Source organism: Spermophilus citellus (genome assembly GCF_964194105.1).
Source record: "Spermophilus citellus genome assembly, chromosome: 7".
In the NCBI taxonomy this organism is placed as follows: Eukaryota; Metazoa; Chordata; class Mammalia; order Rodentia; family Sciuridae; genus Spermophilus; species Spermophilus citellus.
Window position 1 is genome coordinate 31,758,021 of NC_138188.1, and position 144,179 is coordinate 31,902,199.

At 46.0% G+C, this 144,179-nt stretch overlaps 1 protein-coding gene across 2 annotated transcripts; it reads right to left on the reverse strand.

Annotated features, from left to right (window-relative positions):
• Positions 1-2,837: 2,837 nt before the first annotated feature.
• Positions 2,838-91,448, reverse strand: SLCO2A1 (solute carrier organic anion transporter family member 2A1). 2 transcript variants are annotated; one of them, XM_081300778.1, is made up of 15 exons: positions 91,343-91,448; positions 90,518-91,065; positions 48,655-48,792; positions 45,072-45,234; positions 21,845-22,072; positions 21,077-21,175; positions 18,957-19,093; positions 17,299-17,377; positions 16,759-16,923; positions 15,944-16,133; positions 14,141-14,306; positions 11,781-11,944; positions 8,350-8,414; positions 5,746-5,869; positions 2,838-5,016 (listed from the first exon to the last, which is right to left on the reverse strand). In XM_081300778.1, the coding sequence occupies exons 2-15, from the start codon at positions 90,611-90,613 to the stop codon at positions 4,896-4,898; spliced, it is 1,935 nt and encodes a 644-aa protein (XP_081156904.1). In that variant the 5' UTR covers positions 90,614-91,065; positions 91,343-91,448; the 3' UTR covers positions 2,838-4,895. The 2 variants fall into 2 exon arrangements, with proteins under 2 accessions (XP_081156904.1, XP_081156905.1); XM_081300779.1 differs by having other exon boundaries at positions 90,518-91,068.
• Between the last annotated feature and the right edge of the window lie 52,731 nt (positions 91,449-144,179).

Genomic DNA, 144,179 nt, shown 5'->3' on the forward strand with positions numbered 1-144,179 from the left:
CTTGGAAACCTTTGTCCTGGAATGTCACCCAGACCTGCCATGGACTTTGTGTGAGCAAGAGATATAAACTTGTGTTGTGTCACGGGACTGAGATTGGTGAGGTCTGTTATAGATGCATAGCCAAACCTCCCCTGGCTGATTCACTGATGAAAGGGGCCTGTTAAAATGAATGGATGGCTTGGCAAACTGTACAGACCCATGCACATTTCTTACCGTGATCCAGATGTAGCATGTGCCTAGGGAGGCAGGGACTTCAGCAAGGTGGTGAACTCTGTCGTGTGGCCACACTGCAGGGCTGGGACTGGGGGCAGGGAGTGGCTGAACGGGCAGGGTGTGTCGTGGGAGAAAGGCTTTCTCTCATTTATGATTTGCCAAGGGCTTGCCCAGGGCCTGTTTACATATTTAATCTCTGATGAAAGGTTATAATGAATCTGGAACTATTGGCAAGAGATGGACATTTCTCCTAGGTATTTAGTTCCTGTGGTTGTGAAAGAGGAATTTGTCTCCTGAATTTGCAGGGTGTCTTTCTCTCTCTCTCTCTCTCTCTCTCTCTCTCTCTCTCTCTCTCTCTCTCTCTCCTGCATATACACAAATGCGCAGAGCTACTGCCAACCTCTCTGGGAATCTGTAATACAATATTTTAATATCAATCTGATTCTAGCTGGATTCAGGCCCCTGCTTAATTGTCTCTCCACCTTTGAGAGTGGTTGAAGAAAATCACAATATGGCTTTGTTTCGTAAGCAAGAATCTGCTAACCAGTCACCAGATGGGGGTGTTCCCTTGAAGGTCTGCCTGCCTGCAGAGTTCCCAGAGCCTTCTCTTTTCATAACCTTTTCCTCTTTGTCCCCTTTCTCCATGACTCTCCCTTAACTCCTTGTGCAGCAGGGCTGAATGGGCCCTATTTAATGAATAGTCATAATGTTCTTGTGCTGCACGAATAGGAAGTGGGTGGATTCCCCACCTCCGTTTCCTATCGAACAGTGCCCTAGAGACTCCTCCAGCTCCCTCCCATGGGTCAGTGACCTTCAAGGGAAAAAGAGGCACTTATTTAAGTGCACCCCTCAACTTCAGAATGACTCAGTAGGGGAGAAGAGGTTGCAACACGCAGAGAGAGCTGGAGAGCTTGGTTTGAGTCCGGCACTGGCAAGCTATTATTTGTGTGAAGTGGGTCACAGTGGTTATGTCCTTGATTATAGATTCCTCATATTTAAATGGGGCCTTAAGACCAGACAGGCTGGCCTCCATCATGAATGAGGCTATGGTGAGGATCCTCCAGAGAGGGCTTTGGACCAAAGGATAATTGATGAAGATATGACATTTGGTTCTCACTGTATTTTTTCTTCTCTTATTTCAGGAAGTGTCAAAGAAGGACAGATGGAGGAGGAGGAGGAGGAGGAGGAGGAGGAGGAGGAGGAGGAGGAGGAGAAGAAGAAGAAGAAGAAGAGGAGGAGGAGGAGGAGGAGGAGGGGGAGGAGGAGGGGGAGGAGAAGAAGAAGAAGAGGAGGAGGAGGAGGAGGAGGAGGAGGAGGGGGAGGAGGAGGGGGAGGAGGAGGGGGAGGAGTGGGGGGAGGAGGAAGATGCCCCTGTAGACCCTTCCTTTCATCCCTCTTTTGTTCATCCCACATGGGGCTGGACTATATAGGGAGCAGACAGATGGAGTGGAGCAGGGGAGTGGGCTTCCTAGGACTGGGCAGGGGAGGGAGAAGTGGGGAGAGGGTCTAGCTGTGGGTATGCCCAGGGAGTGACCCTAGCCCTGGGTTAGCCTCTGCAGGGTTTCCAGGCTCAGTGGAGAAGCAGGGCCATGAGGAGGCCTCAGACTGGGAAGGGACCAAAGACCTACCGTGGCCTTCTTAAATGCCTAGGACCTTGGGATGGCTCTGGGAGCTAGTCCCAAACATAGTTGATATTGAACTTCCAGCCAGTCAGCAGGATGGGGGTTTGACATCCGGCTCAACTGATTTAAAGAGATAATTAGGGCTGGGGTTGTGGCTCAGAGGTAGAGCGCACGCCTAGCAGGCATGAGGCACTGGGTTCGATCCTCAGCACCACATAAAGTAAAATAAAGACATCGTGTCCACCTATAACTAAAAAATAAATACTATTAAAAAAAAAAAAGAGATAATTATAACAAGCTTGTGGACAGAGAGTCCCTCTCTCAGGACTTATAGGAGCCTGATCTAAATGTGAGCTTGTTTTTAGGCCTGCTTGTTCCTGGTTGCAGCCATCCAGGAGATGGGACCCCCTGGTGTCCCTTCACCCTGTCATCCTTCACACATATTTAAATTTACCAAAGGCTGATCCGACTATACGTTTTTCAGTGGACAAGACTCAGATGCACTGATGATCCCAGACACAGGGTTTGAGGACCACCCACATTGGCCTTGTGAGAGAGACCAGTGAAAGTACCATTCATGGGTCCCCCAGAGAACCACCTAAATAGTCTCTCAGGCCATCTGGAGGGCGTTCAGGACCCACATTTTAACAACACCCTCTATAAGCATCTTACACCCAAGGAATTTTTGGTTAAGTTTTGGTCTAGAAGTAAAATGAAAGTGATACCATTATATTTTCTGCTAGCATTTGAGAGGAAAGATTTGCTGGGCAGTAGTAAGTGGTCAATTGTGATTATAATATTAATTCTGTCCTGCATCACAGATATAGCTGTTCATGTTCTACCCCACTTCTGGGTGTAAACTCAAGGACAGATTAGGCCTCTCCAGGGCCTGGTACCATAGACCTTTAACAGTTTTCTGCAGAACTTCACTGGTACCTGCTCAGGACTGGTACCTGACAGGTTGAGAACAGCAGTACCTTCAATGCCACTGGCCATGGGTTCAGAGGGCCTAGGCACGGATACTTCCTCTGTCTAGAAGGTGCAGGTTCTGTCTCTTCTTGGATAGATGTATGTGAAACAGCACAAATTCATGACCAAGTTACATCACTAGTAAAATTATAATATATTCATAGCAATATAATAGAATAAAGGATTAGGAGGGCAACCGATCTTCTAGAACCTGAAGGTTGACATTCATTGTTCATGAGCTCAGGTGAAGGCAGCACCTTGGGAATTTGGTTAAATTGTAGCGAGAAAGACCAGGGTTAGTTGGAGGAAACCGTTTTCCCAAGCAGAATCATTGCAAATGCTGAGACTGGCCCTTGAGGTTGCCTGGAGCCTCCTTTACTGAGTGAGATCTGTGGAAATAAGGCTGGTGGCTTTGGAAAGAGGGCTGTCTGTCATAGTGGCTCCTAGAAGACTGGAGTCTCACAGCAGTTGGGCCACTGACACAAACTGCTGACATGAGACCTTTCCAAAGGTGGCTTCCACTATGCTGCTGGATGGGGGGTCTTCCAAGAGGAGCAGCACCAAAGGTCATGCATGGTAATGACCAATGCCCAGCTACTCCGGGGGACCCAGTGAGCCAGGTCTCCATCACACAAAGGACAAGGGGCAGAGTCAGTCTGGAGGGGCCGTGGATGGCACCAATGGTCATGTCAGTATCCTTCTTACTGATCTTGGGTACTTGCTGTTCTTGACAAGCATGTGTGTCCCCTACATGCATTGTCCACACTGCCCATGAAGCACACACTCTGGGAGGAGGCCCTGGTGTACATGGAGGGAGGTGAGGTAAGATCTGAGGGAAGCTCCCTGGAGAACCATATACTGGCACTGCCCAGCACAACGTGGGTCTCCAATAAATAGAGTAATCGATGAAGGCCTCCTCTGTTGGCCTCTACCTCTGACCTCCATCACGTAGCAGCAGCGTCTCCCAGCCCAGGCCCACCGAGGGCACTCGCTCCTCTGGAGTTGGTGAGAAGAGGCTGAGAGGATGTGGAGGATTATAAGCAGGTCTGAAACAAGGGAAGTCAACCTTGCCTGCTTCGGTTTTGTGCCTGCAGCTTGCCATTCAGGTGGGGTGACCGTTAACATCCACCCTGCTCTATTACTTGGCCGTGCTGGCATCTCAGAGTGTCTCTCTCCACTCCTTGGCCACGGACTGAAGTCCAGATGGGGAAGTCCATGTGAAATCCCTTCTTCTCCTCCCAGGCAAGTGTAGGGAGGGCCTTCCTGTTACTCTGAGATGAGGGGAATCTCGTCCCCACTCTGAGATCGAGACCGTGACATTTCAGGCCTTCAGCGTGTGTGACTTTCTTTGCTTGAAATGTAACCCCAGAAAGACAGAGATAAACACATGCAGGTTCAGGGACACAAAGGGTTCAATGTGAGCAGCATTGGGAGGACCCATCCTCAAGGTGTCTTCTGCCTGCTCTGGTGCCAGAGTACGGGCACTGGAGAGGGATTGTGCTTCCCAACATGGCAGCCTCCAAAATGACCTCTGTGGCAGGAAGTGAGGATAAAGGGAGCCAGCCCCTTCTGGTTCTATACTATGCTAAATCCAGATGTGGAGGAGGTTATAGCTTCCCCCTCCCCTAGCCTAACTTGGGTTATTAATAACTCAGCCACTCTCTCCTTCCTTCCATTCTGCTTCTCTGTGGGGTGTGGGCAGTCAGAGGAGCGTCACACGGCTTAGGCACACCCCACCCCCCCAGGGCTGGTGAGGGGCAGGGACTGCCTAAGTGGGCATCCTTGTTGGAGGACCCATTGCTAAGGAGAACCTGGGCATGTGGGGGCTCCTTCCAGGGAACCGGGGGAGAATGGATCCTCCATCTCTGTGCCTACCTGGTGGTCCTACCCAGCCCAGGTATATATGCCAGCTCTTAGAAGCCATGGGAGAGGCTTTGGGAGGAGGAGACAGGGAAGGCAAATAGTGGCTGGTGTTTTCTTTCTTATTTAAAAAACAAAAAGGAAAAGATATGTTAACATTAGTAAAGGCAGGCAGGGGTGGAGGAGGAGGCAGGGTCCACTCTGGAAGAGGGTGGTGGTCCGGGCCGAAGGTCAGACAAGGCCCGCAGCCTTCTCCTGCACATTGTACTCCCTGTTCTTCTTTACCCTCCAGCTGATGAAGAAGAGCAGCAGCGTGCCCAGAGCCTTGTAGCCCACCTGCAGGCCCAAGTAGCTGTGGGACAGGAGGAGACAGGAGCAGTGAGGGAGGGGGCCGTCCAGAAAAGGAGCATCATTCTCACAGTGGCTCAGGGAATGTGTCAGTACCACCCAGGGCCGTGGGGATGGGTGGGGGGGGGGGCAGCACTTTCCTTATTCTTTAGATCTGCAAGGACAAACACCTCCCAGGAGGTAGGAAGGGAGTAGACATGGGACTCCAGTGATCCTCAGTCCACTGGAGCCCCCAGAGGGTGACACTGCCATGCCAGCCAATCCCAGGAAGTCCTGTCTCCCAACAGTCAAAAGGAGAGGGCATCTTCTCGCTGCCTGTTGCTCTGTTCTTCTCCAGCCTTCTCTGCCCCTCTCACAGAGTTTCCAGGTGAGGTAGCTGGCCACACTGTAGCTGGGCTGAGCTCCTTGGAACCCACCACCCGGATCTCTGCTAGGAGTTTCTCTCCCTTTCCATAGCCACAGTCTCTCCCTTTAACCAACTTCTTTCTATGGCTACCTGCCCCTCTCTACCCCTCAAGGGCCTGTGGGGTCAGCATACTAGGGGACTATGGTTTCCACAGCTCCCTACAGGCCCTGAAATGCCTGTCACAGTGACCCTGCTCCCTTTCCATGGCAGGACCTACAGAGATGGCCCTTCGGAAGCCTGACAAGCCCCCACCACAGTCGCCAGACCAATGACCATTCTTTGCTCTTTGCCTAGCCTTCTGGATGCACATGCAGGCAGGACCCTCACCTGTCCCGGAGAGCATCGTTGTCATAGTAGGCACAGGCCCCTCGCCTCCCTGAGCACTGGTAGTTCCACCGGATGCAGGAGTAGTCAATGGTGAGGCCATAGAGGGCTGGAGACGGCAGCCAGGCTGGCAGCAGCGGGGAGGAGAGTTCAGAGAGCCCAGGTCAGGTGGAGCCACAAGCAGAGGTGCCAGCAGGGTGGGGCGCTAAGCCCACTTCAAGGTTCACACAGGTGAACAGCTCTGCCTGCCCCACCCATGGGGACCACAGTGGCTTTGAAAAGCAGAATAACTATCAGCGAAGCCTGAATTTCTCTTTCACCAGAAGGCTTAGGAGATAAAAGGAACCCAGGCCATCCTCTCTGGGCAGAATGAATCACAGGGTCACCTTGATGCCAGCTCAGACATACAACGTAGTTCTCATGCCCGAGGTTGGCCCTAGGTAAGGACGTGGACTCCCCAGGTCCTCACATAGTCTCATGAAATAAGGGAAGGTAAGCTTGGTCTGTTCACTGTTCCAGGACCAAAGGGGCTCAGGACTGGACTCTTGAATCCCTATTTACCAAGGTTCAAATCCCATGTTCTTTCTCCATGACTTTACATTGTCCTATTGGGTCAGACAGGATCCCTGGAAGACCTGCCACACCACGTCCACAGCAGCTGCATGGCAGCACCTTGTGCAGCAGACACTGTGTCTTACTGCTGTGCCTTTTGGTGTTGAGAATTTTGGATGCCCACCCCCATCCCACCCCCACTCTGTACCATTAGGTCAAATGCAATCAGCCACTGGCCTGGGAGGAGAAAGAAAGAAGTGATATGTACTTGTGACCCCACCCATGAGTGGGAAACTTCCAGAAGTGATCTCTCTAATTAGAACCTGCTCACTACCCAGTCTCCAAGGGAACAGGGAGAGAGAATCTGCCCCAAAAGATTGACCTCCAGCGATCCTTTCCTCAATAGAAATAAAATCCCGAAAAATGTTCAGACAAACCCCAGTGGGTAATTATAAACCTACTGCAGTTTACAAATAGGGAGTCTTTTGGTCTGTCCCAGAGTGGAACTATATTCTCCAGCGATGATTGGAATCTCTCCTGGTCTGGGTTTGCTAACCATGGCTCTGTATCGAGTTTTCTGAGCTCAGATGGAAAAACTAAAGCAGCAAAGGCTTTGAGCAGTGGGAGAGAGTGGTCATTTTTCTTTTCTTGCTTGGTGGTACCGGAGATTGAATCCAGAGGGGCTCAGCCATTGAGCCATGTCCCCAGTCCTTTTTATTTATTTATTTTTTATATTTTGAGATACCTCACTAAGTTGCCCAGGCTGGCCTCACGCTTTGCAATCTTCCTGCCTCAGCCTCTGTAATCACTGGGAATATAGGCATGGATCACTGTACCCAGCAAGAGTAGCTATTTTAAAGGTCACTGAAAGAATCAGGGCAGGGCTCATAGGAGCCTGTCCCAGCAGCTGGTTGGATGGAAGGAATCAAGGTCTCCCTCCCAGCAGAGACCATAGAGCCTTGGCCAGGAGGACAGGGCACCCTGCGTCTTGCATATTTATAATACAGGTCACAGGGCCCGGAGGGACTCCACAAGGACAAGAGGAACCAGTGGCATGAGGCATGAGGCCAAGAAATCCCACTAAAAAAGCTGGTTCATTTCTCATCAGTGTCTCCAGCTAGACTGGATTCCTGCAAAGGCTCCTGCTCAGCCCACCCCAAAAAGGACATGGCCAATACCCAGTGGCAGCCACTGCAGGGTAAGGTCTGGACCTGGCCCCCGGGGCTAACATGCAGAGGGGACTGCACAGTGTTACACCTTGATAGCAATGAAGTCCCCCTCTTTGGAATCTCCACATTCCCCCCTGCAGTTTCCACCCACCGGGTCCTTAATAGATACATCCTCAGTTGAAGGGACACTCAGTCCCTTTCCTTCTATTTACCTGTATCTCCAGGGTCCCACTTGTGTGCCTTGTGTTAATCTAGTGCATGGATGTGTCAAAAAGGGGCAGCCCAGTGTGAGCAGCAGTCCAGGAAAGAATCTCACTCGAGGAGTGTTGGGTGCCACCGCTCCCTGTGGGCAGCTTGCCCTCCCCGTAGGGCACTGTTGATCACTTGTACACAGCTGGGTTCCTCCAGGGGGCTCTGGGGCTGTTGGACAGGCGGGTTCACAGGCAAAAGACCCCGCACAGAAGAAACATTGGCTGAATAGAGGTAGGAGGAGTGACTTTTTAAAATGGGAAGAAAGCCAGGGCTGGGTTCAGCTGCTGTTTGATGAAGGGCAGGAATGTAAGGTTTTTGTTCCTACGACAAATTCTTGGAGAAAGGTTTAAAAATACCTGCTGTTAACTCTCCAGGGGGTATTCTCAGCTGTGTCCACTTTTCCTTTTTCTTATATAATTTGGTTTGGAATTCATGCCATGGATGGAATCTTTCCTAACCTCAAGCAATCAGGGGAACGTCCATGTGGGGTTTAGCCATCTGCTGTTAATTATGCACAGTTTCTGTGTGCACTGGAGATGAGATGGGCTACCCCTAATCCTTCCCCACTCCCCATAACCCCTGAAAGCCCACAGCCCAGGTCCACTACTCAGAAAGGGGGCTCTAAGATACTCACCCAGCAAGCGCATCAGCAAGAACTGCACCCCGATGGCAAATGACTTTTCTTCCTGGTTCACCACACTGAAAAGGCAGACAGGAGATTAGTAGTGCAAAGATTCGGGGCCGCACCATGCCCTGGTCAGAGGGGCAATTATCCTTGGAGTGGGTCCAAAGCTGCCCTCATGTGGCCCGAGAAGCCATCTGGCCAACTGGATTCACCTGGGCTGAATGTCCTGCTGTTATACTGGTGGTTCTCAGAGCATATTCCTTGTTAGAAATGCAGGTTCTTTGGCTCCAGGGCTAGTGTATGGATGTGCCCAGAAGAGACAGACTTTGGGGAGGGGGAGAGAGATCTGTGCTTTCACAAATCCTCTAAGAGATTCCAATGCAAGCTCACATCTGAGAATCGCTGGTCTAAGTGATTTTCAGGGATGCCCGCTTTAAGAGAATGGGAGCAGGAGAGACTAGGAGGGAAGAATTGGTGGCGGAGGATTTTATGGCAGCAGGTCTGAACAACTCCCAGAGAGTGTCTGATACCAGGAAAAGACAGCCCTGGTATAATTAGGGCCCCTGGGCTGTTGGCTACTGTGCACAACTGAAAGAATTCTTTACCCCAGGTCAGCTTTGTGGGCGTGTGACCTGCAGTGCAGCACAGGAGTGCTCCACCCTCAGAGAGGCCCATGCTTGTTCTAATGGTCGGCTGTGGCTGTCCTTAAATTACATTTTCACTTGCACTAGGTCCTGCAAATTAGATAGCTAGTCCTGTTCCCACCTGACTCCTTCCAGAGGGGAAGTGAGTGTGGCTGAAGGAGGTTCAGAAAGAGGGTGGGTGGCCCTGCCATCCCAGCGGGGAGGGGGATGGAGCAGAGAGGAGCAGGAACTGGCCTCAGAGGCACCTGTTGACTGCCTGGGTTCTCTATGCGGTCAGCGCACACTCCTGGAGGGTGCTTGTTGGGAGAAAAGCATGGAGGGCTGAGGACATAGTGAGGAAGGGAATCTGCAAGCAATCCCACTTCCCTCTACAGTTTGTTTTGATCCCACTACCAAAGTTCTCCTAGCAAAAGGAAAGAGATCTCATTCCAGACCCCTGGAGGGATGGCCCAGGGAGAGGATACTTATCGGGTTGAAGGCAGGAGAAAGAGGCACCATCTGGGATCCCCTCAATGGAAAATACCTCAAACCCTGATCTAATTTATGCTCCCTTTAGCCTATTGAACCCTAAATGGCCCAGTCCATAAGAGAGGCACCCTCTTGATCTTTGTCCCTATCCTGGCCAGACTCTCCCAGATTCTTAACTTATGAGACTTGGGAACCCCAGTTTGACTTTTGATTGAGATCCTAGTGCCCACCCGCCTTACTCCTGCCCCATTTGGCCCTGAATCAGTGCCGGCTTTCTGACCACTCTCTCCTTCCACATTTGCCCCCAAGCCTCTTTGCACATGCCTGGCTGGGGGCTAGGACTAAGAGAAATAATGCTCGGGTACCTGTGGTCACCTTGAGTCTCACCTTCCTGACAGTAAGTAGCGTCCATTCTGTCTTCCTTCCCCGGGGGGTGGGGATTTATCTTTAAACCATCATGGGATCCTCAGATCTCCTGTCTAGTTTTACCCTAGACCCTGACCAGGCTTGAAAAGGAGAGATTTTTCTAGAAAAGCCCATCTTGGGGTTGAAATAACGCTCTGTTCTCCATGACTTCCCCATCCTGGAGGTGTGGGGAAGAAGTCCTCAGGGTGATGATTTGATGGGGATTGTCCTCTCTCCCTTGAACTTGTGAGATTTCCTTACCCTGTCTCTCTCCTCCTCATGGCCTCATCTAGATTTATCCCAGGGTCAGAGGATCTACTAGGGTCCATCTGACCCAGAGTGCAAGAAGGGACTCATACTGAAGTGCTTTAGTTGAAAGCATCAGTGCTTGGAGCACAGGATGGGGAGCAGTAGAGAAGAGGGTAAGAATGACTTTGGTTGAGGCAACAAGCCATGGGCTCTGAGCATCCCTGCGTGTCCTCGGTGAGTTTTGCTGAGCATGCGTGGTCCTGGCTGCTCTGATGCTGGGCCATTCTCAGGACTGTGATTGCACTGAGTAAACTTGGGGCATGAGTGAGACTCTAGACCAAATAAGAAGCTGGCTCACTGCTCACCATGTCAGCGCTGGCTCTCCCAAGCTTTGCATTCCTCAGCTGTGGTAGAAACCCACTGCAGGGAAAGCATCCACCTGAGCCTCTCCATGTTACCCCCGCCCCCTCAGGATGTGGGGGGTCAAGGATAACTGGCAGAACACCAGGGTCATACTGCTTTCTGTATTGTATGGAAGTCCTTTGTCTCTGATCCAGGAGATTCCTATCTTCTGTCAGCATCTTCAAAATAGCAACCGTGCTAGGAGCTTGTTGGCTGCAAGCTAACTCAATTGGCTAAGTTGTAAACAGGGTAAAAATCTCAGATCTTGACAAGTAGCTGCTTTGCTCTGTCCTTATCTCCTAGTCTTCTGGGGGGAAAGAGGTCCCGGGTACCTAGTTGTTTATAGTCATTATTGCAATTTGCTTCATAGTGATTATTGACCAATGTATAGAAAACCCGATGTTTACAAAGCAACTGACCATAGAATTCTGACACTGACACTTTGAGGTCAATGTCATTATCCCCATTTCATAAATGAGGAAGATGAGATTCAGTGAGATTAGACAATAGCCAAGGGCACTCAGCTGGTATGTGGCAACATAGGGACTTTGACCCTGGCACTGAGAGAGTCCAAATCCTGTGTTCCTTCCTCTTGACCTTGATTCAAGGTGGGTGAGTAAGGACAGGAGGGAGGGTACCCTGTGAAGCGGGCAGGGGGTGGGGAACAGGCGTTCACTGTATAAATCTCAGAGGCACCTGAAGGCCTTTTTGATGGACACCTCTTCTCCCCCTCCCACCTTGGCCAGCCTTTCCCTTCTGACCTGAGGTCAAGGTCCTAGCTCCAAGCATGCTGGGATTTTCTCAACAGCCCTCACTCTGTCTCTGGAACTTTCCTTAGTTCCTGCTTCGATTTTGTGCCTCCCAGCTGAATCATTTTCCTTTCTCTCAGTGCTTTTAGGATTTTAAAATAAGTGAACCTACAGTCATTTCCACCACAGGAAGCCAGGCAGCCTGGCTCCCCCTTGGGACTCAACCATTCACCAGCTCTGCCACCCCGGGGCCAGTGATTGATGGAGGCACTAAGAGGGCCTGCCTCAGATGGGTGCCATGGGACTGAACCCGGCCATGCAACAGAGAGCCCAGCAGAGAACCTTCCATCACTGCCACGAGTATTGTTCCCCCCTATCACAGGAATACCTTGCACATCATCATTCAAAGGTCTCTGTGGGGCATCAAAGGAAGGAGAGATGAGAAGTAGGTGACAGGGTGTAAAGGAAAGGGAGATGTGGGAAGTCAGAAACCTAGCTCTGGGCCCCAGAAAGCACCACTCACCGCAGAACCATCATGTAGAGGGGGTTGTGGGAGATGCAGGCTATCAGGGCCACAAAGGATATGAGGAAGATGGTCGGGAGCAGGAAGTGGGCGCAGGGGATCGGGCACGACCCCGTCTTTGCTGAAGCAGATCCCCCCGTCACGCAGCTGCAGTTCAAATAGATCTTGAAGGGCAAGAGTGGACACAGGGGGGAAGAGTTACCGCCACGATCTCATCTCCGCGCACTTCAAACATCCACACCAGCTCTTGCCAGAGAGTCCCTCTGGTTTGAACCCCTCTACCCTTCAGGGAAGAGGCTGAACTGGATTTGGAAGCTGAAGAGGAGACCAAGTAGGTTCCAAGGTGCCCCAGGGAAGTCCACTTCTCTCGATGTCTGGGCCACAGGAACCATCTTCAGCAAAACCAGCATCTGAGTGTGGGCTGGCCTCCCACAGTTACACCCACACTCAGATGCCCAAGATCCACCACCAGGCAAGGCTCACACAGCTTGGAGCCAGAGGCCTGGGAGGGCTCTCCTTGGGACAGGGCCACCCAAGGCCCAGCTGTGCTGATTGTACAGCTACTGCTTTTGCTGTTTGTGTGTTTGCTTCAGGGGAAGGTATCAACAGCAGGGAAGTAGGAACACACAGAATCGCCTGAGCTCTGCATCTCTTAGGGCTTTGCAGGAGCTTCCTGCCTGCTAGGAATTCTCTCTGCCTATCAAGGGACTCTAGAAGAGGTCCTCGTCCCAAGTCTGCAAGTCTATAGGGCTCAATCGTGTTACACAACTCAATTTTGGTGGCCACGACTTGTCTGATGGTCTTCACCTTCCTTCCTGCAGTGGCTGATGGCCCAACCCCTGACCTTGTGTTACAGCAGTGAAGGGGCCACTATTGGAACGAACGGACTGGTATGCTTTCCCCGCCACACAATGGAAATGATGTACCCTCTTTACCTTGGGCTTCTAGGAAGCTCAGAAATATGTTATATATCATGTTGTAATATTTTTTAAAACGTATGAACTTTTTCCTTTATACTTCCCAATATTTTCCTTTAGTATATTTTTAAAATATAGGGTTTCCCCCCCTTTTAATTTGCTATTTTTCCCCTTGATACTATGCTAATGGATTTTTTTAATCTTTTTTTTTAAAGAGAGAGTGAAAGAGGAGAGGAGAGAGAGAGAGAGAGAGAGAATTTTTTTTAATATTTATTATTTTTTAGTTTTCAGTGGACACAACATCTTTGTTTGTATGTGGCGCTGAGGATCGAACCTGGGCCGCACGCATGCCAGGCGAGCGCGCTACCGCTTGAGCCACATCCCCAGCCCTTTTTTTTTTTATCTTGATGGTACTTATGCTGTTATTGGAAACTTTTCAAGATTATTTCTGGAAGTAGATGAGTCAGAGGTAAATAAATAAAGATAAGGAAACCACAAAAGCCACTGCAGACTCCTCCAAGTTGAAGGCAAGTGAGGGAGCATCTTGTCCAAACCCCTCGTCCTCCCTATGTCTAAGAACCATTTTCCTTTGCCTATCGAGACAGCTGGGAAATAGCCTAATTCTGTCCCCCCAGAGGATGGTAAGCGGGGGCCTGCCAGACCCATGCCCTCCACAGAGGCTAAAGGGAGCAGGCTCACTCCTTTCCTTAGGAATCCTTTTGTAACAGTGGAGACTTCCATTGCTCTTAAGAGAAAGAACATCTAAGTGCTAAGCCTGACCTGTCCAACTCTGGCCCAGATGGGCATGACACTCCTCCATCGGCACTCCCCTGCCCTTTCTCTGCTCCTACTGCCCAGCCTGTCCAGTGCATTCACACCTCGGGCCATTTTGCACCTGCTGTTCCCCCTACCTGCAATGCTCCCATGATTTCCAGGTTTTCATAGGTTCTCTTTTGCTGCCTACTCAGTTTTAACCAATGCCACCTTCTTAGGGAAGTCCCCAGGCACCCTCTGACCCATAAGTCTCTCCTCGGCATGAGTTATTGTCTAAAACTCTCTTGTGCCTTTATGGAACAGATGCGAAGTCCAGGAGGGCAGGGACCTTGTCTTCAGTACCTGTGGCTGTGCCCAGAGTCCACTATTTGTTGAATAATGACACAAATGACTTAAGTTGGTTTGCTGTTAGCTGATCCTGAAAGGCCCGGAGCTACAGTGCTGAGTGACCTTGTTGGACCTGGGTCCATCTTTAGCTGACTTTGGGCTGTCGGCATCTGGCCATGACCTCTAGGACAGGGGAGGAGGAGAGAGGGTTGACAGGGCCCAGAGGAGGCCAGGAGGCTGACAATGAGTCCCAGAGCCCAGGATGGGTCTGCAAGGGAACACGTTGAGCTCCAAGATCCTGTGGGGGCTGTGCCTGTCCCTGGGGACCCCAGCTGTCCTTACCACTTGCTTGGAGCCTACAGAGCTCATGTTGATGCCGCTGCAGCCGGCATGGCAAGGAGAGATGTACTCAATCCCATTGTCTCCGCAGACAGGATGGAAGATGGAATCCGGGCACGAGCAGTCCCTGCGGCAGGCCAGAGGCTGCGGAGGTATAGAACTTGATGTGCTGCCAGCAAAACAGGAAACGAGGAATCAAACAAAGAAAGACCAAAGGAAAGAAAAAAAAAAAAAAGAACAACGCTACGCTCCAGCCCAATGTGAGTTCCTGGCCTGCTTAGTGTGCCTGTGCGTCTCTGTTTGTCTTGGGTCAGTGCCACCCTGGGATCTAAATTATACCTATGGGAGCCAAAAGTGAATCTGCCACTGTTGGAGGGGTCACGACATCTCTATTTCTTCTGACATTTGGAGCCCAAACCCACAATTACACAGTTGGAGAGGTCTGGTCAGCAAACCCCCTACAGTAGGAGTCAAAATAACCAAGGAAGCTAAGATTCGGAGGAGAGAAACAGCAGCTGTAAGAGGAACATCGCAGGTGGCTTTTGCTCTCCTCCTCTTCCAGCTGTATTAGGGCTGACGGCAGTGACTGGGACCCTTGGAGGCACCTGGGGCTCTTGTCGGCTGCCCGTTCTCTGGGTCAACCTGGGCATTGCTCAGGTCATTGCACCCGCTGAACTCCATTCAGGGGGCTCTCACAGTCTGATCTTATGTTCCCATCCTGACTCGGATCTGATATTCATGATCTTCTTTGGGGAGGGTTGAAAAACCACAGTCCAGAGCTTCACTAAAGTAATAATACTAATGATAGTTACAGTTTATGAGGCATCTTTCAAGTGCCGGGCGCAGTGCCCGGGTGCTTTTCATGTACTCATGACAGTCAATCTACCATTAACGGCTCACCTTTGATGACGGATGAAGAAACTGAAGCTGAGATAAGTAACTTCCCCCAACTAGGAAAGGGCACCGTGAGTGGCTTTCAGGCCAGTCCTATGTCAAAGCCATGTGCTAACCTCCCAGTGAAAATCCCCAAGGGGCTCAAAGGTTTCTGGGCTTCTCTCCACCCACCATCAGCCTGCAGAAAAGCAGTGCATTGCCCACCCAGAGCCACCCTCCCATCCCTTACGGGGCTCTCCTTCCCCTACCAAAGACAGGAGGTAATTTCAAAGGGAAAGTGGAAACACTGCAGCTGAAAGGTTTAGCATCTTCAAATCTTGCAAAATCCAAAAGAAAAAGCCAAGTGGCATAGGACAAAACAGACACTCTCCTTGCCTAGCATCCTGCCTCTCCTGGGGCTCTAAAGCCCTTCCTGAACATGAAGCCAGACTCCAAACTATGACCCATATTGCTTTACAAAAACTGACAGACATGCCTCTCCTGCCCTCCTCCTCACCTGTCCTGATTTTTCAAGTGTGCCATCTCTTTTATCGTTCTTCTCCAGATCTTTTCAAATCTCCTCTTATCTTTCTTCAGCTGTTCAATGAGACTCTGTAATTCTGATGCTACAGATAGCTTATTTCCTGGTTCCTGGGGCTCAGGTTGGTCCTGAAACCAAACTAATTAGTTTTGGGTGCTTCTTAAAAAGCAGAACCCTAACCCTGACTGCTGGTGGCCCACTAGGACCCTTTGATCATGTCTCATAGTGGAACGTGTATTTAAGGCCTGATTTTCTAAGTTCCCGTGTGAGAGATCAAATCAAAAGTGAACAGGAGAGAGGACAGGAGAGGGTGCAGAAAAGAAGCCCTACGACAGTCGGATTCAGGCCCTGGCTTTAGCAAAATATATCTCTGCACACTTTATTCCCCTTACCTAGGGGGGTAGACCTCGGCCACAGTGGGGGTGGAGCATCCCATGAAGAAGAGAGGGGCACAGAGGATCATGGAGATGGTGATGATGGTGGCAGCCACACGGGGGATGGTTTGCAGAGAGAAAGCAAAACGCTTCATGAGGATTCCTCCAAACAGCATCCCTAAGGCGGCCGCGGGGAGGTTTACGGCACCTGCAGGGGAGAGACAGAGCTGGTCTGTGTGCTGGGCCTGGGAACTCTGAACTGAACCCCCAGGAAGGGAACATGGCTTTAGGATGAAACACTGGACATGTTAAATTATAATAGTAATTGCTGACATTAATTAAGCACTTATTGTTTGCCAGGCATATCTAGAGAGTTATCTTCACTAAAGCATAATCCTGCCTGTGCCAAAAATAAAGTGCAACCTTTGCAACCCAAGAGATGGCATTTATTAAGCACCTTTCACTACCTGAGAAGGAAAAAAAACCAGGAGTTGTCGTATCTGCCTCCACTGCCAAGTCCATCTTCTCTCTCTCTCTCTCTCTCTCTTTCTCTCTCTCTCTCTCTCTCTCTGCTGTCCCTGATGATGTCAGCTGGCAGGCTGTCAGACTTCCAGCCCCTGAACAGGGAGGAAGGCAGCCCCCAGCCTCCACCCACTCCTGAATGGAATAATGAGAGTCCCAGAAACCTGCCAAGAACATTCTAGATTGCCAACCAGGAAAAATGTCCTTAAAATGCTTTCTCCTGGGCAAGTCCTCCTGTCTCCTGTCTGTGTCCGGTCTGGTCTCTCCCTCAGCCAGAGCGGCCCCAGGCCCACAGCCCCCTCTGGACTAACCAATGAGAAAGTTGGCATAGGCCGCGGAAGCGCCATACTGCTTCTCCAGGAACTTGTTGAGGAACGTGGAAAGTCCGGCGATGACAGAGGAGAAGGTGCACTGGGCCAGAACCACGAGCATGAAGAGCGGGTTCATCAGGAGCCTCATGAAGATGCGGGGGAACCCTGCAAGCAGACTGCTATCAGGGCCCAGGCGACCTCGAGACCAGCCACCATCCCGCTCTGAGGAACTAAGAGTGCAGGACCAGTCTAGGCCACACAGCCACGGCAGCTCCTACAGAACATGCTCGAGGGCTAAAACCAGGCTGTGTCTAAAAGAAATCTGGGATTAACACGGAAAACTGTCTCCTCCCACGACCGCCACCTCCACATGCAGGGAGGAGGGACAGGACGCGGGGGTCAGACTTCACAGTGCAGTACAAACTGCCTCTGCCTACAGACCACCTGCTTTTAATGTCCCTTACAACACACCTGACCACCTCCCCCACAACTACCCAGAGCCAGCCCACCCAGGGCGGGGGGGGGGGGGTTGTCAGTTACGTTTAATGAAATCCATGAGGGAGCCTCTAGACTTGGCTTCTTCCAACTTCCTCGCCTCATCGACTGTGGCAGGAGACCTCTGGAGGCAGCAAAAGGGGTGAGCATTAATGGCCCTTCACAGAGCCTGTGACTCCCTGGACTCAGTGGCTCAAGGCTGGTGTCTGTCTGAGAAAGTATCCAGAGCATGTGCCCCGGAAGCAAACACCACCTGCGCTGCAGAGAGCCTGGGGCCTTGACCGCAGTGCCTCTGCGCCAAGGTCTCTCCTGATACCTATGGCCACATTATTTCATGTCTAACTTTCCCCATGACCGATGCCAAAGGTGTCCTCCTGGATCCCGGCTCTTGTCTATATGTCATGGCTACACTTCTCCCCTGTGCTCAGATTTCAGGGGCTTCCAGCTTCTAGGACACAGGGATCTAGAATGTCCCCTGTTTTCAGATCTCCGTCTCGGTCTCCTTTCTGGGGTCCCTGCTTCCTCTTGGGCCCACAGGGCAGTCCTGCTCCAGGCTCTGGCTCTGTCCCTGCACTTTGCCTGCACCTTCTGGGAACCCAAGTCCGTGAACTTGCCTCTACTGAATGTAGCAGCCCCTCCCAAGGCCCCAGTTCCAAACTACTGCACAGATGCCAGGTCCCTGAGTGCTGTCATTATTAGGGTCCTGCAGGGGATTGCGTCACCAGTGACAGATGCTCCCATTCACTGCAATGTCTGGCTCCTCATCATTTCCTTCCCAGGTAGGTAGTCTAATTATCTTGAGTATTTTAATGAAGAGGAAGCTTTGGTACAAAGCAACTTGCCCAAGATCAACTGGCCAGTTTATAAGCAGCAGAGTTCTGCTCAAACCCAGATCTGTCTGACCCCCAAGCCACCAGGACATGCTGCCAACCTCAGGAATTCTTCCCCAGTCCAAGCCAAGGTCCTCCTCCCCTGCCCCTCTTCCCACAGCTGAGCCCAGATCTCACACGCCTCATTGCCAAACATGGAGCTCCATATCTGGCTCAAAATCTGGGCACAAACACAGTCTTCTTCTTCTCCAACCAGATCTCTGCCAAGTCCTTCTCAGGACCCCTCAAGGAACATCTAGCTTTGCCCTTGTCCCAGCGCCCTGACCACCACCACCTGATTCTCAGTGCATTCTCCATCTCTCACCTGTGCTTCTTCACATCTCCAGATTTCATTCCATCCTGCCTCCCCAGCCTCAGTCTAGCTGCCACATTGCCACTCAAGTGGTCACCCAGTCACTGAAGTGCCCAGACAAGTTCAGAACAAGTTTTGGGCCCTCAGCCTCACATCCTCCCCCCAGTCTTCTCTTTCCTGTCCTCTATTCTCACTCTCCCTGGATTTCTATCCCCAACACATATGACCAGCAGATGCATAGATGGTCACCAGTTTATGTGAACTCAGTGTTTTCCAGACCTTGGAACTCTCATGATTTTTGAGATGCCAACATGGTAAAGGAACATGAATGACAAGGCTAGACATCCACCAGTCCCTTCACCTCTCAAAGCCCCTAAGATGCTCTACATCATTGAACTTGTTCCCATTTCACCCAGAATTTGCTTAGCCCGCTTCTGTTTCTCATCTCTTTTTTCTTTTTCCACACCTGCATCTCTTTCTTAAACTCCTATTGGGTGGAGCTGTGGCCTCCAACAACTTACCTCTTTTCCTCTGGACATTGTTCGAGGAAAGAAAAAGAAGGGGAAAGAGGTGAGAACCAAGAAGCCTGAAGAAATGAGCAGGCCCAGCCACCAGGCTCCAATCCATCGAGGGTCACCTGGGCTCAAGTTAACTGCAGCTGAAGAGAAACCAAAGAATACAGGTGTTTGTTAAATAAATGCATAAGCTCACCTTACTGGAAAAAGAAACTCTATTCAGAGTTTTTTTTTGTCTTTGTTTTTCCTTTTTATTATTTTTAACTTTTTTTTTTTTCTCACAGGACAAGCCTGGAGACAGAGGTAGAACCTGGGTCTGGAGATTTCTTTTCCAGGTCATTCTGCTCTTGCCAAAGAACTGAGGACACTGCACATGAAGCTGAACAGCAGAAAAGCCCCAGGCTGAAGGGAGCAGCCCCTTCCCCTCACTGGATTTTATTCCCAGTTGTTTTATTCCCAGCTGATCTGGGGGTGTCTTTCACTGAGCAAGTCTATGAAGTAGGAGTTACATCCATTCACCTCTAACCTATCAGAAAACTGGAGTTTGAGAGGTCAAGTCCCTCGTCCAAGGTTAAAGTCAGTGAGTATCGTTTCATGGGTCAATTTTAAACCTAAGTCTTCCTGGTGACTAAGGTGTACAGACCTTAACCATGAGCCATCTTAATCTTAAACACTGAACTCTACCACACCCCAGCTTTACTACTCCCTATATAAAGGAGGCCCCATAATGCTTAGGAGCTAGAGGAAGCAGACATTAACAGCGTGGCCTGCCTGGCCCCCAAGGGAGAAGCTCCTCCACATCTAGAAGTCTGCCATTGTGTTTCTGAAGCAGAAGGTGGCAGAATGGCTCACAGCCACACGATGACAGGCATCCCTGGGCACTGATCTGGGTATGCAGGGAGCTCAGTTGCTGGTTTCTTTGGACAGTCAAATATCAGTCAACTCAGGAAAGGCCAGCAAAGGGCACAGATGGCTCCATCCAGTGGCATAAAACTCCCCTTGGTTCGCCACTTCCTCTTGATGTACAGGCAGATGACACTGTGGTCTGACAGCCCCCAGGGATAGTCATCTAGGCTCTGGCACATGGGTGTGTTTAGCACCTGCCCAGTTCTTTCTGAGATGGACAGGCCTTGCCCTGGGTGAATGGGCACTGATGTTGCGGGGTGTGTTCTTCCTGAGGGTCTGACTCGGTCCTACCTCCCAGTACCTTTGGCGAGTGGGAACTTCCCATGCCACCCCCCACCTTGCACTCCCTACTCTTTCCACCCTCTTGGCTGTGATGGGGGGTTTTATCCACCTGGGAAGGCCTTCCTTCTCATGACTACTGTGCAAATGTCCCACCCACCCCCATGGCTCCATGCAGACATCATCTCCCTAGAAAGCCCTCCCCAGTTGTCTCATGCAGGAGCTCTCTTGCCTTTGAACTTGGAAAGCACTTTGCCCATCTCTCTGCCACCCTTCCCTGTCTTGCAGAAGGCTCATTGGGGTAGAGCATGTCCACAAAGGCAAGAATCCTTGGCTGGACGCATGCTGAGGCCGGCTTTCTGAGTCCTGGTGTTCATATCTTTGGACTTTACTTTCTCATTTAAGGTATCCGTGATTTAGTCTATACCATTTTTTTTTTTTTTGAAAAATGCAAGCTCACATCTGCTGATCTCTTAATATCTATCAGATTCACTCTAATCTTTAGAAGATCTCTCCTACTATTATTGGCCCAATTTTACAGATGAATAAACTGAAGCACAGCAAGGTGGAGTTACTTGCCCAAGATCACTCAGCTAGGAACAGGTGGAAACAGGATGAGACACAAAACTAGTGCCCACCGGTAAAACACGACGTCACATTCCTCTGGATGTGTGTCATTATCATAAGGAATGTCTTGGGCCATGTTTCTTTTTTCCTTCAGCAGAGTTCTTATCAAATATTTTGCTTTTAAGCAATAAAGCAACTTCTGAAAATCAAATAACCTGAGAAGTCTTTTTCATGCCACCACCAAGATGGGCAGGCGAGGTGATAACAGGTGGGGTCTTGCCTTGGGGTTCAAGGTTTCCTACTGCAGAAACCTTACATGAGTGCGTGCTCCATGGAACAGGTGATGAGGATGGGTATCTTCTGCACATGCTTACCTGTGTCAACCCTGCCGTAATCCACAAAGATCTGCAGCATGACCGAGCCCAGCAGGTACCCAAAAGCCGGTCCAAATACAGCGATGGCAAACAAGATGGCTGGAAATTGAAGCAAAGGAAAAGAGTTTGAGGGGGGCTCGGAGGGTTTGGCAGCCCCAGGCTTCCAAGCCCAGGGGGATCCCTGAGATGTCACCATCTGTCCTCTGGACCTAACAAGCCCACACTATCTCCCACTGACGAGGCCAGACCACTCGAGATGCCAAGACACACAGAACCAAATGGGTTTCTCCTCCAGCCAACTGCCAGAGACCTGCTGTCCGGAAAAAAAAAATGACCTTAGTATTCTCAAAATGCCAATCTGGGTGTATTGATGGGGGCACTCCCTGGAGGTGACAGTGCTGGCAGGAGCTTGAGGGGTCTAGGGCCTGTGGGTGTGGTCTGTCTGGTCTGGGTTATGGGTCTCCAGAAGCTCGCTGTGGCTTGCTCCAAGGGAAGGATCTGGGCATGCAGAGGGTCACTTGCTATCTGTTTTCTATGTGCTTGTTTGAGGTCAAGCTGCCTCTAAGTGGATAGCTCAGAGGACACATGTTCCTGGACTATGCCTGGAGGACTGGACAGTGATAAAGCTGCTGTTGATTCAGGATCAATAGTCGGCACTCATTTGCTGTGTTCTGGCCAAATTCAGACCTCATTTCAGTCCCAGGACCTTGGCAAGTGCTCCAGCCAGGCCTGACTCTCCCCACAGCCCTCTTCAAGCCCAGGACTCACAGATATACAGGGGTGAGTTGTTGGGTTCTGCAAAGTCATCCACATAGGAGATCCCAAAAGGCTGAATGGGCACCGTCCCAATGCCGGCCAGCAGCTGGGCCATCACCATCAGGCTCCACATGCTGCTGGTCTCCTTCCGAGTGTCCTGCATGGTGCTTTGGCACTTAGTAGGGGGCAGGTCCTGCCAGTGCTTCTGACAGAGATCAGCTTGGAAGCGGCTGCTGTTCCCTGTAAGGAGAAGCTCTGGTCACCACAACTGGATCCACCCGCTGACCTCTAATCCTCGCCTTTCTCCCATGACGTTGGGGAAGAACCAAACCAGGGCCAGAGGCTGTGCTGGCAGAGAGAACGTGGCTCCCAAGGATCACTCCTTCTGTTTAGCTGGCAGAAGGGACTCTAGAGACAAAGGTGAGAGAAAGGCAGAATGTGGGGCCCATTCCAGGAGGAAGAGGGAGCTGCCTCTCATGGTATCATGCTTCCTCCCGGGGTGGTGATGGACAGCTGAGCATGGTCAGTGCCCAAAGGGTCACCCCCTGGAAAAGGGGAACCCAGGATCAAAGCTCTAGCTTGTTGGCCTGCAGCACCCTGGGGGCTCTGGGTCCCCAGCATTCTCTTCAGCAGGACAGAGGTCATTCTGTCCCACAGAAGACAGGGTCCCCTCCAGCCTGGATTGTGTCCCTCCTGGGTCATGACCTCTAGAACTTTCACTCCTTAATGAGCCCAGCATCAGGTTATACTGGAGGACCTACTGCCAAAGACATTAAGTGACCTTGCCATACCTAGGCGGAACCCCCAAACCACAGACCTTTGTAAGCTAAAGGGACTCTTGAGACCTTCTAATGCAAAGTCTTGTATCATAGATGGGGAAGTTCAGGCTGCAACCAAAGGAGCTAGGCTGCACCTCGGGGTCCTTGTGGGAGGGCCTCCGTGTGGCCTGTGAGTACTGTAGTTCCTGTGACTGTGGATCTGCCCAAGCTGGGCAGTGCTTCTATGCCTCTGTTCTTTTTTGGGGGGTGTAGGGAGTACCAGGGTTGAACTCAGGGGCACTCAACCACTGAGCCCCATCACCAGCCCTATTTTGTATTTTATTTAGAGACAGGGTCTCACTGAGTTGCTTAGCACCTTGCTGAGTTGCTAAGGCTGCTTTTGAACTTGAGATCCTCCTGCCTCAGCCTCCCGAGCCCCTGGGATTACAGGAGTGTGCAATTGAGCCCAGCTTATGCCTCTGTTCTTAATTGGGCCTACACTAAGCAATAAATATTGTATCCCCAAGTTCTTGAGAGTTTTGAGGGGCTCCTTTCTACAAGACCCCTTTAATTCCTGCCCTCTTCTGGCCAAGGGAAATCACTGACATCATGGATCTGAATAACACTAATGGGATTCAGCTTCATCTCCATTTGCAGCACTCCCAGAGTGGGTGTGGCCCAGAGCTGGGAGGGCTTCAAAGTCCCATGGAGAAGAAAAGTGAGGGCCACGGACTAGATCTGCTTCCATATTGGATTCTCCTCAGCTCAGGGCTGTCCCGGATATTGTGACTGGGACTGTGGGGGTCTTCCCTCCTTCTCCTCTCCCACATATGCCTCATCCAGCGTGGCCCCACCACTGCCTGTCTCTACCCTGGTGTATGAGATGAGACTTGCTTGAAAATTGCTGGCCCAGGGGGCTCCCCTAGAGCATCAAGGGCAGTCCCAGGAAAAGCAAAGCTGAGCAGGCCTTCTGTTTTGATCAAGATCATCACACACACACACACACACACACACACACACACACACGGGGCTGGGGATGTGGCTCAAGCGGTAGCGCGCTCGCCTGGCATGCGTGCGGCCCGGGTTCGATCCTCAGCACCACATACCAACAAAGATGTTGTGTCCGCCGAGAACTAAAAAATAAATATTAAAATTCTCTCTCTCTCTCTCTCTCTCTCAAAAAAAAAAAAAGATCATCTCACACACACACACACAGAGACACTTTAAATTTAAAAAGGTTTTCATAAATGAACATGCTCCAAATTTAAAATGGCTCCCTCATTTCTTGGGTCATTTTCATTGCCCTTCTTCCTGATGTTGGCCCTAGGCCTGCACAGGTGTGGGCTGACTTTCTGCACCCATCTTCCCCACTTATCACCTCCTCTTCCCTGGGGGGTGGTGAGCCTTTCTCCCCTGGTACAGACTTTACTGTAGAGACTCAAGTTCCAGCACCAGGATTTTTAAATCTCCCTGGACAGGCTGAGCCAGACACTGTCCTCAGTCTGTGATATACATTGTCTCCTGCTCACAGATGTTCTTGACCTACCTCAGGTGGCTGGTTTGGGGGGCAGAGCTGGGATTTGATTCTGCAGGTATCTGACTCAAAGTTCACACTGAAACCAAGTCTGAAAGGTAGCTTTGAAGACAGAGCACACATTTTTCAGGGATGGGAGCAAAAGGCTTCATCCCTGATCACATTCAAACATAAGAAGTCTTTGACCTCTGAAAGTACCTGGAACCTTATACCTACTTCCTCTCAGGCAGAGGTGTCCTAGAAGGGGGTTGGCTGTTGGCAGGAAGAAATTTGGCAATAAGATACAATAAATACACAGCATAGGGAGTTAAGAAATTGATTATACATAGGTAGCTAGGTAATCTTCAGCAAATTTCTAAACCTCTCTGAGCCTTAGTTTCCCTTGGAGTAGAGACCATAAGGTAGCTCTATAAGGGGATTGCACAAGGGACCATTAAGACTTAGAAGGCTATGGTTCCAGAAAGAGGCCTGGGCATATGAAGTTGAAATTGCTGGTCAGTAAGCAGGCCTGGTATCTGTATCTGCACCCCTGAAGGAAGGCTGGGGTGGCTCAGCAATGCTGCTAGGTTCCCATCCTCAGGACAGTCACTTTAGTCTAGAAGCACATGATTATAAAGTGCTTCTGCTGAGACAGAGCTCCAGGGGCTGTCTGATCCACCCCCACCCCACTCAGGAATCCTTCCACCAACACTGACTGGTATCCAACACCCAGATCTGGGAATGGTGCTGGCAGGTCCCCAGGGGGAAGTCCTGGTGATTGTGGGCAAGCAAGGCCAACAGATGTTGGAAGGACTGTACTGGGAGCCTGGGATGTGGGTTCTGGTCTTAAATCTGTGAGTTCATAGGCCAGCAATTTGGACTTTGAAAGGCCTTAGAAGGTTCTAGGGAGAGGCCAAGCACAGCAGAAGGTGGGAGGCTTCTGTTGAGCCAGGTGGGCAGAGGAGGCTCACTCTCACTGGCTGTCCTCGGTGCAGTAGTCTCACAGGCACCCTGGGCTGCTGGCCCAAGGTGAGGGGTTATTCCTTATCACAGGCTGCGCTAGTCCTTACAATGAATGGCAAGTACCATGGCTTCTGTGTCCTTTTCAACACCAGATGTGCATACGCAGGACTGAGGACCGAGCAGGCTGTCTGCCCTGGGAAGGGCTCAGATATTTAACACAAACCCACCTGACCCAGCGTAGCCAAATGGCCCAACACAGCTGCATGGTCACTCAAATCAGCTGGCATGAACACTCCTCTGCTCACTTCCCTGCACCAGCTTTGACCAAATCAATGAATTCTAAAGAGCCAGAATTTACTTTGGGTCTATAAATAAATGGGCTGCTGCCAAGATTTTAAATGAGTATTTATTTCCAAATATTCAAAAAACTTTTCAGGTAAATTTTATATGAGGAAATGAGCAAAATCAGAGTTCCCTAAAACCTCAGGCTGTTGTCAATTGAAAATGTGTTTGGCTGAGCCACCCTTGGTGTGACAATAGCTCTCTGTGGCGTGTTGCCTCAGAGGCTAATGGGATGTCAGGACCAGATCTAAATTATATTCAAGAATAGTTTAAGGTCAAATAATGTTATGGGTTAATATGAGGTGTCCCTCAAATCTCCTGTGTTATTGTAGGAGATGAAGTGGTTAATTTGTGAGAGCTGTAATCTAACCAGTGAATCCTAATTTGAATGGACTGGGTGGTTGATAACTATAGGCAGGTGGAGCATGGCTGGAAGCAGCAAGTCACTGGGGGTGTGCCTTTGGAGATTATATCTAGTTCCTTGGCTCCTCTTTCTCTCTGCTTTCCAGCTGACATAAGCTAAGCAGTTTTTTTCCACCACACCCTTTTGCCATGGTGTCCTGCCTCATCTCAGGCTCACAGCAGTGGAGTCTGCCAATTATGGACTGAACCCCTGGAACCGTGAGCTCAAAATAAACTTTTTCTTCTCTAAGTTGCGTATTTTGGCCACAGAGATGAAAAGGTGACTAATACGAATGATAATACTGAGAGAGGGGTTCAAAGAATTGGCTCCGAATCCCAGCTCAGCCACTGAAAGAAAGACTGTGCCTAGGTTCAAGCACCTTGTCCCCTCAACTGCAATATGGGTGATGCCTGCTTTGTAGGCATAAAGGGGGAGTGCTGAGTCCTGAAGAAACACCTGGACCAAGGTCCATTCATTCTTCAGTCATTTAGTTATTTTTGCCAATAGTGACTGGGTGGACCCTCTGCTTGAGTGGGAGATATGAGGGTGATGGAGAGGCCCAGGTACTTTTGGTACAAAAAAATTTCAGTCTATTATGGTAGGCAGATCTTAAAAAAACAACATGGGACAAAATTAGAAAAGGAAAAAAAATCAAACTATCACTGTTGGCAGATGATATGATCCTACACTTACAAGATCCAAAAAGCTCCACCAAACACTGCTAGAGCTAATAAACAAATTCTGCAAAGTAGCAGGTTACAAAATCAACAAACAAAAATCAATAGCTTTCCTATACCTCAGTAATGAATCTACTGAGAAAGAAATCAGGAAAACAATCCTATTTACAATATCCTAAAAAAAATACCTAACCAAGGAGATGAAGACTTCTATAATGAAGAAAGAAATTGAAAACACAAGAAGATGGAAAGACTTCCCATGTTCATGGATAGGCAGAATTAATATTGGTAAAATGGCCATATTACCAAAAGCAATATACAGATTCAATGCAATCCCCATCAAAATACCTATGACATTCTTCACAGAAACAGAAAAAAATAGTCCTAAAATTCATCTGGAAGAATAAAAGACCCAGAAGAGCCAAAAAAATTCTAATCCAAAAAAGCAATGCTGGATGCATCAAATCTTGACTTCAAATTGTACTGTGGAGCTTTAGTAACAAAAGCTGCATGGTATTGGCACAAAAAAACAGATGCATAGATCAAAGGTACAGAATAGAAGACACACAGACAAACCCACATAGAGACAATCATCTGATCTTTGACAAAGCACCAATAACATACATTGGAGAAAAGACAGCCTTTTTAACAACTCTTTATCCATATGTAGAAGAATGAGGCTAGAACCTCAGTCTGCACAAAAATCAACTAAAAATGGACAAATGACCTCAGAATTAGATCAGAAACTATGCAACTCCTAGAAGAAAACATAGGGTCAACACTCCAGCTTTTGGGCACTGGCAATGACTTTCTCCATAGGACCGCTAAAGTTCAGGAAATAATGCCAAGAGTTAAAAAAAATGGATGACATCAAATTAAAGAGCTTCTGCACAGCAAAGGAAACAAGACTGTGAAGAAAGAACCTACAGAAAGGAGGGAGGGTGAAATCTTTGCTAATTATTTTTCTGACAGAAGATTAATATCAGAATCTATAAAGAACTCAAAAAATACCACCACCACCAAAAAAAAAAAAAAAAAAAAAAAAAAGCAACCCAAATACTAAATGGGCAAGTGAAGAAATACAAATATACAAATGACCACACACATATTAAAAAATGTTTGACATCTTTAGGAATTAGAAAAATGCAAATCAAAACTACACTGAGATTTCATCTCATTCCAGTTAGAATGACAACAATAAATGCTGGAGAGGATGTGGAGAAAAACTCTGTTGATGGGATTGGAAATTAGTACAATCACCATGGAAATCAGTATGGAGGTTCCTTAAAAGACTAGAAATGGAACCACCAAATGACCCAGCTATACTACTCCTCAGTATTTATCTTAAAGAATTGGTCAGAATACTATTGCAATAGGCACAGATCCATGTTTATAGCAGCACAAATCACAATTATAGGCAAAGTATGGAACCAGCCTAGGTGTCCATCAGTGGATGAATGGATAAAGAAAATGTGGTATACATACACAATGGAGTTTTATCCAGTCATAAAGAAAAATGAAATTATGTCATTTGTAGAAAAATGAATGGATCTGAAGAACATTATGTTAAGTGAAGTAAGCCAAACTCAGAAAGGGTCCCGTTTTCCTTCATATTTGGAAGCTAGAGAGAGAAAAAAGGAAAAGAAAGGTGTGTGTGTGTGTTTGGGGGGAGATCTCATGAAAACAGAAGGCAGCAGATGAGTAAAGTAGAAAGAGACAGGGCCCATGGGGGTGGGGAATGATACTGACCAAATCATATTGTTGTATCAGGTGCATGAACCAGTATCTAACAATGAATCCCACCATTATGTGTAATTATAATGTACCAATAAAAATGTGGGAAACAAAACAATCACAGAATTGCTTGAGCAACCCAAACCACAATGAGATCACTTCGTATCTGACAGGATAACTATTATGAAACAAACAAACAAACAGAAAGCAAGAAATGTGGGCAAGGATGCACAGAAACTTGTGCACCACTGGTGGGAATGTAAAATAGTACAGCCACTGTGGAAAACAGAATGCTAGTTCCTCCAAAAACTAAAAGTAGAATTGCCGTATGATCCAGCAGCTCAACTTCTGGATATACCCAAGATCCCTGAAAGCAGACTTGAAGAGATATTTGTACTCCCATCTTCATAGCACCATTTTTTTGTGAGAATTAAAATGTAGAGATAACCTAAATTTCCATCGAGGGATGAATGGATAAACAAAATATGGTCTATACAATGGAATATCATTCAACCTAAAGAGGAAGAGAATTCTGACACACGCTACAGTATGGGTGGGCCACAAGGACACTATGATAAGTGACATAAGCCACATGCAAAAAGACAACACGGTATGACTACATCGATGTGGGGTATCTAAAGTGGTCAAATTCATAGCAACAGAAAATGGAATGGTCACCAGGGCGGGGGACAAAGGGAACAAAGAGGTAGTGTTTCATGAGCACTGAGGTTTAGACTGGGAAAAACGGTGATAGTTGCTTGACAATGAGAACGTACTTAACGCCACTGAACTCCATGCTTAAAGTGATTAAATTGTCCATTTCATGTCGTGTATATTTCACCACAATTGGGAAAAAAAAATATTCCCTGGCATATGCTGAGACAGAGTGCACGGGGAACAGATGGGAGAGATGTCAAACCCAGGTTTGTGAAAAATTCCTAGAGAGGGGGGGGTCTCTGAACTGAGAAAAATGGGGCACCAAGGAGGAAGGGGGAGGCACACAGAGGGGCTCCAAGGTGGGCGTAGCATACTCCATGACTTGGAATGAAGTTCATGATGGTTGGTGGGCAAATACAGCCAGGGTGAGGCGTGGCTGCTCCTGAGAGCTGGTGAATTCTGGGAACGCCCAGAATGAAGGGTATCCTAGGGAACACCCCAGAAGGGTGAAGATCCTGAAGGCACAGTGTGGGGAAGACATGGAAGGATCAAGGATAGTTTTCAAGGCTCCACATGGAAGGAGGGGAGCACCCCCATGCTGGTGGGAGGTGGGAGGGGTGGGCCGTGCAGTGGCTCCGTAGTTGTGCAGAGGCCACAGCGAGTGTATATAAGATGCACAAGGTCAGGCTGTTGTAGGGGAATGGGGACATGAGAAACTCCCCTGGGTCAACACAGGGACCAGAGAATTAAGTGTTCCTTTTAAGAATGCTAGTTTGTGATTTTGCTGACTCTCATTATTTTACTAAATTCACATTTTATTAGCACATTGTTGCTGACTTGGCTGGCGAAAGCATTGCTTGTGGGATGTTTAATGATCATCAAATATCATAAAAATGTTGACCGTCTTATGAAGTCTTCACGTGGCACGTTGTGTGGTACACCGAGGCCACAAAAATCCCCATTGAGTTTAACCTAATGAAGTTGTCCAGGAGGCAAAACACTCTGGGGATCGTTTAACTGTTATTGTTAACTTTAAAAATGTCAGATGACGTGTCAGCCGCTGCTTTGGTTAAAAAAAAAAAAAAATCTGTGTTTAAAAAAAATTAATCAGTTGGCCCCAGTTACATCCAAGTCTACCGAGTTCCTCTTCACTATTCTGCATTCCATATTGATTCAAGGTCTGCCAACCCTGAATGAGGCCCAAATCTATCCTAGAGCAAGCTCCAACATTTGTGGAAAGAAACAGAAGTGAAATAAATGTAGCCCCAGAGGGTCAAGCTTCTCTCCCCTGTTTGCCCACAGAGAAGTAGCAGCCGGGGTCCCCAGGCTGGGGAGACTTTGCATCCTGGAGCCAGGAGCAGGGTAAGCCAGCCAATAGTAGCGTGTTAATAGGACCCACTGATCCCTGTTTTGTGTGGAGACAGGTGCTTATGTCAGAGTTATCCCAAGAATTCAAGCCTGGGACCCTCTGCAGCCAGTGGCCCTAGTAAATGCAGGGTCAGCTAGAACTTCGACCATTAGGTTCTTCCCTTAAAAATAAGAGGACCGGGATAGGGAAGTGCAGGGACAGGAAGAAATGGGGAGAACAGACAGTGGGACCCTGTCTGACGTTGGCCTCTCATCTAGGGACACTGACAATAGATGGCCCCTGGCAGACAGAACTGGGTAGGGGCTTGGCTTTCTGCGGTCCATTCCCCCACCTTCTCCCTGGAGCAAAGTTCTCATCTTTCTTCGGGAGCTTGAACCCATGTAAGGGGAACACAACAATCTCACCCCTTTTCACACTCTATACCTGGAGAATCTCCCTATAACTTACTGAAGAGCAGTAGCCACCCCACCCCATCACCCCCACCCTGCAGGGGCTGCTCATCCCAGCCTTCCCACCATGTCAAATCCAGTGGTAAGGTCAAAGAAATGCCAGCTACCACAGAGGCCCTCTTCCAGCATCCATCGGCCCACCCAAGACTGCCCACCTCCATCTTAGAGTGGCCTTCATTAGCTGGATGTCAGTCTGTTTCTCATCTCCCCTGAAGCAATGTTCTGGAAGAATCTAGTTCATCAGAGCATTCTTTTTCCTGCAGGATTGCAGAGGCCTGGCCCTGCCAGTTTTTGCGGGACTGTGAAATGCTAACTAGAACCAGGCCAGGACCCCTCCCCTCCTCTGGCTCCCCCAGCCCCACCCCAGTGGCAAGTGAGTCAACCCTCTGATTCATCCCACAATTTGAATATGCAGAATTTTAGTTCTCATTTCTGGACCTTTCCCCATGGGTTTGGAAATACAAGAGACTGTGTCAGGAAAGGATGCTTCCCCTAGCGGGGGACCCACAGAGATGGGACAGGTTTGGGGCAGAGCAAGGGATGGCCACTTCCTTGTTCCAGGCTCTTTCCTACAACCTCAGCTGGTCAAACTGAGGCTGGCTGGGAGGCTGTTTGGGGCATAATAACAGTGTCTGCACTGGGGCCTAAAGAGGGTCTCAGGAAGACCAAGCAACCTAAGAAGGTGGTGTCAAGTGGGCTTCCTTTGACTGGTCAATCTGTCATTATGCAGAGCAGAGAGAAAATCCTACCAGGACCCAAAAGGGCATCAGCAAATCCTCCTTCAAGTCATGGTTCTCGTAAGGGTATGGCTATGCCTGGGGAGCGTGTGGGTGAGTAGGGTAAGATGGGGAGGTAGATTAACAAACCCATACCCAGATGCATAAAGCAACAGAGACAGGCAGGGGTGTCTCTGGAAAGTTCTCAGGAAGCTGTGGCCAAGATGCTGAGCCCTTGGGTTATCGGTGCAACCCCTGGAACCCTCTTTCAGAATGTTCTACTCTGAAGGACCTATTTCCTCATCCTCCTAAATTCAGCAACTCCACAGTTCTTCCTGAAACTGGCAACACCCACCAGGAGGCTTGGAACACACTGTCCGGAACTCTGTCATGATTCGATATCTCAAAGTCATTTGTAACTTGGATTGTTTGCAAATCCAAAGTGATCAGGTTCCCAGCAGAGTCCGCAAGTTAATCCAGAATGCCTCCTCCTGTAATAACGTGTTCTATTCCAACTAAACGAAGCCCCATTTATAAAATGATTTCCATGAGCAAAGACATTCTGAGCCTCATCTTGAGAAACGAGGAGAACATAATCAGGACCAGCAGAAAAAAAAAATCGGTCAAGGTTTATAGCCTGGGGGACATTCTGGGGCAATGGAAAAAATTTACCCTTTGAAACCAGATGACTGGGTGCAAATCTTGGTTTTACTGCTTATGGGTCAGGGACCTTTCTGAACCTCAGTATTGTTGTCTTCAAAATAGATATAATGATACTTGAAGTATTCTTATGACAATTAAAGATAATGATAAAGTTGGGTAATTATGGCTGACAACAATTAATTAAATATTTCCAAATAGCTAGTAGCTATGATTTTGAGTATCCCCAACAAAGAGAAACAGCAAACATCTGAGAAGATACATATGCCAGTTTTCCTGATCTGATCATTACACATTGTGTATATGTACTGAAATGTCACACTGTACCCTATAAATATGCACAGTCATTGTGTCAATTGAAAATGCAATATATTTTATTTTAAAAAATTCATGTTATAACCTCGAATGTAGTAACCCTACCATAATACCAATTTTCATCCAAAAAAGATGAGTAACATTGAGAAACTCAGATGGATAAGAGAAATGGCAGAAGCCTGGAGATAGGCAGTGTCACCCAGGCTTTTAAGAACTTGGGGACTTGCTGGGTGCAGTGGCACATGCCGATAATCTAGTGGCTCATGACTGAGGCAGGAGGATTGCGAGTTCAAAGCCAGCTTCAGCAAAAGCAAGGCACTAAGCAACTCGGTGAGACCCTGTCTCTAAATAAAATACAAAATAAGGCTGGGGATGTGGCTCAGTGGCCACGTACCCTTGAGTTCAATCTCTGGTACCCCTCACCCCTGCAAAAAAAAAAAAAAAAAAGGAACTTGGGGGCTGGGTTTAGAAAAGAGACAAGATTAGAGCTGGTGTCCAGCAACAGATGGATTATAATAGAGAAATTGCAGATCAAATGCCGAGAAGAGTTTGCTACTGTGCAGAGAACGAGTGAACTCAGTGGGGTGGAAGGAGAAGTGTCTCTGCTTAGATCGGAGGCTGAGGGTGGATTCTCCTTTCCACACTGCCACCCTGGCCCCAGCGGCAGGGGTGGAGTCCCTGGGAAAATGCCTACTTTTACAGAGGAGGCTGAGTGATGGATGAACCGGGCGTGAGCAGGTGGGCCTGTTGTGTACTGCCCTAAAGGCTGAGTGACATGCTGCTGAGCAGGGGCTCCCCCACCTGCCTCCTCAACCCCCCTTTCCAGTGCACACAAGCCCACCCCCTGGGCAGCACCTGGCTCAGCTCATCATTGAGTTACTTCTTCAGTGGGGAGCAGAGAAGGAAGGCATATCTAAGCAGGCGGATGGCAACTCAGGGCCATTTAATTTTAATATTCAAAGAAATGTGCACTTAATTAGCACCCGCCTCCATTGAGTATGAGGCAGAACTTGCTGTTCACAGATTTATTCAGGAGGCTGATGAGGAGTTCTTTGAAGAAAAAAAACAAAGCTGTTACAGAGCCAATGTGAGTTCATCAAAAGCCATTTGTATACCCCGCCCCCCCCATTTCCTCTGTTCGTGGGGCTCCCAAACCAGCAGGAAGCCATAACATGGTGTTTATTGACAGAAGGAAGCCTGTTGACAAGGCCTGTCATGATATCCCTGCTAGACAAGATGGGGACACGTGGCTGCAGAGTCCTCAGGGGACAACTGCTCACAGTGCACCTAGTATGGAGTGGCCCTGTGAGCCAGCTATCCCACTCCTTGGTATTTACCCCAGAGAACCAAAATCAGCACATTACAGTGATAAAGGCATACAAATGTTTATAGCAGCACCCATGTTTATAGAGTCAAACTAAGGAACCAGCCTTGGCGCCTGTCAATGGATAAAGAAAATGTGGTATGTATACACAAGAGAGTTTAACTCCACCATTAAGAATGAAATTGTGTCGTTTGCAGGTAAGTGGATGGAATCCGAGAACATTATGCTAAGTGAAATAAGCTAGACTCAGAAAGTCAACAGTGAAATGTTTTCTCTCTAATGAGGAAGCTAGTGGGTGGGACAAAGAAATTTTAAAAAAAAAAGGACCCAAGAAATATATATATAATAAAAAAGGTGGGCAGGGGGCAGATCATACAAACATAAAAGGAAGACCAATAGAGTAGAGGAAGGAGATCATCGGGAGGGAGGGAGGAAGGAGGGGAGGGAAAGGGGAGGTACGGGGCAATGAGATTGAGAAAATTATGTTATCTGCATGTGTGATCAGGCATAATGAATCCCACTATTATGTATAATTATAATGCACCACTAAAAAATGCGGGGGGAGGTCCAAGCAAGGAGTATGACTCTTATGGGGGTAAAATACAAAGCCTTACTTTAACTTCAAAGAAGTCAGCTAGTCAGCAATTGGAAGGGTTTGTGGGGACAAGTCCCTGGTCCTCTCGATCACATGTTCCTAATTTCAGTCTGCATTAGGACTCTGTCTTCTTCCAAGGGAGACCACCCTGAGGGCACCATTTCCCTGCAGCCTGGTCCCCAAGGGCCTGAAGCCTCATTCCACAATGATGAGAGAAGGGAGTGAAGCCAAGTCAGCACTGACTTGCTGGGTGCAGTGGCACATGCCTGTGATCCTGACGACTGGGGAGGCTGAGGCAAGAGCATCACAGGTTCAGGGCCAGTCTAGGCAACTTAGCATGACGGGGCTCAAAAGAAAAAAATCGAAGGGGCTGGGAGATGTAGCTCAGTGGTAGAACACTTGCCAAGCATGCACAGGGCCACAAGGACTGCAAAAAGAAAGAAACAAACAAAAAACTCTGGGCCATATGATGGCTGTTGTAGCTGTGGGCTGCTGGGCTTGTTCTAGATGGTTCTAGGAGGCAGACCCGGCACCCATGGAATATGTTAGGAGAGAAAATTCAGGGAGACCTAAGAAAAGGAGTTCACACTTGGGGGGAAAAGGGGAACTTGTCTCCGTGATCCAGGCTGGCGGGTCCTTCACCTTTCGGTTTTGGCTCTGGCTGTCCAGCAGCTGCAGCGGACCTGCCTAATCTTGAGAACTGTCTGGTCTAGTGGCTGGCAAACTATGACTATGGGCTAACCTTGGTCCCCAGCCTGTTTGTGCCCAAATGTTTTGTGGGAACACATCTAGATCATTTGTTTCACTACGGTCAGGGGAAACTTTCGTGCCACCAAGGCACTGCTGAGGAGTTTCAGAGACCTCATGGTGGGCAAGCCTGAAATATTTACTACCCAGCATTCTTGGTGGCACTTTACCAGAAATTTATCGACTCCTGGGCTGATTCAGTGGTTTTCAAACACATCAGCCAGTAAAATCTTTCTGAAATCAGAGTATTTGGAGACATATCATGCATGAAACAGATTCAAACAGAGGTCTTGTCCAGGCAGGTGCTCCCCTGCTGAGACCTCTTCACTCCCAGGGCCCCAAGCCAAGAAGAGGGGAAAGGCACCAGAATAGTGAGCTGTCCTCCTTTCCACCCCGGATGCTGGCTCCCAAGGAGACCCTCTCACTACCTTAGCTGGGCCCACGACACAAGACCCACCAGCCTTCCCTGAGAAGCGACTCTTGCTGGAGGAGAGGGCCGTAGCTTGGCTCCAAGACCCTGAAGCAGGCCTGCCTTCCTGTCTCATTCCCGAGCAAGAAAATCAGGTAGACACACCTGGGGGACCAGAAAAAGGAGGGGAGTGAGGCTCAGGGGTCCCCCAGGACTGTGCCTCAGGCCCAGGAGATCAAGCCAGCTGAGAGGGGCTGTGACTTGTCAGAAAAACAGACATTCAAAGACAGTGAAGGAAAGTCAACTAGATCAACTGCCCTGGGCTGTGGAGAGGCTGCTATTTCACTACCATGGAGACGAGTGGGGTCTCCATCCAGCCCTTGAGGACTTACTTTTTCGTCTTTGATGTTCAACATAGCTGCCTCCTGTTTTCTATCACTTTTCCACGTTTATTTCTACCCTTTCCTACACCGTGCATTAAAAAAAAAAAAAAGTTCCATATCAAATCTCATTAGGTTTTGTTCTGCTCATCTGTTCAGGGCTATTTTTCTTTCAGCTGAATTAATAACACCCATGTGTCTTGTGATTTTTTTCCTTCTTGTTTATTTTCTCTTCCATTTCAGGTTAAATAGATCAAACTGGTCGGGTTGGACAACTCCCACGCTGACCACCCGCCTGCTCATCCTGCAGCCGACTCGCTTCCCCCTCCCCCTCACATAGGCCTCTCACCTCCACGCACCCCCAGCCGTCTCCCCAGCCCATCCTGTGCATGTCCACCCATCCTCGAATCTCATATCCACTACTACTACCACCACCACCATGCACAGCTTCCTACCTGTAGAAACGCCCCACTCATCACACACCTGTGCACCAGCAAAGCACTCACACTGCCCAGCTAAGGGGGTGCCCTTCACTTTTCTCTGGGACTTACTAATACATTCATTTCACCCTGCAGGTGGGTTTCACCCCCTGAAATTTCCCAGAAGCCATGTTCCCTCAGCTCAAGGACCCTGTATGGCTCACAAGGTTTAGGGAATGGATTCTGCTTTGGGGGCTGGGGGCTGTGTGTTGTTCACCAAGGAGGGGACCTAGTCACTCAGGATCCCAAGGCCTTCCTACCAGGCTTCTTCCCAGGGACAGCCTTGGGATGGGTGACCACAGCATGGGGACTGGCAGCTTCCTGAATAAAGAACTAGAAAGTGACTCTTCTTTTTCTTTTCTTGGCTGCTCCAAAAATACAATCCCCACTCCCTCTTCCTGCTGCACCTGGGGGGAGGGAGGAGGGAGGAAGCTTCCTGCTTGCAGCATCCATTGTCTGTGGGGGTGGACTTCCCTCTGGACTTGGCCTTGGGATCTTTCACAGGTTACACCTACTCCCGCCAGACGCTGGTTTCCGAAGACCCTTCTCTTATCTCCTGGGAGAACTGGTCTCCTCTGGCCTGTTGCCCGCCTAGGAAAACCTCTCCGTGCCTTCCAGGAGTGGGCTTGGAGGCTTTGGCTGGGTAACCAGTCTCTCTCAGAAAGGCGCCAGGGCACATTTCCGGACCCCACTGACATTTAGAAAATCTAAACATCCATAAATGTCTGCGTGGCCTTTTTAAAATTAGCAATTAGTTGTTAAAGGTCTCCTTGATTCCCGCAATGCTCAGCCCTTCTTTAATTTCTTTTCCTAAAACATGGGAGTTAGACTTCATTTCCCATGTTTCTTTCTGGGGCAGCTTTGTTCTAAGGGGGAAGAAATCAGTGGTAAGCACATATAGTCGGTCTGTGGGCCATTACTTATGCAGAACAGAATTCAAATACCACAAGGGCTGGCACATGGAAACGTGCTGGAGAGCTAATATGAGCCAGGCACTTTACATATGTTACTTTGTTTCATATATTTATTTGGTACCAGGGATTGAACCCAGGGGTGCTTAAGCATTGAGCCACATCTTCAGCCCTTATATTTGATTCTGAGACAGGGTCTTGCTAAGTTGCTTAGGGCCTCATTAAGTTGCTGAAGTTGGCTTTGAACTTTCTATCCTTCTGCCTGGGCCTCCCAAGCCACTGGGATGAAGGTGTGTGACACCACACCCAGCTCATTTTAATTTTACTCTCAGATCATAGTGAAAGTGAAGATATTATTGTTCCCATTCTACAGGCAAGGAAATAGACTGAGAAAGGCAAAGTAACTTCTCTAAGGAGAGTTGGCGAGTGTGGCTGAGCTAGGACTAGAATGTCCTATTTTTGCTCTACCAACAAACATCACCAGACTGGCACCAACCTGAGAATCTGGGCATTGAGCAAAAGAGCACAGAGAAATCCCGTGGCTTCATATATGAGGATGCAGAGGTGACCATGATCAGGGAAGGGCCTTCCTCCAGACCAGAGCAGAGGATCAGAGAGAAGCCCCCTTCAGATGCCCCCAATCCCAGGACTAGGACTATTGTACTCAGCTCTTCCCAGGAAGCAGGGCGCTTTCTCATTTGGGATCCTGAGCAGTTACTAACTTATCCAAATGGCACACATGCATTGTCCCCACCACCAGGAACAAGAGCCATCCATTCATGATTATGCCTGTGCCAGCCACTGGCTAAGATATGGATGTGCAACTTTGCAGTCCTAAGGGATCTTACAGGGAGGAACTGAGTGAGACTCAGCAACGAGGAAGCGGGGTAGTGGCCCAAAGCCACACCGTCAGGGAATCTCAAAGCCCAGCTCCAGAAGCCAGTTCAGACTCGCACCAACGTTCAGGGTGTTGCATTTTAATGAAATGTGCTTATTTTTGATGAACTCACACAATTCAAAACTAAAGTTCCCATAAGCATACATTTGAAGTAAGAGTCACATGTCAGACTTTTCCCATGAAGGGAATTTTGATGAATATTTTTCATTTGCACATATGATGCACGCTGGCACCCAGTGCACAGCCCCACCTAGATCCCACAGATGTGCTTTCTGGGCCAGAGTCCTGCTCATTCCTAGCACTTGGAACCAGGAAGATGCTCTGAAGGTAGCCCAGCCCTGAGCATTTCCAGCTGTTGCTCTGATCCCAGCCCTGGCGAGCAAGACTGATGTGCCCCCTTCTTGCAATCAGAATTTGCACAAAAAGAGCAACAGTGATCAACAGTCCACTCTCCTGGCCTGTGGACACCCCCTGCCACCCTGCAAGAGAAGCTATGGCCCTTCTCACACCCACTTCCCGTCCTCTCTCGGATGATTTTGGCTAAGACCACTGAGGTTGAGGCTGAACTGGCAGAATGTTTTCTTCTGAGCTGGGTGAGCTGAACCCAAACCAACTGACCGTCACTAACAAGGAACAGAGTGGGGCCCCTCTCTAACCACCTTCCCATGGCTGCTCTGCAAAGCAAAGGCCACTGGGATCTCGGCCTAGGCTGAGGGGAGCCAGTCTGTGAGGCTGAGCAGGCTACGGGTGTGTGGTGTCTGGCAGGAAGCCTCCCCTCGGCTCCCTGGCTAATTTCATTAGCCCTGTCTTCTTGCTCTGGGGAAAGTCCTGTCCTGACTCTCTCCTCAAGAGCTGGCCTCCAACTCCTTGTCCAGACTGAGGGGGTGGAAGGACTCATGGGGCAAGAGCCATTGGCTCACTTCTGTCGTTCTCTGCTCACTGGAAGAAGGACTCAGCCTTGAAACGGTCCAAATAGACCCAAGACCAGAATGTTCTTAAGGGAAATGACTAGCGCACTAGTGATTTACGGAGAGGTGGAGAAAAGATTTGCAGGACCAGAATGCATCAGACATTTTGTCGTAAGACATCCCTGTCTCTGCTCCATCCTTTTCCCATTCCAGCCACCTATCTCCCTCCAGCACAGGTCTCAAAACATACAGAGGAATCCCATCTATCCTTCCAAGTGATTCATTTCTTGAACATGTTCTATACATCTGACTTTTAAAAAAAATATTGTTAGTTGTAGATGGACACAATATCTCTATTTTGTTTATTTTTATTTTTATTTATTTTTATGTGGTGCTGGGGATCAAACCCAGTGCCTTGCATGTGCTAGACAAGCACTCTACCACTGAGTCACAACCCCAGCCTTACATACCTGACTTCTAAAAGAACTTTGTATTTAAGCAAACCAGAATCAGTTATTCCCTCAGCACATCCCTGAGTGGCTCACTCATCCCCAGACACATTTAACTCCACTCCAGGGGACTAAGGATGAGCATTTGCAGACTGGGAATCTCACTGATGTTCATCGTCAAACCACGGCTACTTCCTCCTCCCTACTTTCCTTAAAACAAGTGCAAATTTCTCCCAAGCTAACAAAGTCACATAACATGAACTCCAAAGCGCAATGTTCCTGGGGTGCTGAGGAAATGCACACACAGACACAGAGTCACTCGGTAGAACTATTTCCCAACCCTGGCCACAAACAATTTCTTCAGAGGAAAAAAAAAATGCCACTGTAAATGGCTCCATGGTCAAACACTGTAGACCATACAAAGAGATGGTTTGCCATGAACAAGAGCAAGCAGACACTAATCGGCAGGAGGATTAACATTCTCCAAACTTGAGCCAGTAGCAAAACTGGAAAAAGATGACCGTAAAATAAACATATTTAAAATAATTGAAAACATTTAAAAAAATTAGAAATCATAAGGAAAACACCAAGAAATCATGAAATCAGGGCAGAAAGATTTGCAAAACCATCATATGAACTTTGAGAAACTAGCCAAATAGAGTTATTAAAATTCACAATGTAAAGGATAGACTTGACACTAAGAAAGCTAAAGAGAGGCTAAAGAATCAGAAAGACCTACTTGAAGGAAATCACCCAGGATGCAGTGGAGGTGAACAAAGCACTGAAAAGTATATAAGAGAGATCAAAGGACAATAAGGCCAGAAATTAAATGACCAACATACATTTGTAGAAGGAATTTAAAGAAAGGACAGGGGGAAAAAAAAAGGTGTGACAGTGACATTAGGAGCATTTTTGGCTTAGCATTTTTCAGACTTAAAGGAAAAAAAAAAAAACCCTTAATCTTCAAGCCTAATCTCCAGAAAAAACAGCACCATGAACTTCCAAATAGATGAATAAAAATAAACCCATACTCAGATACCTTATGGTGGACATACAGAACAACAAAGAAAAGACAAAAACTCTTAAATACAACTAGATAGAAAATATGGCATACCTAAAAAGGAATGATAATTAGCAGTCCCAACACCATTAAGAAATGCCAAAAGACAGGTAGGTAAGTTATCTTCAAAGCGCTCAGAAGAAATAACCATTAATTTAAAAGTTTGTATTTATTTAATATACAGTTATATAGTTTGTAGCTAAACTATAATTCAAGAACAAAGATAAAATTGGCACATTTTAAGATAAAAGGAGATTTTCTCACTCATGGGCCTACCTGAAAGAAGCATTAAAGGACATTCTTAGGAGAAAGGAAATTGAATTAGCAGGAAGGATGAAATACAAAAAGCAATGCTGAACAAAAAACCCGGCAAACTTGTGGGTAAATATAAACAAACATCAACTTATTTATATGTAACAATATAATAAAAATACTAATGACCACTATGGAGATTAAATACAGATGGAACTAAAATTCTATTCAGCCATAAAAGAAGATAGGAAAGAACAGGGGCATCAAAATATCCTAGGATTCTTATCTTATTCTCTTGAAGAATAGATCAACTTCGGAGTTTGCTAAAGCAAGCTCAATGTTAAATTTAAGAAAAATGGTGAAGTATATTGTGTTCACAGGTAAGTAGACCTGACATAATAAGCATGCTAATTTGTCCTCAAATTGATCTGGAATTATAATAAAAATTCCAGAAGGATTTTTCTTTTAAGTACAGACGAACTAATTTTAAAATGTATATGGATAGACAAATGAATTAAAATAGGTAAAACAATTTTGAAAAATAATGAAGTTGGAGATGTACTATGAAACATCAGTAAGAAAGACCTTGTGATATTGGAGAAGATAGGACACATGGATCAATTACGTGGAATAGAAAATACAGAAACTGACCCACATGAATATGATCCTTTTGGGGGGCATTGCTGTATATGAAATCCAGGACTTTGTGCATGGGAGGCAAGTGCTCTGCTACTGATCTGTGTCCCTGGCTCAAGTCAATTTATTGATAATGGTCCAAAAATAATTTTATGTAGGAAAGAGGATTTTTCAACAAATGGTGTTGATACAATTTGACATACACTAAAAGGAAAAACTAAAGAAAAGAAACGCTATAAAAATTTAAATGAGAATTGATCACAGATCTAAATGTAAATGTAAAACTGGAACACCTTTAGAAAACATGTTGAGTCCTGAAGTTGGCAGAGTTCTTAAAGGCAGCACCCCGGGCACAAGTCATAAAATAAAATTTAGAAAAAAGATAAATTGGACTTCATCAAAATTTACAACTTTTGTTCTACAAATGATTCTATTAAAAGGATATAAAGGAAAAGCCAAGGACATACGGAAAATATCTGCAAATCTCATATCCAGTAAAGAAGTAGCCATAATTTATAACAAACTCTCAAAATCAACAATAAAAAAAATCATATTTAACAATGGGTTGAAGGCTTGAATAAACAATTCACCAAAGATGACATCTGGATAACAAACAGCACAGGAAACAATGTTTCACCTCATAAACCTACAGTCCTACAAAAACCTGTACACAAAGATTTATAACAACTCTGTTAATAATGGCTACAAACTGGACACACTCCAAGTGTCTTTCATTAGGTGAGTGGATAAACTGAGGAACATCCATGCAAAGTACGTCAGGAATAAAAAGGAGGAAGCTGTTGATACATGGATCAACTGGGATGAATTTCAAAGGTTACATGCTAGATGCTTCCACTTACATGATATTCTCAAAGCCATAAATCTGAAATGATAGAAGCAGAATAGAGGTTGTAGGTCTGGGGAGAGTGAGTATAAAGGAATAGCAGAATAAAATGTGTGGGGGGGGGCAATGGAACTGGTAGGGAGGGACCCTGACTATGGTGATTGTTACTTGAATCTATAAATATGTTGAAATTTATAGACGTGTAGTCTACCTCCAACAAAAAAGTCAATTTTCTTGCATAATAAATTTATTAAAAAATTTAAATGTAAGGTAACTAATAAGCCAGTAGGGAAGAAAACCAGGTCTAAAGAAGTAGGACACTAGAAGGAGGAACAGTAGGTACACAGATCAGCAGTGGCTTAAGAACACCAGCTACAGGCCAGCAGCTAGCCATGGGGGAGAGGCGAGGGAGGAAGGGAACAGCTTTCTTTTTAAAAGGAGGTGTCTGACAACCCCAGTGTTATGATTTACATATGAGATGTCTTCCAAAAGTGCATGTGTGAGACAGTGCAAGAATTTTCAGTGGAATAATTATTTTTTTTTAAAGTTAGAGAGAGAGAGAGAGAGAGAGAGAGAATTTTTTTTAAATATTTATTTTTTAGTTTTTGGCGGACACAATATCTTTGTTTGTACGTGGTGCTGAGGATCGAACCCGGGCCTCAGGCATGCCAGGCGAGCGCGCTACTGCTTGAGCCACATCCCCAGCCCCCAGAGGTGGAATAATTAGATTATGAGATGTAGCCTAATCTTTGTGGATTAATCCACTGATGGATTAACTGGGCGATAACTGTAGGCAGGTGGGTATGGCTGGAGAAGGTAGGTCACTGGGGTTGTGCCTTTGGAGATTATGTTTTGTCCCTGGTGAGCGGATCTCTCTCTGCTTTCTGGTTTCATGTCTTCTACCACAACCTTCCACCATGAAATCCTGCCTTGGCCCAGAGCAACAAATTCTGCCATCTATGGACTGAGACCTCTGAAACCATGAGCCAAAATAAACTTGATCTCCTCTAAGTTTTTCTTGTGAGGTCTTTTGGTCACAGTGATGAAAAAGCTGACCAAAAAATACCAAGTGTCTACCAACAGATGGCTGCATAAATAAAATGTGTCATATACATCAACAAAATATACTCAATCATGATGGAATAAATCTGATCTATTCTACCACATGGATAAATCTTGAAAACATGATGCTAAATGAAATAAGATAGGCACAAAGGATAAGTATTGTATGACTCCCCTTTTACCTGAAATATCTAGACTTGACAAATGCATAGAGGCAGCAAGTGGATGAGAGGTGACCAGGCTCTGGGGATGGGAGTGGAGAGATATTGCTTATGGATACAGAATTTTTATTTGGAGCCACAAAAATATTTTGGAAATATTTTCAGGGGTGCTTGGACAACATTTAGAATGTGTTTAAGAACACTGAATGGTTAAGACAGCAAATTTTATATTATGTTCATCTAATGTAGTATATCAAAATTAATTAAATTAGGCACTTAAAATGGATGAATTATATGCCATGTGAAGTAAATCTTAATACAGCTATTTTTTTAAGTTCTGAAGGAAAACCACTAAATCTTGGTGGTCAATACATAGATATGTGCCACATTATTTACTTTGCTATGTTTTGAATTTTTTATATGAAAAATAGAATAACTTTTTAAAAAGGGATCAGTTCCTGGGCAAATTTAGTACCATTTAATACAATGCTTATGTATCATGTAAACTCTACCCATCTCATCCTGCCCTGGATATCTCACCAAGGAGAGGTGCAGATCCCAGAAGGAGCATTCCTTCAAGGGTCAAGAGACCTAAGCCCCCTGTCCCTCTCTCTCTCCTTAACCAACTGGTCCTTAGGGGAAGTCACTGGACATCTGTGAATCCTTAACTTATACCTTTTCTCTGCTCTTCACTTGTGTCCAGGGGAACAAATGCATGCACTGTAGAAATGCAATGTCACCTAAAGAATGACGGACGTATGTTCAAATGTCAGGAAGTGCCATTAAATATCAAGAAATGCCCATATCTCATTATGATTGGTGCTTGGACCCTATTTCCTCCAATTATTATCATGGGCACTGTTCACGAGTGTCCTCAAGCAGGTGAAGTTTGGGTCATTTCTGACATGGAGCCTCAGGAGTCATACGAAGCGGGAGGGGGCTGCATGCTCCATCCTCAACAAATAGGGCTTGGAACAACTACTCAATGTATCTATGGAAAAAAAATCTATATCTACATACTTTAGTATGTTCTGAGCTTCAGATGTGCATTATGGAGAAACCAACCAATTAAAGTCAAGAAAACTCTGGTTCAAGCCCTCTGCCCATTTTTAAATTGGGTTATTTGTTGTGTTCTATTAAAAAAAAAAAAATATATATATATATATATATGTACACACACATACACACACATATTTATATATATTTAAATATATAATATACTATATATAGTGTATATATATATATATATATATATATATATATATATAGATATAGATATAGATATAGTTGGATAAAATACCTTTATTTTATTTATTTATTTTTATATGGTGCTGAGGATGGAACCTAGCAAGGGCTAGGGGAGCGCTCTACTGCTGAGCCACAACCCCAGCCCCCAGGTTGTTTTCTGATGGTTGAATTTGAGAGTTCATTCCAAACTCTGAATACAAGCTCTTTACTGGACATAAGATTTGCAAATCTTTTCATGGCCCCTGTGGTATCCACCACTGCCCCTCCAGCAGATCCCTCCGTTCCTCCTCCCTGTGAGGCAGGGGTCAGAGGCCACTCACCGTCGCTGACCGAGGTGTACTGGTAGGGCTCCGAGAGGAAGTGTGGCAGGGTGAGGATGAAGGCACCAGCAGCCAGGAGGAGACCCCCAATGCCTATCAGTCGCGGGCGGTGCACCCGGCTGCCAAAGTAGCTGACGAAGATGATGAGGATGGCATTGCTGATCTGCAGAGGAACGGAAGGGCCGGGTGAGCCACAGATCCCGTCCTCACCCACACCATAGGAGACCTGACACACCTCACCTGGAAGACTGGAGAGGGAAGAGGCTCCTCCCACTCCAGCCAGGAGCCCCAGCAGAGATCCCCCAGCCAGTCCTGAAAGCCTTCCCCCACCCTGACCCCCCAGCCACACATGCGCAGTCTCAGTTTTCCCTTTTGTCCAAAACGCATCCCAGCCTCCGCCTCCCAGACCAGCACTAGCCAAGTCATTCTCCGAAGACACGAAGAGCCCCAGGCTAAACATCAACCATCATAGGACCAATCTTTTGGGGCAAAATCTAAGTGAGTCTCCAATTCTGATTGACTCCTAGGAAAAGTACATGTTCCCCAACTAAACACCCAATCAGGATCTAACAAAAGGAGCCAAGGACTTTGGTAGACAGAATGACAACCGAGCAGCAAGCATTAGCTCATGTAACCACACAACAACTCTCATCATACTAATGACAGAAGGATATTAATACCAGGCCTACCATAACGAGGTCAGGAAGTGGCTTGAACTAGGCCTGCCTTTAAAGTGTCCAGGCTTCATTAGAGTCGTTGGCTTCTTGTGGGACAAGTGCTGTCTGCCCTAGCCCCCTCTCTTACCCACCACTTTGATCCCACAACTATCTTTTTTTTCGGGAGAGGGTACCAGGGATTGAATTCAGGGACGCTCAACCACTGAGCCACATCCCCAGCACCATTTTGTATTTTATTTAGAGCCAGAGTCTCACTGTGTTGCTTAGGGCCTTGCTAAGTTGCTGAAGCTGGCTTTGAACTCAAGATCCTCCTACCTCAGCCTCCTGAGGCGCTGGGATTACAGGCATGAGCCACTGCACCTGGCCTCAACGATTTTTCTTCACTTAGAATCATCTTATCTACCAGATGCTTTATCTTTGTAACTAGAGATCACATTAATCTTTTGATTTTTGTCTCTCTGTTCATTCTTACCTCCCAACATGGGGTTTGACACACAGTTGGTGCCCATTAATATGAGTTGAGCCAGTGAAGGCACTAACGGGCACATGGAGGCTCCTTAAGAAGAGGATGCGCTGTGTGGAGCTTATAGCACAGCCAAGAGTACAAGGCTGTGATACCCAGAGGAGGATGTGAAGGTGCATGAGGAGGCAGCCTCAGCAGAAGGTGCTCCAGCCCCTGCAGGGGGGAGGAGTTCTAGAACATTCTGAAACCTGCCTCTGGAAAAAGCGCTTTATTCTTGGCTTCTTGGATGTCCTGTCTTTGCTTCTTGCTTCCCCATCGTTTTCCATAGAATATGCAATTGTCAGGCCATTTTGGCTATGCTAACTGAGGCTGACTTGAAAAGGCCTGTGTGAGAGTGGGCGAAGGCCCCAAAGAGGACCCAGGGAGAACGGACAAGTGGTGGCCACCAGGCGGCACAAGTCCTCTGGCCTCTCCCGGGGCACACCTCCTCAAGTGTTATGGCTGATGCTGGCTTAGGATCTTGCTGTCAAACTCATCTTCAGCAGCACAGTCCCTTTGAAAGAAGTACTCTTCCCTTCTAGAAAATTCCTGAAATTGCAGCTGTGCATTCCAAGAAGAGGGCCTCAGGCCTCAGCCCCCAGCCCTGGAGTGCCCCTGGGACAGCTCCAAGAGGAGTTGGGAGGCCACCTAGAGCTGTCACAAAGTCCATTAGTAGCACATCCTGCTCTGCCGTGTCTCAAGCCCAAGAGCCCCCACAGCTCTAGTGACAGGTGTTGAGGGCAGGCGGCTCTGGGCTCCTGTTCACCTTGGTTCCACAGCCCTGGCTGGTAGAGGACACAAGAAGAGCCGCTGCTTCCCAGCGCCAAGACTCCCATGGCTCTTGTTCAAGGAGCCCCTCCTACTGCCCCTGAACTTCATGCCCAGACAATGCCCCTTCACTTCACGTCTGCCCCAAGAAGGTTTCTGAGGCTGTGAGCTGCATCCTGAAGCCTCATACAGACCACACAGGCCACAGCACAGATGGCCTCCCCATCCCCTGTACCAGGTTGGCTTCTTCTGACACCCCCCAGGCCTCACAAACATGCACAAAGACACACACCTAGTCATACACAAATCCTCAGAACCCAGAGATGTGGAAACACACAGGACACACACACACAAATACACAGCCACACACATAGTCCCACACAAATCCCCAGTTACTCACAGATACACAGATACACACAATCACACACAAATATACACACAGACACATAGTCACACACAAGACATGAAAACATACAAGTACAGATACACACAGTCCCACACATAAATCATGACTTCCAGACACAGATGTAGACATACACACAATCATACACACTGTCATGCACAAAAAGACACATAGTTACACATAAATCCTCAGACACCCATAGATATAGATACACTAGACATATACAGTCACACACAGAGACTAGATATAGATACACATAGACATATACAGTCACACACAGTATTTGTATGTGACTATTCACACACACAAATATATACACAGATACTTGAATAGTCACACACAAATACTGTCACACAGAGACACAAATATATACAGAATAACAGACACACACAAGTACACACATACAACGACACACAATACTTAGACATACGGACACACACAGACACACACAGACACACACAGTAGGTCTGAAGAATGAACTCTTTACAACAAATACTTTGGTGGTATTTGTTTCGAGTTGTACCCATGGGCATGATGTGAAGTCAAATTCTTGCAGTTTGGGGAAGGGGAGATTTAGTGGTTAAGACATTTTCATCTGGATTGAATGAATGATAGCTCTGGGGCAATATGACACCCTAATGTGCCTCACCAGCCTGCTGTCTTAAACAGACCCTGTATTGTATCCTAGCCAGCTACTCCCTGCCTCTTGAAAACTCTAATTGTTCCTGGACCCACACTTTTCTTCCAAGCTCAGGGACAATATGGGTGAAAACAGCCATGGCAGATGATAGATTGGCCAGTTTTGGGGGCTGAGCTGGAAAAGAGAATCTGCCTTCCGTGCCAGCTCTGGTTCTGATTAGTAGAGGGGTGTTGGGAAACTAGAACACTGTGCCGAGAAGGATCCTGAGGCAGGGTCCAGACTCAGTAAGAAAGAGGCCTGTGGGCTATTCACTCACTATGTGCCAGTGCCAAGGGGCAGATAGGACTGTGGTGACACAAATGTCAGAGACTTGTTTTCCTTGCTGTCTGTCATGAGTGAGGCCAACACATGCCAGGGTATTAAGGCCAACTTTAGGAGGATACCTTCTGTGTCCTGATAGAGAGAGAGGCCTGAGCCCTAGGTGCACCCCAGCCTCCAGCCCTCAGTCCCCAATCCCCTATTCTGCTCCTCCTGCTTCCTGTGATCAGGGGGGTGTACAAGGGGGAGCTGATGGCCTGGTATCTCCTGCTCACCTCGTTCAAACTGGAAATGAGACCCGAGGAAGAACTGGAGAGTCCAAAGCGCTTCTCGATGGTGGTGAGGCTGCTCTTGAAGTAGGCACTGTACAGGAGCTGGCAGAGCTGCAGGAGGCCGTGGCAGAGCACGAACACCTGTGGGGAGCAGACAACGAACGGCCCGTGAGGCCTGCACACAGGGAGGCCTGGCACCCCCCCCCCAGCCTTCCATGCTGGGGCCTCCAGTGTGAGGCCCGGTGGGCAGACCTCTGTTTCCACGTCTGTTACATGGGGATATTTAGTTCATAGGGTGGTCCTGAGGGTGAAATGCCTCCATCACTATAGCATATCTCGCTCCACAGGAAAGGCATCCTCCAGGGAAAGGCCCGACTTATCAGCCCGACATCTAGGGCATTCACCACCTTGAGTTGTCTCCAATGCTCCATGGGCTGCCGGGCTGACTTCCTCCTGTGTCCTGTGAGGGCTAAAGCCGCACCCCCCAACCCCATCTAATTCAGCTCACTCCCAGGAGCATGTACAAATTCCAGATCCACTTCTCCTAACCTGTCCTCCATCTCCAATATCCAGTCTCCAAGGACCACCTCTAACGTCTTCAATAAGGCGCCATGATGTACCACCCAGTTTGAATGACTGTCCCTTCACATCCTCGCCAAACTTGTTATGGCTTCTTGTTAGGCCTATCTTGGCCCCTTACCGGGGTATCTATGTGCCGCAGTCCGGCTGCAGCAAAATAACCAGGGGGTGATGAGCAACTTGTGTACATTGATACAGCAGGAGTGGGAGCCGTTTATTGCAGGACAGGAGGGGTATATATACATTCCACACAGCTTATCTTAATTAACATAAACTAGATTCAGCAGTCAACCAATAAGGAATCTCTACACTTAATGGCTCGCGGGCGTTACTTCATAAACCACTCCCCCTGGCAAAATGCCAGGCGCCATCCTGACTTGTTTACAGATTCTAACATCTATGGTTGTAGTTGTTCCTTTCTGGAAGGATGATCAAGGTCTTAGGGAAGGGACTGAGGCCATTTGTCACTGTATCCCATGTACCTTGTCCTGCAAGTACTGAGTAAATGTGAATTCCATGGTTCCTGGGGACAGATGTAAATCAGGCAGGTGGGCGAGGGGTTTGAGGGCATTCTTAGCTCCAGGCTAAGACATAGAAACTCTGGTGGTCCATTATCAGAATGTAGTATTTATCCTTAAATGTAAAATTGGGATGTAAGAAAGGCAGCCAGAGGGGAAATAGATCAGAATGGAAAGTTACACATTAGCAACATGGCCTATGGATTTCTTTAAATAACCCAACTAGCCATTTTAAGTTTCCAAACCTGTATCCAATTGTAACTATAACCCTTCCCTTTGTCTTCCCCAATTTTAAAATTAGCCAACCTCTTAGATTGTAACCCTGCATCTCTCCTGTCACAGCAAGGGGCAGTGCTATGTTATAGATAAAAGCAGGTGTTTGCTTGCCAGACTTTGTTCAGTAGCACACCCTTCTGCAGAAGTAAATTTTGCCTTGCCGAGCTACTTCCAAGTATGTGTCTGATTTCTCACGACACCCAGTATTTCTAACAGTCCAGGCCCTCCTGGGTTCTCAGCTATTGGGTCAGACATGAATGGGTTCTAGGCCATGAGTCTCAGTTCCTAAGTGGTCAGTGGAAGGTACCCTTCTGGCTCATGCTTTCGCTCCAGGGAAGGGTGGAGTGTCATTATGATTGTTGCAACATGTGTTACAATCACTGGACTAGAGGACAAGTCCTGGCTCTGACTATCTGTGCAGAGGGTGATGTGTGGAGGATTAGAAAGTGAAAAGCAGAAAACCCATAATCTACAGGAGCTGCAACTGTGGGCAAAAGGAGAGACAAGAACCCCAGAACAGATTATGGAAAAATAGCAAATGCTGATGATGGTGAAGTGCTGAGGCACTTAATGCTCCAACATCAAATGTGGGGAGCTCAGGGGAGTGGAGGAACCACTGCGGAAATGGCTTCAGAGAACAGCATCTGCTTTATTGTGCAGCAAGAATGGCTTTTATAGCAGGTATGTGCCAGGTTACATATAACAGTCATGATAGGCCAGACATGATATATACGTATCATCTTACGGAAGTTAAGGCACCAAGAGTCCAGAAACTGCCACGTAGCCCGACCCTGCACCAACAGGGGAATGACTTCTTGTCAAAGGAACCAGGAAATTGTGCTTACCAGTGTTCTGACAGCACTTTGTCCCAAAACATAGTGTTCTAAGTTAGGACTTCCCTGTTGCACAATGAACAAGATGAGCATTCCTCCAAGGCTAGACCCAAGGCTAGGCCCTGCAGCAGTGGTGGTGGTAGTAATGGGAAAGTGACAGCCATGATGAAAGCAATGGTCATGGTGATGGGGAAGAGAAGGTGATGCTGGTGGTGAAGGTGAAGGTGAAGGTGATGGTGATGCTGGTGGTAAAGGTGATGATGGTGATAGGATGGTGATGGTGATGGTGATGGTGGTGATGGGATGGTGATGGTGATGGTGATGGTGATGGTGATGGTGATGGTGGGATGGTGATGGTGATGGTGATGGTGATGATGGGATGCTGATGGTGATGGTGATGGTGATGGTGATGATGGGATCGTGATGGTGATGGTGGGATGGTGATGGTGATGGTGATGGTGATGATGGTGATAGGATGGTGATGGTGATGGTGATGGTGATGATGGGATGGTGATGGTGATGGTGATGGTGATGGTGATGGTGGGATGGTTATGGTGATGGTGATGGTGATGGTGATGATGGGATGGTGATGGTGATGGTGATGGTGATGATGGTGATGGGATGGTGATGGTGATGGTGATGGTGATGGTGATGGTGATGGTGATGATGGTGATGGGATGGTGATGGTGATGGTGATGGTGATGGTGATGATGGGATGGTGATGGTGATGGTGATGGTGATGGTGATGATGGGATGGTGATGGTGATGGTGATGGTGATGGTGATGGTGATGATGGGATGGTGATGGTGATGGTGATGGTGATGATGGTGATGGGATGATGATGGTGATGGTGATGGTGATGATGGGATGGTGATGGTGATGGTGATGATGGGATGGTGATGGTGATGGTGATGGTGATGATGGTGATGGGATGGTGATGGTGATGGTGATGGTGATGATGGTGATGGGATGGTGATGGTGATGGTGATGGTGATGATGGGATGGTGATGGTGATGGTGATGGTGATGGTGATGGTGATGATGGTGATGGGATGGTGATGGTGATGGTGATGGTGAAGGTGAAGGTGATGGTGATGCTGGTGGTAAAGGTGATGATGGTGATGGGATGGTGATGGTGATGGTGATGGTGATGATGGGATGGTTATGGTGATGGTGATGGTGATGGTGATGGTGGGATGGTGATGGTGATGGTGATGGTGGGATGGTTATGGTGATGGTGATGGTGATGGTGATGATGGGATGGTGATGGTGATGGTGATGGTGATGGTGATGGTGATGGTGATGATGGGATGGTGATGGTGATGGTGATGGTGATGATGGGATGGTGATGGTGGGATGGTTATGGTGATGGTGATGGTGATGGTGAAGGTGAAGGTGATGGTGATGCTGGTGGTAAAGGTGATGATGGTGATGGGATGGTGATGGTGATGGTGATGGTGATGATGGGATGGTTATGGTGATGGTGATGGTGATGGTGATGATGGGATGGTGATGGTGATGGTGATGGTGATGGTGATGGTGGGATGGTTATGGTGATGGTGATGGTGATGGTGATGGTGATGATGGGATGGTGATGGTGATGGTGATGGTGATGGTGATGGTGATGATGGGATGGTGATGGTGATGGTGATGGTGATGGTGATGGTGGTGATGGGATGGTGATGGTGATGGTGATGGTGATGGTGGTGATGGGATGGTGATGGTGATGGTGATGGTGATGGTGGTGATGGGATGGTGATGGTGATGGTGATGGTGATGGTGATGATGGGATGGTGATGGTGATGGTGATGGTGATGGTGATGATGGGATGGTGATGGTGATGGTGATGGTGATGGTGATGATGGGATGGTGATGGTGATGGTGATGGTGATGGTGATGATGGGATGGTGATGGTGATGGTGATGGTGATGGTGATGGTGATGATGGGATGGTGATGGTGATGGTGATGGTGATGGTGATGGTGATGGTGATGATGGGATGGTGATGGTGATGGTGAAGGTGAAGGTGATGGTGATAGGGCGGGGAGGTTAAGGAGATGGTGATGGTGATGGGAAGGTGGTGTTGATGAGAGGTGATGGTGATGGTGATGATATTTGTTAGTCTGATCATTTTCCACAGGCACAGGGCACCAAGCACATTCAATTCTCTGGTCTAGGAAAGACTTGGGAAAGAGGCAATCTGATCTTTAATTCCTTGCCAGGTCCTTCTCCTTTGGCCATCCTCTAAAGGTTAATGTCCCCCAAACTCTGTAGTCTCCTTCTCTGGACATGGACCCTTTTTGCAATGGCATTTGCCACTAGAATGATGGCACTCAAATCTCAGTTTTTATTCCAGAACTTTCCCCAGAGCTCTGTACTCAGGTGCATTTACTATCTGTTGGACAGCTCCACCTTAGGTTCTCGGACTCCTCAGACTAATGACTTGCCAGATGGACTCATGGCCTTCCCCCACAGACCTCTACTCTTTTTCCTTCATTTCCCGTCACCTTCACTCAGCTTCCCACGAATCCCCTGGACACATTTAGGACCTTGTGAAGTTGCTGAGGTTGGCTTTGAACCTGCGATCCTCCTGCCTCAGCTTCCAGAGTCCCTGGGATTACAGGTGTGGGCCACCATATCTGCCAAGAGCAATGGTTTTCATCCCCCTAACATTCACTCCATTGCCAGATTTCTGTATCTTAGATTGTCGTATTCAGCTCCTCCCTCATGTCCAGGTGCATGCCTTGGCTCAGGCCCTCACTACGTCTCACCTGGATTACTGCAATACCTCTCACATGCCTCCTGTCTGATCCCTCCAAATTTTCCACCAAACCACCCCAAGAGAGCTTTCTTGAGGGAAAATAAGAGCAGGTCACATCCAAATCAACATGTCTCACTGGCTCCCACTTCCTGTAAATGAAAACCAATGCCCATGGCAGATATGGTGGCCCACACCTGTAATCCCAGACACTCCAGAAGCTGAGGCAGGAGGATTGCAGGTTCAAAGCCAGCCTCGGCAACTTAACAAGGCCCTAAACAACTTAGTGAGACCCTGCCTCAAAATAAAAATAATTTTTAAAAAGGGCTGGGGATGTGGTTCAGTACTGAGCATTGCTGGGTTCTATCCCTGGTAGCAAAAATAAAAAAATCCCCTGCCCGCCTACCTCTTTGGTTCTGTCCCCTGCTGAGGTTGATCATATTTTGCAAAATGGCCACACCAATATCTCCCATCCACATGCACCTCTTATAACATGCCAATGACATGCCACAAAGAGGCAGGGTATATGTTCTGTCTCTTTAAGTATGAGCCACCTGGCTACTTGCTTCTAATGAGGAGAATGAAGCAGAGTGGAGCTATGTAACTTCTGAGGCTTGAAACACGGGTAGAGAATGCATGACCCATTCTCTCTTAGGATCCTTAGAACTCAGACACTGTTAGGAAGCCCCATCTTCCTTACTTGGGGGAGCCCACAAGTTGGTGTTCAACTGACAACTCCGGCTAAGATTTCAGCTCTTGGTCAGAGTTCACTGTCAGACATATGACTGAATGAGCCTTCAAATGATTTCAGTCCCAGCTTCTGATGCCAATTAAAACAGAAATGAGCTACCCCCACTGAGCCCTGTACCCATTGTAGGTTGCCAGGAAACCAAGAGCTGTCACTGACTGAAGCCCTAAGCTTTGGGTTGCTTTGGCAGGCAGCTTTGGAGACCAGCAACACCTGCTATCCACTTTGCTCCTTAGACACCATCAAGGTTCTACTCTCAAAGGTCCCCAGAGCACACACACTGTGCCTTTGCTCACAGTCTGTGCAGAATTATCGTCCCCTTTGTTATCTGGATTGCTCCCCCTGGCTTTCAGGAACCCCCGTACCCAGCACAGTGCTCAGTTGTGTGACAAGTTCGAGGTTGCTTCTGACAATCCTAAGCATCCTGTTGCTGACTTCACAGAGGCACATGAAGACTCAGCATGTGGCATCCAGCAGAGGAGTGAGGACCATCATAACAGCGGAGGAAAGACAATGATGGCTGGATCCAAGGCCTCACCAGGGCAGTGGGCATGTAGGGAGGGCAGATCAGGGCCTCCTGCAGAGGCTGAATTGATACTGATTCCTGGTGGAGGAAGAGAGGTGATTGAGTTTCTATCATGATGGCCAGAAAGAGGCAAAGCTATGCTGGACACAGAACCATGGAAGAATAGCTTCTGTGGAGATGAGATCAGTTTTGGAGCACTCGAGTTTCTAAGCACTGACCTCCTTCCATCCAGTTTAGTAATGAATTAACAGCAGTTACTAATCTCTACTCGCTTCCTCAACAGTCTCATGAGAGGAAGATGGGGATAATGCAAGAGAATATCTATCTCATATTTTTTCCTGAAAGATAGATTTTAAAAATTTCCTGTAAGTACAGAAATTCCCCAAGCTGCTAGGTGGAAGACTCCAACAAGAATTAGCTGACACCTTTCTTCCCCACTCACCCCCAACCCCCTTACAGGCCAACCTTATCTCCAACTGTGGGTCACTACAGCCCTATCAAGTCTGCATATCTCATGGGTGGCCTAGCAGAGGTGTTGGAGTGGATGTAGACCTCAGGTATAGACACAGAGATCAGATATATGACTATGGTGGGGGGGGGGGGGAAGGAATGCCCGGAAATGAGACAGCAGTAGATGGATGGTTCAACAGAACTTTCTGGCCAGGGCTCTTCAAGGTCACAGTCATTTGACCTCAAAAACTGTGTAATGTGGATTAGATCATGGGACCATGACCCAGGCTGCTCAAATCAAATACCCACTATATGGCCAGTCGGAGACAGAGTAAGGAATACTCAACATGGGGCAGAAGAGATAAAAACCCATCCCTCAAGGACATAGGTTTCAAAGTATTAATGGAGATGGATTGGAGAAAGCAGAAAAAGATCCCCTACACTGTCACTCAGGCAATTCAGTGCTCTGATTTTTGATGGTTTGGATTTTGGAGTTTCAGATCCTGGCTTATAGGACCACAGACATGAGCCACGACACCCAGGTTCCCCATACTTCTTTAACTACGTAACCCCCCCCACCACCACCACTCTTCCCCTCGTATTATGGATACTAGAATTCTACAGAATTTACTTTAGGGAAAGATAATATGTCCCATTTAGAAGTAGCTTATTTGGATCCTGTGATTTCTTTCTTTTTCTTTTTAGTTGTTGATGGACTTTATTTTATTCATTTATTTATATGAGGTGCTGAGAATTGAACCCAGTGCCTCACACGTGTGAGGCAAGTGCTCTACCACTTAGCCACAACCCTAACCCAGCCTGTGATTTCCTTGCAAAAGGAAAACAAATGGTGTGTTACGTGGGCTGCCTTACCTTCTTTAAAATAGCACACTATCATTTTCTATCTCCTCATTCTACTTTCTTTTTCTGGGCATTTATTGCTTCCTAAGATTACATCATGCATTTGATTTCTCCTTTATCCACCTCTGGCCCCCACCGGCATATTGACTTCATGGAGGAAAGATGACAGGTGCTTCTTAGGACAAAAATTCCCAGTGCTTGGAGCAGTACTGGTTCATGATGGGGGTTCAGTCTTTCTCAAGTGGGCAAGCGTTTTAGAGTATTCTGTTAACCCACACTCACAGGACTTAGCCATCAGAAAAGCCACCTGCGAGGCTCAGATTGTCAAGGATCTGTCCTCCATCATTTAAAAACGTCCCCTATGACGCAGCTTCATTCCATAAGCCACATAATTCCCAAGGCACAGAAGAGCATTTGCCAGTTTTATCCCCAACACACTTAACTTGGTTCAATCCTAAATCACTTTTGGATATTTCTAACTCAAAATAAAAGGTTGAAGAATTGCAACTTGCCCAAGGAACTTTCTGGTGTGGAGGGAATAATCTATATTTTTATAATGGTGGCATTTACATAGGTATAGTTTACACTCACCCAAATTCAAATGTACTTTATATACAGAGATATGAAAAATTGTGTTCTATGTGTGTAGTAAGAATTGTGATGCATTCTGCTGTCGTGTATTTAAAAAATAAAAGCAACTTTAAAAATAAAAAAAATAAAATCTATGCATTTTATTATATGCAAATGAAACCTCAATGATATTGACTGAAGAAAAACTCTTTCAAAAAACAATTTGTAACCACAAAGGTATTTAATCTTCTGACGCTTTGTATGAATTCCACAAACATTTTTTTTAAAGTTATGAACATTGGCAACGTCATTGGAGTAAGCTTGTTTGTTCAAGGGGCCTACTTTGAAAGGTTCAAGACCCATGTAAATATCTAGGTTAGTGTGTGAGTGCTAATTTAAACATCCAAGTTTACATGAGGGGTGTGTGTGTGCATGCATGCGTGCGTGTTAAAATTAACATGTTGCTTAAGGCACATCTTGTAGAAGGAAGCTGGCAGAGAAATCTCATACTGGGGCAACAACATTTTTATAGGGTGGAGTGGGACTGACTCTCTCAGATGTCTAAATGTGAAGGTCATGCTCACAGCCCCATCCTCCCTCTAATTCTAACAAGCCCAGAGAGGGAATGTGGAGAGAAAGGAATCAGAGAAACTGGAGTGGCCATGAAGATTTTTCTTATAAAGAGGGGACCTCTTACCACCTATGCCAAAGAGCTAAGGACGGCTGAAGAGATGCGGAGACACCAACTGAAGGTGCAGAGGTGGAACTGCAGTGATGTAAGATGACCATAAAAAATAAAGCATAAGGACAAGAAGGGACAGCCAGGGAGTATGGGAAAAGGCCACAGTACAGCTGATACACGGTTCCTCTCCATCTCCGTGCTCACAACTGGCTTTTCCTAACTGAACCTTGGAACCACGTTAGACCACAGAGACATCTCACCATGGTCACAGGGACACTGGACAGAAATTCTTAAGTTCAGTAATGGTACAGCGACCACCTGGTCAATGACTGATTCCGCTGTCAGCCAACTCTGATTTTTGTTGACACAAATCTCAGGGAAGTCCAGAAACTCTAGAAAGTTCACCTGATTCCTTCTGACCCCTATGATGTGACTTCACTGAGGTGATTCCATACAATGAGGGAGCCCAGGCAGGGGAAGGAAAGCTCTTAGAATCAGGAGATGGGACTGTCACACAGCCAGTGACCTCCCAGTTGGGAACAACTGCTTCTTACCCTAGATGGTAACTGTTTTCCCAAACAGAACGGCTTTTCCAAAGGGAGGGGGGAGGGAAGGAAGGAAGGAGAGAAGAAAGGAGGGGGCAAAGAATAGAAGAAGAACTTTCTCTCACATCCACAAGGATGAAGGGATCACTCAGGACTGAGTTAAAGGCCACTCTGCAGCTCTCTACATGACAGAGGGGACATTGGAGATGCCGTTTGCTTCCACTTTAGCTCTGTTGACCTCTAGGAGTCAAAATCTGGTCTCAGAGACCATCTGTCCCTCTTCTCACTGAGCCAGAGCTGGCTCCACCCCAGACCTAGAGCTGACTACACTCCAGATCGACAGGAACACATCTCTTTGGAAGGAGAGCTTCCCATGCAATGCTGACACCCCAGGGCAGCAATTTGCATTTAGGAATTCCTTTCCATAGCCAGTTGGGTCCCACCTGTGAAATTAAAATCTATTTACATTTCTTCTTCTCACTTTTAATTTTTAAATTTACCTTGTATAAGTGTAATACTTGCTGCACATGTTCAAAAAGTCAAGCAGGGCTTAGCATGGCAGGACTGCACTCAGCTCCAGCCCACCACCAGTGTCACAGCTCAGGGACAATCACTTCTGTTGGTTTTCTTTTTTTTTTTTTTTGTAGTTTCAGTTTTTCTGTTAATTACACCCACACATCCCAAAATATACTTGTTGTGCAACTTCTTGACTTGTCACTTTAGAGCGCTTGCTACTAGAGAAGAGAAATGAGCTCACTTAGACTTGCACCTCTGCTTCTCCCCCACTGCTCCCAGCTTTAATAGTCCTGGATTTTCATTGTGATCAGATCTCTTCATCTTGTGGCCACAAGCTGGGATCGAGAGGGACAGGCCTTCCCTCCTAGACAGAAGTAACCACACTAGTGAAAGTTCCCCGGATCATGAAGGGAAGGTATCTGGAGTCTCCCCGGGGGCAATGTGCTGTCCTGCACTACGACTGCTGATTCTACACTTGTCCCCTCTCTGGGGCTGTGCCTAGCTTCAGAGATGCCTACCATGGTAGGTAGGGTACCAGCACCTGAGAAATTGCCCCTTCCCCTCCACTTCATCCATCAATATCCCATAACTACTTCCTATCCTACCATGGACTTGAGATCTTCCATATGTTCTCTCCTTGTTCAAGTTTTTTCTGTTACCGTTTTTAAAATTATTTTTATTCAGTATTTTCATTATAATGGGGGTACTGGAGATGAGGAGAGACAGACGTTCCGCCATCTTGAATAATACACCTAATCTATTCCCTGACATTAACCTAGCAGATAAATTATTCTGTCCCCATTTTTTTTTTCAGGAGGAAAAAAAAAAGATTCTGGGAAATACATACAGCTGCTTCTTGACTTCCCACGGGTTACATCCTGACAGATACATCATACTTTGAAAGCGCCATAGGTGAAAAATGCATTCAATCCACATAACCTACTAAATCCCCTAGCTTAGAATATTTCCATGCGCCTACAAATGGGCAAAATCACCAAACATAAAGCCTATGTTATATTAAAGTGTTGGATATCTCATGTCATTTATTGAAGAGTGTATGGGTATGTTTTCACACCATGGTAAATTTGAAAAGTCGTTACACTAAATCTTCCTCAATTGGGGACCATCTGCACTTATGAACTAAGCTACCAAACCAAAAAGTGCACCCCAATTCTTTCTCTCCCCCTACTACTTTCAAGTACCCTGATACTGTAACAAGGACTTAAAGGAAACTTTTGCTAAGCTCATGGACTCTTCACTTGGGCCTGTTGCTAGCTACTTTTGGGGTAGATTCCTGTATATTTCTGGCCCCTGGCTTTTGTCCCCCCCCCCCCCCCCCCCGTGAAATCCCTAAGCTCGTCTCAGTATCTCAAAAACAGGGCTTCAATGACTGGTCCTCTTACTTCTTCCCAGTTTGGCCAAGTATTGTTGGCATTATAAATCCCTTTTTTGCTTCGACACCATGCATCTCTCTTGATTGGATTCTCAAGGTGGTGGATGGCCGAATCTTATCTGCTGGGACCTCCAGAAAAAGGTCTCTGGCCTCAGACTCTGGAAATAATACTTCATTTATTTGACTGAATCTTCCAAAGTGGTCAGGTGGCCGGAACTGGCTCTGGGTGTCTGCTCATCTGCACTTACAGTTCTCTTTTTTCAGTGTCTCTGTTCTCATAGCTCATCCTCAGTCATGATGGGCACTTCACCAGTGGGTAAGAACTGAGGGGTGAGGCTCAGGGTTCAAGGGTCCCTAATGCAATGAGGACAAAAAAATGAATCCACAAGGGTGACTCCTAGCTATCTCCCGATGTCGTCAGAGAGGCAGACACTTGAAGCAGGACTGAGTGGGCTTCTCAACTGAAAGAACCAGGGAGCTGGAGACAGAGGGGCCCCGTCCCCCTTGTCCTTCCAAAAGAAAAAGGTAGTAAAGCAAAGAATCAGTGTGTCCTTGAATGGAAAACTCTTTCAGTCCGTCAGCCTGCCTGCTTCTCCATACCTTCAGCAGGGTGTGGCTTTGGATCCAAACTGTGGTCCAATGCCCCAGCAGGGAATCTCTCTTTCAAGAAGTAATTCAGGAAATCAAGTATGTTCCCACGCAGGAAGAATGTCTGCACAAGATAAAGTTCAGAGATTCAAAATAGCCATCCTGGGGTCAGAGTTGGTGGTGTTCACAGCAGCAATAATAAAAGGTATCTTTAGCATTTTATTAGTATTATTATAAGCGAGACAAAGATCTTTGATGAGACAGGGCTCTGTGGGCCCTGAGAAGTATAAAAATCAGAACAATCTAAAAATAAACACATAAATTTCCATCACAAGCTCCTTGCTGCTTCAGAGGGAAGGAGCCCATTAGGGGAGCCGGGCCTGGGACCAGGAGGGAGATTGGCAGGGGCCTGGGGAGTCAGGTCCCTTGGAGTTCTCTCAAGGTACAGTATCCCCCACCCACCGCCACCTTTTCTCTCCAGTCCCTTTTTGCCAGCTTCTACTATCCCAGAGGGACTTTGTGGTCTGACAGGGCTCCCTGTTCGGCCTTTAGAAAAGCCACCCTTGAAGGCCCTAGAGAACAGCTTTTGGAAGGACAGGTGTGTCTGGCCTTAGTGGAGGCCACAGGAAAATACAACAGGCCCAGTAAGCCAAGTCCAAGAGGGACACTCTTCCCAGCTTTTGCATTGCCTGGGGGACCCCAGCCAATGGCATCTCTCTGAGCCGAGTCCTGACTCAATCGGACCCAAGCAGGGTTTTCCAACCATTTTTAGCCTCCTATACTCCGCTTACACAAAAATCTCACTTGAGGGCCACCAGGAAAGACAAGACTAATATGGATTCCGGAAGTCCTAATCTGCATATGTATGTGGCTTCTGTTGTTATTTTGAATTTGTCTATTTTGTGTTATTATGAACTAAAAAAAAAAGAAAAAGATCTTTTGATAAGACAGGATCCTGGGCATCCTTAGAAGACAAAGATCAGAACCATCTGAAAATGATATGTGCACATTTCCATGGTGGCATCTCATTTGAAAGGTAGGCCATGAAAAAGAATCTGAAAAGCTTTCTAGTTCATGATAATACCAGAAATCCTACTGTGGTCGTTTTGTTCTTTTCCTAGTGGCGTCCTGTCTGACACGCGGCGGCAGTGGGACCGTGTGACAGGAATCTACAGAGGGCTGCCTTTGCCAACAGCAGGGACCCTTTACCTGGATCTGCAGATGCCCTGTGAGTAACTGAAAGCGGATAAAGCTCTGGGCATCTCTGCCTACGTTTTTTATCTGTCTTCTTTATTACATTAAATGTTGGGTCAGGCCCCTGCTCAGCTCTGCCTGTAGACATGTTAATGACTTAAGGAATGTTTATCTAAAAAAACTAGTAAATCAAGGTTTATTAGCCCTAAATTAACCTATTTTATTCCCCTCTAAGACAGACGTCAGATCTACAGAAAGATTTATAGCATCCTGTTCCAGAACTCTGGAGTGGCCCAAGACGTTTTCAGTCCTTACCCCATGACTTCCAGGAACAGCGGAAGACTGGCAGGCACATCGCCCCAGGATGAGACTCCCCGCAAGCAGGAGTGAGTGTCTCAGGAGAACTGAACTGCCCCCTTCCAAGATCACAGGCCTGATGGATAAACATCCTGAGCTGTTCACAAGCTGTAGGAATTGCCCCCTCAAGTGATAAAGATGTCTCTCAAGGGTGTCTCTATAGCCATCTCACAGAACCAGACCGGAGACAATAAGCCATCAGATCACAGTTTGACCAAGATTGTTTAATTATGCATCTCTCTCAAGTTCTCACCCAATTCTTCTTTTATTTAAACCTAAAATTCATGTCAGCACCCCGAAGACAGGGCTGAGACACTGGATCTCGCTTTGCCTTCCCAGTATGGATGTATTGATTACTTTTCTGCTTGGTGTTTGAGGCAAGTGGCCAGACAGGATTTGTTGGGACCCCCTACCCCCACCCCCCAGTGTCAGACCTCTGGGCTAGGATTTTGGTACAAGTGGATGAGGTAGACAGCTGGATTTGTGTCTGGGATTTTGTAGTGAGATTTGCGAGAGGATAAAATAGAAGAGCGAAAGGTGAGAGATTGCCTGAGGGCTTGGATCTGGGATCTGGGTTTTAGAAGTCATAGACGCAAAAAACTAAAAGTTCTGCAAGAGATGAAACATAAGCATGTGAGACTAGATGAATTTACCAGATTAACTAGAAATGTGGTGCTCAAGGTTTCCCAGAAAAATAAACACTTTAAAACAAAATTATCAACTGGCAGTTATCTAAATATGTGTCCAAATTCTTCTTCAGAAATTCCTGAAGTCTCTCTCTCTTTTTTTTTTAAGTTGAGAAAGCTCTCCTTTATGGAGAGCAAGTGCCATCTTGTCTTTTGGGGAAGTTGGCTCAGGAGTAATTTGTTAGGACAAAATGAGGCCTCATTAGGAGATCTGCTTTGAATCCATTCAGGGCAGGAAAAGGACGTTCAGACCCTATGAATATGGAAACTTTGCTATTTTATATCCTTCCTACTCTTTGTTCTCATAACAAGATGGGATGTCAATGTTTTTGCTCACATCCTGGAAGGGTTTGAAGATGAAGCCCTTCCCTTCCTGCCTTCAAGGAAAGGGAAGCCAGTTTTTCAGAGAGAGAAAGTGAGGATTGGGGACACAGTCTTAGAGAGCCTTGGATCTTAAGAGCTGATCCCCAGGAAGTTGACCAGGAAAGAAGGGGCCCTGAGGCCCAAGAAGCTGGGTGACAGCCACAGGGAAACACTCTGGGAGATGGCGCTTATTTCCTTCATGTCATTGCATTTGTTAATTTACTTGTGCATTTCTGCCTCCCCACTTGTCAGTCTTGATCACTCTGTCTTCTGCCTCTGGCTATCAGCACATAACAAATGCTCAATAAATACTTGCTGAAATAGTCAATCCTCATACCTGCCCTGAAAGGTACAAATGACTCTTTGGGTTTATAGAGGAAGAAGCAGGCTCAGGGGAGCTTGGAAAATTGTCTCCTATTGTATTTGGTAGGTAGTAGCAGCCAACAGATGTCAAGTCAGCCCATCACTCTGTTCCATCACCACACCCAGGCTCATGAGAGTTCAGCAGAAGGAGTGCCAGGGAAATTGTGTTCAGCAATTTTGCCAGTTGCTGCATCCAGTAGGTTCTCCAACAGTTGCTTTACCCGAGTTCTACAGGATTTGACACTCACCATTTGTAATGTCACTTGACTTCCTAGTGTTCTCGTTAGCTCCAACCGTTCCCCCTTAGTAATCCCGTGAGAGGCTTCTCCTGTCTCCCTGCCTGATGTTGACGGCACAGGGGCTCTGTGCCCAAGTCTCCACATACTCTTCACTCTGTGTCCTGTTCATCTGCTCACAGGGAGTCCTGGGCTGTGTCCTGAAGATGCCTTCCTAGCAAACTGTGTCCCTTACATTTCAACTTCGACTCCCGATCACCCCTCACATCCATGCCCCAGACCGGCACTGCTCCCCCGTATCATCTCCTCCTGATTTCAGTCTTTGCTTGGTGCTACTATCTTCAAGTCTTCAAGCTGCCATACCCACCTCCTCTAGCCACCCTCCATTCCCCAGCTGCTCTCACGTGGCCCATGACCATGACCTCCTGGCTGTTTCCTACGCCCACTCTCTTCCCCTTCCCATCTATTTTTTAAACAACAGCCAGAGAAACCTTTTTTTAAAAAAATTTATTCAAGTATGACATTCCACCCAAAAATGCATAAATTGTAAAAATATGGCTTGAAAATTTTCACAAGCTGGGTATACCTGAAGGATTGGCACTCAGAGCAAGAAATAGATTGTTGCCTGCTTTGCAGAAGCACCCCGGGGCCCCTCTCACCACCCACCTTACCTCCAGGGTAATGACTTTCTTGACTTCTAAGAGCAGAGGTTGGTTTATCTGTTGTTTACTTTATAGACAAAGAATCAGATAATACATCAGTACAATCTTCTAAAAATGGAGATCAGTACTTGTCGTGACTGTGGAAACCCTTTCAATGGATTTCCAGCACCTTAAATTCAAATCCAAGCACAGTATCCAGCCCACAGGGTCCTTCCTACTCCAGGTCCCATCTATCTTCTGCTTTCCCTGAGCTTCCTGCCTCAATGGCTGCCTCTCAGGTTCCAATCTATCTATATGCGGTGCTTGGTAATAATCAGTGGAAATGTGTAGCTGAGAGTCCACATCAGATGGTTCATTGCCTTAGAGACTCTGGGGCTGGGGGATATGGTCTCTGCTTGGGGTGCTCTTTATTCCCACCCACTCCTTTGGTTAATTTCTACTCATCTTTCTGGTGAAAAAAAAAATCCCTCCTGTTACAGATCTCTATTGTTCCTTCAGGGCACTGAGTTCAGATTGCAATTACAACCACCAGGAGTGTTTTGGGTCCTGTAGCAATTCTGGTACCCAATGTATATATGTCACCAAAAAGACATAAGGAGGGATCTTAAGTGGAAGAAGCAATCCTCTCTATAAATGATGATGAATGAACAAATCAAATAATAAACTTTGGTGAATGACCCCACCAGTTACCTAGGTATCTAAAAGCCAAAAGTAAGTAAATACAAAATCATGAAATTGGGTTGTAAATTCATTGAAGAAAAAGATATTTTCCCTTTATTGTGTCCATTTTCTCCCGAGAAAATTCTGGAGACATAAGAAATGACTTAGCAAATGCTTGCAGGTTCTTTCACTTTCTTGAGAATACCCAAGGCCCATTCCATCCCAGAGCTCCCAAGAAAACCATCTGTATTTAGAGAATTGAAGCCCTGGACCCCGTTTGGCCTCTTTGGCTCTACCAGGTTTGATTTGGCAGACAAGAGACTGGAGACTCACTCTCTGAGCATGAGGAAGGGAGAGAATCAGGCTGTGTCCCTGAGGCACCCAGTGAGGAGCTCCAGGAAGTCTCTTCAGGAGCTAGTCAGTGTGTCCAGGGGAAGGGGAAGGAACCCTTGCCCAGGGAAATCCCTGCCCTGAGGCATCTGCATCCATCCACCACCAGCTCAGCCTCTGCAGCAGCAGTAGCTCTAGGAAGACCTGATAAACCACAGCACACCTAGCCTGCTCAAAGCCACAGTGGAGGTCTGAGAACAATGTTTCAAGAGTCTGTAATGGGACCCCCAAGTAGTAGATGCTTAAGAGAAGGGCCAGCAGGCTGCCCACCAGTAGAGGAGACCGCATGGAAGGACAAGGCGCCTGACAGGCCTTCCCCCAGGGGCAGCCCTGAACCCAGCTTCTGGTCAACACTGTCTCCACTGACTGCTCAGATGTCAGAGTCTGTCCTGAGGCTATGCATTCCAGAATTGCACCTATGACAGACAGGCAAGCTCAGCTGCCATTCCTTCCTGACTTCCAGAGGCAGGGGCTTCCCTGCAACAGGCTATCACTGACAGAGACATCTGTTTCCACACAAGACCATTCCCACACCCTGTCCTGATCACCCTGAATTCTCCTTCCCTGACTGCCTGCCCAGGGACCCTGATTTACAACCATACACTGTCTTCACAGGTGTCCTCTCCCTTGCAAGACACTGCCACTCCAAAAGTAATGAGCAACGCTTTAAAAAGTTGGTGCCCTATAAAGCAAGTCCTCAGCAGCTGGAATAAGATATTTAGGGGGAAAAAATAGGAAGATACGGCAAGTAACAAAGCAGATTGACCCTATGTAGGAAAAACACTTCACTTTTGGGGGCATCCCTTCTTGTTTTTCTGGTGGCAAGTAGGAGAAAAAGGCTTTTTATCTAATACTCAAACCTCTGTGTCCCACTGGACAACTCAACAGAAAGAAATGTGTTCCCTAAGCACTAAACTATGAGCACATTCCTGATCATGAAGCAAGGCCTTCTATAGATCAGAGGAGGGTCATGTAACTTGGTCAGTTTACCCACTGGCCAACAACAAGTACCAAAGATATGGACCCAAAGGACCACATCTCCTGTGGATAACTCTGGGCACAGAGGACTGGATGCTCATCCCCGCCACACCCCGTGGGGCTCCACTTCCTCCCAAGTGCCTCTTAGCTTCAGTTCCACCCATGACTCCCAGCATACTTTGCTGTGATCTCCACAACAAATTTCATAACTCTCTCCAACCTACTGGAACTTGCAGCAGAACTTTCTCTGCCCCCAAGTTTCCTCGATGAGCATTATGGGTTGAGTCATACTCCCCAAAAACAAATGTCAGAGTCTTAATCCAGAGACCTGAATGAGACATGGGTCTTTGCAGATATAATCAAGTTAAGATGAGAAGTCATACCAATATATGGAGGACCCTAATCCATTGGCTGATATTGTTTTAAGAAGAGGAAATTAGGATACAGAAACACATGAGGAAGAATACATGTGACACTGGAGGCAGAAATTGGAGCAATGTGTTTCCAAAGCAGTGAATGCCAAGGATTTCAAATAATCCCTAGAAACCAGGAGAGAGGCATGGAATGGGGTCTCAGCCTTCAGAAGGAACCAACTGAACCAGCACCTCAATTTTGGATTTCTAGCTTCCAGAATGGTGAGAGAAAAATTTCTGTTGTTTTAAGCATGCAGCTTGTGATATTTTTTGTTATGGCAGCTCTAAGAAACCAATACCCTGGGCCAGGGCTTTGATCTGAAGGCAGGGGCTAAGGGCATGAGCTTTGCATGAGATCTGAATTTGATTCTTGACTTTGTCAAGTACTATAAACCATAAGATGATAGGCAACTAATATTTCTTTGAGGCCTCGGTCTCTTCATGTGTAAAGTGATGATAATAGTCATGACCATTAATAGTCATGCAGAATTATTTGGAGACTAATATGATATGTTTGTAAAGTGCTTAGCACACAGCCTTGCTCTTAGTGTCAGGTAAGTGCTCACACTTTGATGGCTGTCTTCTCTGGTAATGGTACAAAATTTAATTCCCTGGGTCTGAAACATCTTTGACAGATTTTATCCAGGGCTATTGGTAGCATATAATTGCTAATTCTGCCCAGAAGGAGCATTTAAGATAATGAGCAAATATTTGTCGGCCATCATTCTCGGCCAAGCACACTGCAGGAGAGACCAAGGATCAAACAGGAGGAGACCCCACCCCACCCTGGGAGCAGTTTGTTAATGAGATGAGGCAGGTGGACACTATAGCAGCAACCACTCTGGAGGTCACATAGCAGATACTGGAGGTGACACAGTGTGATAGTGTCAAATGACAAGGGAGAGTGAGGGAGAGGTCCTTGAAGAAATGAGTTGGAGTTGGGGTTTTGAGGACAAGTTGAATTTCAGAAAGTGGAGAGGAACAGAGGGGCCGTCCCCAGAACTAGGACACAAGACAAAGAGTGGATTACAGGGTAATCACAGGTCAGGAAAAAAAATTTGGTTAGTCTAAGAAAGTTCTGGGTAGGTGAGAGGAAGAAACCAATTAAAAAGAGGGTTGGTACCCTAGAGGTACCATACTTCCGGCGAAGTATGACTCCGTCTGGCATTAGTGAAGACTTCTGAGCAGGGTTGATGGCTGCAGACTTTTTAGAAAGGTTGACCTGCAACAGGTGAGAGAGCAGACAGGTAGAGGCACAGGGACAAAGTAGAAAAGCCCCCGTCAGGTGGTGGTATTGACCAAGGAGAAATATGGTAGAGAAACTCAGGCAAGGCAATGGCCTGAGGACTGAGGAGGTGCAGGGGTGGTGAGGGGCTCCTGATGACCAAGAGAAGGGAGGGTAATGTTAGGAAATCAAGGGGTTCAAAAGACAGGTGGAGTTGGGTAAGAGGGTGGGCAGATGGAGACTATTGAGTCGAGGGGAGAATAGTGGAGACCTCCAAGGAAGAGTGTGGGGGCAGATCCAGGGAGGCTGGGGCAGGACACCTCTTACCCACCTGGAGCCACAAGACCAGTTCTCTCCAGCCTTTTTTTACAGCTAGTGTCAACTGGAGTTGCATAGCTGGGGAAGAGTGTGCAGGGAGCTGACTAGCGGTGGTATCAAGAAGGGATCCCTGGGTTTCAGCCAAGTCAGTAGGTGGCTCTAGGGAAAGAAAGTCTCATTTTTGTCAACTACTCAACTTCACTCCCTGGAAGATTCTTTCTGGACCATATGGAACCCAAAGAACCCCATTAAGTTGGGAATCCAATAGCTACATTTGGATTCATTCCAGGCTGGTGCCCTGGAGGAAGACTGTGCTTAGAACAGTCCTGTCCATCATCTCTGCTCTTTCGTCTCTTCTCCCATGAACAGAACCTCATTGGTAGGCTCCACACGTTTGCATGTTCCCATTAGTAAATGGAGGACTTAGCTGAAATGGAGCCCCAGGGATGCCTCCTGACAGAACCTCACCAGTTAAACTGGCAAAAGAACCAGGACAAAGGCCCCACTGATTGACAGATGCGCTAACATATCTGAACCCCAGCTCTTCAGACATGGAAGAACTGGAGCTAATGTAGACCCTTGATTCCTACTAACATATATAATTTGGGCCAAGTCAAGTTTCTGGTGTGGTCTTTGGTTGATAGAGGTCTGCCAATGTGGCCCCACCATGCCCCTTCTATAGGACAGGGGTAGATGGCTTTGTCAGTGAAGGCAGCACCAGGAGAGCAGGTGGTCAGGCCATCTTCTTGGTCTTATGTGGTCACTCCACCCCCACCTCAGCACATGGCCTGGGCCACCTGCTTACCCCAAGAAGCTTCTGCTTCTGCTCTCCTCTATCACTTCGACTGATTTCTGGACCTTTCCAGACAGGGAGCTGCTGCTTCCACAGCCTCCCCTCTCTGGCTTTCTCCTATGTGTCTCCAAGTGTCCCCTCCTCCTCCCTCCTCCCCTCCAGTCCTCAGCTCAGCAAGGAGGGGAAAGAGAAACATCTGCAAGGTTTAGATAGGGAAAGGGGGAAGAAACTGAACAAAATAGGAGAGAGTGACATTCACCAGTACCACTGAAAATGCCCAAATCCTTTCTCAGAAAATCTCCTTCACGTCCCAGGCTGATGTTAAGAAAGGAAAGGAAACTGGTTCATGCAGAGGTCAAGGCAGAAGGTCAAGAAAGGCATGCTTGCGTCTTTCCCGTGTTTAGATAACAGCCACCAAAACATGCCTCCCTGTACCCACACCCTCTGGTACTCCCTCCCAGCCCCCAGGCCAGGGCTCCAGAGAACAAGGGAGTAGGCCACAGTGAGGCCCTCCCACCCATTGCTTGGGATGGGTCAACCAGGGCATCTTCTCTGCAATGTAAGCTGTCCAGTCCAAGCCTGGGAAATAAGGCCAAGAGCAGGTACAAAGAGAAAAGCAAGCAATTTCTCAAATTCCCTGTTTACCTATAGTATTGAACTTGAAGCTATAAATATTCTTTGGAACCCTCCTGACCTCAGCTTCCCAGACCATTTGTCCTTTCCAAACTATCTGGGGACAAAAAGAGGTAGATATGGAACTCAGTCTAGCACAGTGAGTCCGTGCGCCCCAAACACCCCTGGAGATTCTCTGAATTCCAGTATGTGTAAGCCACTCCATGGTAAGAAGGCCCCATCTCAGCACCCTCCCACTCTCAGCTCTCCTGGCTCAGGAAGATCTCAGGGTTCATGGTGCATAGCCCTTGGCTTTGCCCAAGCCACAGAAGGAGGTGCTGGGAAGCTTTCACTGGTCATCTGGAATGTCCCCGCTCCCCTGCAAAACTCCTCCCATCCCTGGTGGCTCCCACATTAGAAGCTCCTGTTCTTTGGCAAATGTTTGGATTGAATACTGATTACTTCCTCCCAATCACTTTAATGAATGAATATCTTGGCCACAAGCATATTTACAACTAGGTTGTCCCTCCAGTTTTTCATTCAGTGGGTCTGGTAAGGGGCTCAAGAATTTGCCTTTAAAAGGAGCCAATTCCATTGGTCTAGGGACCATACTTTGAGAACCCATGCCTTAGAGTCAAGTAGGTATTCCTGAGCTCTAGCTTAATCCTTCTTTCCTGTCATCTCTTTCCTCAACTTCTATGTGGCAATCTATTCTGTGAGTGGGGTAGCCAAAAAGAAATCTTTCTCTAGGGTAAAACTGAGTCAACCCCTTGACTTCTCTACTCCCCTCGGCCATCTTCCCTGGGCATGAGGACTCTATCCTGGTGAGGGTTGGCCTGCACTGTTGGTATGGCTGGGAGCACCCCAACAACTGGTCCATCTGCCAACTACTCTGCTTTGTCTAGAGTTCTTGAAGGCAGTGCATGGGAAGGTGGTTTGATTATCCATACCTGGTTGGTTTTGGCTGGACTTTCTACCTGTAGGTTTCAAAACTCCTGAGTGAAATCATCAATAAGCATCTTTAGGTGGGGAAAGATTAGCTAAGCAAATACTTGACGCCTACCAGCTGAGGTCCTCAGAGCGGCAGACATGAGCTCACCCCCTTTCCAACACCACTGGTTGACTCATGTCTACAGCCCAGGGGGCTGTGACCTCAGTGACAAGCAAGGTAAGGAAGGGGAATCTAGGTACTGGTGATATGTTGGGCCTTTGATCTCTGTGGCTCTGGAAGAGTTGTGCAGAAGAGGGAAACGTACCCCAGACATGGGATTTTCAAATTGTGGACAGGAGCAGACAGGAAGCCCCATTCCAGGAACCCCTGCAAAAGTTCACCCAAGCATGCCTTCCTTCCACCAGCAATTCCAGCAAGGCCCCCTGGCTCCCTGCATCTGTCCTTTAGTGTTCTCTGTGGCTAAGTGGTGCTCCTGAGGCCCTCCGACTGCTACTGCCACATTCTGTCTTGTATGTGCCCAGAATGTCATTGCCTTTGTCATTCGTGATTCTGTGACAGTGGTTTTGATGTGTCAGCTTGGCTAGACTACCGTCTCCACCTACTCAAACACTAATCACAACACAGGTGTTGCTGAGGAGGGAGTTGGCAGATGTAATCAAAATGTACCATCCCTTGGCTTTGAGTGAGGGAAATTCTCCTAGATAATCTGGGTGGGTCTGATTTAATCAACTGGAAGACCTTAAAAGCAGGGTTGACAATTAAGAGTGTGAGGGAGATGGTGGGGATTACAGGAGGAAAGAGAAATCCCATTCATGGAGAGCAGCTTTGGCCCATGCCTGTGAGTTCCAGCCTGCCTGTCACGGTCCCTTCTGACTGCCAACTTTATGAATTTTGGATTTGCTTAGCCAGCCCCCAGGATTGTGCAAACTAATCCTTTGTAATAAATCTGTTAGTATATATTCACGAGTTGACTGAACTCTTAGTCGTACAATATAATGTCCTCCGAACCTTTCAATATGGTGCCTTACGTGGCCAAAGGGAAATTTCCAGGTGTGATCAGTAATTTTAAATTGGGAGATTATCCAGATCATCTGGGTGAGCCCAGTGGAATCACACATGTCCTTTTAAGAGGAAAGCAAAAGTCAAAGAAAAAGGTGAGATGGAGAGAATTCATGCCGTTAAACTGTCAGTTTTGAAGACAGAGAAAGGGGTCATGAGTCAAGGAAGGAGGATGACTCTAGAAGGTAGAAAAAGCAAAGACAGATTCTACAATGAAGCCTCTAGAAGAAGTACAGTTCTCCTCATTCTCTGAAGACTCAAGGATTCCTGACCTCCAAAACTGTAAGATAGTAAATGCATGCTGATTGAAGACACTACATTTGGAATCATTTGTTACAGCAGCAAATAAGGAACTAACACAAACCTCGATTCATGCAGATTCCTTCCCTTTACCTCACTGCCCTTTTTCAAGTTGCCTCTTTTTCCTGTAGCAGAATGACAAATAAAATTTGTAGGAGGCCACCTGTACTGGGCACAACAAAACAAACCAATACAGAGTTTAATTGTAGTAACTGAACCTGGATTGGTTGGTTGCTGAAGGCCCTACAGCTATATAAATAAGCTGTACCCAAACAAATGACTAATCTGTAGCCTATTAATTAGTTTTCTATGCCTCACTTCCATTTTTCTATAAATGCTATCTGATCACATTGTTGGCTAGAATTCTCAAAATCTGCTCTGGTCTGGGAGTTGCTGGGATTTGTCAATCATTTTTGTTTCGCTTCTTTGTTCAAATAAACTGTGCTTGATATAATTGACCTAAGGAATTTTCCCTTTTTAACAGGGACCATGCCTTTTTTGTTGTTGTTGTTTTTACATCATCCCTGTTTAAGACACTGATTCTGTTCTCTTCTTCTCCAAAGGAAGTCTCATTTGTTTTCTCTGTTCAGCCCTACTCTGAGATCAGCTCCCCTTTTGTTTTGGAGAAGGATACCTATTTGACCTATCCATGCTTCAAGCATTCGTCCTGGCCTCAGGAAGGGACACAGAAACCAGCTGAGCCAATCACAGCCCTACCCTGGGACTTTTTCACATGGGAACCCAATGAAGAGCATCAGGAACTCTCTAGTTGCTAGCTGTGATTGAGCAGTGGGGAAGTCAGAGGTTTATAGTGGAAGATAATGACAGGTGACATTCAGAGAGAAGGGGAGAAGATAGATGGAGCCCAGCTGGCCCTCCAGCCCTCCTGCCCAATCCTTCACAAGTTGAGCGACTGGGCTTCCTGTTGATTATCAGGAGTTACTTGTATTTTCTAGATATTAGTCCTTGATCAGTTTTAGACTCTGCAGTCATCTCACAAACCGGCATTCTTTTTTGCTTTAAACACTCTTATCTGTTGTTGAAGTAGATAAATCATCTTTCTTTAGCTGGCATTCTTCTGGTATATCTTCTTCTGCCTCCGGATTTCCAGCCTTTCTGTGTCATATTATTTTAGATGTCTCTTTTAAGGAGCATATGACTACATTGGCACTGTTTTTAAACATCCAATCCTAGATTCTCTAGCTTTGAAATGGTAAGAATAGTCCATCGCATGTGCTGCAATGCTGGATAAATCTAGATTCCTCTCTGCTATATATTATGCTACCATTTATAATAAAGTTTTTTTTTTAATTTCCCCCTCTCCTCTTTCCAGCTTTCTGTTATTTGGTTAATTTTTTAAAATTTTTTTGTTATATTTTTTTATTCTCCCTTGAATTCTATTCACCTTGGAAAACTTGCATCCAGGCTGGGGCTGTAGCTCAGTGGCAGAGACCTTGACTTGCACATGTGAGGCACTGGGTTCAATCCTCAGCACCACATAAAAATAAAAAAATAAAATAAAGGCATGCTGTCCATCTATAAATTAAAAAAATTTAAAAAATGTATGCAATGTCTTTTGTCTTAATGATTACCCATATATTTTTAAAATTGGGGTACAATGCATATAACAAAATTTACCATCTTCACTATTTTTAAGTATAAGTTATGTGGTATCAAATACATTCACCTGCGTAACCGTCACCACCATCCATCTCTAAAACTCTTTTCATCTTACACAACTCTATATTTGTTGAATACAACTACCCATTCTCCCCATCCCCAGTTCCTGGTCAACAACCATTTGACTTTCTGTCTTTACAAATTTGGCTATTATAGAGCATTTGACTTTTGATGACGGGCTTATTTCACTTAGTGTAATGCCCTCCTGGTGCATCAATTGTACAGCCTGGGTTATAATTTCATTCCTTTGTAAGGTTGAATAATCCTCCATTGTATGTCTATACCATACTTGGCTCATTTATCCCTTAGTGGAAATCTTATTTGTTTCTACCTTTTCATAATGCTGCTATGAATACGGGCATGTAAATATCCCTTTGAGACCCTAATTTCAATTTTTTTTGTATATATCCCCAGTAATGGGATTGATGGATCCTACAGGGATTCTATTTTAATTTTTCAAGGGACTGCCATGCTGTTCTCCATAGTAGCTGCACATTTCTCATTCCTACTAGCAGCAGAACTTTCAATTTCTCCACCTCTTTAACAACATTTATTTCCTGATTTTTTGTTCTATTTTTTAGAGTGGCCATCTGATTTGCATTTCACTAATCATCAGTGATGTTGAGTGTCTTTTCTGGGCTTGTTATCCACACAGGTATCATTATTGGAGAAATGTGTATTCAAATCCTTTGCCATTTTTTCAGTCCCTTATCAGATGTCTGATTTGCAAATATTTTCTTCCAGTTTGTAGACTGCTTTTTCACTCTTTCAACTGGGTTCTTTGATGCACATAAGTTTTAAATTTTGATATAATGCAATTTGTCTATCTAACTTCTGTTGCTTGTGCTTTTGATGTCATATCCAAGAAATCTTTGCCGAATTCAATGTCATCAAGCTTCACCTCCAACTTTTCTTCTAAGAGTTTTATGTCTTACAGGACTTTGACCCACGGTGAGTTAATTTTTATAGGTGGTAAAAGATATATCCACTATACAGATAGAATAAATTCTGTTGCTAATTCTATGTGGTATATCTTTGAGGTTTTAATTTCCCAGAGGAATTTTTTTTTTCACCCAGGGATCCTGTTAGAAACAAAGCTCCTCTGTCCCTGGGGTGGTGGGATGAGTGTATTAGTTCCCCTTTTACCAAGGGACCCAGCTTTATGAATGGGTTTGAGTTCCTTCCAACTGCCCATGTCATCTTTCACACCTGTATGATTACTAAATCCCATTCCCCTTGAAGAGTTTCTTTATTTTATTGTTCTAATCACACCACATTCATTTTTCCTTTTACTCTGCCACAAGATCAGCTGATGGCCTTATTTTCTGGTGTTTAATCCATTCTTCATTTTGCCCTTTCTTGCAAGCTCAGCTAGTGTTTAAACCTTTGGTGTTGGGCTGAGGATGTGGCTCAAGCGGTAGTGCGCTTGCCTGGCATGCATGCGGCCCGGGTTCGATCCTCAGCACCACATACAAACAAAGATGTTGTGTCCGCCGAAAACTAAAAAAATATTAAAAATTCTCTCTCTCTCTCTAAAAAAAAAAAAATCAAAAAACAAACCTTTGGTGTTGTTCTATATGATGCAGCACCTCTAGGTGTTTGTAGTAGAGTCTGTTCTGTGGACCCGTCATGTTGATGGAACCCATAACTCACTATAACTCTTCATGGTCCACCTAATCCCATCTAACCACAGCCTTTGGAGGGCAGGGATCTTACCTAATTCACAGCTGTGGGTCTTCCATACAGAGGATCTACATGAGAACCACAAAGGTGACTTGTTAAAATCCAGAGCCCATAATCTAGATGTATGAAGCAGAATCCAGTTCTGTTTCCACCCTGGCCTCCCTCCTAAAACATAGTTCTTTCCCTACTTATATGACATGCTTTATAACTTTGCATTATTTGTGTACTTATCCACTGTCTATATCACTCTTGAGGACATAGCCCACGTTGTTTTACTCATCATTAGGTCTATAATGATTGTTGATAGGTGATAAATAATAATAAGCGAATGAATAAATGAGTTTCAGGCATACCACTTGTGGTCTCAGAGTTCAGAAATCCATGCTGTTCAGAATACCAGCAAAGAGTTGTCTGCAAACAGTGGGTGGTCAATCAAGACTCACCAAATGACTCAGTGAAAGCCCACTCTGAGAATTCTTTCCACATCCTCCCAGGTGTAAAACCCCAGGCACAGGACCAGACCCCTAATCAGCCTTATCCTATCCTATCCTATCCTAGCTTCTGTTCTTACCGCCTCTTGGACCCACTCTTCCTAAAGGGCAAGGAGCCAATCAGATACACTCATTTCTCTAAGAAGTGTATCTAACCCTTAGGGCTGGATTCCTAAGCTCTGAACCAGTCCCTGAGAGTGGGCACAAGAAGAGCAGAGAGGACTTCCTGGACAGAATCACCTCCTAATCTTCCCAGAATATGTTCTGAATTCTTGCCTCTCTTTAAGACTTCAAATATTGTTATCTGACTTTGCCTCCATCCTTGGAGAATTGTGAAACTCAAATGCAATAATCGATACAAAAAGGCAGTGGGAATGGGGACAGTACTGGGAGACATGGTCCTTCCAGACAATCACATCCACCTGGCTGAAGTCTCAGCAAGGCCAACATTATTCTAAATGGAGAAAAATTGGAAGCATTCCCTCTAAAAACAGGAACAAGACAAGGATGTCCTCTTTCACCACTTCTATTCAACATCATCCTTGAAACTCTAGCCAGAACAATTAGGCAAAAGAAAGAAATTAAAGGGATACGAACAGGAAAAGAAGAACTCAAACTATCACTATTTAGGGATGACATGATTCTATATCTAGAAGATCCAAAAAATTCCACCGGGAAACTTCTAGAACTAATAAATGAATTCAGCAAAGTAGAAGGATATAAAATCAACACCCATAAATCAAATGCAATTCTATACATCAGCAATGAATCCACTGAAAGAGAAATTAGGAAAACTACCCCATTCAGAGTAGCCTAAAAAAGGGGGAGGAACTCAATCTAACAAAAGAGGTGAAAGACCTCTACAATGAAAACTACAGAACATTAAAGAAACCGAAGAAAACCTCAGAAGATGGAAAGATCTCCCCTGCTCCTGGAGAGGCAGAATTAATATTGTCAAAATGGCCATACTACCAAACGTTATACAGTTTTAATGCAATTCCTATTAAAGTCCCAATGATATTCATCATAGAATTAGCAAAGGCAATCATGAAATTTATTTGGAAAAATCAGAGACCCGGAATAGCTAAAGCAATCCTTAGCCAGAAAAGTGAAGCAGGAGGCATCACAATACCAGACCTCAAACTATACTACAGAGCTATAGTAACAAAAATGGCATAGTATTGGCACCAAAATAGACTTGTAAACCAATGGTACAGAATAGAGGACACAGACAAACCCACATAAATACAGTTATGTCATACTAGACAAAGGTGTCAAAAACATTCACTGAAGAAAAGATAGCCTATTCAAGAAATGGTGCTGGGAAAACTGAAAATCCATGTGTAGCAAAATAAAATTAAACCTCTATCTCTCACCCTGCACAAAAATCAACTCAAAGTGGATCAAAGACTTAGGCACTAGAACAGAGACTCTGTGCCTAATAGAAGAAAACATAGGCCCAAATCTTCACCATGTTGGCCTAGGATCTGACTTCCTTAACAAGACTCCTAAGTGCAAGAAGTAAAATCAAGAATCAATAAATGGCATGGATTAAAATTTTTTTTTAAAAAAAGCTTCTTAGCAAAAGAAACGATCAATAATGTGAGGAGAGAGCTTATAGACAGAGAAGATCTTTACCACATGACCTCTGATAAAGCATTAATCTCTAGGATATATAAAGAACTCAAAATTTGACACCAAAAAAAACAAATAGCCCAATCAATAAATGAACTAAGGAACTGAACAGACACTTCACAGAAGAAATATAATCGATCAATAAATATATGAAAAATGTTCACATCTCTAGCAATTAGAGAAATGCAAATCAAAACTAAGATTTCATCTCACTCCTGTCAGAATGGCAGTTATCAAGAATACAGACAACAATAAATGTTGGTGAGGATGTGGGGGAAAAGGTACACTCCTACATTGCTGGTGGGACTGCAAATTGGTGCAACCACTCTGGAAAGCAGTATGGAGGTTCCTCAGAAAACTTGGAATGGAACACCATTTGACCCAGCTATCCCACTCCTTGGTTTATACTCAAAGGAATTAAAATCAGCATACTACAGTAATGCAGCCACATCAATGCTCAATTCACAATAGCTAAACTGTGGAACCAACCTAGGTGTCCCTCAATAGATGAATGGATAAAGAAAATGTGGTATATATACTAATGGAATACTACTCAGCTTTAAAGAAGAGAGAAATTATGGCATTTGCCAGTAAATGGATGGAGTTGGAGAATAACATACAAACAAAATAAGCCAATCCCACTAAACCAAAGGCCGAATGTTTTCTTTAATATGCGGATGCTAATTCACGATAAGGTGGGGGTAGGGGGAGGGTGGGGGACACTAGGGAAGAATGGTGTTACCTTAGATCAGGTAGAGAGCAGTGCAGGGAGGGGAGAGGAGGGGATATGGGGATAGGAAGGATAGAAGAATGAACGAAACAGACATTATTACTTTATGTATATAGGACTGCATGACCAATGTGATTCTACAACATGTACACTTAGAAAAATGAGGAATTGATCCCATCTATGTAGGATATATGAAAGTACATAAATGCATTCTACTGTCATGTGTAACTAGTTAAAATAAATTTTAAAAAAAGGATGTCAACCATTGTTATCTTTGCCTCCATCCTTGGAGAACTGTGAGATTCAAATGCAATAATAGAGATGGGAGGGGAGGGGAGGGGAGGGGGGATAGTAGGGGATAGGAAAGGTAGCAGAATACAACAGTCACTAATATGGCATTATGTAAAAATGTGAATATGTAACAGATGTGATTCTGCAATCTGTATTTGGGGTGAAAATGGGAGTTCAAAACACAATTTGAGTCAAATGTATGAAAGATGATATATCATGAACTATGTAATGCTTTAAATAATCAATAAAAAAAAAATGCAATAATAGATACAAAAAGGCAGTGGGAATGGGGACAGTACTGGGAGACATGGTCCTTCCAGACAATCACATCCACCTGGCTGCAGTCTCAGCTGCATCATCTTTGGCCTATTCTTAGGGACCAGAAGGTAATGCAATGACATTGCATTTCATATACCACAATTAAGATGGCCAGGTGTACCTGGTAAAGGAGGGTGGCTGTCACCATAGACTTTAGGACTTCTCAATTGACAGTTTTTTCCTGAGTTTAATACAGGACATATTTACTGTAGGAAAAAATGGAGAACATAGAAATCCACAAAGAAGAAAAATGAAGCTGTTAATACATTTTCCACCCAGAGAGACTCATCACTATCCAGATATACCCCCTTCAAGTCTTCCTGCTTTACATGTTAGTAACTTAAAAACTTTTGGATCACCTCTACATATGGTCGTCCATAATTCTTCCTCTCACTTCACAGTAGAGGATGGACTCTTCTCCAAAGTTTAAACTATTTTCAGCCAAACTTTTAAAAATGATTTGTAAATACTCTGTAGACAGACATCCTGTGATTGATTGGATGATTCTCCAATTGCTACATATACAAGCCCTTTCCTCCTTCAATGTTTCTGAGCAGATGAGTTACATGATAAGATACAGTGTAGCTGACCAGGTTTCCACTCATTCTTTCATTTAGAAATCAAGTGTTTCTAAGCTCAAGGTTGCCCACACCTGTATCAGTGCTAAATGCTCCCAGCTGCTCAGCTGAAATGGGGGGTCTAGGCCCAAGATCAGGGGTAAGGGACTGTGCACCAAGAAAAGGAAACTGAGGATTGAAGACTTGCAGGACTACCATTGCCAAATTTGGCTTGGAAAACACAACAAGAAATAGAAATAGGCAACTCTGCTGTGTCTGTCAGTATGTGGCAACGCTCTGGCTTGGGGTTTATGGTGAAGTACAAAAGCAAACATAGTGGGAAAAAATCTTGAGCTGGTGTCACCCAGAGAGCCCCACAGTAATGTGGCAATGCCCAGAGGCTGCCTCCCATTTTTTTCCATTATAAAATGTGGATAATAAGTATCTCACAGCACTGGGAGAGGGGCTTAGTCAGGTAGTGTTTCTGAAAGGACCTAACCTTGCCCAAAGTATGTCACTAAATTTTCACATAGTGGATGCTTCCAAGCAGGAGGGCTCAAATGTATTCACAACGAAATATCCATAAACCCCTTTGTATGTTTCCCCATGCATATAGGGCCTAATAAAATAGATCCACATGGGGGATGATATCTCAGAAAATTATAAAGGCCACTCAGAATGTGCTGATTCTGAGGGTGGGAATCCTGAATATATGTGATTTAAAGACAACCCCAAACTGGGGTGACTAATGCCCATCTCCTGGTAAATTTTACATGTTTACACATTAAATTGACAGGCTCCACGAACCCAACATTTTCTAGATTACTGAAGGCTGAAGAAGAAGGAGACTCGAGAAATATTTTGGCTGCACGGAAAGGCAGCTTCCCAATGGAAAGAACATCTGACAGTGAGACAGACCATCAATGACCCCTGTGGGTTCATGGAGCTTCCCCGATAGATGAGGCTGGTCCTTCACTAACTTGGCCCTGCCAGCCTGGGGGGTTGGGGTGCAGCCACAGAGCACAGGCTGGACCCACAAGGTACATTCCCATGAGCATCAGGCCAGATTCCTTCGGAGAGGCCTTGGTTGGGCCCTCTGGCAATGAAACCAGGGCATATGGTCCACTTCTCTTCTTTCTCCAGAGGGCCATTGTTGGTCTAGAGGCTGGACTCGATGACTGATCCATGGCTTCTCTGGGCTTGTTGTGAATACTCCGTGAAAGCTTCCAAAGTTGGGAAGGAGTGAGAGCTAGGGTGTGAGAATAGAGGGATGTGGAGTGAGAAGGAAGAGTGTGAGAGATGGGAAGAGCAGGTCTTAGAGATGGTGAGGGCATCACAAATTTGCAGGGCCTGGTGGGCTCTGGGTCCCCATCATAAGATGTGCCACTTCATAGCAGCTGTCCCCAAGCCTGAGGCACTCACATGAGTAGTGATGGAGCTTTTTGCAGAGATAAGACAAGCAATGAAACCTTTGTGATCTGGGACAACAGGAGTCAGGGGTCACACTGCACTCACCCCAGCCATGCCCACCTTCACAGCCTGGTCTGGCTTTCAGAAGAGGATGGCTCAAGCCACCTGGATTTCTGTTTCAACCCTGCTAAGCAGTCCCCAGTTAGGGACAAGGGAGACCTTCCTAGTGGAGACAGGAAGGTGAGGGGTTCTGCCAGCTTCGCTCCGAGAGGGATACACACAGAAGGACAGGCACAGATTTCAGCTCAGTATGGGTCTGCTTGGTGAGGTAGTGTGATGTCCCCATCCCTGGAGCTATGTGACCAGAGGCGGGACTTCAAGACATTTCTGCATCTTGGAGCAAATGAGCTCATTTCTCGTGGTCAATTCTGAAATTCAATAATTCCTGACACCAGGAAGCACCATCTTTCTGTAGCTTGATTTTTGTCATCATTTGTATAGATTCTGTGCAGGGAGAAGTTTCAAAAGGGCCATAAAAACCATGACCAACAATGAAGGAAAGCTGAGGAGGAGGAGGAGGAGGAGGAGGAGGAGGAGGAGGAGGAGTTGTTGCTGTTCAACAGAAAGAAGACAGAGAACCCAGCCTTGCCACTCTGCAAGAGCCCAGCCCCGCCTCCCAGCCCCACTCATCTGCTCTCAGGAAGCCACCCCTTTCTGCCTCCCTGAATCCCTGAGGTTCATTTTCATCTTGGTCACCATCTCTGACCCTCCTTGATTCCTTTCAGGGGGCAGGAGTTTGTTCTTATAAAATGTCTTAGCAAGAGCAGCAACAAGGTAACTACTTGTTCCAATTTTCTTAGAACATTCCAACTTTTTTTTTTTTTTTTTTTTTTTTTTTTTTTTTTGGTATCAGGCATTGAACTCAGAGGCACTCGACCACTGAGCCACATCCCCAGCTCTATTTTGTATTTTATTTACAGACAGGGTCTCACTGAGTTGCTTAGTGCCTAATAGTTGCTGAGGCTGGCTTTGAACTCGTGATCCTCCTGTCTCAGGCTCCCAAACTGCTGGGATTATAGGCGTGTGCCACTATGCCCAGTGAACATTCCCAGTCTTAAAGCTGAGAGTCGTGGGTCCCTGGAACCCACTCAGCTGATTACCCTGGGAGATTGGGAACTTTGCAGGCAATTGTTTCTTGGAAACCTGGGAGCCTCTTAGGGAGGCTTGGGGGGAGGAAGTGCAACACACATCATAAAGGGCCTGACCCACAGACACTCAATAAATTCTCAGTGACTGAGCAAAACCCAGGCTCCTACACCAGCACTCAGCTCCCAGCTTTCCCTCAACTGCACTGTGAACCAAAGGGAAAGCATCAAGTTGCAAAAGCACCTGGAGCGCAAGTGAGGAGTGATTTATAAAACAGTCTGAGAAAGTGATCAGTTTAATCCCATCCCGGGATCTCTGGCCGTCTGAGGGCAGGAGGAGCAGGACTCTGGAAGCCTGTTGTTCCCTCTACCACTGCCCCTTTCCCCAGGCCCAAAGGAGCCTCACTGTGTTCCCCTAGCTGGGCTCCGCTCCTGAAGTCCCATAGTGCTCAGCCCAGGAACTTTGGGACACCCACACCCCACACACCTGTCCCTTCAAACTGTCTAGGTGCCAGTCCCTCTGCACCCAACAAGTTAGCTGGGTGCACTCACCAGATCAACTAGTTCTGACTTGACATCTACCTGTGTTGCTTCCCAAACTTGGTACACTCCACCTGGGAGTCCGCATTTGGGAGACATGAGTTAGACGTGGCACAGCTTCCTGGAGCATCAAGGTTACCCCAAGATTTGGGGCAAATACTTTTATTGGAAACAGATGATTGTGGAGCAGAAGAATATATAATTCACTTGAGTTTCAGACAAAAATATATCTACAAAATGTCATGCTCAGGGTTAAGCCATATCCCAAGATATCTTCTAGAATTCAGGGCCTTTTATTACAAATGCTAGCTCAACGTAGTCCCCTCTGATGACAACTGCATTCTAGCTGAGGCCCCTGGTGGTCCAGAGCAGCATCTCCCAGAGATGCTAGTGGAACAGTCTGCAGTATGGAAAGCAGCGTTGGGTAAGCAACACGGAACTTGCCAGCAGACTCCCAGATCGCTCCAGGGCTCAGATACACAGTCTCTGACAAGGGGATAGCTGGCCACGTTTCTAGAGGTGAGGGATAGTGCTGATCAAACTGAGTGCCCCAAAGTTCAGAAGTTCCAAGATTGCTGCTCCTGGCTATGCCCCCAGGCTGAGCCCAAGACTCCCTAAGAGCCTCCTAAGCATTGGCCTCCAGTGATCCAAGATCCTGGGAAGATAGGCCCTGGAAGAAGGCTGCTCAGAGACTTCTGCTTTGCTTTCATTTCCTGCCCATGAGCACATTTAATCCATCCCAAACAATAAGGCACACCCAGAAAATCAAGGTCCTCTAACCCAAGTGAGCTGGGGATTGATCAAGGACAACCTGGCGGCTTCTGCCAGGTTTCATAACAGTTCCCAGCAAAGATCAGACTCAGCTGGCCCTGTTCCTAGTCTCATCTCAATCAGTGATTTAAGAGCATGAGATGAGAATCTGAGAATGGAAAAGAAAGTCTAAGATCACAAAGTTCAGGTCTAAATGGTCAAGGATGAGAGGATACAGAAAGGGATGGGGGGAGGGAGATGACTCAGGTGCAAATTCCTGCTTTGCCAGTTACTGGATATGTGGCCTTGAATCAACCTCAGTTTCCCCAACTATGAGATGAAGATGTTGCTACCTCAATTGCAGGGCTATCGTTGAGATTAGAAAAAAGAAAAATCAGAAACATAGATCTAAGATCAAGTTCAAGAGAAAGGATATACTGATCAGCTAAAACCAGAAGAAAAGCTAGAGCATAAATACACAAGATCCTACACTGTTACCAAAAGTGAGCTTTGTTTTAGAAAGTAAAGTAAGCTTGTGGATTTTAGGAAGATTCCCGAGACCTTTATAAAGGTCAAAGTAGAAGGGAAACCGAATGGGTTATAAAATTTGGCAGCCATAAGCTAAACACATATAATTGCAGGATAAAACCAAGCTTTCTCCCAGCTTCAAAACTTGATCCATTCCTACAAAAAATCAAGACAGAGCAGGCTTGGTGGCACATGCCTCTGATTCCAGTAGCTTAGGAGACTGAGGCAAGAGGATTGCAAGTTCAAAGCCAGCCTCAGCAATTTAGCAAGCTTCCAAACAACTTAAAAAGACCTTGTCTCAAAACAAAATAAATAAATAAATAAAAATGGCTAGGGATGTAGCTCAGGGGTTGAGTGCCCTGAGTTCAAACCCCAGTACCAAAACCAAAACACAACATCAAGCAAGAAAGCTATTCACACAGATCAATGGAACAGAATAGGAAACCCAGGATAGACCTGCACAAGTATGGTCAACTTATTTTTAACGGTGAGTTTTTGTTTGTTTTGTTTTTTGTTGTTGATGGTGCTGGTTATTGAACCTAGGGCTTCACCCATGCTAGGCAAGCACTCTACCACTGAACTACATCCCCAGTCTACCAACTGATTTTTGACAAAATGCAAAGGCAAATCACTAAAATAAAGATAGTCTTTTTAATAAATGGTGGAGGAACAACTGGCCTGCAGTAGCTCTCTCCACCCCAAAAAAGAAGAACCTTAACCTAAACCTCACACCTATAAAAAAAATTAACTTGAAATAGAACACAGATTTAAATGTAAAATTAGAAAACTAAATTTTAGGAGAAAATACAGGAAAAAGCACTCAGAAACTAAGATTTAGTGAAGAGTCCTTAGCCCTCAAAAGCAAGATCCAGAAAACTAAAAGGTTGATAAATTAGAATTCATCAAATTAAATATTTTTTTCTGTAAAATACTTAGTTAAGATGATAAAAAATAATCTACAAACTAGAAGAAAATATTTGCAAACCACATACCCAACAAAGGACTTGGATCTAATATATATGGAGAGAACTCTTAAAGCTCTACAGAAAAAAAAATCCAATTTGAAAATGGACAAAATGGGGCTGGGGCTATAGCTCAGTGGCAGAGCACTTGCTTTGCATGTGTGAGGCACTGGGTTCAATCCTCAGCACCACTTATAAAAATAAATATATAAATTTATAAAAATAAATAAATAAAAATATTGTGTCCAGCTACCACTAAAAAAGAATATTTTAAAAAGAAAAGAAATGGACAAAATACATGAACAGATATTTCAATGAAGAAGAGATACAAATGGAAATTCATATAAGATGTTCTATGTTATTAGCCACGAGGGAAATTAAAATTAAGACCATGATATGATGTCATTACACATTAATTAAAATAGCTAAAATAAAAAGTAGTGACAACATCTAATGCTGACAAGGCCCAAAGTAGCTGGAATTCTCACACATTGCTGGTGCAAATCTCGAAAAGCAATTTGGCAGATTTGTAAAACAGCTCAGCCTGCAACTACCGTCTGACCCACCAACACACACTTGGGCATTTACCCTAGAGAAATGAATATTTCTCTCCACACAAAAACCTGTACATAGTTGTTCATCGAAGGCTAATTTGTAATAGTCCCCAACTAGAAACAACCCAAATGTTCTTCAATGAGTGAACATTTAAACAAACTATGGTACATCTATACTATAGAATACAACTCAGCAATAAGAAGGAACAAATTCTTTATATGTGCAACAATTGGGGTAGATTTCCAAGACATTGTGCCAAATGAAAAAAAAAAAAAAAAGCTGATCTCAAAATGTCATGACTTGTATGATTCCCTTTATGTAACATTCTAGAGATGACTAAATTACAGAGATGGGAAAAAAGGTTCATGGTTGCCAGGGGTTGCCATTCAGTAGTCAGAAGAGGAATGAATGTGACTCTAAAGGGGTTAACATAAGAGAAGCCTTTATGGTGGCTTCAAGCAGTGGACCAGTGGTTACAAGAACCTACACAAGTGATAAAATGGCATTGAACTGTACACATGTGATAGCAATGTCAATTTCCTGATGTTGATTATACAGTTATTGTAGCTATATAAGATGGAACCACTAAGAGAAGCTGAGTGAAGGATACCCAAGACCTTTAAGTACTATTTTCCTGTGAATCTATAATTGTTCCAAACTTGTTAAGGTTAGGATCTTGAACGTCCCCCAAAAGCTCATGTGTTGAAAGCTCGGTCCTCAGTGCAGCATTGTTCAGAGGTAGGGCTTCTGGATCATGAAGGCTCTGACCTCATCAATGTATTAACCTATTGAGGGATTCACAGCTCACGGACAATTGGGAGGGGATGGAAATTGTAGGAAGTATAATTTGGTTGGAGGGATGGGTCCTTGGGGTCATGCCCTCAGGTATTTTGTCATAGCAAGAAAAGCTAACAGAAAACTAAAAAATAAAAATAAAAAAAGACTCAAAATAAACCAAGTTTTGTCTTATATTAAGAACTCAACTGACTTTCTCCTGTGATCCCTTATAGGAGAGTTCCCAAGTACTACCGTGATAGCCATCTGTGTGGAACCCATGGGATATGGACAATGGAAACTCACACACCTATTTCTTCATGTCATTCTCCAAAAGAAACGGAGGATGGAATGGCCATGTAAAGATCAATGAACCTAAGAATGACCCTTCCACTCAGGAATATCCCTGGCTTCTCAGGTCCACTTTCCCTGCTCTCATGCTTTGGCATATAACTGGAGCTCTGAGCAGGCCAGTAAAAGGCAGAAAAGAAGCTCAGGTAAGGTCCAGATGTAGTTGAAACCATAGCGCAGGATAAAACCTAGCAGAGGCTGCAAAGAGAGAGACTGAGGAATGGGTGAGGCCATATAAAAGATAATGATTTCTGGCCCAGCAAAACAAAAGAAGGCAAGGGAAGGCCAGACTTCCATCCTAACACCCTATCCTGGGTTTTCCAGAATGGAAAAAAAAAGGTAGTCACTATCATGAACAGAAGAGAACAATCAGGAAGAGATGAAATGAGCTCTCCGTGCCATGGAACGCAAGTCACTCCCCGGTTTGTTCTGTGTCAGCATCACTAGAGAGGAAATATAAGCCAAGAAGGGTTTTAAGCATCACCCAGGACAAGGTCTGAGTGACCTGTGACACCCTGACCCCAACAGTTCACGTTGTTCCCCACCAGAAGCAGTGCCCAAGGGTGGCCTCTCAGGTGGGGCAGATTCCTGAGAGCTAAAGGGTGCTATCTTAAACCTTAGAGGAACCACCCCCTGGGGAAGACTGGGGATCTTAATTCAGAAGGTCACAGAAGGAATTCTTTGGCCCTGAAGAGTTGATTGAGAGTGTTTTCCGGAGCATGAATCAGGTTGCTGGGATAGAGTATTTTGTTCTAGAAACTGAGAATTAAAGCCCCAAATGCCTCCCTGTGATTGAGAATTGAAGGCCTCCGAGTGTGGCCTGGACACAAGCCAGGACAAAGTACATTCCCCCAATTTTTGGTTCTCCCAAGTTAGAGGTTACCAGGGCTGCTGGGGCCAAGCTAGAAGCTTGCCTTCTTCCCACTGTTCTTCCTCACCCTTCACCCCCAGTGAAACGGACCCCACCCTACCAAGTATATATGATTTCACTACACTGGAGCCGTGGGCAGCAGTGATCCAGTGACCACTCCCACTATAAGATAACCTCAGTTTGGCCCCCAAAGAAAGCTTCATTTTAAGGAGAAACAGATCCTTTGAGGCTGCCAGGATAAGTTAGCCACAAAGTCTCCCTTCTACCAACACCCGCCCCCCCAGCCCCATAATCGCTGAATGGACCTGTTTTTAATTTAGAGTTCTGGGCGCTGGACTACTCCCTCCAACAGTGATTCTCCAGCAGGTCCTGAACTTCCTAAGAATCCCATAAGTCAGAGGCCAGAGACTGTCTCTAAATTAAATACCAGGATATTTACTGCTACAGGGGAGTCTAAAAAAATGAACCCTGAGAGTTGCCAGGCTGTTTGGATGTGAAGAATGATGAGTGAAAGAGTAGAAACTCAGTGAGCCACTGGGAGTACACATCCTGCAGCCACCGCAGCTCCCCTGGGTCACAGCTGGGACTTGTGTGTCACCAGAGCCTGAAGAAAGCCCTCATAACTGAAACCCATGGAATCCCCACCTGCTAAACCAGCTGATGAGAGGGCTGGGTGGTACAGTGGTTAGAGTCCATGTCTCTCTACACTCCATCCCTTGCTGGTTATATGCCCACACATGGACATGGGAGGTCCCCTACCAAAGCCTTACTTTCCTTATCATTAAAGGGGACAATAATTCACCTGATGGAGTTGCAAAGAGGACAAAATATGGGTACAATATTTCTGTAGTTCCTGGTATATTCAGATAGCTCAATTGTGGTTTAGCTACTCTTATTATTATTTTGGACATTATTATTATTATTATTTGTAGTTTTTCTTCACTAATAATTCCATGATGGAATTGATAGAACAAAACTTCCAAAATGGTATTTGAACATACAGTTCTGTCTGTTGAAGGAAGAAGCAATCTCGGATTGACCAAGCCCACTTCCTATGCCTCATCCTGGTTAATCCTTACTGAGCTGACTCCCAACATGGGCATTGTTCATTTTACCCACTTTTTAAGGTAAGGACCCTGAGGATCAGGAAAGGTGAGACATGCTTCCTTCCCTATGTCACACAGTTAGTAAGTGATTGATATGGGGTTTCTCAGGAATGTCCACAAGACCAATAGGTTAGTCTGTCCTAGGAAAATGGCAGATCCTCAAGTTGAGTGTCCCCTTTCCTTTCCATATCTCAAGGCATGTGCAGCCCGAATTCTACTGAGAAGGTGCAAGGCCATCGCCCAACCTCTCACTGGGAGGAAGAAATTTCCCCTCAAATAGCAAAGCCCTGGATTACTTATTACTGTTCTGGGAGGGACACTTAACTAATCTGGGATTCCAGATTCCAAATTTCCCTGGTTTCAGGCTCAGTTGAGATTTTTCCAAATTCTGATCTTAAAACTGTTATTCATCCAAAGAGGTGATGATTAAGAGAATCTGGTTGTTGGAACTGGTGAAAACCTCTTTAACTGATGAGTCTTTAACTCCCTCAGGGGGCCAATTGGCCTGAGCTCAGAGTTCAGGCCTCAGGCACAAATAATCAGCATGTGAGAAGTTATCTTATTCTTACAGATCTTCAAAGAAATTGCTGCCATAAACTGTTTTAGGGACTAGGGCAGGCCAAGCCTTATCCCTCCTCACCCTCACTGTCAGGAATCTGGGCTGGAACCACAGCCCCTCCTGCCATTCCTGGGGGTAAAGGAGTTAGATTTCCTGTACCCTGTTTCCTGCCACGGCTCCACTCCTTTCAGACTACCCAACCCCGACCCCGGCCCTTTCCTTCCAATTCCTAATTTTAAGATATCAAACTTTCCACAATTCTCAGCTGAAACTTCTCCAGAACACTTGGAAATGGTGAAATGGAAATTGCACACAGTGTTCTATGCAGGTCTGGCCAAAAGGTGAGTTTTGAGATTATTTTAAATTATTTCAAAATTTCTGTCTTATTTATATTACACCAGGAGATCAATTTAACCTTTATTATTGTGGTTCGGGAAAGAACAGAAACAGGAATGGGGAATTCCACTGGAAACAATCTAAGTACATGTATGTAGGTGGGATCCTCTCTGACCTCCAGATCTGTTTCTGTTAGATACATGTAACCAGTCCACAGAGACTCCCAACCTGCCTTTGTGTGATCTGAGTTCCCCTCTCTGCACCACTGGAGGCTTTACCCATTTCCATCTGATTGTATGATTGTGGGAAACAACCTAATGTCTCTGTGCCAAAATCTCTACCCTGACCCCAATATGCCCTCAAGAAACTCTGAAGCCTTCCACTTCCTCATAGGGAAGCTTCCCTCTATCAGGAAGTCCCCAAAGAACTTGAGAGTGGATTCAACCACTCTAGGTCCTCCTGGACTTGTGAGAGAGTAGAAAGTGTTTCTGACTCTTGGGGAAGAAAGTGTTGTCATTCTAATAGCTGCCAACACCCCATTTTCTCTTCCCTGTGTCCCCATAACTTGCTGGGCCAGAGGCACCTGCTCTGATCTTTCTGACCACTAGGGCCATGATTTTCAGACCAGGAAAGCTGGTCCTAGGAGAAGGGTTGGTTGCTGAACGGCAGAGCCTGAATTGCAGCCAGGTAGCACGGTCCCCGCCAGCTTTGGCAGAAATTGAAAGCCCCGGGAGGAACATCTTCTGCCATCAGGAACAGGTTTGCTCTGATCGGTACCATCTCAAAAGTGCCCCCAGCCCATCCCCACAAGGCCCCACTGGGCACCTCCAAGCCCGTCCCAAGAACGAAGTTAACTGTCTGCGGGAGACAGTGTTCCTCCAGATATTCTTTGGCAAAGATGGCAATTCTCTCACTGCCATATCTCTATACAGTTGTCTCAAAACAAACAAACAACAACAGGTCCTTCCGATGTCCTGCTTCTTAGCCTGATGCGGGCATGTGAACATACACATGCGATCGCGCGCGCGGCGGGTCCAGGTGCGCCCTGGCCCGTAACGCCAAGCGCCAGGGATGCGACCTGGAATGGTGGCCCTGAGGGCAGAGGAGGGAGTCAGAGCACCCTGCACCCCCTGGGCTTCGACAGCACCGACGCCGGTGGCGCCTCGCGGGACTGTCTGCGGACTCTGCTCACCTTAATGTTGCCAAAGACGGAGCGGGGACAGCGGCCGGCTCCGCCCGAGGAGGCGCTGCTGTCCTGGCGCGCGCCGGGGTTGGGCAAGAGCCCCATGGTGACGGGGTGGCGGGCCGGGCTGCAGAGCGACACGGGGGCGGCGTCCCCTACCGCCCGGCCGGGGCGGTGGTTGCAGGCTCCGGGCTCTGGGTGGAGAGAGACCGCGCGGGCTGGTGGAGCCGGACGGGCCGATGGCGAACTTGGTGGCGCTGACCTTAGGAGGCGCGCGGCGCGGAGACTGAGCGAGAGAGTGCGCGCCCAGAAGTTTTTATAAGTGGCCGCCGCCGCCGTCGCCGATGATGAAACGCGCTCTCCCTCCTCCCTCTCTTCCTCCGGTGTCCAAAGCGCAGCGATCCCCCGCCCCCCGCCGCCGCCGTCGTCGCCTCCTTAGACAGGTGTCTTCGGGACGCGGGAGTCGGTGCTGCCTGAGCCCAGGAGGCGCTGGGTACGCCGGGGCTCGACCTCGGCTCGGACCCGCGAGGCTTCACGGTCTCGGGAGAAGGTCCCGCCTGCTGGGAGGGGTGGGGGAAGGAGGGAGTTAGTGGCAGGAGGGACGGACGGCTGTAGGCGGGTAGGGGGATGCCTGGGAAAAGGTGGGTGCGGCCGGTGCGGGCAGGTGACTGGGGGGATCTTGAAAGGAATGGGCAGGGCCAGCGGGTGGAAGGGATAGTAGGGTCCGAGGGGCGCTGGGGTGGGGACAGCAGGAGCAAGGTGGGGGAGGGAGCCCGGGGTTCCTGGAGAGGTGAGCCCCGGCTCCCCGCCCGCCCGCCCGCCTGCCCGACGCACTTGGGAAGATTTACGCAGCCAGTCTCTGCTTGTTTGCACTCGCCGCGGCAAACGTGGGCCCTCAGTTCCGGTGATGGCTCTGAGACTCGCCGAGGCTCTGTTTGTGCTGCGGGCTGATTTATATTTAAACTGCTCTTTGCGCTAGAGAGGGGGGTGGGGTAGCAAGGTGGAGGGGTGGGGGCCGTCCCGGGCTGGGCCCGAACTCTCTGGACTTGAGCCAAGGTAAACGGCAAGCGCTGTCAAGTGTCAGCGAGGCTAGGTCTGGCGTGGAGTGCTGCGAGGGACAAGGGGGGGGGCCTGGACAAACGGGATGCACCCCACTGACCTCCTTCTTAGGGTTGGAATGAACAGCGAGTTTATTTTTCCCGAGGTTTTTTTTTTTTTTTTTAAACCTCTGGGACTGCAAGCTCAGAAAAAGGAAAGAAGGTGAGGCTTTTGCAAAGGCCAAAAAGAATCTGCCAAAAGCAGCTACAGTGAGGAATCCAATGCTAGAGGCTTTCTTTCAGCTCCCTAATTTCTGTAGTCCCCTACAGAGCTGATCTCTCTGAGCCCACCCCACACCCAGGAAAAGACGCCCCTCAATATCCAGGAAACTTCAACTGTCACAAACTCATAGGATGATGAACCACATAGGCTGTTTGTTTCTACCCAGGGCCTGATGCATTTAGGCCGGTTCTGGCCTGGCCTGTGACCACAGGCTTCTCCTGTTCACCAGTACATTAGGACCTCAGGCATGGCAGCATTCAGAAGCTATTGGATAATGAGTAACCTCTGACCACTTCACTCCTCCACAGAGAGGTGTATCCAAACCGGCTTTCCAGAGTTCTTTAGCAGCCCCAGACCCAGAGCAAGCAGGAACTCCAGGTCACGTTGTGTCTGGCTGGAGAACAAGGAGCACAAGGACAGTTCTCATCCTGAAGCACTCAAGGTGTGCTGGGCAGACAGTAATATCACAGTGGTAGATTGATTGTGCCAGGCTCTGCTGAGTACCCACAAGCATGATTCTATCTAACCCCAAGATTAACTCTGCAGTCTGGGCTTCACAGATGGAAATGCTGGAGACCGATTAAAAATTGCCTGAAAACCACATAGCAAATTAGTGAAATCATCTCTGCCTGATTATGGAAGCCCAGACTCCAAGTACTTAAAGAGTTGTCTAGTCCAGGAACCTCATTTCACAGGTGGAACCAAGCAGGGACCAGACAATGCCCAGGTCAAGGTCACAGGCACATTAGGGCCACCACGGCTGGAGCTGCTTTTTCAATCTCCCGGCCTAAGGATGAACCTCTAGTGGAATTCCAGGGAGGACCAACCACTTCAGCCTTCTCATTGTTCTCAGTTAACCTTGACCTCGGGCTGCTCTCAGGATCAGCATCATCTCCATAGGAAAGGCCTATTCAGAGTTTCCATTTCTGTTCTGGTGGGAGTTCAACTAAATGGAGATTCAATCAGTGACTTAAATGAGATTCATTTGCTGGTGGCAATAGGTCTGCTAGTAGGTAGTGCAGGGGTCATGACCTAGACCCCTTCAGAATTCTTTAATATGTAGTTCTCATCCCCCTGGTTTGCTCATAGTCACAAGAAGGTTGCTCCAACTCCAGGCTCCTCTTCTAAATCCAGAAGTGCAAGACAAGAAATGAAGGGGGCAAATCTTACGCACATGCACAGCCACTTTTCCTTAAACCTTGATGCCCACCCTAGCTATCTTTGCAAAGGATGCTAAGAAATCTATTTAACACCAATGCTGTCTCCTGAGCAAAATTGAGGCTCAAGGGAAAGAAGGATATTGCATCTTCAGCATTCAGTGTCTACACACAGAGTAACCCATTTCCTTAAAAGAGCACCCTCCCTGGGTCTGTCTCCCTGAGTTTCCATCTTTCTATTTCAGCAAATATTTCCTAACACTAAAAAATAAATAAATAAAGCATATGAGCAGTCCCTAACTTCAAAGACTTTCTGGTCTCAAGGTGGAAAGAGAGAAGAGAAAGCATCGTGATGTACAGAGCTGCGTTGGGAGCAAGGTCCTTCAATCCTCTTGGGACAATGAGAAGGTTCCCTGGAGAAGGTGTCCAAGGACTAGGAGGATTAGGATTGGGGTGACAGAGGGTCATGCTGTTGCCTGGTGTCATTCTGACTGGAACAGGAGACTAGGGACGGTGGGAATGTGTAAGAGGCTAGCACCTTGAGTGGCATGCTAAGAATGAAGGCCTGCCCCCAGCACAAATGCGGAGCTAGGTACAGAGAGTGACCTGGGCTGATTTGCATTTCTCTGAACCTCTCTGGCAGCCAGGTAAGAGAAGAATGAGGTCATCAGGAAGGATACACAGGAGCTAGTAGGCGGGCCTGGACTGCTGTGGTGGGATGGTGGTGGGGAGGAGAGATAGACTTGAGAAATGTCAAAAGGAGATGGCATCCACCTGTCAGAGAAGGAGGCATTGGTGAAGACCCCCCCGAGAATCTGACTTGTGCAACCAGCATGGACGATGCCCATCCCTGACACAGGGAATCTAGAAGGACCAGCAGCTGTTGCGGGGAGCCACACAGCCAAGATGTGCCCCAGGCAGGTATCTATACAGGTGCAGTGCCAGGCTGGATGCTGGGCTGGAGATGTGGCTTGGGGATTCCACGTGGAGGTGGGTAAACCTCGAGAAGGAATGAGTCTCCCAGGGAGAGTGTCTTGAGGGGTGCATCCAGGATGGACCACAGCAACAGCAGGAGTGGTCCAGGTGAAGGGAAGCCAGGATCTTTGTCCGACTAAAGGTTTGTGCCCTTTGCCACCATGCATATGGCCTCAACTGTGACCTGTGATGATAAAGGGAAGAGCCCCGGGCCTCAGTTTACTCCACAGTAAAATGGGGACAATGATTGCTAGTTTCCTGCAAGACAAGGGATAATGTGATGGGACCATCTCACTCCGAGACAAGTTTCTACTGTGGTTATGGAGGCTGCGGATAGCTTGCCAACCTCTCAGATCCTCGAGGCCTGATTTAAGATGAAGATATTAGTGTTTGTTATAAAGCGTGTATGAGAAGATGAGAGTGTCTGGTGCCCAGTAAGGGCTCAGCACCACACAGCTGTCTTTGCAGTGGTGATTGGTGGTACTGATGCCAGAACTGCACCCCGTGTCTCTTCCTCTCACACAGCCATAAGCTACTTGAGAACATAGTTTCTGGGTCAATTCTCCTTGTTTTGGGCCCGGTTTATTTCATTGCTTAAAAATGTTCAGTAAACGATATCAAGCTGAAAAGAATTCCAAAAAGACCCCAGTGACTGGGGAAGACCTCGTTGGTCTGAGGCCTGAGGGTCATTGCTCTCTCTGTCAAAACCCATTTCTGGAAGCCTCTGACAGTCTCCAGGCTCAGCCTTGTCTGTCCTCACTGATGACTGGCCATGAACTTGGTGGTGGGTCCATCAGTCCATACTGCCCACTCCTGCAGTAGTGGGTGAGGGTCTTTTGAGCACTTTGGATACCCAACTATTATCATGGATGAACTCTGGTGACCAGCTCCTTGTGAGTCATCCACCAACAAGAATTGGGGTCAGGGAACTCCCCAATAACTGCCTCTCCCTGAGTTGTAGAACATCTCTGAAGCCAAGAGCCCCACCTCATTGTCACTGTGAGTGGTAGGGCAGCCTGCTCCCTTTGTGGGCCACCCTGACCATGACCCTGACCTTATAAATATATTTCTGATAAGTAAAAAAAAAAAAGTGTGTTTTTATTTAACAAACACACAGTGCTAACAGTCTGTGCCAGGGACTGGTGAAATGTGACTTATTTAATCTTTAAAATGACCCGGCAGGAGAGGCTCATTTTCTACTGCGTTTTACATTTGGTGAAATGGAGGGTCCAGAAAGGTACAATAATTAGGTGAGCCACATGGCTAGTAAATGACAGAGCACACATTCAAACCCAGGCAACACAGGAACAGAATCTAAGTTTCTGATCAAAGGGCCTTAGCTGCACACAGGGTGCAGACAGGTCAAGTCCAATGTCCACCCACACAATGACCCTTTAGGGGTTAGAAGCCTACCTTGGTGCCTTGACACTCCTGTACCCTTAGGAAGCCTTGCCTCCCTCCTCCCCGGCTGAAGCAGCAGGAGAGGTGTAGCCTCTGCTGTCAGAACCACAACCAGGCCTGACCTGGGAGACCCTCCTTAAATGAAGGCTGGGGGCCACTGGCAGGCCCTCCCTAGCCCAGCTCCAAGAACCCCATTTTCCTGTTCCCTTCTCTGTGCATTTCTTCCCTGTAGCATGGGTTTCTGCAGCACTTCCTTCCTGCTGTTCTCTCCTCCACCCCGATCTGCCCTCTCAGAATCCAGGCAGAATTTTCCCTCCAGCTCCCCCTCTCCAGCCACCAAGAAAATGCTGTGAGTCAAGGGAGGGGCACTGGAGCATCAGGGTGTCCTGCCTCCTGAAGCCCCAGATGCTCTGCATTCTCTCTGGGCTTGACCCAGGGTCTGGTACAGCCAACGGGGTTCCCACAGTGTCCATGATGACTTCCCCAAGGCCTGGTGCTGCTGGTCCAACTCCTGGTATTACTCAGTGGAGGTCATTTGCTGCTTTGGTAGGAAAAGAAGAAACTCCACCAGGCCTGTCCCACACCCCACTGATGTCCACTCCCTCAGCCAACACCTCCCCAAGGGGTAGGAGCCCCAGCCTGGCCCCATCTGCACTGCACCCACTTGGGTACAGGTGATATTCCCAGCCTGCACTCGGGTGTTCCAGCTCATCACCACTCCTAGGTAATACTCAGAAGGATCTGAGCAGGATCTCATCTCTGCTGTCACTCAGCCCACATTCAGCATGCACCTAACCTGTCCTCAGTCCTGTGCTGCTCCTGTGTGTCCTGCCATCTCCAGATTGCTGAGCCAGACAACAGGAACCACAGTTTATCTCTGCCATGATGCTTGTTTTTAAGCTGATTGATAACTTTTATATTATACCTTTTCAAAAAATAATCTACTGTGTTTCAACTCTGGTGGGAGAGTTAAATTTTTATTGAATTCACCTACTATCCCACATCACTTTTTAACCCAATTTGACCCTTCATCCTAGATGTGGAACACCTAAAAAATGCTAGACATGATATACATTAGAAGGTAGGCACAGTGGCACGTGACTGTAATCCCAGAGGCTTGGAAGGCTGAGACAGGAGGATGGCAAGTTTGAGGCCCACCTCAACAACGCAGTGAGGCCCTGAGCAACTATTTAACGAGACTCTGCCTCAAATTTTTAAAAAAGTAAAAAATGACTGGGAATGTAGCTTAGTGGTAAAGTGCCCCTAGGTTCAGTACAAAAAAAAAAAAAAAAAAAAGAAAAAGAAATTACATACACACACATATGTATATATAAATAATATAATCTGTAGCAATGATATGATATAATAATAATGATGAGCTGGTCACAGTGGCACACGCCTGTAATACAGCAGCTCTGGAGGCTGAGGCAGGAGGATTGCGAGTTCAAAGCCAGACTCAGCAAAAGTGAGATACTAAGCTGTGGGAGACCAACCTTGCACTTGACTGAGTCACACTCCCCGGCTGGGTGCTGAGGCGCTCAGTCACAGAAATGTGGCAGAGCTTTCCCCACCCTTCTTGGGTTCAAGGGTGGGTGTCTCGTGCATGGGTGTGTCTTGCTACAGCCCCATTGGGTGAAGCTATGCTCACCTGTTCCTTTGTAATATAACCCCTTGCCCTGTTTAGGATAGAATCTTCCATGGAAGTGCCTTGTGTGTGTCCCCTTCTCTTACTGTGCCCGTGGGTGTGGCCTACCCAGGTGTCAGTCAACCTGCTGACAGTGGACCTCATGAAGCTAGACTCAGCCCCCTGAAACCTGACCCCTTGCCTCATTTGAATAGCTTCTCCTCAATAAAAGGGGTCAGCTCGTGCTCTCACTCTCTCTCTTTCTGCGGACCCTTAAGGTCAGAGGAGCCGTCACAGCGACCCCAAAGGAAAAGGTATTTGTGTCTCTTGTGTGGTTATTTTGTGCAGCCCAGTCAGCCCAGTTCAACTGGAGTGACCCCTGAGCCTTTTAGTCACGAGAACAGAAACCCAGCACTAAGCAACTCAGTGAGACCCTGTCTCTAAATAAAATACAAAATAGGGCTGAGGATGTGGCTCAGTGGTTGAGTGTCCCTGAGTTTAAACCCCAGTACCACACACACAGACACACACAAATAGTAATGATGAAAATATAATTATAACACGATAATTACAGTGATATTAATATATTAACATATACAAACTCTGGATTGTGATTTCTAACCTATCTTAATGAACCTGTGCCATTTCATTGAAATATTCACAGAATCGAAAGCTTGGGCCTAATGGGTTTAAACTTTGCAGAATTTTCTACTTTTGCTAATTCTTTCGCATAAACATGGTTTTACTTAAAAACTACAGTAAGGTAACCTACTTTTTCCAATATGTGTCATTCCACAAGAGAGGAGCTCTTCTTTACCATCTCATGTGTGGCTGCATGCAGCTAGGAATTATAAATAACTATCCACTGGTGTTGAATGGTAAGGGTGTATGTAACTATCATCTTACAAATAGTGACTTGATGGATAATTTTGTGCAAAAAGTCCATTGTTTTAGAACTGATCTCCAGCAGTGTAATTACTGGGGTTCAGTAATTAAGTTCAAAGCTGGGTGTAATGGCATATGCCTGTAGTCCCAGTGACTTGGGAGGCTGAGGCAGGAGGATCACAAGCTCAAGGCCAGCCTCAGCAACTTAATGAAACCTGTCTCAGAATAAAAAAAGAAAAATGAATGGGGAAGTAGCTCAGTGGTAAAGCACTCCTAGGTTCAATCTCCAGTACCTCCCCCACCAAAAATAAATGTAAAGAAGTGCAGTGGGTTTGAATGCTTTAGAGGTTCTAGACATTTTTCTCTCGAATACTCAAACTCACTTCTCATGCAGATTTCATTCACCTAGGTCCCTCTTCCTCCAGTGCCTCCCTCCCTGTATATACACATATATATACAGGAGGAAGGCCAGCAATCCAGGGGGGGGTGGCCTGACTACACCAGCTATAGAGTTCCTCTCTCTCTCAGGCCCCAGGGCCTTCTGGGCCTTCTGAGCCTCAGCAGTCCAAGCTCTGGAGCTCAGCGTGCCTGGCTAATCCACCTCCCTCCCTCCCCCACCACCTGAGGCTGACCAAGAATATGATGGGTTGTGGCTGCTCCAGACCCCCACCTTCACCTCATCTCAGCACCCGGGACAGCAGATCAGAGAGAATGTGTGCCACCCACGTCCCAGTGACAGCCTTACCACAAGATCAAGGTTTTGAACTTCATGGTTCAAACGGGCTTTTCCTCTTGTTCTACCCCAGCACTGTTAGCTTACCAGCGGGGTGACCTTAGGCGGGTCACTCAACCTCTGCTGGTAGCTGTTCCGAGGAGTGAACTGGAGTGAATGGAGGTCTGGGCTCCTGCTTTCCCTGACTCTTGTTCCTTGGTCTTGCTCCTTATTTGTCCAGATCTGTGCCCTCCTCACTACCCTGTTCTCTGCCCCCCTGCTCCTCTTGCACCCTTGCCATGGCCCCCACGGGTAGTGGGTCCTGTTTCTCCCCTGCAGAAGGGAGCCTGTGCCCTGCCTTGCCCTGCACACGCCCTGTTTGGAATGACCCCATATCAGGAGGCTTGTGAGCCTTCAGGGCAGGGACCAAGCACAAACACAAGTGTAGATAGCAGGATGCCACTGCAGGAGACACAGCTGGACTGATCTGTGGAGTGAGCCTGCTTCTCCCAGCCTCTCAGGCATGAGGGGCTCATGGGATGAGGTTATCACATATGTTTTTTTTTTTTTTTCCAACTGAGCAAAACTAAGGCCCAAGCACTGGGAACAGAGAGCAGCTCCCAGCTCTGAGCCTCAGCCCCCACCTGTTGTGCTGCGCTGTCCTCTCCCTGTGCAGGATCCCCACCCTCACCCCAATCTGGCTCTCCCAGGGAACATCAGCTCTGCCTTCTGAGCTGTAAACATCAGGCCTATAAACGTTCCATGGGGCCCTTCCGCTGGGCCCGGGGACCCTAACACACCCTGGGCCTGGGCTGTACACGGTAAGCTGAGTCACCTGATGAGGTCACTGGGAGTCAGGCCTCCTCCCAGTTCATGGTCACAGGGAGGGAGCGCCTGGGGGTGTGGCCTTGTTGCAGGGGATTCGGGAAGAGAATGCTCACTGATTCCCTGCAGGACTGACAGGAGGGGAGGTCCAGGAGAGTGACCAGGGATTTCAATCAGACTGCAGCAGGCTGCGGAGACCAAGCCCGCGGGCTCCTGGCCTCACCAGCTCTGAGAACCTCCCTCCTGCCCCAGCAGTAGGAATGATGGTCACTGAGGTGGACGGCTGCTGTTTGCCCTTCCCCCAACCTGCCCCTCTTCTGGTGACAGCACTTAGACTCTCTGTCCGGGTACCACACTCAGGTTAGGTGGCCTAAGTGAGCTGATGCCAATCGGGGTAGAAGGACCTGGGCCAGGCCTGGCTGCCTGGCCCTCTCCTGGAGCCATTAGGACCATGTGCTGTCTCCTAAGGCTGCCAGGGTTGGGGCACCTCCCTCAGTGTCAGGCTCTAGGGAGTCTTGGGGAGAATCTGCCCCAGGATGAAATGGGAGTGTGGGAAAGAGGTCGCCGAGACCGGTGGCCGTGTCCTTCAGGCTCTGGTTTCACTGGGCAGTTGCATCTGGGCCTTGCACTTTTGTGAGCCCATAAATTCCCTTTATGGTGTAAGTTTTGTTGAGCTGGATTTCCTGTTGCTAGCATCTGAAGAGTTCTGATCCGTCCAACAAACCAAGATTTGGAGAGCACTGGGAAGTTCACCCAGCAGCCTCCGAGCAGGCACCTCACTTAGCGTGGCAGCTGCCATGAGAGGCAGATCTGATTCTTGTTTCAAAGAAGGGAAACGGAAAGCTGGAGTTGAAGAAAGTAGGGTGATCCTGGGTCTCAGGTGTCAAGGAGCAACTATTTCCTATGGGGATCAGGCCCTGGGGGGTGTTGTGGCTGCAGGGCAGATACAGGACTGCCCAGTTCCTCAGGGAGAGGCTGAGCTGCATAGGGTTTCAGACGTGCAGAAAACAGCCACTCAGTTATGTCCACGAAGGACTTGTGATAACAAGGAAAAGACCTATATCAAGACCTCAAATAAAAAGACAGATGTCCATATTACACAACATATATAATAATTTCCATAATGGCTTTCAAAATGCTGTTACATAGAACTTAAGGCCAGAATAAAACAGAGCAAAAGAGTAATAAAGGTTATCTTTCCATGGTGGGAATGTGGCCTTTTACATTTTAATTTTTTTTTTACATTTTAATTTTTATGATAAATATTCCTTTATAAAGAAACAAATGTAATTATCTTTATAAAAAATAAAAGAAAGGAAAAACTGCCTGTTCCCATGGTAGTTTTCCATGAATGTCAATTGCAGAATGGAAGCAAATCACTATAAATCCCATGGCTGGTTGGGCGTCAGGGAAGATGCTCCTGGTCCTGCCCTGCCTTGACCTTCAGCGAACTTGGGGGGAGTCACTGCTTTTCCCTGTCTGTTGCTTCTCTGCACAAGGCGAGGGCACGTGGGCGGCCTCCAGTCCCGACTGACGTCCCAGTCACTGCCTCTGCCAAAATTCACACTTACTCTCTGCCCTCAAGAGAGCTCAGCTGCTTGCAGCACTCATTTAAAAACCAGAAAACGCTGCTGCTCTGGGGTTATTCCCCTCACGGGGAACACAGCTCATCTTTATGACTCCTGCCTGTGTTTCAGGCTCTGCTCGTTGCAGGAGGCTTGCATTAACAGCCTGCGGGGGTGGGGGGGGTGTGCGGGGGAGATCTGGTCCTTATGCCCTGAGGTTCAGGGAGAAAAACCACTTGTCCATCACAGGACTAGTGCGGAACAGGGCTGGAACGTGAGCTGCAATCCTTCCAATTCCAAAGTCCAAGCTATTAGCCACACTGTGAATTGCCTCCGTTCCAGAACATTCCTGGGTGACTTGTTTATTTGTCCCTTTCACAAATATTTACTGAACATTCGCTATGCACATAGCAAGCCTCTTGTTTACACAAGAGACACCAGAAAACCTGAGACACCAGCTTATCCCAGCAGTTCCCAAAGGGGAGCGTGTGCACCCGGTAGGGACACAGGACCATCCATGAGCAGTGGGCGGAGAATGTCAGTTTCTTTTTGTAGCTCTTTTCTATCTTGTAATTTTAAATCCCTACTTTGTTTTATTTTTTTTCTTTTTAGATATATGTGACAGTGGAGTGCATTTTGACATACATACATGGAGTATAATTTGCCTTTTTTTGTCATTATACACCGTGTGGAGTTACACTGGTCGTATATTCATATATGAAGATAGGAAAGTTATGTCCAGTTCATTCTACTGTCTTTCCTATTCCCACTCCCTCCCTTCCTTTCCTTTCCCTTTGTCCAACCCAATGAAATTCTGTCTCCCCCTCCCCACTTATTGTGTTAGCATCCACATATCAGAGAGAATACTCAGCCTTTGGTGTTTTCGAAGTGGCTTATTTCACTTAGCATGATAGTCTCCAGCTCTATCTATTTACTAGTAAATGCCAGACTTTCCTTTCTCTTTATGGCTGAGTTATATTCCACTGTGTATATGTACCACATTTTCTTTATTGATCCATCTGTTGAAGGGCATCTGGGTTGGTTCCATAGCTTAGCCTATTGTGAACTGAGCTGCTATAAACATTGATGTGGCTGAGTCACTGTAGTATGCTGATTTTAAGCCCTCTGGGTATATACCGAGGAGTGGGATCACTGGATCCCATGGTAATTCCATTTCAAGTTTCCTGAGAAATCTCCATACTGCTTTCTAGAGTGATTGCACCAATGACCAGTCCTTCCAGCAATGTATGAGTGTGCCTTTATGTCTATATCCTCACCAACATTTGTTGTTACTTCTATTCTTGATAATTGCCATTCTGACCATAATAAGATGGACTCTCAGTGTAGTTTTAATTTGCATTTTTTAATTGTAGATATGTCAAACACTTTTTCATTTATGTACTGACTAATCATATTTCTTCTTCTGTGAATATCTGTTCAGTTCCTTTGCCCATTTATCGATTAGTTTATTCGGTTTTTTTTTTTTTTGGTGTTAAGTTTTTTGAGTTCTTTATATATACTGAAGATTAATGTTCTATCTGAGGTGCAAGTGGCAAAGAATTTCTCCCATTCCGTAGACTCTCTCTTCACATTCTTGATTGTTTCCTTTGAAACTTTTTAGTTTGATACCATCCCATTTATTGATTCTTGATTTTACTTCTTGTGCTTTAGGAGTCTTATTGAGAAAGTCGGTTCCTGGGCTGACATAATGAAGAGTTAGGCCCACTTTTTCTCTCTGGTCTAATGCCTAGGTCCTTGATCTACTTTGAGCTGAGTTTTGGGCAGGGTGAGAGATAGGGATTCAATTTCTTCTACATATGGAGTTTTAGTTTTCCCAGCACCATTTGTTGAAGAGGCTATCTTTTCCCCATTGAATGTTTATGGTGCCTTTGTCCAATACAAGATAACTGTATTTATATGGATTTGTCTCTGTGTCTTCTATTCTATTTCATTGGTCTTCATGTCTGTTTTTGTGCCAATATCATGCTGTTTTTATTACTATAGACCTGTAGTATAATTTAAAGTTGAGTACTGTGATGCTCCTCCTTCACTTTTCTCACTAAGGATTTCTTTGACTATTCTAGGCCTGATGTTTTTCCAAATGAATTTCTTGACTGCTTTTTTTTATTTCTTTGAAGAACATCATTGGAATTTTAATAGGAATTGCATTAAATCTGTATAGCACTTTTGGTAGTATGGACATTTTGTTAAATTCCTATGTTTTATAAATTGTAGAGCATATATATATATATATATATATATATATATATATACATCTATATGTTCATTTATATGTATAACATATCTAACATACTACTATAGTAACATCCACATAAAACATATATGATAAATTTCTGATCCTTCTTTTCTCCACATCCCATGACCTTGGCTACTACTGCTAATGACTCACAGGTATCTTTCTCCAACCCAGATTCTCTCTGCCTTCTAAACCTTATATACCCAGAGGCCTCTGGACCTCCCACCTGGACAGCCCACAGGTGCCTGGAACTCAAGCTGAGTGCATTCTCCTTTCTCCCACATCGGTGCATCCTCCTGCTCACGTCTTTCTTACCAACAGCTCCAAGGCATAGAGCTGGATGTCTCACTTGACACCACCCCATCCCCCGCAGCCAGGAAGTCGCAACACAGACCTGCAGCTTCCCTGGAGGTCTTCACTTTCCTAGGGTTTAGTTACCTGCAGGCAACCAGCATCGTGACCGTCCTCCTGATGTGTGGTCAGAAGACCTCACTTCATCATCTCACATCATCACGGAGGAATGACTACAGCATGGTAAGGTGTTTTTTTTTTTTTTGGTGCCAGGGATTGAACCCAGGGGTGCTCAACCACTGAGCCACATCTTCAGCCCTTTTTTTTTTTTTTTTTCATATTTTGTTTTGAGACAGAGTCTCATGAAGTTGCTTAGGGGCCTCACTAAGTTGCTGAGGCTGGCTTTGAACTTGTGATCCTCCTGCCTTAGACTCTCGAGCTGCTAGGATAATAGGTGTGCCTGGCTTCAGAGAGAGTATGAGAGAAAGAAAGAGAGAGAACACATTCACATAATTTTATTGCAGTATACGGTTATAACTGTTCCATTTTAATATTAGCTAGTCTCTTGCTGTGCTGAGCTTCCAAGTTGAACTTTATCATGGGCACGTACGTGTAGGAATAATATCGTCTAAGTGTTCAGCACGTTTTGCAGTTTCAGGAGATCTGTGTAGTGGCAAACAGCGGTGATGATGCTGGTATTGTCAATGTGGGCTAACATAACTCATTCTCTGAAACTTGTCTAGAACATTGAGAATGTGGTCTCATTGTCCACACCGTGATGTTCCTGAAGGGTATTGAGTGACGTGAAGAAGGGTAGCCCATATGGGACCTCCTAGACCTCATGCTACCATTAATCACTTTCTTTCTATTTTTTAAAAACTCATTTTATTGAAGTTCTCACTTTTAGAAATTAGCATGTCCATGTTTTTTCTGCTCCTGATAAACTTGCACCTCCTGATAAACTCTGCCACGAGATGGGAGTCTAGGACATTCCCTCTTTTTTGTGTATGTGTGTGGGGGTGGGGAGGGGAGGGGTAACAGGGATTGAACTCAGAGCACTTGACCATTGACCCACATCCCCAGCCCTATTTTGTATTTTATTTAGAGACAGGGTCTCCCTGAGTTGCTTAGCACCTCACTTTTGAACTCGCCATCTTCCTGCCTCAGCCTCCAGAGCCCCTGGGATACAGACATGTGCCACCATGCCTGGAAAGGCCATTCCCTCTTTATGTAGAAGCTTCACTATGGTGTGTGTGTGGCACGGGAGGGAGTTCCAGACTCCTGATGGTGGAGGAGGTCGGACAACTGTCAGAATGTCCTCCATTTCAGCTGCAATTCACTTCTCGCCCTTTTAATATACCCAAAGACCTAAAATAACTTAGACATAGCTCATGTGCCAAAGGTAATCCCTTCCCAGTTGTATGAGATTTGTCCCCCTTAGCTAGCCTAACTTTGTTCTAACCATGCAAGGAGGCCATCTATCCATTCCCTAACTTCAATTTACCTTGCAGAACTCTCCTGCTTCTACTTGTTCCTGAGAGGAAGCATCCTGGGTCATAGAAGAGGTTGGCTCATCAGGTCTCTGTGGAGCGTATCTCAGGTTCCAGTCACCTCTGCCTTCCACACACTGTGGGACTTCAGTGAAAGAGGGGAAGAGAGAGGACAGCGAAGGCTTGCATTGTTGCAGTGGCTGAATCTGGGGACCTGGGTATTCTGGCCTGCAGAGTCTGTGCAGTAACACTCAGGGGCTTGGCACAGGAGGTCTACAGTCATCTGTGCTTCTCACACTTCATTGTGCACCAGAAGCACCCAGAGCTTTTCTGAGCACTTATTGCTGAGTCCTGCCTGGGGTTTCTGATTGAAGGCTTGGAATAGAGTCCCAAATTCTGCATGCCTAACAAGCTCCTCGGCGACGCTGCTGCTGCTGCTGGCCCAGCAACCACATTTTGAGAGTCACTGGTTTAGAGGAAAGGGCCTCACCTTGAACCCCTTCAATGAGTACAAGAGACTCAAAGAAGGGGCCTCCTCCTGCCTAAGCTGGAGGGGTGGTTTGGGTCTCCTTGTTGGCTTGGCTGGCTATGGTGAGTCTCTGTGCCTGGATTCCCTCGTGGATCATTTTCCAACTTGGTCGCTGTTGCTGTGGCTGGCGAGCAGAAAAAGGGCATTAACCACGTGCAAAGTACAGGAAGGTGGGGACAACAGCCACCAGATGGGGACTCTGTTCCACCCCTGGCAGAGTCGGACATTCGTTTCATGATCTGCACCTTCTGTAGACACCTTTCCTGTTTGTTTTAAGAGGACACAAAGCTGAAAACATTATAAATTGAATTCAGAGTACTTTCTCAGTTTCCCCTAGCACCGCTCAGCTCTCCAGCAACACCCATATTCTGGGCTGACAGTCAGAAGGACTTTCCACACATGGAGGACGCCAGCCCTGGAGAGGAGACAACAGAAAGCATTTGCTGATGTCGGAGCCCAAGACAGCCTCAAAGCAGGTCAGCATCGTTCCACCGAGGGTCACAGCCTCAGAGCCACCCAGCTAACTTCCTCTCTGCCCTCCATCTGCTCCAGGAACTAAAGACACAGCTTTCATCTTGAACCTCTTGCCAAATTCCTGCCCTGTTTTCAACAGTTGGCAAGAGCTGATCATATCTGCACAGGAAGAAGGAGGCTGATGCTTAGAGGATTGAAGACATAAGGACTCGGTGGATGTGTGAAGCTGCGGGGGCAGGGCTAGAGTTTCCTTGGATAAAGCCTAAAAGTATTTGATATTTTCTTTGGTAAATACTGTAATAAAACGATACTCACTTCCTCCCCAAGACCCAGATCCGATTTAATCATTCCAAACAGCCACACTTGAATAAAGCCCGTGGTGCTGGGCCTGGATCATTGCCTGGCCCTCCAAAGGTGCTCAATAAATATTTGCTGGATGAATGAACGAATGTGCTCATTCCAGGATCATCTCCATTCCAGAAGCTCTGATGTGATCCTGGCTGCTCTCATCTAAATGGAGTTTTTCCTGTTTCTTTTAATCCTTCCCTTTTTTAAGGTCTTATACTGGGCATAAAACAAACTCTCTTTGATCCTTCAGCTGTCTCTGCCAGGGAGCAATGCAGCCGTCACTCAGCAATGCACAGATGAAAATTCTTGCATCATGGGCCTCCAGTCCAGTTGGAGAGGAAACAGTCCTTTCCTCCATTGACCCCGTTCCTACCCTACCCGCATAGATTTCAAGCATTCAGGGTTCCTTACCTTTCTCTGGACGTTTCTGTCTGCAGAAATCTGCATAGGGAGACCAGCCCTCTAATCACAATGAAGGTGTCCCCTTCCTTGTAGTTCCCTCAGTCTAGTGGTGCCCCGCCTCCCCAGTTCCCAGTCCTCAGGAGATTTGGAGGACAATAAAGAAAGACCAGGCGTGGGGGACCAGGAGTCAACAAAAGGCAGACGAAAAAAGTTTTAGAGGATTGATGTGAAGTGTCAAGATGTAAAAATAAACCTGTTTTGCTCAGAGGTGAGTTGAGATGGCTCATGGTTGTGGTTGTTTTCCTGCCGGGATCACCTTGTTCATTGGGCTCTCTGTGCCAGATTCAAGGGGATGCCACACAAACTCACGCATAGACCCTTTCCTTAAAGAAGTCACTCATCAAATCTCCCAAGGGAGGGTCTGCCCAGTGCCCCTGCACCCAGCCCTTTGCCTGACAGAGTAAATGAGAAAAAATACGAGGTCCCTAGCAGGTTTCCGAGTCAACCAGCCAGTGATTCCAATGAAGGCTGCTGTCCAGAACAATGTGGCTACAAAACCACTCGGAGACAGGGAGTAGGCAGCCCACAGCAATGCCCTGGGCCAGTCCACAGTCTTCTCCCAGGGCCCGCCTAGCTGTTGTCACATCTTCAAAATACTGTGCAGACAAATAGTAGAGTGTGCTCTGGATATGAAATTTTGGAGCCATATTCACCCCAAAACATTTCACAGGTATAGGAGTAAACAAATCAGTTAAAATTTGGTGCTTTACAGAATTAATTCTCAAGATTAATTAGAGTTCTTGGATGCCAAACATTTTTCAACAGGTATTGATTTGGTTTATATATTGCTGATTTGTATTATTAATAGGTTCAGAAGTATTACTAAAGCCTGAGAATAAATATTTGTTGTTTAATTGACAGATGATCATGAACTGAAAAACATTGGACCAAAGCCCAGCTCTGGCCTCACGTGGGAACCACTCGCAGGGATGTCATGGTGGGCTTACGGGCAATGTTATAAGGTGCATGCTCTTGACATGCTGTCTTTATTGGGCTTATCATCTTCCTTCCCTAAAAAAAAGTTTTCATGGGTAAAGAAGAAAAGGAAAACTAAAAGGACCTGTTGAAAGATAAGCTCAAAGCACTACCCAGCTGGCCGGCAACTTAGGTACAAAGCACTGAACTGACTGACCTTTGGGGTCTGGGCATCACTGCGATTGGCCAATTCCACTTTCTAGAATGGAGAGAGGGGCATTATTACTGCAGGAAGGACCTGAATCTGCCCTTGAGTATAGATCAATGACAATCTCAGCTGTTGCTACGGTTACAGGTTCCTCACAGAGCGTCTGATGCCTGGTGGTACATACCAGAGGGTGTCGGAGCTGGATTAGGCTCGCCAGATGAAGCCCTGGTTGCCAGTTCACTTTGAATTTCAGATAAACAACAAATTTTCATTACGAGTGTAGTAATGTAGTACAATTTTTGCATACTTGGGATGTACTTATACTAAAAAATTATTCATTATTGATTTAAAATTAAAATGGAACTGGGTGCCCTATATTTTATTTTTACTTGCTCAATCTGGCAACCCTCTAGTAGGTGGCTGGCAACTGTCCTGAGCTACCTCCAACGTGCCAGTGACAAACATCCATCCTGGCCAAGCCTTCTAGGACAGTCAGACCAGGGTCCACGGGACAGCAAAGTTATACTCCAGTGGTCTCCCAGAGAATGGATCTATTTAACCCATGCCACAAGCAGGATGTCATGGCACCAGCACTTCCTCTCAGACACATGAAGCATCCCAGTGGGATAAAAGTAAATAAGAGCCAAATTTAATGTGAAGATCGAGGTCGACAGTCAGATGCTTTACACAGGTCTGATGGCTTCTTTGTTTGCACTTGCCAATGTCAAATGTTTAATGGGAGATGGACTCTAAAAGAGAGTTCTAAGTAGGTATTCGATTTCTCCTGTGGATTGGGATAAGACTATTGTTATTTTATTTGCATGTAGAATGGACCCATTCCATCTGGAAGAGGGTCAAGGGAACATCAGGTCACAGCTTGTTGGCAAGTTGTCAACACAGCCCTAAAGGGTGGGGGTGGGAGAACCAGGATGCTGAGCCCCAGGCAGAGCTGAACAGTTTGCAGGGGTTGTGAGAGGGGGCGGCTGGTCAAGGCTCGCAGGTCCTAAGGAGCACAGGACATTTGAGGTGTGCGTGCTGTTGTTTTCAGAAGCCCTCTGGGGAATGAAAGCATCATGACTGTCCAACAAGGCATCGGCTCTAAGAGGGCAACGGGCGGGGCACAGTGGAGATGGGTATCTCAGAGCAAAGGCTGGCCTACTGCTTGTTCACAGGACAGCCCCACCTGGGGGTGGGGAGGATCTGTCAGGTAGGATGGAGTCTCTGTGAGAGTGACCAGGGCCCTCGGGGCTCCTGGGACTGTAAAGGCAGTATGACATGGTAAAGGGCCAGAGGGAAAGACGTGCCAGAAGTCCTGCCGTCTGGCATAGCCTGTTAGGAAGAGGGACTGGAGTTGAGTGCTTCCCTTCACCTGTTGTTGGCCAACCAGCCGGACACCCTCCCTCAATGCCAGGCCTGACGGCTGTTCTGTCACCCACCCTGTGTTATTTTGGACAAAGCTCCTCCTCTCAGAAGCACAATGAGGAGGATCAGAAGCCTAATCAGAAGCCTAAGTCACAGCCTGTCTCATCAGGTCCCTGGGCTGGCAGATCACAGCAATAGATGTGCACAGCTCCTGAGCTTGGAACACTGCACACAGGATTGCACCCAGGCCTTCACAAAAATCAGGGACTTGGACACACGACGCACCATTGCAGATGCACCTTCCTCAGTGTTGAAGGCAGGGAGTCTGAAAGTGAAAACAACAGGAAGAAAAGTGAAACTGGCCTCTCCTTCCTTGTTGAGGGAATGCACAAGGAGCCTGCAGCAAGCCCCAAGTGGCACAGGCAAAGGTCACGTTCTGCCCTTTGAAATGAAAATCCAGAGGAACCTTTGAGACTTCCTCATTCCTGGTCTTTGACAGCAGTTCCTGAATGGCTCTGGCTCCTGGGTCACAGCAGGCCCCATAAAGGTTGTCATTATAGCCCTGCCAGTCAGGTGGCCCAGGTGGCCTGCCCCACCCCATCCTGAGCTATGACTCGTGGAGCTGCTGAGGGCAGAGGAGAGTTGCCTCACACACCAGCCAAGCACAGAAATTGCGTAGACACTTGGGCGTACACGGCCATGCACACGATCACACACCTGGGCACAGGTGTCCATTCTCAGGTGCACACCCACTCCAGACACCCACAGCTTTCTCAAACCCCACAGGTACCAACCCGCAGACTCAGAAACCCCCTCTCCTCCTGCTCTGCCTACATATGCATCCGTCCTGGCACAAGCACAGACATTCACGGGCACAGGACACACACACTTGCACATCCTGTGACTCCTATCCAAATACATGCCTCCTTCACACATTACACACACGCAAACACACACACAGCCAGCTGCTCAGTCTCTCTGCTGACCTCAAGCTTCAGAGTGTGCTGCAGTTCCTCCTCTGAATGAGACCAGGACACCAGCTTCCTCCTCCCAGTGTGCCTTGAAATGTCCTCCCCACCCCTCCCTTGGCCAGCTGGGCACTGGCCCATTCTTGAATTTGGTTCTGTTTGTACTGATCTGAACAGTGCTTTGAGAGCACTTCAAGGGCCAAGCAACATTTCCCATGTGTGTTTGAACTACGCGGGAACCTGGGCTCTCTAGAATCAAGAAAGTTCATTTTATTTCTATGTTGGAGACGCTCTTCCAAGCTGCAAGAAACAGATATACTCAAGTTACCTTGAGTGATGACAATATATTGTAAAGGAAGTATGGACAGAGGGACAGATGGGTAGGACATGAACAGTACCCTGCAGTTAGGACTTGGGGTTGGGGATTAATACTAAGGCCAACTCGACACTGAAGATAGCAAGGGTTTATTGAGGACTTTCTCTTCCTGGGTGCCAGCCCCGGCTCCAGGCACTCTGTGTGCATCATCCTAAATGGTCACGCAGACTTATGGCACTGGTTACCACCATCATCCCCTGTTGGAGGAGCAGGAGGCTTAGAGAGGGTTGTAACAGGCTAAAGTCCCAGGGCTCATAAGGACAGGGCTGGCATGCACCTCAAGCTGTCAGGAGCCCATCAGTGTAACCCAGGACCCACTCTGCCCACCTGAACCCCGTCTTGCTGTTCCCCTGAAACTCCCATCTGCAACTCCTACCCTACTGGGTCTGCTATTTTCCCGGCACCTCTGCATCCATTTTTCATTCTGTGTGTCCCTGTGGGAGAACCAGCAGGGTCAGTCAGATTCTGGCTAATGTGGAGCCGCTCCAAAGCAAAGAAAGAGAAACACCCACCCACAAGCCTGGGCTCCGTCTCACCAGCTAGCAGCTGTCTCTGGGTGGGACCTGGGCCGGAGCCGGTGGGCATAGTCATCACCATCTCTGGACCACAGAATGACCATTGTGGCTTCGCATGCCATTCCTGGAACTCTTTACTAAACATATTTCTCATTTTCCTGACTCTAGGAATCTTCTAGTAAGTATAATTGAATTTTTTAAAAAATGATTTGGTTAGGGTTTTATAATTCCCAGGACATTATTTTGAATTCCAACTGGATCCAACTGCAAAAGTCGGAGGTAAGAAGAGCTATGGTGTGGTGACAACCAGGAAACTCCCTAAACATCTTTAAAAAATACATTCCTACTTGGTTATTTGCTCTCGTCTATGTGGAGGCCCCAGCGAGAAGGAAAAGTCCCTGGCAGAGGGTTCCAGGGAGCTCAGGCTACATGCTACAAGCTACAGATCAAGGCAGATGTGGTGTCTATTCTTGGACTGTTCAGTGCAGGCTGCAGAAAGCCATCTCAATGGAGGGGCTTCCAGGGAGGACTGGGACCTGTGGGGACCCAGGCCAACTTCTCCACCATCCCCCTTCTCAGAAGCTGCCTCTACTAACAGAAAGAAGATGGATTTCTCAGGCCATTCCGGCCCCCAAGAGCCACAAATTACAGGTTGCTAATCTGCTCTTGGGACTGTCAGGAAAAGCCCATGGGAGTCTGATCCTTTGTTCAAATAGATTAGAGGCCACCGACCTTGACATCTGGGCATGGCTCAGCTTCTATTAGAAAACATCCCCACCTAGGGAGCCTGGGAGATGTATGGAGGAAGGAGCAAAGGTCTACAATGTCTGACCGGAAACACTTGATCAGAACTAACTATTCGGACCAAAGCTAAAGTCTGAATTCCGCACATCGTCCATCCGGAGCCCAACAGGATCTGAATCACCTAAAGCCTGCAGCTACTGAGGAGCCAGCGATTTTATGGGATAATTGATTTTTGCTGCATTTATCCCCATAGCCTGACCCAGGCTAGGTGGCCTTTCCTCTCCTTAACCACAGGAGGCAATTGGGAGCAGGGCTGTGGGGCTGGGATTCAAACCTCTCTCCCCATAAGCCCCAGGGTGTGTCTCCAAACACACAGGAAAAGGGAGGAGACCTGGGGGGCGGGGGTGGCATCAGTTGGGGGTTTCAGGCAGCCTAGATCCTAGCAACTCCTATTTTCCTAAATCAGGAGTGAGTCAATGAGGGGATGGCCTGGGACTGCCACGCAGGGTGACAGTTACATGACAATAGACCAAAACACAGTTACTCCAGGCAGGCCTGGCTTCTCAAGGGGAGTGTATGTGGGTGGCCTTGTTTTGTCAGGAAAAAGAAAAAAAAAATGTTTTGTTAAGCTTCTTCCCCTTACCCTGCAGAAGAAATAAGATCTTTCTAACGTGGGTGACTCGGAAACTCTTCCGCAAGGATTAATTAATCTACACAATATTGACATGTGGGTCTCGTTCCTGTGATCTTTAGCCTGGACTGTTGACCAAAGCAGTTGAACAGGCCAGAAGAGGGAATGGGGTAAGGTGATTTTGGGGAAGATAAGAGGATATCATGACATCTCATATGACTAAATCAGAACCCAGCTCAAGATGGGAGGGGTAGAGATGAGCTGTCCCAACAGGAGTGATTAATGACTAAAGAAGCAGGACACAGAGATGACCCGAGTCTATGGCTCAAAGGCCATAGCTTGATACAAACAAATCTCCCAACCCCAACGGCCCAATGTGCCCAAGCAGGACCAGCAGAGATGGAGGGAAGAGGGGGTTTGGGCCCAGGGCCTCGGTGTTTGCTCTCCCCTTTCCAGAGAGTACGGATTCCTCTCCTCTGACTGACTCAGAGAAAAGGTGAGCAGAGACTATTCTCTCCCTCTTTATCCATGTGACCCAGATCCTTCCAGAAAGCCCTCCTCATGGAACCTACACAGGATGTGTTCCTCAGGGTCTCTACTTTGATACGGCCCCCACGGTGCCATCGAGACTCCTCTTGAGCTACCTGGTCTTTTAGGTTGAGACACCCAGTTGGACATCTCTGGGAACATCTCTGGGATGGACTCTGGGGACCTATGTCTGGGACAACTGTGTGCAGAGGGATCTGCATGGGAGAGGATTGAGTGGCAGCAGTCTCTGGGCCTGCTGAAACTTGCCAGTTCTATCCAGACCTATCTGCATTCACCTCCTGGGGCTGCTATAACAAAGTACCAGAGGTGGGACAGCTTCAATCACAAAAAGGTATTGCTTCACAGTTCCTCCTGACCTGGAAGTCCAGGAACAAGGAGCTGGCAGGGTGGGCTTCTTTTGAGGCCTCTCCCTGTATCTTCCTATCATATTCCCTCTGCACAAGGGCCAGCACTCTGCTTGACCTATTTGCCAGTTTTACCTTGAAACTCAATAAAGTCACTTTTCCCTGCATTTGGCCCTGGCCTGGTGGCTGTGAACCAGGTACTCTGCTAGATATTCATTAGTAGTCTATCTCTTCATAGCTCTTCATATTTTGTAGGTGAGGAAATGGAGGCTTTAGGAGGTGAGACAAAGCAGGGAGTGCTAGAGGGGTCCGCTGAACTCCGAGTAATTTGGAAGCCCTGGTTCTTTTCAGGGCAGTGACCTTTGACTGAGTCATTTTATTCAACAGTGTTTATTACCGACTGCTCTGCCCCAGGGCCTGTCCAAGGTGCTGTTCTAGATGCTCAGGAGTCTTCAGTTTACAAAACAGACACCAAGCTCTGGCTTTTACTGTGTTTTAAATCAGAGGTTCCCTGTGGCTTTTTTTTTTTTTTTTTTTTTTTTTTGAGATTCTGGAAAGATCTCTGAGTCGCTGGAGTTCATATTCTTCCAGGGGGAGACAAAGAACATAAATGTCAAATAAGTAAATAATATTACAGACTAGGACATGCAAGATGCTATGGGGAAAAAAAAGAAGTGGGGTACAGGATAGAGGTGATCGGGAAGGCCAGGGAAGGAACAAGCTGTGACAATCATTGAGGTGGTCAGAAAGTCCCCACGGAGAAGGTAATTAAGAATCCAGCATCAGGCTGGGGTTGTGGCTCAGTGGTAGAGCGCTTGCCTAGCACATGCAAGGCCCTGGGTCCGATCCTCAGCACCACATAAAAATAAATAAATGAAATAAAGGTATTGTGTCCAACTACAACTAAAAAATAAAATATCAAAAAAAAATTGGAAAAAAAAAAGGAATCCAGCATCGACTCTGCCGGTTTCCAGCTTAGTGAACTGGAAAAAGGATCTCCTTGGGCCTCAATTTCCCCTGAGATCGGTCTGGTCACCATGGCTGTGCTTCTCTCCAGCTCTCTGAGGGAGTTGTCTGAGCCTGACCAGAAGCCCATGCATGGGCTGCCCCATGTGTTCTCGTCTCCTTACTGTCCCCATGTGATTCGACCCTATTTCCTGACACCTTCCTCTTCCCAACTAATTCCTTAACTTCATCTAAACCACTTTTATGGGAAGGGCTGATGCATTGAGCCATGATCAGAAAAGTCCTGGAACAAGCCTGAGTCACATAGACTCACTGTCCCCGGCTCCAGGATGGGGCCTCCCTTAACCCCTTACGGCCTCATAGGGAGACATGAGGATGTGATCATGATAGGTACCGATGGTCCCAGGAAGATCCCTTAGAGATTTCCATTTTACAGGTGGGAAAGGGGAGACTAAGAGAAGTAGAGGATTTACCTAAGGCCTCACCGAGGTCACTGGGAACCTGTGACTTAAAACACAATCACAATCAGCTTTTTCGAGGCGTATTTGGCATACATTATAGTGTACAGTTTGATGAGTCTAGACGTTCACGTACACCCATTAAACATCTTCACAATCGAGGTACTTAGATTCCCATCATCTCCCAAACTCCCTCAAGCTGTTTCAGCCTCCTCCCTCCCTGCACCATGGATCGGCTCCATATCTGGATGAATTAGTCTCTGCACATATTTAAAGGTACCACTGACAGAACCAGCTGACAGATTGGGTGTGGATTGTGAGAGAAGGAGAAGGGTCCAGATGACTCTAAGATTTTTGCTTGAGCGACTGGAAGGCTGGAGCTGCCATCATTGGAGAGAAGGGCAGAGTGAGTCTGAGGAAAGCTTCCAGGATGCAGGGTTGGGAGATGAGCATGAGCTGTCCAACCGTTGCCCATGTGGGAAGGGAATTAGTGGCAGCTGGAGACACAGATGTGGGACTGAAGGCCAGAGCCTTGGCCAGGTCTCCTCAGGGGGTGAAGAATGAGCCTGGTCTGCTCACACTTTCTAGAAAGTGCACCCTTGTTCCCAACTCTGCTCCCTGAGAAGGGCAGAGCTGAGTCATTGTGTCTGCACCATCCCGGTGCCTGGCCCCGGTTAAGAGCTTGGTATGCATTTGGTGACAATAGGGCTGGGAAGGGCCAAGGAAAACCATTCACCTCTGCAAAGTTAGCTGAAACTCAGCTCTGCCTTCTTCCCAGAACTGCAGAGAGTCACACAATCCTTTGCCATCGACTAGAGAGCAAGTCCCCCTCCCAGGAACCAGCAGGTCTCTGTTCCCATTCTCACCTCTGGCCTGTGATTCTGCAGAGAAAGAAAAAGCAAAGTGACCTTCAGTTCAATAACATCCTTCAAGAACATTTCCTCTGCTGACATTTCAATGACACCATCAGTTAGGTCTCCTCCCGGCTTTACAGATGAGAAGAGGGGGCTTCAGGGAGAAGGCAGGATCTGATGGGAGCTCTGCTGCCTCCCTCTGCAAGGAGGGAGTTCTGTGAAAGGGGAGGGGTGCTTGGCTACTAGTGCAATGGCCTCAGGAGTCGGCCTCTGGCTGTCTGTGTGGGCACAGCTCCTCCACAGGTCTCACCTCTCTATTGTAAGATATCTGGGCCCATTTCGACCAGCTACCCTTCCAATCCCTCTTCCCAACACCCCGTCCTGGCCTGGCCTCCCAGTATGACACCCACAGGCTCTCTGCCCTGCCCTACCATAGCTACGCTCCTGACAGTGCATGGCTCTTCCAGCCTAGGAATGTGGAGAGCCTCATGGGAGAACCTTCTAGAGACCCAACCCTGCAAGAACATTCCATTATCCATTTGCCTAGTAAGCACTATTGGGTCCTCACACTGTGTCTGGCCAGTACACAAGCAGTGGTCACTGTCCTAGGCCTCCTGGCTGGAGAGAAGGAGTCAGTGCATTGCCCTCCAGGAACGAACTGTGGCAGAGGAGTGGCTGGGGGGTGGGGGAAGAAGGCCAGGGCATGGGATAGAGGGCCCAGCCTTCCAGGGTCCACAAAGGCATCCTAGGGAAGTGGGGTAAAGATGGGGTTGAATGGGAATCAGCAATGGTGAATGGGCAGAGGAGTGAGGAACAGAGAAGGCACATGTACCTGGAGGGGAGACCAGGAAGAAAGACTCGGGGGTGTCTGCAAGAGACACAGGAATAGAATCTGTGATTCTTGGGCTCCAGCAGAGAAACAGGCTCTTCGTCTTCCGTGCAGTGGCTGGGGTCCAGGAATTGGGAGCAGGTGATGGTCTGGAGCCCAGTAGCCTCATTTTGTGTAGGTAGGAGGACCACAGGCTCCATTCCCCCTGTGGAGACCAAGCAGCTCCAAGAGCTCTGACTGTCAAAGAGGGGCCACCAGTCCCCCACCCTGCCCACTGCCGCCTCCGAGGGCAGCCCGGGGACAGGATGAGGCCCAGGCTGTGAGTATTGGGCGGAAAGGCTCAGCCCTGGAATGTGCTGACCTCTGCCTCCTGCAAGGCTCTGGAGCTGAGGCCCATTCTTTTCAGCACCAAAGACCTGCTGAGGCCAAAGTGGGCCAGGCCCAGAGCAGGGCAGGGCCATATAGGAGTAACCACTTCCCTCAGGATGGTTCCCAGAAGGGCTTTGCCTCTCCCCAGAGCCTTCTCCACCCTCCCCATGCATCCTTCCCTAATGAGGAGAGGAAGGCCCCTGTGGCCAGGGTCAGCCACAAGTGCATGGCCAGGGAAATGCTGCATCATTGCTTCCTGGGCAGGGCTCTGCCGAGAGCCCTTGAAGCCTGTCACCCTACAGCGCCTTTCAGGAAATTTCAAGTTGGTTTTGGAAACCAGTCCATTCTGTCGCGCAGGAGCAGAGCACATGTGGCCTGCATTCAGATGGAAGTCATCTGGGGGCTATTGGGAAAGCTGAAAGGCAGGGCCTGCGGTGACAGGGCACCCCCACCCCCATACCCACCTCCAGTGCCACATTCACCCTCTTTAAGCCTCTACAGCCTCAACTGCAAGATGGAAACCACAGCTGCTCGGCCAAGTTCAAAGGAGGAGTGCGATCCAGCAGGAGTGGGCAAGGTACTTCCCAGAAGTGATCTTGGGTGAGTCTGAGTCCCAGTTCCTCATTATCCTAGGGGAAGACACAGAGGTCAGCCCATGAGGTCAGCCTTTGATTGAAGCAGGGAACTTGGCAAGCTGGGATCTCCCTGCTTGGGGCATGGAGAGACCCTCAGAGTGAGGAGTCTTGCAAGGTATCGAGAATACTAGCTCCACCCAGTACCCTTGATTCTGAAATAGAACACCCTGGATCTATTTCCTCCAATTGATGTGAGCTCTGAGCTCCCCTGGTTCACCAAGACCTGGACCTGCATTCTAGCTGGTGGCTCTCAGCTGGAGTTCTCGGAGAATCTTCCTGGGAGGCAAGGGAAATGCACATGTGTGTGCTCTGGGAATTCAGACACGGGTGCCCTAGGCACAAGATCTGGCTTCAGAACCCTGGAGGTCGGTGTGTATGGGAATAGATAAATTCCCAGGGAGCCCCTCCTAGGCAGCTCCCCCAGCCTTCTGTATTCCATTTTGGATTGGCCCATGGAGTCTTCCTGTGGCTGGGGAATTCTTGGGGGCCTGGACCATGCTTCATTCCTCCAAGAACCTCAGTGCAGGCCTTACAGCAGGATCTCTGTAAAATCTCCATCTTGGTCTCCTGCACCTAGAGCAACACCTGATGCATAGCAAGTACTCCAATGACATGCGCCAGCTCACTCTCTTCTTGGGGAATAAACCTGCCCACAGCCAGCGTGCACTATTGGAGCTTCCCAAACGTGCATCTTATTTTCCAGTTCCCGGGCCTCATTCTTTCTTCCTTGGGGGTCTTACCAAGCACTTCTTCATCAGTAACATTCTGAATGTTCTTTATGGAGCTTTATTTTCTAGGGATTTCTCTGACCAGCCAGAGACCCCCCCAAGGACGTTCCTTAGACTCACCCAAGATCACCTGAATCTAAACACTCACTCACATACCCAGCCTCTAGCCCTTACCCTAATCCCAGCACCTAACACCACAGATGGCAGATGACAGTGATCACTATGCAGAGACTCATGAGCGAGCTTGTGCCCTCTGTCCATCACGCCCACAAAGTGTACACACACACACACACACACACACACACACACACACACGGTCCCTGCTTCTCAGGAGACTCCAGGTTGGACAAGTCACCTTTCCTTTTGGAAAACAAGTGTTGGGTTTAGAAGAGTCCAGAGCTCTCAGTCAGAAAGCTTGGGCAGGTAAACTAGGAAAAGTCATCTCCCTGAACCTCAGTGTCCCCATCTGTAAAATAAGGATTTGGATCAGATTATCTAGAAGGTCTCTCAGCACACAGCTCTGACACCTGAAGGCTGATCCATCAGAGGACCATAGTGGGATTTCTGAGAATGACTCTGGGAAAGGAGACAAGGTGCCTGGTGTTCTTGGTGGACCGTGAGCATTGGCACCTCTGTGCTCCCAGCTCCTGTCCCATCAGTCCTGGGCCAGGCTGCCACTGAGAACCATCCCCGGAAGCTGAGAAGATGCAAGCAGTGGTTGGAGTCCCTGTCAGGCCTTTGCCTGTTTTATTGTGTCTATTATAAATCCCCACGGGGGCAGTAGTAGGTGGCCTGTGGTCAGCAGCCCCATTTCATTTTAAGCAGATTTCCTGAGGAGCAAACCCTGAAATCCGCTCCCAACTTCAGAGAAGGGAGAACAAATTGATTCCATGAAGGACCACTCTTCCAAGAACATTAAAGCCAGCTGTGGTTTCTGCAGCCTATGGCCCCCTCCTCCTTCTCTGGCTGCTGCTCCCCTGAGGATGGGGAGTATCCCCCCACCCCCACCCTTGGAATCTGAGAAAGAGGCTGTCTTCTGGTCCCCTGTCCTACCACCACCCTCTCAGTTCCAACCAGCAGCACTTCCGGCTGGGATTCTCCCCCTTGGACTTGCTCCCGGGAATTTCTGGAAGCATCAATGGTGCAAACAGATTGTTTTCATTATGATTATTCTGGGTTTAACCTCCTGGCCCTGCGTCACCAAGATTACAGGCTCCTTGTTGGTGCCGCATTGGGGCCAGCCACAAGGCCTTGCTGTCCTCCTGCTCACATACTCTGCTTCCTTGCTCCAATTCCAGACCCTCTCCGGAGGGGCTCTCAAGCCTCCAAAAGCCCTCTCTGCCTCCAAAGGCTACATCGGACACAAGAGAAACCAAAAGGGGTCTCAGGGCAGCAGGCAGGTCCCTGACACCCCACCTCCCACCCCAACCTGTGGAGTTATCCAATCCTCTCTATGTGAAACTAGCATTGCTGGCTCCAAATGCCTCCCAGAGGGCTCCAGGGGTTCTGCCAACATTTGGTTTGAATGTTTTTAACATGAAGATTTTCTTATTCTCCAAAATTATATTAAAAACAACACACCCACTCAAATGTGTTACACACACATTTTAGCATACTGAAAACTACTAACACATTAACTTAGGGCACTATTTTTTATCTTTTGTGCAGAACTTGGAATAAAACTTCTATTGAATTAAAGGTGGTCCTGAGAATGTCAGGAGAGCTGATTTTAAAAATATAAAATAAAGCTGGGTATGGTGGCGCGTGCCTGTTATTCCAGCTACTCGTGAGACTAAGGCAGGAGGACCACAAGTTTGAGGTCACTCTGGGCCAATGGTGAGACATTGTCTCAAAATAAAAAGTAAAAAGAACTGGGGGTATAGCTCAGTGGTAGAGCTATGTTCAACCCCCAGTACAATAAGATAAAATAAAATAAAGTTTTCTTCCTTATTGTAAGCTTTTCCCCCTATGAAATAGCATTTCTTGATATTGTATAATCAAAATAAATGGCAGTGATTCTACACTGGGGTGATTTTGTTCCCCAAAATGTCTTCCAAGGGACATTTGACAATGTCTAGAGACATTGTTGGTCTTCACAACATAAGGAGGTATTGCTACTGGCATCTAATGGGCAGAGGCACAAGACACTCATAAACACCCTTCAAGGCACAGGATACTCACTCCCCAAAACATAGAATTATCTAGTTTCAAATGTGATAAGTTGAGAAACCCTAATACATGGGAAGACATGAGGCACCTTGATTGGCATGAAATAGACTGATTTCCCTAGATTTCGAGTATTTATCTTGATCAAAACTGACTTACTGTTCTCACCAATAGGCTTAATGAGTAAATAGTATATATAGGAAGTCCTCAAATAAAGTTATGCTAATAAAACATTTTTATGTGGGATTCTAGTAAGATTCCTTAAAAAAAAATCTGTAGCCAAACCGGGCACGGTAGCACGCCTGTAATCCCAGTGGCTCTGGAGGCTGAGACAGAAGGATCATGAGTTCAAAGCCAGCCTCAGCAACAGAGAGGCACTAAGCAACTCAGTGAGACCCTGTCTCTAAATAAAATACAAAACAGGGCTGGGACTAGTATGACAGTATGTAAAAACGTGGATGTGTAACCAATGTGATTCTGCAATCTATATACGGGGTAAAAATGGGAGTTCATAACCCACTTGAATCAAATGTGTGAAATATGATATGTCAAGAGCTATGTAATGTTTTGAACAACTAATAATAAAAAAAGTAGGGCTGGGGATGTGGCTCAGTGGTTGAGTGCCCCTGAGTTCAATCCTTGGTACACGTCCCTGCACCCACCCCTCAAAATCTGTAGCTAAGAATTCTGTGTCCAGCTGGACTGGTTGCTATTCAAGGCAGTGCTATCTATCTCTGATCTGTACCTCACTGACAGCAGGAAAGGCATGGCCCCTCAGGGTAGAGGTGGGCTCTTGGGAGCTGTGATTTGGGTCTACTATGTAGGTGCTCATTAAACAGTCTTTGAATGAGGGCGTGTACAAGATGATGGGTGATGAGGTAAGTTGCATTTCTCAACTCCTTGGCAGTTTGAAATCAACTCAGTGAGAGAAGAGCTGACCACAGAGGTGGGTGACAGGGAATGCACTGATTCACCATACTGGAAGGGTCGAGCCTTGGAAGGACTCTGAAAGTCTAGTTACTGGAAAAGAAGTGAAAGAACTTGTTAACCTCACACCAGCAGCTGCACCATTAGGGCAGGCATTGGGGGAGGTGGAGCAAGAGGAAAACAGGACCTGCTTACTTTGGAAACAGCATTAGAAGAGACTGTCAGACTGAATTAGTTGGGACAGGAGCTGCAGAGCGACCTGTAAACCAGAGATGCTCTATTTTTCTCAACTTGCTGATGGAGAACTGTGTTAGGTGGCTAGCTTGCGAAGACCATGCCTACACTTTCAGTTTGGAAAGCAATTAAATCTCTAGAGCTTCACCCCACCTAGAAAGACCAGTTAATAATGTCATAGGGAATGCCTTGAAAGTGGGCCAGCCATGTAACCTGTGTAGTGAGATTGTTGCAACTTGCAGGCTGCTCAGTACCCTCCCACCATGCCCTGCACCCATCATCTACAACAAGAGTCGGGGAGCTCATGCATGACTCTCCCAGAGAGTATGGAGCCCAGGAAGTAGCACCACTGGCTGCCACTGCATCCCCTACCACTGGTGGCCTCCCGATGCCCTGACCACAGCACCATGGTCCAGCCCCTGGCCACAGTCTCACACTCTAGCTACTGCCCCACGCCCTATGCCCCAGCCTCCAGCTGCCACACTGAGCCCCCTATGCCCCAGCTGCCTCTCTGTGATCTGGCCACCACCCCACTCCCCAGCTGCCAATCCACCCCATGTCTCTATCATCTCATCCAAGGCACTGAAAACGACAAGGGCAAGTCCATCCCTGTTTTTTAAACTACACAAGTGCATAAAAGAGAGATTATCTCCACAAAAAGAAACTAAATCTTTTTATGATTGTTGTGGCATTAGTTGTTTTGAGTAAAGTGTTTTGTTGTGTCTTCCCTGGTTATTTGTTTCTCCGTGGTTCTATTTTATTTTATGTGTTTTTTTCCATTGATTGGATTTTTTTTCTTCATACCTCCTTTTTCCTTTCTCCTTCCATTCCCTTTCCTTCACTGTCTTCTTTCCTTCTCATTTTTCTTCTACTTCCCTTCCCTCCCCCACTTACCCTTCCCCTCTTTTTTCTTTTCTTTTTTTCCTTCTTCTGATACAATTTAATACTAAGTATATTATCATTAAGGCTGAACTTTTCAGTCTATTCTATCTTATTTCTCACCCACTTCTCTCATTAGTTAGTAGAGTTGTAGACTTCACTAGCAATGAGTTTTTAATATATGTTGATACGTGGTTTGCTCTGAAATCATCACTATTACTGGCAGACTCTCTGTCCTCTCAAAGTGGGACTGATGGTTCACTTAGCCCTTTGATTGTGCTAATTAAACAAATGGATGGTAAGATATACTCCCAGCTTAGGGCTCATCATACAGAGATAAGAAAAAGATACTGCTTACTAGAAGATTCTCACATGAAAGAGGAACAGGATTATCACAACATATGTGCAAATAAGGAATCTCAAAAAGTATAAGGAAAGAAGACAACACAATGCCTTCCAAAAGTCATAATATCCCCAACAACTGAATCCACACACACTGAAGTGGATGGAATGCCAGATAAAGAATTTTAGAAGTTTCTTGTTAAAATGATTAATGCTGTTTTTAAGTCCATAGCTGGGTCAAATGGTGGTTCCATTCCCAGATTTCCAAGGAATCTCCATACTGCTTTCCATATTGGCTGCACCAATTTGCAGTCCCACCAGCAAAGTATGAGTGTACCTTTTCCCCCACATCCTCGCCAGCACATATTGTTGTTTGTCTTCATAATAGCTGCCATTCTGACTGGAGTGAGATGAAATCTTAGAGTAGTTTTGATTTGCATTTCTCTGATTGCTAGAGATGATGAGCATTTTTTATATATATTTGTTGATTGATTGAATATCATCATCTGAGAAGTTCTGTTCAGGTCCTTGGCCCATTTATTGATTAGGTTATTTGTTTTTCGATGCTTAGCTTTTTGAGTTCTTTATATACCCTAGAGATTGTGCTCTATCTGATGTGTGAGGGGTAAAAATTTTCTCCCAGGATGTAGGCTCTCTGTTCACCTCACAGATTGTTTCTTTTGCTGAGAAGAAACTTTTTTGTTTGATTCTATCCCATTTATTGATTCTTGGTTTTAAATCTTGCGATATAGGAGTCTTATTAAGGAAGTTGGGGCCTAATCCCACATGATGAAAATTAGGGCCTACTTTTTCTTCTATTACACACAGAATCTCTGGTTTAATTCCTAGGTCCTTGATCCATTTTGAGTTAAGTTTTGTGCATGGTGAGAGATAGGGGTTTAATTTCATTTTGTTGCATATGGATTTCCAGTTTTCCCAGCACCAATTGTTGAAGAGGCTATCTTTTCTCCAGTACATGTTTTTGGCTCCTTTGTCTAATATAAGATAATTGTAATTTTGTGGGTTAATCTCTGTGTCCTCTATTCTGTACCATTGGTCTACCAGTCTGTTTTGGTGTCAATACCATGTTGTTTTTGTTACTATTGCTCTGTAGTATAGTTTAAGGTCTGGTATTGAGATGCCACCTGCTTCACTCTTCCTGCTAAGGATTGCTTTGGCTATTCTGGATCTCTTATTTTTCCAGATGAATTTCATCATTGCTTTTTTTATTTCTATGAGGAATGCCTGTGGGAGGCCAACCTTACGGGTGACTGAGTTACACTCCCCAGCTGGGTGCTGAGGTGCTCAGTCACAGAATTGGGTGTGTCTTGCTACAGCCCCATGGGTGAAGCTATGCTCACCTGTTCCTTTGTAATATAACCCCTTGCCCTGTTTAGGATAGAATCTGCCATGGAAGTACCTTGTGTGTGTCCCCTCCTCTTACTGTGCCCTTGGGTGTGGCCTACCCAGGTGTCAGTCAACCTGCTGACAGTGGACATCATGAAGATAGACTCAGCCCCCTGAAACCTGACCCCTTGCCTCATTTGAATAGCTTCTCCTCAATAAAAGGGGTCAGCCTGTGCTCTCGCTCTCTCTCTTTCTGCGGACCCTTAAGGTCAGAGGATCCGTCACAGCGACCCCAAAGAAAAAGGTATTTGTGTCTCTTGTGTGGTTATTTCGTGCAGCCCAGTTAGCCCAGTTTAACTAGAGTGACCCCTGAGCCTTTTAGTCTCGAGAACAGAAACCCGGCAAATGCCATTGGGATTTTGATCAGAATTGCATTAAATCTGTATTGTGCTTTTGGTACTATGGTCATTTTGATAATATTAATTCTGTCTATCCAAGAGCAAGGTGATATTTCCATCTTCTAAGATCTTTTTTGATTTCTCTCTTTATGGTTCTGTAATTTTCATTGTATAGATCTTTCACCTCTTTAGTTAAGTTCATTCCCAAGTGTCTTTTTTTTTTTTTTTTTTGAGGCTGTTGAGAATGGGGTAGTTTTCCTTGTTTCCCGTTCTGAGGATTTGTCACTAATATACAGAAATGCCTTTGATTTATGGGTGTTGATTTTATATCCTGCTACTTTGCTGAATTCATTTACTAGTTCTAGAAGTTTTCTGGTGGAGTTTTTTCTGAATTCATTTACTAGTTCTAGAAGTTTTCTGGGTCTTCTAGGTATAGAATTATATCAACAGCAAATAGTGCTATTTTAAGTTCTTCTTTTCCTATCCGTATCCCTTTGATTTCTTTCATCTGTCTAATTGCTCTGGCCAGTGTCTCAAGAACTATGTTGAATAGAAGTGGTGAAAGAGGGCATCCCTGTCTTGTTCCAGTTTTTAGAGGGAATGCCTTCAATTTTTCTCCATTTAGAATGATGTTGGCCTGAGGCTTAGCATAGATAGCCTTTACAATGTTAAGATATGTTCCTGTTATCCCTAGTTTTTTTTAGTGTTACCCAAAGGACTTAAAAACAGCATACTACAGGGACACAGCCACATCAATGTTTATAGCAGCACAATTCACAATAGTTAAACTGTGGAGCCAACCTAGATGCCCTTCATTGGATGAATGGATAAAAAAAGTGTGACATATATACACAATGGAATTTTACTCAGCATTAAAAAAGAATAAAATCATGGCATTTGCAGGTAAATGAATGGTGTTAGAGAAGATAATGCTAAGTGAAGTTAGCCAATCCCAAAAAAACAAATGCTGAATGTTTTCTCTGATATAAGGAGGCTGACTCATTGTGAGGTAGGGAGGGGGAGCATGGGAGGAATAGATGAATTCTAGATAGGGCTGAGGGGTGGGAGGGAAGGGGAGGAGACAGGGAATTAGCAAGGATGGTGGAATGTGATGAACATCATTAATCAAAGTACATGTTGAAGACTCAAATTGGATGTCAATATACTTTATTTATAAACAGAGATATGAAAAAATTGTGGTATATATGTGTAATAAGAATTGTAATGTAAACAAAAAACAAAATACATGTATAAAGGCATGGATTGGCGTGAACATACTCTATATACAAAGACATGAAAAATTGTGCTCTATATGTGTAATAAGAATTGTAATGCATTCAGCTGTCGTGTATTTAAAAAATAAAACCAATAAAACTAATAAAATCAAATTAAATTAAAAAATAAAATGATTAATGAAGTAAAAGATCTAAGGAATGAACTAAGGGAGAAAGTTCAGGGTATGAAAGAGTATTTCAATAAAGAGATAAAGCTCACATTAAAAAAATCAGAAATCTTGCAAATGAAAAGCATAACAAAGATAAATAGTTCATGGAGTTTTTCAAGATGGTGGCATAGATGAGCTCATATTCTGGGCTGCTTTGTGGAATGAAACCAAGAAAACTAACAGGCAGTTTCTCATCAAGGTAGCAGAGGGACTTTACTGGAATTTAAAACTGGGCATTCAAAGCAAATCAGGGTCACAGGAGGTTGGAGGTAATAAAATAAGGAAGAAATTCCCAGTGGCACAGCCACTGCCATAGCCTGGCCCGAAGCTCCAGCCAGAGAGGTCCCTCTGTGAACACAGAGGAGGGATCAGGGAATTAAAGGAACCCGCATTTTTAGGAGGACTGAGGTGTGTCTGGGTGTGGAACATTTAGAGACCAAGGATATTGCCTGGAAAACCTGAAAGACGTGCTGCACAGTATCTGTGTGTGGGGAAAGAAGCCACCATCTCTTCAGGTGGCTTGTGGAGGACAAAGGAAGGAACCGTTTTGCAACTGCAGCATGGTGGCCGATTCCTGGCAAACCCAAGTTTGGTCCAGAATCCAGGCCCAGTAAACACACACAACATGACACAGTGTGCTTAAGTGACCAGAAGAAAATTAAACATGGAAAGAGGTTAACACAGGGAACAACTGGTCAAGGAAACCCACCCAGTTCAACCCTACCCTCCAATCTAACTGTTTGCAGGACCTGCTGGGAGAGATGCAGCTGGCCAGGTACTTGGAAGGGTGGAGGCAGGAGAGATTGGAGACTGAACCCGAAACCAGGAAACCAGGAAAGTGGGGTCTACAGGTGATGTAGGGGACTAGGAATTGGCTCCCCCACAACATGAGTGGAACCCAGGGGAGATGCCTAAGGTAAAGTCTTTCAGTGTGGACCAGCAAGTACTGGGTGCTGGAGGTGCACTGATTTAAAATCTCCAGACCAACTGGCATTCAGCAAAGAGCCTGGACCAAATTTAAGCCTAAACCCTGCCTCCAGGAACTCCAACTATCTGATTACCTCTCTCACTCCAGCAACCCAGAGGGTGGAGCATCACACTCTGGAAGAACCCACCTATAAAAATGCTGAGAAGAGAAGCTGAGAATATTTTTAACTCCAACAGAAAGAATTCTTTAACTCTTCATCAAGAATTTTTTCTTTTCTTTTTCTTTTTTTTTTAAATTCTTTTTCACTCTTTTAATTGTGACCTTAATGGTAGATGGACATTTTATACAGTCTCCTATTTTTTTTTCTTTCCCATCTAGCATTTTTGAAGCCAGTTATTTTACATGGATTAGTTTTTTTGTAAACTGGAATGTTTGATCTGAATGTTTTAGTTTTGTTTTGTATTCTTTTATTTTTATTTTTAATTAAAAAAATTTTTGCTTTATGTATATTTTTTCTTCTACCTATTCTCCTACCTTGATTCTATCTTTTCTCCTGCTAACAGCCAATTTCTACTCTTCTCTTTCACTTTTTCTTTAATCTTTTTCTTCTGTCTTCTCTCCTCCTTCTTCATAATCATAACATCCTATATCACTTCTATTCTCTCCCTTTAAATTCTTTTTTAAAATTCTTTTTCATAGTTTATAGTTTCATTTGAAACTATAAACATTTTTGCAAACTTGCTGTTTTTATTATGGCAATAACTGATCATATAATTTCTGTTTATTGTGTTAATTAACATTATAGACATCATAGTAGGAACTAATTGGTTTAATACTGTAAATTGTTTGTATTTGTTGTTGTTATTAATTGTCTCCCCCTAAACAGTGAGGTACTAGAAACCTTCAGGGACACTGTAAGTCCACAGGGTAGAAACTCTACTGCCTCAGATCCTTACTGTTAGATGGGTAGACACACAAACAACATGAAAAATCAAGGAAACAAATCATACCAAGCAAACCGAGATACTCCAATAATAGAATCCATCAACACCACAGTGGAAGAAACATCAGAATCTACATAGTAAACTGATCAGTGAAGTAAAGGATGATGTAAGAGAGCAAATACAGGTAGTATAAGATCACTTCAATTAAGAGACAGAGATTCTGGAAAAAAAATCCTTAAAATGAAGGGAACCAAAAACCAAATTAAAAATTCAATAGAAAGCATCACCAAAAGACTACACCACTTGGAAGATAGACTCTCAGGCAATGAAGACAGAATATATAATCTTGAAAATAAAGTGGTCCACAGAGGGAAGATATTAAGAAACCATGAACAGAACTTCCAAGAATTATGGAATAACATGAAAAAGACCAAATTTAAGATTCATCAGGATAAATGAAGATGCAGAGATACAAACCAAAGGAGTGCACAATCTTTTCAATGAAATAATATCATAAAATTTCCCAAATCTAAAGAATGAAATGGAAAATCAAAAACAAGAGGCTTTCAGGATCCAAAATGTGCAAAATTACAACAGACCCAATTCAAGGCACATTATAATGAAAATGCCTAGCATACAGAATAAGGATACAATTTTAAAGGCTGTGGGGAGAAAACATCGGATTACATTTAGGGGGAAACCAATATGGATTTCAGCTGATTTCTCAGCCCAAACCATCAAAGCTAGGTGGTCCTGGAAAAACATACCAAGCTCTGAAAGAAAATGGGTGCCAACCAAGAATCCTATATCCAGCAAAATCAAGCTTCAGATTTGAAGATGAAATTTAAAAAATCCATGATAAACAAAAATTAAAAGAGTTCACAACCAGAAATCCTGAACTTCAGAATATTCTCAATAAAATATTCCATAAAGATGAAATGAAAAAAAAATGTGAAAACAACAAAGGGAGGAACTACACTAAAGAAACAGTAAGTCAAAGGAGAAACTAATTCAAATTAAAAACCAGAAATAAACCAAAATGACCAGTAACACAAATCATATCTCAATAATAATGTTGAACACTAATTAACTAAACTTGTCAATCAAAAGACATAGACTGGCAGATTGGATTAAAAAACAGGACCCAACAATATGTTGTCTTTAAGAGACTCACCTCATAGGCAAAGACATTCACAGACTCAAGGTGAAAGGATGGGAAAAAACATGTCACTAGGGGCTGAGGTTGTGGCTCAGCAGTAGAGTGCTCACCTAGCATGTGAGAGGCCCTGGGTTCAATTCTCAGCTCCACTTAAAAATAAATAAATAAAATAAAGGTAAGACAGACCCTCAGGCAATGAAGACAAAATATATAATCTTAAAAATAAAGTGGATCACAGAGAGACGATAATAAGAAACCATGAACAGAACTTCCAAGAATTATGGAATAACATGAAAAGACCAAATATCACTCACATGGATCATGTAAACAAGCAGGGGTTTCTATCCTCATATTAGACAAAGTGGACTTCAAGCCATAGTTAATCACAAGAGACAAGAAAGTACATTCCATACTGCTTAAGGGAATTATACATCAACAAGACATAACAATTGTAAATATTTATGACCCAAACAATGGAGCATCTACGTACATCAAACAAACCCTTTTCCACTTCAAGAATCAAAATAGACCACAACACAATAATACTGGGTGACTTTAATAAACCTCTCTCACTACTGGATAGATTTTCCAAACAAAAACTAAAAAAAGAAACTATAAAAACTAAATAATACAATTAATAATTTAGATTTAACAGACATATATAGACTCTTTCATCTATCAATTACTGAATATACTTTCTCCTCAGTGGCACACGGATCCTTCACTAGTATTGAGACCACATGTTGGTCTCACACATAGTAATATTACCTTAATATATTTTAGCATCTGTGTTATTTTGATAACTTCCTTTCCATTGATATTAATTTTGTATTCTTGATTTCTTCTTGATTAGACTTGTTTGATTTTTATCTAATTTAACTGTATTATTTCTTCTCTATTTTATGTATTTCTGCTCCTACTCTTATTTTTTACTTCCTGCTACTTTATTTGTTATTCTAGCTTCTTTCTGATACAGGTACTTTAAGTTATAAATATTCATCTGAGTACTGTTTAATCCCAGAGATCCTGATATTTTAAGCTTTTATTATCACTTAGTTCAAAGCACTTTTTATTTACTTTTCTTGTGCTTTCTTCTTTGACCTCAGAGATATTTTTAAGTACACCACCTAATTTTGCAATAGTTGATGTTGGGCTGAGGCGGGGACGGTGTTCTATATATCTTAAGGTGATTGAATTCTAATGTAATAAATCATGCAGGAAACATAGTCTGCATGATTTCAAAATTTGCAAAAAAGTAATGGAAATGCTTTTTATATTGATTGATTGGTTACATACATGTCAAAACTGATCAAATTGCATACTTCGAACATGTGTATTTTATTGTACTTCAATTGTACCTCAATAAAGCTATGGGGAAAAAATAAATAAATAACTCAGTTGAAAGTCTCTCCAATAGATTAGATCAAGTAGCAGACAGAATTTCATAGCTTGAAGACTAGATGGACTCTCTGGAACATATAGACAGTATTAGAGAAGGAAAAACTATGATAATACCAAAAACTCTGAGACAACATTAAGAGACCCAACTTAAGGTTCATAGGTTCCGAGGAGGAAGTGGAGATACCAGCTAATGGTATTTATAACATATTCAGTGAAATAAAAGCAGAAAAGTTTCCAAACCTTGGAAAAGAGGTGAACATTCAGATACTGGAGGCATTCAGAACCCTGTTTTAGTCAGTGTTTCATCATTGGAACCAAGATACCTGATAAGAACAAGTTAGAGGAGGAAATGTTTATTTGAGACTCATGGTTTCATAGGTTCAGTCCACAGATGGCCAACTCTATGGCTCTGGGCTCAAGGTGAGGCTGAAGGGCATGGCAGAGGAAAGCTGCTCACCTCATGGTAGCCAAGAAGCAAAAACAGGGAGGGGTAAAGGTGCCACAGGAAGATGAACCCTTCCAGGGCATTCCACCAGTGAACCACCTCCTCCAGTCATGCCTTGTCTGCCTGCAGTTAATCACCCAGTCAGTCCATTCAAACTAGTCCAGAGGGCTTGGAATGATGTATTCAAACTACAAAAGATATGCCAAGATTGCTATATCCAGAAAAGATATCCATCAGAATTAAATAAGAAATAAAAACATTTTGAAATAAGCATAAACTAAAAGAATTTGTGGACTATTAATCTGGCATTGCAGAAGGTGGTTAAGAAACACTACACACATAAGAACAGCATAAAGACAACTAAGAGAGTTGGGAAAGACTAATTAGAAGAGCATGTAATTAAATGAGAATTAGGATTTCCTCAAACATTATAAATAAATCAAAATGACAGGAAGGGTAAAAACTCTCTCTAGTAACATGAAATGTTATCAATTCTCCAATTATTAATGTCATCAATTCTCCAATTAAAAGACACAGAATGGCAGATTAGATCAAAAAGACAAAACCCAACTATATGTTGCCTGCAAGAAACATAGCTCTGAAAGCAAGTAGAAGTAGCTGCTCTCATATGTGACAAAGCAGACTGAAAGCCAAAATTAATCAGAAGGAACAAAAAGGGCCACTAAATAATGGTCAAGGGAAGAGTGGTAGTGAATATTTATGCCCCTGATGTTGGTGCACCTGATAACACTATTCAATATAAAGTTTCATATAGATCCCAATACAACAATACTAGGTGAATTCAATACACCTCTATCACCAATAGATAGGTCATTGAGACATATAATTAGAAAAATTGCTACAGACTTAAAACATTCTTTATATCAAATGGACTTAACAGATATCTATAGAATAGTTTGTCCAATAATAGCTGGAAACATTTTCTTTTCAGTTGCTTCTGTAACTTTCTCCAAAATAGATTATGTTTTGGCTACAAAGCAAGTCTTAGCAAATACAAAAAAAGTTGATATAATTCCTTGCATCTTTTCAGATCACAATGGAGTGAAATTAGAAATCAACACCAAGAAAAACTACGGGAACTATTCAGACACAAGGAGACTGAACAATATATTCTGGAATGATGACTAGGTCATTAAGGAAATCAGGGGAGAAATTTTAAAAAATTTAAAATCAATGAGAAGAGAAATACAACATATCAGAATCTCTACATTAAAACAAACAAACAAACAAACAAAAAACCCAGAAAGATTTCCAATAGATAACTTAATAATGCATCTCTCAAGGTCTTAGAAAAACAAGAACAAACCAATTCCAAAACCAGTAGAAGAAAAGAAATATAAAAATTGGAGTTGAAATTAATGAAATAGAGAATAAAAAATACAAAGAATCAATGAAACAGAGTTGGTTCTTTGAAAAGATAAACAAGGTTGATAACCCTTAGCCAAACTAACCAATGAAAGAGAAAACCCAGATAAATAAAATTAGAGATAAAAAAGGAGATATCATTAAAATCCAGAGAATCATTAGGGACTATTTTTGAAAGTTATATTCCAATAATATAGAAAATATAGAATCAATGAATAAAATTCTAGATACATGTGACCTACCAAATTGAAACAAGAGTATATAGAAAACTTAAACAAACCTATTAACAAAAAGAGAATAAAATCATGGCATTTGCAAGAAAATGGATGGCGTTGGAGAAGATAATGCTAAATGAAGTTAGCCAATCCCCAAAATACAAATGCTGAATGTTTTCTCTGACATAAGGAGGCTGACTCATAGTGAGGTAGGAAGGAGGAGCATGGGAGGAATAGGTGAATTCTAGATTGGGCAGAGGGGTGGGAGGGAAAAGGAGGGGGCAGGGAATTAGCAAGGATGGTGGAATGTGATGGACATCATTATCCAAAGTACATGTATGAAGACTCGAATTGGGTGTCAACATACTTTATATATAAACAGAGATATGAAAAATTGTGGTATATATATGTAATAAGAGTTGTAATGCAAACAAAAAACAAAATACATGTATAAAGACATGAATTGGCATGAACATACTTTATATACAAAGATATGAAAAATTGTGCTCTACATGTGTAATGAGAATTGTAATGCATTCTGCTGTCATGTATTTTAAAAAAAATAAAATCAATTAAATTAAAAAAAACTTTCTAACAAAGAAAAACCCAGAACCAGATGAATTTTCACCTGAATTCCACCAGCCCTTTAAAGAAAAACAAATGCCAATGCTCTTCACATTACTTCATGAACTAGAAAGGGAGGGAACACATCCAAATTCATTCTATGAAACCAGTATCACCCTGATACCAAAATCAGATAAGGACTCTTCAAGGAAATAAAACTACAGATTAATATCCTTGAATATAGATGCAAAATTCCTTATTAAAATAACAAATCAAATACAACAACACATTACAGAGATTATACACCATGATCAAGTTGGTTTCATTGTAAGAAGGTTCAACCTATGCAAATCAACAAATATAATATGCCAAACAAAAATTAGAACAAAGGACAAAAATTATATGATCATTTCAATACATAAAGAAAAAGACCTTCAAAAAAATTTAGCACTTGTTCATCACTTTTAAAATGTATCCAGTGGTGAGAATGCAAATCCAGAAGAAATTCAGGATACAAGGAATTTACCTCAATAACAAAAAGAGAACACAGGACAAACCCAAAGTCAGCCTCATAGTGGACAGGAAAAACTAAAAGCATTTTCTATAAAATCAGGAGCAGGGCTGGGGATGTGGCTCAAGCGGTAGCGCACTCGCCTGGCATGCGTGCGGCCCGGGTTCGATCCTCAGCACCACATACCAACAAAGATGTTGTGTCCGCCGAATACTAAAAAATAAATATTAAAAATTCTCTCTCTCTCTCTCTCTCCTCTCTCACTAAAAAAAATAAAATAAAATAAAAAATAAATAAAATCAGGAGCAAATCAAGGATGTCCACTCTCACTGCTTCCATTCAAACTAATACTTGAAATTTTAGCCAGAGCAATTTGGCAGGAGAAGGAAATAAAAAGCATACAATAGGAAAGAAAGAAGCTAAACTATCACTGTTTGCAGATGATATGATCCTATATTTAGAAGATGTCAAAACCTCCACCAGAAGGCTTCTAGAGCTCATAAACAAATTTGGGAAAGTAACAGGATATAAAGTCAACATATAAAAAAATAATAAATCCACTGAAAAATAGATCAGGAAAACTATTCCATTCAGAACATCTTTTAAAAATATCTAGGAATAAATCTAACCAAAGAGTTGAAAGACTGCTAGATGAAAATTTCAGAACAGGGAAAAATAAATAAATAGAAGACTCTAGAAGATGGAAAGGCCATGTTCATGGATATGGCCATTGTTTAAAAAAAGCAATGTACAGATTCAATGCAATTTCTATCAGAATGCCAATAATATTCATTATAGAACTAGGGGGGAAACGTCCTAAAATTCACATAGAAAAATAAAAGACTCAGAATAACCAAAGCAATTCTGAACAAAATGAGCAATGCCAGAGACATCATAATACCTGATTCCAAATTATGCTCCAAAGGTAAAGGGACAAAAACGGCACAGTGCTGGCATAAGAATAGACACATAGAGCAATGGAATACAGTAGAAGACAGAGAGACAAAGCCACACAGATGCAGTCATCTTACCCATGACATAGACACCAAAACAAACATTGGAGGAAAGGAAGCCTTTTTAACAAATGGTCCCGGGAAAACTGGATATTCATATGTAGAAGAATGAAACTAGATCCCTATCTTTCATCCTACACACAAATCAACTCCAGACGAATCAAAGACCTAGAAACTTGAATAGAACGTTTGCAACCTCTAGAGGAAAAACCTAGGGGCAACACCCCAACATATAGGCACAGGCGACACCTTTCTCAATAGGACCACTAAAGCTCAGGAATAATCTGATGAATTAATAAATGGGAATGCATCCAATTAAAGAGCTTCTTCACAGTAAATGAAACAACTAATAGTATGAAGAGAAAGCCTATAGAATGCAAGAAAAGCTTTGCCAGCTACTCTTCTGACAGAATATTAATATACAAAATATTTAAGAGCTCAAGAAATTTAATATTGATAAAACAAGTGACCCAATCAATAAATGGGCAAGTGAACTAAAGAGACATTTTTCAAAAGAAGAATTACAAATGGCCAACAAATATTTGAGAACATGTCCAACTTCTTTAGGAATAAGAGACGTGCAAATGAAGACTACATTGAGATTTCATCTCACTCCAGTTAGAATGGATGCTCAAGAATAGAAACAATAGCCGGGTGTGGTGGCACACACATGTAATCCCAGTGGCTCGGGAGGCAGAGGCAGGAGGATCCTGGGTTCAAAGCCAGCCTCAGCAATTTAGTGAGGCGCTAAGCAACTCAGTGAGATCCTGTCTCTAATAAAATACAAAAAAAAAAAAAAATAGGGCTAGGAATGTGGTTCAGTGGTCGAGTGCCCCTGAGTTCAATCCCCAGCATCCCCTCTCCCCCCAAAAAAGAATATAAACAATAATAAATCCTTGAGAGGATTTGGTGACAAGGTAGTGCTTTTATATTGTTAGTGGAATTGTAAATTAGTATAATCACTTTGGAATTCAGTATCTTCAAAAGACTGGGAATGAAACCAAATATGACCTAACAATACTAATCCTTGGTATTTATCCAAAAGAATTAAAGTCAGCCTACTAGTGTCCAGGTGTGGTGGTGCATTCCGGTAATCCCAGTGGCTTGGGAGGATGAGGCAGGAGGATCATGGGTTCAAAGCCAGCCTCAGCAACTTAGCAAAGCTGTAAGCAACCTAGCAAGACCCTGTCTCAAAATTAAAATAAAATAAAATAAAAAGGGCTGGGGATGTAGTTTAGTGGTTAAACACCCTTGAGTTCAACTCCTGGTACCAAAATAACAATAATAATAATGACAACTATAATAATAATAAAAATAAAGGCTGCATACTATAGGGATACCTGCATACCCATGTTTATAGCAGCACAATTCACAATAGCCAAGTTCTAGAACTAGCCTAGGTGTCCGTCAACAGACGAATAAATAAAATGCACTATTTTCAAAACAATGGAATTTTACTCAGCCATAAAGAATGAAATTATGTCATTTGCAGGAAAATGGATGGAACTGGAGAACAACATGTTAGGTGAAATAAGCCAGATCAAAAAATCCAACATCATGTTTTCTCTCATGTGTGGAAATAAGCTAGAGATTAAGAGAGAGAGAGAGAGAGAGAGAGAGAGAGAGAGAGAGAGAGAGAGAGAGAGAGAGAAGGAATCTCATAAAAAATAGAAAGGAGACCAGAAGGATGGAAGGTGTCAAGGGAAGGGAGGAGGTGAAGGTCAGGCGAGGTACTGGGCAAAGAAACCAATCCAATTATGCGCATGTACAAATATGGCACAGTGAATCCCACAATTATGCATACTTATGTACACCAATAAAAAAAGGAAAAAAAATATTTGAATGCATGCTATACTTATTCTGAGTGTCTTCCAGGGTCTAAAGTTTCCACCTGATTCCTTCCAAGGGCACAAAAGTGGAATGGGATATTCTGGAAACCCTCCTGCCTCTATTGCCCTCTTTTCATGGCCCAGCTGGGCATGTCATACCCAAGGACACAAGATGGGCTCCTTTGAAAAGAGCCTCTGGACATCACAGGCATGCTTACCTTCTCCATGTCCTTTGGTCATGGAGATGGGTCAGCCTGTCCACCTGTGGGGGCAGGTCTCAAGTCTTCTTGTACATCTTCAAAGGCTCCTTCCAGCATACCACCCACTGTGGGAGGCCACTCAGTACCTGGAGAATCACTCTGGTGGACTTTGGGCCGGTGCTCAGAAGTACATGCATCCATAGTAAGAAAGTGAAGCAATACAATTCTGAAGTGCTGACCCTTCCCAAGGCACAGAACAGGGCCAGGTTAAGCCACAGTTTCTCTGTGCCTTCCAGATCCTCCCCAGGTGACCCGTCTTGCCAGGCCTGCCATTCCAGTGGTGCTGTGATCCCTCCCCTTCAGTAACCCACATTTCTTTGTTCTCTGGAGCCTCACCAGGCACCTACAATGTGCCAGGTCCCATGCCAGGCACTGTGAGTGCCCAACAGTCAAGGATGCTCATGGTTCATTCCCACTGAAATTAAAAATTAGCCATTGTAGAAAGAGTTTTCGGAAGTGTAAGCTCCCGGAGACAAGCATCATCAGTAATGTCTACACCCAGCAGAATTTACTTACTTATTTATTGTACTAGGGACTGAACCCAGGGACACTGTTGATACTGAGCTACATCCCCAGTCCTTTTTTTTTTTTTTTAATTTTGAGACAGGATCTCCCTAAGTTGTTGAAGCTGGCTTCAAACTTGCAATCCTCTTGCCTCAGCCTCCCAAGTTACTGGGATTACGGGCAGGCACCACCACACCCAGCTTATTTCTTTGCTTTAGTTCATCCAGGGAACATTACTGAGCAAAGACCAGCTCAGTGACACTGTGATTAGCTCATGACCTTTGCTTTGCTAGACCGTAAACGGGGAACTGTGTTCCATTCATCCCTGAGCTCCCAGAGTGTCTGGAAGTGTGTATGAAAGGTGTCAAGATGGCAGTGCCTCACCTTGTGTCACCTGTCCCCTGCTCTAGCTGAGGGCAGCCACCACCATGAGGGCTCTCATGTTGGACCACATGGCTTTCACCCTGGTCCCAGACTGTGCGGTCTCAGACACATTGCCAATTTAGATTTCCTCAACTAAGGTGACAGTAATATCATCAACCTCATTAATCCATCAGGAGGATTAGACAGCATAATCCATGTCAACCCTTAGGATAGGGCCAGGCACAGAGGAAGCCCGACATGAAAGCTAGATGCTACCATTTTATATTCCTAAGGATTCCAGCAGCCTGCTGATCAGAACAGGCCAGAGGAGGACACCTACTTGCCTCATTGTCTTCCTCATAGTGCAGAGCCCTGGCAGGTCTCAAGGAAGAGGAGCACGGCAGCACCCCACCAAGGGGTGGACAGTTTGAGTTGCCAAGTTATCAGCCAAAGCTTCAAGACACAGAAACTTGAGGAACAGCCCCAATCTTCTGGACCTTCCACTTCCTCATGAAAGATGAGTTGTGCAGCTATTATTTGCAGAGACCTTGAGGGAGGGGAGAGGTGATGTCCCAGCCAGAACATCCAAGGGGAAATGCCGCAGTCTGGCTGCAGCAAAATAACCGGGGGGTGACGAGCAACTTGCGTAGATTGATACAGCAGGAGTGGGAGCCGTTTATTGTAGGACAGGAGGGGTATATATACATTCCACACAGCTTATCTTAATTAACATAAACAGATACAGCAGTCAACCAATAAGGAATCTCCACACTTAATGGCTCGCTGGCGTTACTTCACAAACCACTCCCTCTGCAAAATGCCAGGCGCCATCCTGACTTGTTTACAGACTCTAACAGGGAAAGGGCACTGTTTACATTTCAGCAGTCTCTATTGTTGCAAAGGACATGGTGCTCTCTCGTGGTAGCAGTGGTAGACTTTTCCTATGATGGTTGGACTGGGTCTGAATTCCTCATGTCTTGCAGTTGAGATTGCTCTGTTCCCAACAAAAGTCCTCCCTTAACCAATTATCCACCTAGCAGAGCAAACTGTCTTCTGGTTCAAGTTGGAGAATTTGGGTCTACATATGACAACCGAGTTTACTTTGCCACAGATGGTCTTCCTGCAAGGAGAAGAACAGGCTTCCTTGAGATGTTGGAGCATCATGGAGGGCCCCGTCCTCTCAGGAGACTCCACAGAGCAGAACGTGCTGGGGCAGGATGGGGTGGGGACAGGAGGGGTTCCTGTATTTTCTTTGCAGTGCAGAAACCCCTTGGGCATGGGTGTGAGGAAGAAACTGGAGCCCATTTGGAGAAGGATTGTTTTGTGAGGAACGTTCTGCTGTGGACATCTCAGCCTGTTCCTCCTAGGAGGTCCTGCCTCTACCCCAACCCACTCCCATCTCGGTCTCCTCATCCCTACCTTTGGGTGCTCAAGGCAAAAACATGTGGGTCACGACGATTCCTCTCTACTCATCATCAGCCTGTCCTTGAGTATCTTCTCAGAATTAGGCCACTTCTCACCATCACCAGGCCACCCTGGCTGGGGTATCACCCTCTTTTCTGGATCCCCTGCTTCTGCCTCCACCTGAGATAGTCCTTCCCCACACCGATGCAGAGTGATGGTTCTAACAGGTAAATCCGCTCTCCTAGGACGCTCAGACCCCCCAGGGGCACTTCCCATCTCACACAGTGTAAGATCCAGAGTCCTTTCCACCATTGGCCCACCTCTAACCCAGCCCCCTACTTAGGACTTCATGAGTACTCCGGCCCTTGCCTGCTCCACTTCCAGCCACACCGGCTCCTTGTTGCCCCTGAGCCCTCCCCCAGCTCATCCCAGCTGCTGTCTGTTCCCCTGTCCCAGGTCTGCTCCCAAGCACTGCACGCCCCATGCCCTACTTCCTCCCCTATCATAATCAGAGAGACTCTCTAGACCAACCTAAGGTTCATTCCTGATGTGCTTTTCACTGGCCTCTCTCCCCACAACAGGAGTTTCTCAAGGGCTGCATGCTGTGTGATTGGCAGCTGCATTGCAGGGCCCAGCCGTCAGTGGAAGGGACTCAAGGGCCAGTAGTGAGAGCAAGCAATCCAGAAAAGAATGGGACAGCAGGAACAGCACTCACCATGTCAGCAGAAGATGCTGGACTGGGCAGATATTCCATGGAGAAGAACCCCCCGGAGGCCACAGGCAGCGACAAAATCACTTCCTGAGCAAGGGCTGGACAGATGGGAAGGAGTCACCTAAACCAGCTGCAGTGTGGGCTTCGTGCTGGGGATGAGGGGCAGGAAGATATTTCTGCAGTACCTACTATGTGCTAGAGGATGAATAAGGCCTGATTTCCCCAACCCCATCACACCCTACATGGGGCAGCGGCATCAGACACACACACACACACACACACACACACACACACACACACACCAAGATACCCTCAGATGAGAGGACCAAATGGCTTTTGCTAAGTCTCTGACATAGTGTCTCCCAACAGAAAATGGACCGTTTTGCTAACAACCCACAGGGCCACAGGGCCTCCTGTCCAGCAGTCAATACCCCTGGATTACCTCCCTCATCAAGGTCAGTCCCTCTCAGTGGGCTCCTTCCAGCCAAAGCCTACCACCACCTCCTCCCCACAGAACCATCTAGAGGTCTCAGATGTGTTGTTAATGGGAAAAAGCAGAGCAGGGAAGGGTATGTGAGCAGGGTGGTGCCTCCTGCCATGTAACCTGTGAAACTCACGATACCAAAAATGGATGCAAGTTAGATCTGCAAGGGAACAAAGATGTGTGTGGTGGGGGGTGGGAGCAGGAGAGGGACTGGATCTCCCTGAGCTTCATGACATACGTTTTGAATTTCGTATCAGGTTTTTGCATTGCTTAACCAAAATATGTAATTCATTAATTTTTAAAGTTATTTGTTTTCAATTCCCAGGCTCTGAGGAGCCTGTATATTTCATGCATGTGTCCTCAGTTGCGGTGGCCCATGGACCTTCTTTACCACCAGGTGCCCACCAAGTGCTGAGACCCCCAGCACACCATGCATTCCCACAGGCTGTGCGGCCCAAGGAGGCCAGAGTCTGGACAGCTGTCACCTCTGAGCTACTCCAGGAGCTTCAGCCTGGTGGGCTGGAGTCCAGGCGTTGCTGGGCCCACCCACTGCCTGCTCTCCCAGGAGAAGAAGGGCCACTGAACAGACCTTGGCCTGGTGCCTCCCTGGGCTATATCAGAATGGCAACAGGAAGGGCCTGGGGCTGGTAGTGGATGTCCTGCTCTCAATTGGGGTCACCCTGCCAGGGCTGCCCACAGTGAGGAGGCTTCATTCACCGAGGAAATTGGTGCTGTTTGTTGTGTCAGGAGGCCATCAAAAGTGGTCATCCGTTGCCCACGGAGTTGATAGAGCACAGTTCACTTGAAATTGCAGAGGAAAAAATTGCAATGGTAGACGGTCAGATCAAACGGAGCCTAAAGCAAGTCAGAGGCCACAGGAGGCTTTCCATCCCCATTTTCCATTGACAGAGGACCCTGGAGGCAGGGAAGGAATCCCGGGCTTTAAAAAATCATTATACTAACTCACTTGAATCCAATGTATGAAATATGATATGTCAAGAGCTTTGTAATGTTTTGAACAACCAATAAAAAAAAAGAAAAAAAAAGAAAAATCATTATGCTATTTTGAACATGAAGTTATAAATTTCAGAGACCATTAATGGGACTTGGGATGTATGACTCAAGTTGTAAATCCACCAGGGCTTAAACTTCAGAGGCCCGAGGGGCCACGCCTGAGACCGTTCCTCAGCTTCTACCAGGAAGCAGAGCAGGAGGCCCAGGTGCTGCCCCTGGGCAGACTCAGCAGTCCTCGGAGTTGGTGTGGGGAGCAGGATTCCAGCACAAGCCCCAGTTTTCCGGATGAGTGTCCCAGCTACTTGGCAATCTTGGAGAGTTCCACCATCCATTCTTGGAGAATCTTGAAGGACGTTTTTTTCTTTCATGAGAAGGATGGAAAAAAATTGGCACTGAGAGATACCCCCAGTGACAAAAATCTGGCTTGAAACTCCTGCCATGAGTGTGAGTCCCGAGGCTCACGCTGCCAAACACCAGAGTTCTCAGTGGCTTGGTCACAAACAATGACTAACCCAGTGAATAAGGATGATGAAATTCGGTTTCATGGGACTGCTTTTTATTACATTGAAATCTGTATTTCAGAATAGCTGATGGGCTAACTCTATATCTCTCGATTGTTATCGGTAAGACTGAACAATTGGGGCAAGATAGGGGGTTTTCCGCTTCATACCAACAGGCCATTAACCTTTTCGAAAGCTGGTCCCAGCCACAGACTGGGAGAGAGAGGCCACACACCCCAGTAATCCCTGATGGCTCAACATTTCAAGAGGAGGGTCCTGTTTAAACTTCAAGGTGTTTCTGGTCTCTTCCGTTGACAGTGACCTTGCTTTTTATTTTCTCCCATGAGAGATTTTGAGAACAGCCAGGCAGAGCTGTCTCCACCTCCGGCTTCTATCCAGGCCTGTCTCCCCAGTAGGTAGCCAACTGTCCCGTTTGCCCAGGACGAAGGGACTTCCTGGGGTGCTGGACATTCAGAGCTAAACCCAAAAATGTTTGAGGCAAACCAGGGCAAGCTGCTCAACTTACTCTCTACACATTGAGTCCTAGTGTAGCTGCCTCCCCCAGCAGGGCCCGTGAGGGACAAGGAGGGGCAGAGAGTCTTAGCAAGGATTAAGTCAAACAGAACTCAATTCCCCTACACAATGGTCCACCTGGACCAGCCTGGAGCCTGGAGGTTTTTCATGCCTCATCGAGTCTCAGAGAGGGTAAGGGACCTGTCCAGGGTCACCTAGCCAGCAGGTGGGGCAGCAGGAATGCAGGCACAGGTCTCTCTGTTGTCAAAGCCTCTCACTTCACCCAGGAGTAAAACATATAGATAGAACTGATCACTTTACAGTTTCTTATACCACTTCTTTTCCAAAATGTTTGCTTGAAACTAAGTTGTTTTAACTGATACATAAAAATATAAAAGTTGTACATATTTATGGGGTACCAAGCAATGTTTTCATGCATGAGTACAGTGTGTGTGTGTGTGTGTGTGTGTGTGTGTGTGTGTGTGTGTGTGTTGTGGATGGAACCCAGGGCTTCATGTGCTGGCCCAACACTCTACCTCTAGCTACATCCCCAGCCCTGTTTGATGTTTACGTAAAGGTAAACATGTCTATTTCCTCAAACTTTTATCATTTCTCAGTGGTGAAAATATCCCAAACCCTTTCTTCTGGTTTTTGAAATACATAGTACACTGTTGTTACCTGTAGTCACCCTACTGTGCAAGCACACATCAGAACTTCTAACCCTATATTACTGTAACCTAATCCCCACTGGTCAACCTGTCCCCATTCTCTCCTCAGCCACTAGTAACCACCATTGTACTCTCAATTTCTGTGAGACCTATTTTCTTAGAATCTACAAGTGAGTAATGTTATGTAACACTTGTCTTTCTGTGTTTGACTTATTTCATGTGACACAATGACTTCCAGGTCTATTTGTAGCAAGTCTTCTGCTGAAATCCATGAGCTTGGTGGCATTTAATATAGCATTTAATCCTTGTCATGGCTGAATAGTATTCCCTTGTGCATAAGTACCACATGTTCTTTATCCATCCATCAGCTGATAGACACTTAGTTTGTTAGCATTTTTTGGCTAATGCTAAGAGGGGCTGCAACAAACATGGAAGTGCAGAAGTCTCTTTGACACAACTGATTTTATTTCCTTCAGAGATTTATATCCAGTAGTGGGATTGCTGGATAATATGGTATTTCTATTTTTAATTTTTGAGGAAGGGTCATACTATTTGCCGTACTGACTGCACTAATTTACTTTCCCACCAACAGTGACCAAGTTTCCCTTTCCTCCTCCACATCCTCACCAGCACTAGTTATCTTTTGTCTTTTGATAAAATAAATTTTGGAACAGCTTTGTACTTTCTCCAAATTAAGTGATAACAGGATTTGTCTTACAAGTCTAAAATTCTCCAAATGTGTCATTTCTCATGTATTGTAGATATTTAGTAAAATTGTCACATCACTTTTGAAATGTATCCAGTGGTGGGAATACAAAATAACACAAACTCTATGGGAAAAAATTGGGCGATATCTAACAAAATTGCATTCACATTTACCCTTTTACCCAGCAATTCCTATTTAGGAATGTATTAAAGACATATTAGCAAATAATACAAAATGGCATATCATGGCACTTGTCACTGAAACACTGTGATAGCAACAGACTGGAAATGAACATTTAGAGCAATGTTTTGAGAAATGACTTATACCCCAGGATGCCCACACAAGGGAGATCTATATATATACATCCACACAAAGGAATAAGGAAGATCTCTGTATACATTCTTGGTGTAATGTACAAGGCATATGTTAAATTTTTTTTTAAAGCAAGGTATAGAGTCATGTGTATAGAATACTACTTTTCATTTTAAAACTATGGGAATATAAATATTCACATTTTCCAATATTTTAAAAGGAAAGCAACAATAGTTGAAGAATAAATGAAAATGGTTTTCTATATGGGAAGGGAGTATAAAGGAATTAGAAGAGAATGGAAGCTGAATTTCTTTGAATGTACCTTGCTTTAAA

Coding starts and splice junctions, on each gene's coding strand:
- SLCO2A1 (XM_081300778.1), bottom strand. CDS start 90,613: ATGGGGCTCTTGCCCAACCCCGGCGCGCGCCAGGACAGCAGCGCCTCC. Junction 16,134..16,758: donor CTATGCCAACTTTCTCATTG/GTTAGTCCAGAG, acceptor TCTCCCCTGCAG/GTGCCGTAAACCTCCCCGCG. Junction 14,307..15,943: donor GCCGAGGTCTACCCCCCTAG/GTAAGGGGAATA, acceptor TTTTGCTGGCAG/CACATCAAGTTCTATACCTC.